Source organism: Stegostoma tigrinum, chromosome 15 (assembly GCF_030684315.1).
Source record: "Stegostoma tigrinum isolate sSteTig4 chromosome 15, sSteTig4.hap1, whole genome shotgun sequence".
In the NCBI taxonomy this organism is placed as follows: domain Eukaryota; kingdom Metazoa; phylum Chordata; class Chondrichthyes; order Orectolobiformes; family Stegostomatidae; genus Stegostoma; species Stegostoma tigrinum.
Window position 1 is genome coordinate 1,851,512 of NC_081368.1, and position 122,295 is coordinate 1,973,806.

At 44.6% G+C, this 122,295-nt stretch overlaps 2 protein-coding genes and 2 non-coding genes across 11 annotated transcripts in view; all 4 read right to left on the reverse strand.

The window, feature by feature from the left end:
- The window catches only part of arhgef6 (Rac/Cdc42 guanine nucleotide exchange factor (GEF) 6), a 168,955-nt gene extending 151,955 nt beyond the window's left edge, over nucleotides 1-17,000 (reverse strand). For all 3 annotated transcript variants that reach the window (XM_048544625.1, XM_048544626.1, XM_048544624.1), the window contains exon 1: nucleotides 16,722-17,000. In XM_048544625.1, coding sequence (XP_048400582.1) covers nucleotides 16,722-16,886 — 165 coding nt within the window. In that variant the 5' untranslated portion in view covers nucleotides 16,887-17,000. The remainder of the gene's footprint in view (nucleotides 1-16,721) is intronic.
- Nucleotides 17,001-83,819: 66,819 nt separating this feature from the next.
- rbmx (RNA binding motif protein X-linked) lies at nucleotides 83,820-105,851 on the reverse strand. 6 transcript variants are annotated; one of them, XR_007248887.2, is made up of 12 exons: nucleotides 105,715-105,837; nucleotides 104,616-104,741; nucleotides 98,908-99,028; nucleotides 98,516-98,622; nucleotides 97,174-97,336; nucleotides 96,387-96,491; nucleotides 94,963-95,091; nucleotides 94,764-94,878; nucleotides 92,249-92,374; nucleotides 92,068-92,159; nucleotides 89,543-89,638; nucleotides 83,820-86,237 (listed from the first exon to the last, which is right to left on the reverse strand). XR_007248887.2 is itself a non-coding variant. In XM_048544105.2 (11 exons), the coding sequence occupies exons 3-11, from the start codon at nucleotides 99,014-99,016 to the stop codon at nucleotides 91,157-91,159; spliced, it is 1,251 nt and encodes a 416-aa protein (XP_048400062.1). In that variant the 5' UTR covers nucleotides 99,017-99,028; nucleotides 104,616-104,741; nucleotides 105,741-105,851; the 3' UTR covers nucleotides 90,785-91,156. The 6 variants fall into 6 exon arrangements, 5 of the variants coding, with proteins under 5 accessions (XP_048400062.1, XP_048400060.1, XP_059507299.1 ...); XM_048544105.2 differs by lacking the exons at nucleotides 83,820-86,237; nucleotides 89,543-89,638 and adding an exon at nucleotides 90,785-91,461 and having other exon boundaries at nucleotides 105,741-105,851; XM_048544103.2 differs by lacking the exons at nucleotides 83,820-86,237; nucleotides 89,543-89,638 and adding an exon at nucleotides 90,785-91,461.
- LOC125459087 (small nucleolar RNA SNORD61) lies at nucleotides 93,487-93,559 on the reverse strand. Its single transcript, XR_007248957.1, has one exon. It is a non-coding gene; the product is annotated as a small nucleolar RNA SNORD61 (small nucleolar RNA).
- LOC125459088 (small nucleolar RNA SNORD61) lies at nucleotides 97,902-97,964 on the reverse strand. Its single transcript, XR_007248958.2, has one exon. It is a non-coding gene; the product is annotated as a small nucleolar RNA SNORD61 (small nucleolar RNA).
- Nucleotides 105,852-122,295: the final 16,444 nt, after the last annotated feature.

The window sequence follows — 122,295 nt, forward strand, 5'->3', positions numbered from 1 at the left end:
GATTAAAAACAGGGAGAAAAATCAATATTAATTAAAAGTGAGTAAAGAGCTGGTAAGAGTTATCTTTTTTGAAATTATGTTTTTTTTAACTGAAACTGTGATGATTATTTGTTGGATTTGTGAGTATCAGTAAGGGTATATCTAGTGGCTGTAAGGTGTTTGTCAGTAAGGTTTATTTAAGCAGTAGCAAATAAAGAAAAGGCAGGTTTTCTTTGGTCACAAGAATGCAAATCCTACAAGGAAACTTCAGAATGCTCCCGGTCTCCTGGATGACTGTTTGCACTCCAGGATTTCGAACGTGAGCAGCAGCTGCAGTCATTGTCATAAATTGGTGAGGCTGAGAGTCAAGTGGATAACACATTTTCGGACCTGGTCACTTTGCAGCTGACAAAGATGCAGGGGGAGGGGGAAATGGGTGACCACCAGACATGTAGCCATATGTGTACTCTCAGGGAAAGTGAGGTCCTGATGGATGGCATTTTCCAGAAAAGGGACATCCATTCCCACATGACGGGCAGATGAGGCCACAATCCACGATCATGCCAGCCCTGATCCAAGATTGCTGCCTGGCTCACTGCAGTCTCAGCCACCTTGAGAAATATCCAGCAGTGTGGAAGGTCAATGGCATTCTCAATTCTGCTAACATCAGTGCCAACAGCTTCCTTCTGCTACTACAGCAACCTCTCTTGGAGGCCGACACTCTACCACTCTCACTAGGGCCTGCAACATCTTCCCTCACTTGCTCTCAGTCACCCTGACCCTCACACCACTGACCCTACATCAACTCTGCACTGCCTACTCACGCGCTCACCCAGGAATCACAACACCTTTCCCCTATGTATATCAACTCTAACAGCTGTGCCACCTACTCATTGCCTCCCTTTCTCTAATTCCAGGAGGAAAACATCCCACAATAGAGCAGTAAAAATCGAGACGGGAGATGGAGTGCATGCCATTTGGCTCCTTACCCACGTAGAAAAGAATATCCTGACTGCGATCGCCCCAAATGGTTGACTGACTGTGCACAAGTCCCTGGACTAGTACCAAGACTGCCCTTACTGTACCAAGACACCTTCACTAAAACCTGTCTCCCTTGATTTGACTCTCCTTAGGCTGTGAGACATAGCCATTTGTTGAAGTACGCACAGTGTTTGCTACGAACATCACTGGCCAATGGTGCAGAAGTGAATTTGGCATAGCACTGTGCCTCACAGCAAAGTGTCCCTCTTTTGACAGCTCATTGCTAACAAACCATGATGACCATGGATTTCTTAAGAGAAGATGATGTTTTTTAACCTGCATTCTGATAAGGAATCTGGGACCCGAAATGTCAGCTTCCCTGCTCCCCTGTTGCTGCCTGGCCTGCTGTGTTTCTCCAGCTCCACACTGTATTATCTTGGGGTTGATCAGGGCAATGCTGTTCAGGAGGTGTATGTAGTCTTCCCAAAAGCAATGGATAAAGTGCCATGCAACCGACTTGTGCATAAAATCACAGTTCATGGACTAAAAGGCACTGTAGCAACATGTATATGAAATTGGCTAAGTGACAGGAGACAAAGTAGTGGTACATGAATGTTTATTGGTTGGAGAAGGTTTGTAGTGAGTTCATGAAAGGTCAGAGTGAAGTTGTTTGCATTTCTTGATGCATTAATGATCTAGACCTTAGTATGGAGGGCAAATTTTCAAAATTTGCAGATGATGCAAACCTGGGAGAACTGTAACTGTGAGGAGGTCAGTGTGGAACTTCAGTAAAATTGACAAGTATTGGATCGGTGAATAGGTGGCAGATGAAATTCAATATGGAGAACTGTGAGATGATACATTCTTGTTGGAAGATCATAGAGAGGCAACATAAAAGAAAGGCAACAATTCTAAAAGGGCTGTAGGAGAAGAGAAACCTCTGTTTATATGTACATAAATTATCAAAAGTGGCAGGACATATCGAATTTAAAATAATTAATTAAATAAGGAAAAATTATGTGAAGAAAGCCATTTCACACACTGGGCAAAGATAATGAAATGTGAGGCTGGATGAACACAGCAGGCCCAGCAGCATCTCAGGAGCACAAAAGCTGACATTTCGGGCCTAGGGTCTAGGCCCGAAATGTCAGCTTTTGTGCTCCTGAGATGCTGCTGGGCCTGCTGTGTTCATCCAGCCTCACATTTCATTATCTTGGATTTTCCAGCCACTCACACACTGAGCAGTCAGAATTGAGAAGGCACTGGCTGAGAGTCTAACAGAAGTAGGGTCCATTGGAGCTCTCCAAAGAGAATTAGATGGTTATTTGAAAAGGAACAAAGTGCATGTCACAGGGACAGTGAAGGGTAATTTCAAAATGAATTGCTCAATCGGAAAGATGGCATAGATAGGATGGGCTGAATGACTCTCTGCTGTTTCTTTCTGACAGGGCAGCAACTTGAATAGTCCTAGCGGCCCCAGACCTCAGAAGGGCACTGTCAGGACTGCGAGAAGGCCCATGGAGATCATCAATGTCAACTGAACACAGGTCAGTCCCAGGCTTTTAAGGCAGGGAAAATCTAGAATCCAAGGAGGAGTGCAGAGGGCAGTTAGCGGGGGCAGGCTTTGGAGCCCAGGTGAGAAGGACAAAAAAGGGGTAGCCTGGAGTTGAACACTGGGCAATCCCAATTATAGTGCCCAGTCCCGTCTTTCCTATCTTTTCAAACCAACTCTTCCAAAACAGCTTTTGTACTCTGACCCACCTGGCACTGCCCAGGATTGTGGCAGTGGAGACAGATTGAGTCACTCCATTTGGCAGTCAAAGCCTTCGCTGGCCCAAGGGTCAGCTAGGGGGCACACCACCCACGTGTTGCCTTTATTATAGGGAATGGGTGCCTGGTGCACAGGAAGATGGTGCTGTGGGCAATGAATATATTTTATACATACTCATGCAAACTACGCCCAGCAGGGTATGCTAGGGATATAAAATCTGGCCCAGAAAGTCACAAAAGGTTCCCAACAGCAGTCTGTACAAACCTCCCCCATCCAGGGTGAAAGGACAGTTAAGCGCAAACAAAATTGCATAACTTGTGTCTGCTCCTGATGCTGATCCATCACCTCTTCCAGACAGTAGCACATCAACTGGCATGAGGTCACATAGCCCTGAGCTCCATTGTGATAACACCAAATAATAAAACATCAAAACAGATTCAGCTTTTCTTACTGCTTGGCTTACACATAGGTACTGTGAGATCTTTATATCTGGAACTCACTTTCTGAACAGGTGGCTAAGTCAGAATCTCTTTTAATATTTAAGCAGCATTTAGATATTCACTTGCGTTTTCATAGTCTCTGGGGCTGGGGGTTAAAAGCTGGAAAATGGGATTTGTTGATCAGATCTTTGTTGAATGTCGTGGACATAATGGGTTGAAATGCTTTCTTCTCTGCTCCTAATGTCCTTAAGTCTGATATGAAGCCGTGTGCATTATGATGAGGGGCCATTAACAATGAGAACTATAAGAGTACAGCATTGTCTCCAAAGAATGTGTGTGTATAACAGAGTCTGAGAGAAAGGAAGCCCAAAGAGAACTGAGAGAAAGGAAGGGGAAGGGCAACAATGGAAGGAGGGAGGAAGGATAGGGAAAGAATGGAGTGACAAAGAGAGGGACAGTGAGAGTGGGAGGGAGAAACAAAGTGGGGTGACTTGTGCATAGCAAAGATAGTTAGAGATGGAGTATGATTGTGCGCTCAAGTGGGAGTACTAAACTGACAGATAATATTTTGAGACAACCGCCTGGGGGAATGATTTAGACACATGCTGGATGTCTCATGACAGTCAAGTTGTGAAACAATCTGGATTGAAATAATGAATCATTGATCTTCTATCATAGCAAGCTAACACTGTTAAACTAACACAGGATTGTGCTTATTTCATAAAAATATTCTAGAGAAAAACTGCAGCATGCTTAATGAAAGATTGTGTTAGAGACCCTCATTGTCCTGGCATTCAGAATAAGAACAGCCACATCATCTGTTTCCATCATATTGCGAGAGAGGTAAATATTGGCCAGGGCACCAAATAAATTCCCCTATTGCTTCTTCAAAAGAGTGCTGTATGATCTTTAAAATCTGAGTGAACAGGTAGTACCTTAGTTTAACATCTTAATGTAATGTAAGGTACTACATGTTTTTTCTTCATTGACTAGAAACTGGAATAGAAGTCAGTACCTTAGCAGTGATCAGTGATCAATTGGCTCAACCATTGTCCTGTTTGGAATCTTTATTGACCTGCCTATTCCTCTGCCCCCATCCTCAGCATTCTCTTCTGGAACAGCCCAGTACTTCCTGCCTCAGGACCAATTGATGTTTGCATCTGGAGCACAACTGGTTAAAGAATGAATCAGCACAATTCACTGGACCACAGCAAGCCCCACTCCTGGGCAACAGCCTTGTCTGCCCATTCCTCCAGAGTCACCCTGGAGAACAAACAATAACCGCCAACTGCTCACCCTCACAATCAATGGTCACCTCAATGCCCACTCTCTGCCCCCTCCACCCCCACCTCCAACACAAACTAGTAATTCAAAGATGCAAAAGCAAAATATACAAAATACTGGAAATCTGTAAAGGAAACAGAAAATGCTAGAATTCCTTTCATCTGGCAGCATGTGTGGACAGAGAAAAATAGAGCTAATGTTTCTGTCATTGACCTTTCATCAGAAGTGAGACCGGGTCTAGGCCCAAAACGTCAGCTTTTGTGCTCCTGAGATGCTGATAGGCTGCTGTGTTCATCCAGATTCACACTTTGTTATGTCGGATTCTCCAGCATCTGCAGTTCCCATTATCTCCGACCATTGAACATTTTTGTTCAAGAGTGTGATCCTCTGCTCAGCTACATCTGCTGCTCCTCTCCCTCTCCAATTCACATTAATCCTAACTTAACTTCAAGTACATTTGCCCGAGCCCTGAAAATCTGCTCTATTTATTGCCTTTCTTACATTAATTTGTCCAAGAAACTAACTCTCTTGGCACCATTCTCCACAAACTGCAAACCCCCAACCTACCCCTGTCTAGTTCTGGCCTCTACATTCACATTAACTATTTGTTTCCCCATCCCCTTTCATAACAATTACCAAAGTCAGAAATCACATGACACCAGGTTATAGTCCAACTAGTTTATTTGAAAACACAAGTTTTCAGAGCATAGGCCCATCATCAGGTGAAGTGAAAGAAGTAAACAGAGACACAATTTATAGGCAGACAGGTCAAGGACACAGATCAAAAGATCACACAAATGGTGTGAGTGGACTGTTGAATCATAAGTCCCTGCACGTGATCTAAAGTGTCAGATGGTGTAAGTAGAGTATCATCAGATGAATAACAAATTAAGGAATGACCTATAATCCAATTAAATGAGATAGAGACATAATTACAAAAAATTAAAATAAAGTAGCACTAGAGACAAACTAAAAACTGGAAATAACATACCTGATAACAACTGGAATCTCACTTCACCTGACAAAGGGGCTACACTGCAAAAGCTTCTGACTTCAAATAAAGCTATTGACTATAACCTGGTGTTATGTCATTTCTGACTTTGTCCACCCCATTCCAACACTGGCACCTTCACATCATAACAATTGTTAACTTGTCCTTCCTCAAAAAACCCAATCACTTTCTCTCTTCCACTGCAAATTACTGACCCCATCTTCAATCCATGCTCCCTCTCCTTCCACATGTTTATAAAAATTCCCACCAGCTCACTTTTGAATCTGCCCAATCAGGTTTCCATCAAAGTCAGGCTCTGATACTGATCAGCTGGCATCCTCCACAATAATGATCTCAGTAAACAAGCTCTCCTTATCCTCAACCTCCTGTCAGCCTCTGGTATTGTCTATCACAATTACCCGTCACTGCCTTATCCCCACTACCCAGTTTTCAAATCTCCACCACCACCCGCTTCTCTCAGAGGCCTGTGCAGGTGAAGTCATTGAGAATATTGAAGACGGAGAGGGAAGTTCTTGGTTGGTAAAGGAATCAAGGATTACAGGGAGACAGCAGAAGAATGGTGTTGACAAACATATCTCAATTCTACACCTATATCTTACAGTCTTATGATAATGCTACATTATCAGTGTCAGATGTGCAGATTCCTCCAGTTTAAGATCCACATCAAAGTCATTGCCTTGGCCACAGATTCCATCCCTTTTCTGAAGAAAGACCAGAGCTTTCCACAATCCTGAACTCCTAGAACTTGGAGAGGACTGTCCAACCTTATACCCTCTCAATCACCAAAACCATCCACTTCAACCATCTTTGCACTGCCTTCCTCCCAACCTCCAGGATCTTCATTTCCTCTGAAACTCTGCTGCTCATATCCAGTGCCACAGCAAGTGATTGTCACACATTACCACTGTTCATTAACCCACACTACTTTCAGCTCTTCAATTTTAAAATTCTCACCGTTGTGTTCAAATCCTTCCACCACCTGACCCCTCACTATTGGACACCGCCTCCAGCCCCTACACCCCTCCCTATTTCTGTCATCTCCTCCAGCTTTTGCAAAATTGTGTTTGACCGTTAACTGCACTCTGAAATAGCTAATCAAGACACTTGTTGTATAATTTCAAAAAGAAACTCAAGAGGAAATGAAACTGTATGGAACACCTGGCATAGACTGGGCACCAAAAATGACAACGGCAGAAACAGCCTGTTGACCCTGCAAAGTCCTCCTCACTGACATCTAGGGGTTTGTGCCAAAATTGGGAGAGCTGTCTCACCGACTAGTTAAGCAACAGCCTGACACAGTCATACTCACAGAATCAAACCTTACAGACAGTGTCCCAGACACCACCATCACCATCCCTGAAAAGTCCTGTCTCACCAGCAGGACAGATCCAATACAGGCGGAAGCACTGTGGTATATACAGTCGGGAGGCAGTTGCCCTGGGAGTCCTCTGGACTGCCATGAAGTCTAATGGCTTCAGGTTAAACATGGGCAGAAAACCTTCCCATAAGACAATAACATATGGGAGTAGACAAGACCCATCGAGGCCGCTCCATCATTGGATCATACCTGATATGATTCTGAATCCCATTCTCCTCTCCCCGTAACCCTCGATCCCCTTACTAATCAAGAACCTATTGATCTCTGTCTTAAACACACTCAGTGACTTGGCCTCCATAGCCCCTGCAGCAATGAGTTCCACAGAGTCACCACAACTTTTCTCCTCATTTCAGCTCTAAAGGCTCATCCCTTCACTCTGAGGCTGGGTCCTTATTTTATTAATGACTTGGACGAGGGGATTGAAGGATGGGTCAGCAAGTTTGCAGACGACACAAAGGTCGGAGGTGTCGTTGACAGTGTAGAGGGCTGTTGTAGGCTGCAGCGGGACATTGACAGGATGCAGAGATGGGCGGAGAGGTGGCAGATGGAGTTCAACCTGGATAAATGTGAGGTGATGCATTTTGGAAGGTCGAATTTGAAAGCTGAGTACAGGATTAAGGATAGGATTCTTGGCAGCGTGGAGGAACAGAGGGATCTTGGTGTGCAGATACATAGATCCCTTAAAATGGCCACCCAAGTGGACAGGGTTGTTAAGAAAGCATATGGTGTTTTGGCTTTCATTAACAGGGGGATTGAGTTTAAGAGTCGTGAGATCTTGTTGCAGCTCTATAAAACTTTGGTTAGACCGCACTTGGAATACTGCGTCCAGTTCTGGTCGCTCTATTATAGGAAAGATGTGGATGCTTTGGAGAGGGTTCAGAGGAGGTTTACCAGGATGCTGCCTGGACTGGAGGGCTTATCTTATGAAGAGAGGTTGACTGAGCTCGGTCTCTTTTCATTGGAGAAAAGGAGGAGGAGAGGGGACCTAATTGAGGTATACAAGATAATGAGAGGCATAGATAGAGTTGATAGCCAGAGACTATTTCCCAGGGCAGAAATGGCTAGCAGGAGGGGTCATAGTTTTAAGCTGGTTGGTGGAAAGTATAGAGGGGATGTCAGAGACAGGTTCTTTACGCAGAGAGATGTGAGAGCGTGGAATGCGTTGCCAGCAGCAGTTGTGGAAGCAAGGTCATTGGGGTCATTTAAGAGACTGCTGGACATGTATATGGTCACAGAAATTTGAGGGTGCATACATGAGGATCAATGGTCGGCACAACATTGTGGGCTGAAGGGCCTGTTCTGTGCTGTACTGTTCTATGTTCTATGTTCTTATCTCTCCTACTATACAAAACATCTTCTCCATGTCCACTCTATCTAGACCTCTCAGTATTCTGTAAATTTCACTCAGATACCCCCTCATCCTTCTAAACCCCATCAGGCACAGGCCTAGAGTCCTCAACCACTCCTCATATGACAAGCACTTCATCCTTGGGTTCATTCTTGTAAACCTCTGGGCCCCCATCCAAGGCCAGCACATTCTTCCTTAGATGCAGGACCCAAAACTGCTCACAATGTTCTAAATGCGGTCTTATCAGAGCATCATACACCCTCAGCAGTACATCTCTGCTCTTGTATTCTAGCCCTTGAAATGAATGATAACATTGCACTTGCCTTCCCAACTGCCAACTAAGCCTACATGTTAAGGTTAAGAGAATCCTGAATCTAGGACTCACAGTCTCTTTGTGCTTCAGATTTCCGAAGCCTTTTCCTGTTTAGAAAATAGTCTATGTCTCTATTCTTCCTACCAAAGTGCATAACCTCACACCTGCCATATTGTACTCCGCCTACCACTTCTTTACTCACTACCCCAAACTGTCCAAGTCCATCTGCAGCTTCCCCACTTCTGCAACACTATCTGTCCCTCCACTTATCTTTGTGTCATCTGTAAACTTAGCAACAATGCCCTCAGTTCTTTTGTCCAAACCATTAGTAAATAACATGAATAGTTATGGTCACAATAATGAATGCAGAGCTCCCCTAGTTACTGACTGCCATCCTGAAAAAGACTTCTTTATCCCCATTCTCTCCCTTCTATCCATGCCAGTACCTTGCCCCAAACATCGTGGATGGTTATATGTGTGAAACCCTGACAAAGGCCTTCTGGAAATCCAAATGGATCACACCCACTGGCTCACCCTTCTTTAACTTGTTTCTAACGTGCTCAAAGAATTCTAACAGCTTTGAAAGGCAAGGCCTCTATTTTATCATGGATTTCCAAGCACTCCACAATTTCATCCTTGATAATGGACTCTTAAATCTTACCAAAGACTGAAGTCAGGCTAACTGGCCCACAGTTTCCTGTCTTCTGCCTTCCTCTCTTCTTAAACAGGGATGTTACATTTGCCATTTTCCAGTCCTCTGGGATTGTCCCCGTCTCCAGTGATTTCTGTAAAACCACCACAATGCCTCAACAACATCCTCAGCTATCTTTTCCAGAACATCTGGGGTAGAGTCCATCTGGTCCGGAGTGATTTATCCACCTTCAGATCTTTCAGTTTCCCCAGCACCTTCTCCTTTGTGATGGCCACTACACTCCCCTCTGCCCCGACTCTCTTGAAGCTCTGGTCTGCTGCTGGTGTGTTCCCCTGTGAAAACTGACGCAAAGTTCCTAGTCAGCTCCTCCTCCATTTCTTTGTTCCCCATTACTACTTCTCCAGCCCCATTCCCCAGTGGTCTGATTTTCCACTTGTGTGTCTTTTATCTTTTAAGTATTGAAAAACTCTTGCAACCTTCTTTTATTTTATTCACTAGCTTCCTCTTATATTTCATATTGCTTTTTTAGTTATTGTATGCTTGTTTTTAAAGGTTTTCCAATCCTCTGGCCTCTCACTAACCCTCACTGCTTCTCCTTTTGTATGCTTGTTTTTAAAGGTTTTCCAATCCTCTGGCCTCTCACTAACCCTCACTGCTTCTCCTTTTGCTTTTATACTGACCCTAACTTCCCTTGTCAGCGATGGTTGCCTCATCCTCCCCTTGGTGAGTTTCTTCTTCTTTGGGATGTATTCCTGCTATGCCTCCCTAATTAGCCCCAGAAACACCTCCCATTACTGCTCCGCCATTTTTCCTGCTCAGCTGCCCTTTCAATGAACTCAGGCCAGCTCCTCCCTCATGCCTTTTGAGTTACCTTTACTCAATTATAATATCGTTACGTCTGATTCTAGCTTCTCCCTCTCAAACTACAGGGTGAATTGTCATAATGTGTTTGCTGCCCTCTTCAACCTAAGCTCCATCATCAAGTCTATCTCATTACACATCACCAAATCCAGTATTGCCTGTTCCCTAGTCACCTCTACCACAAGCTGCTCCAACAAAAAACCATCTCCTAGACATCCCAAAATTCCTTCGCTTGGGACCTTCTACCAACCGGATTTTCCCAGTCCACCTGCATGTTGAAGCGCCTTGTGATGACTCTAATAGTGCCTTTCTTACAGGCCTTTTCCATCTCCTGATTTATTTTCTGCCCCACATCCTGACTACTGCGAGGGGGTCTGTACACAATTCCCATCAGGGAGTTCTTCCCTTTGTGGTTCCTCAACTCTACCCACACAGGCTCTACACTTTCCAAACCTACACTGCTTCATGTTATTGATTTAATTTCCTGTCCCCTCTGCCCATCTGCCTGTCCTTTTGAGAGGACAGGCTTCAATATTTAATTCCCAGCCCTGATCCCCTGACAGCCACATCTCTGTGATGTCCAAAACATCATACCTGCTAATTTCAATCTGCACTACAAACTCATTTAACATATACTGTTTTCTGTCAGATCCCTCTTCCACACTGAAGAACATTTAGAGGGCGCAATGAGAGTGGCAAGGGCACAGATTGTATTCTGGGTGGGAGATTTTAATATCCACCACCAAGAGTGTCTCAGCAGCAATACCAACGATTGAGCTGGTCAGGTCCTAAAGAACATAGATGATAGCCTGGGCCTACGGCAGGTGGTGAGGGAACCAACAAGAGGCAAAAACATACCTGACCTCATCCTTTCCGATCTGCCAGCTGCAGTTGCATCTGTCCATAACAGTATTGGTATGAGCGATTATCACACAGTCCTTGCGGAGACAACGTCCCTCCTTCACATTGAGAATACCCTCCATCGTGTTGTGTGGCACCATCACCGTGCTAAATGGGACAGACTTCACACAGATCTAGCAACTCAAGGACTGGGTATCCATGAGACGCTGTGGGCCATCAACAGCAGTAGAATTGTACTCCAGCACAATTTGTAATCTCGCAGCCTGGCATATCCCCCACTCAACCATTACCATCAAGCCAGGGGATCAACCCTGGTTCAATGGACAGTGCAGGAGGGCATGATAGGAGCAGCACCAGGCATACCTGAAGATGAGGTGCCAACCTGGTGGAGCCACCAAACAGGACTACTTGCACGCCAAACAGCAAAAGCAACAAGTGATAGACAGAGCTAAGCGATCCCACAATTCACAGATCAGATTTAAACTGTGCAGTCCTGCCACATTCAGTGGTGCTGGACAATTAAACATCTCACTGAAGAAAGAGGCTCCACAAATAGATAGACTGGACATCCAAAACCTTTTTCCCAGGGTGTAGGTAACTATTACAAGGGGGCATAGTTAAGGGGGCACGTGAGTGGAGGTCGATATAGGGAAGACGTCAGAGGTAGGTTCTTTACTCAGAGAGCGGTAGGAGCTTGGAATGCATTGCTGGAGAGGGTAGTGGAGCCGGCCTCATTAGGGTCATTTAAGTGGCTATTGGATAGGCATGTGGATGTTAGTATAAAGTAGGGGTGGAGGTTAGATAGACCTTAGGTTTACGGTAAAAGTTAGGCAGAACATCGTGGGCTGAAGGGCCTGTACTGTGCTGTACGGTTCTATGTTGTATGTTCTAAATATCCCCATCCTCAATGATGGAAGAGTCCAGTACATCAGTGCAAAAAATAAAGCTGAAGCTTTCTCAGCAATCTTCAGCCAAAAGTGCTGAGTGGACGATCCATCTTGGGTCCTCTAGTGGTCCTCACCGTTACAGATACCAGTCTTCAGCCAATTCGATTCATTCCATGTAATATCAAGAAACGGTTGGAGACACTGGATACTGCAAAGGCTATGGACCCTGACAACATTCCTGCAATAGGACTGAAGACTTGTACTCCAGAACTTACCGCTCCCCTAGTTCCACCTCAGTTACCACACTGGGATCGACCAACAACGTGGAAAATTGCCCAAGTAAGTCCTGTACATAAAATGCAGGACAAATCCAACCCGACCAATTACCTCCCCTCAGTCTACACTCAATCAGTAAAGCGCTATCAAGCAGCACCTGTTCAGCAATAACCTGCTCAGTGACGCCCAGTTTGGGTTCCGCCAGAGCCACTCAGCTCCTGACCTCATTACAGCCTTGGTTCAAACAAAGAGCTAAATTCCATAAATAACGTTAAGAGTGACCTCTGTTCATGTTAACCTAGTATTTCATAGAAGGTGGCATCAAGGACCCCGGCAAAACTGGAATCAACGGATATCAGGGGCAAAGTTTCCAGTGTTTGGAGTCATATCTGACGCATAGGAAGATGGTCGTGGCTGTGGGAGGTCAATCATCTCAGCTCCAGGACATCTCTGCAGGCAGTCCTCAGGTTAGTGTCCTAGGCCCAACCATCTTTAGCTGCTTCATCAGTGACCTTCCCTCCATCATAAGGTCAGAAGTGGGGATGTTCGCCGATGATTGCACAATGTTCAGCACCATTTGCGACTCCTCAGATACTAAAGCAGTCCGTGTGCAAATGCAATAAGATCTGAACAATATCCAAGCTTGGGCTGACAAGTGGCAAGTAACATTCATACCACACAAATGCCAGGCTCTGATCAACACTAATAAGAGACAATCTAACCACCGTCAGAGCACATCAGAGGTGAAAAGTCTTGCAGTAAGTCAGTCATCTCCTGACTCCCCAGAGCCTTCCCATCATCTACAAGGCACAAGTCAGGAGTGTGATGGAATACTCCCCACTTGTCTGGATGAGTGCAGCCCCAACGACACTCAAGAAGCTTGATACCATCCAAAACAGCAGCCCGCTTGATTGACACCACATCCACAAACATCCACTCCATACACACCGATGCTCAGTAGCAGCAGTGTGTACTATCTACAAGATGCAGTGCAGAAATTCACCAAAGATCCTTAAGACAGCACCTTCCAAACCCACGAACACTTCCATCTAGAAGGACAAGGGCAGCAGGTACATGGGAACCTCACCCCCTGCAAGTTCCCCTCCAGGCCACTCACCATCCTGACTTGGAAATATATCACCGTTCCTTCACTGTCACTGAGTCAGAATCCTGGCATTCCCTCCCTATTAGCATTGTGGGTCAACCCACAGCACATGGACTGCAGCGGTTCAAGAAGACAGGTCAACACCACCTTCTCAAGGGGCAACTAGGGATGGGTAATAAATGCTAGTCCAGCCAGCGACGCTGACGTCCCTTGAGTGAATGAACAAAATAAGTGGCTGGAGAAGTTTAGAATTAGACAGGAAGAAGTCACCCTAACCCTAACCCTATCGCAAGTCACAAAGGGGTCTGAAAACAAGGCTGAGAATTGAACTTTGAGGTATTGTCAGACTGGGAGCTGATAAAGGCTCAATGGCACAGGGTCATGGATGAGTCGAAGGGGAAAGCTGTGAGATGATATTCTAAAGAGTAACCCCACTCAGGAGCAAGCACTGAAACAAGTGGCAAGAAACGACTTCTTTCAGTTTGGCACTTCCTAAATTACACCGTAATATAAAACATGTTGAGGCTTTTTTGTTTAATTATTCATTCAACCACATATCACAGAGCCTTCAAGCTTATAGTAAAGGATTAAATTCACGGTCTCAATCATTTGCACACATCTCTCAAGTTGTCAGTAGCAGGTCCTGCTACTCTGATTTAGGATTAATAGCGATGTCAATTAATGCCCTGTTGGCAGATCCCTCAGTTCTGAGCTCAGAACTTGTGGGTTCAAGTCCAACTCCAGAGATGTGAGCACACATACACATTCAATGCTGACATTCCAGTGAAATACAGAGGGAGTGCCGCACCGTCGGAGGGTCAGGGCCGAGGGGGCACCGCACCGTCGGAGGGTCAGTGCCGAGGGAGTGCTGCACTGTCGGAGGGTCAGGGCCGAGGGCGCGCCGCACCGTCGGAGGGTCAGGGCCGAGGGGGAACCACGCTGTCGGGAGGGTCAGGGCCGAGGGAGTGCCGCACTGTCGGAGGGTCAGGGCCGAGGGAGAGCCGCACTGTCGGAGGGTCAGTGCTGAGGGAGCGGGCACTGTCAGAGGGTCAGGGCTGAGGGATCGCCACACTGTCGGAGGGTCAGTGCTGAGGGAGTGCTGCACTGTCGGAGGGTCAGTGCTGAGGGAGCGCCGCACTGTCGGAGGGTCAATGCTGAGGGAGTGCTGCACTGTCGGAGGGTCATTGCTGAGGGAGTGCCGCACTGTCGGAGGGTCAGGGCCGAGGGGGTGCCTCACTGTTGAAGCAACATTTTCCAAACTTCCAGGATCATGAAATTCAAACAATAATTTTTTTTCCTAATGAAATACGAGTCATAGAGATGTGCAGCACCAAAATCGACCTTTCAGTCCAACTCGTCCACGCCAACCAAATATTCTAAATTAATCTAGTTCCATTTGCCAGTGTTTGGCCAATATTCCTCTAAACCCTTCCTCTTCATATACCCATCCAGATGCCTTTTAAATGTCGTAATTGTATCAGCCCCCACCACTTCCTCTAACAGTTCATTCCATACACGCACCACCCTCTGTGTGAAATTGTTGTCCCATAGGTCTGTTTTAAATCTTCCTCCTCTCACCTTAAACCAAAGCCCTCTCACTTTGGACTCCCTCACCCCAGGGAAAAGACCTTGGCCAGTCACTCCATCTATGCCCCTCATGATTTTATAAACCTCTTTCTGATAACCCCTCAGCCTCCAATACTCCACGGAAAATAGCCCCAGTCTACTAAGCCTCTCCCTATAGTTCTAACTCTTCAACCCGGGCAATATCCTTGTAAATCTTTTCTGAACCCTTCCAAGTTTCACATCTTTCCTTTAGCAGGGAAATCAGAATTGCATGCAATACTCTAAGTGGCCGAACCAATGTCCTCTACAGTCACAAATGACGTCCCAACGCCTATAGGCAATGCACTGACCAATAATGGCAAGTGTCCCAAATGCCTTCTTCACTATCTTGTCAATTGTGACTCCACTTTGAACTATGAACTTGCACTCCAAGATCTCTTTATTCAGCAACACTCTCAAAGACCTTAACGTTAAATATATATGTCCTGTCCTGCTTTCCAAAATGCAGCACCTCACATTTATCTAAATTAAACTCCATCTGCTACTCCTGATCTGATCTGATCTGATCAAGGTCCTGTTGGGAAAATAATTAAAATAAACAGGAATGCTGCCTAGCGATGTGGACTTGGTAGGAGTGGCAGAGCAGCAATTTTAACCTTTTACTGTGAACCCAGATTGTGAGCCTAGAATTGGAGCACATGGCATGCACCGTGGTTCAGTGTACACACTGTATTTCAATGTACATATCCTGATTCACTGCATTTGATATGATTTCATGTACACCGTAGTCTGGTGTGCACACTGTGATCTGGTGTTCACACTGTAAACTGCCAAATGCAGCAACTGTTCTAGCTGCGGTTTCAGTTCAACTGACATTTATTAACCACCAGAAATGACAGCTGCCCTCACGCTGCCTACAACTTGGGCCAGTGATTAAACACTAATCTTTGCTCATTTTTTGCCCAGTGCAACAATGAAAATGCACTTTGTCGAAGTTGATATGTCATTTGAGGAAAAGAACCAAGGTAGACAAACAGGAGGCTGGAAGAACACAGCAAGTCAGGCAGCATCTGGAGGAAAGGAGCAGTGTATTACTCTTCTTCAGGACTAGATATGGGCCGAGGGGGAGCTGCAGATAAAGGCGGGGAGGCAAGGGATGGAGGCAGACTGGTGGTTATAGGGACTAGAATTTGTTGTATTTTTGACCATGTTCACAATTCCTGGCAAATTTCAGAAAGTGTGCCATGATGGGGTTTACATGTACAGTCTGTATCGTTTCCCTGAGACTATCCCAGCTTCCTATGGAACAACAACCTTTGTTAAGGCAAGAGCCCTTTTTCCATCCAGTGCCCTCCACCAGGGTCGAGGCTCACCAGTCACCTATTTTCCTCTGAAATGTGGGACCTGTCACCAACCAGTGGACTTTCAGTGACTCAGTACATCAGTCCCAGGTTTAGCCCCAATTCCCTCTCCCCCACAATCAGTCCCAGATTTAACCCCAGGATAATAAAATGTGAGGCTGGATGAACACAGCAGGCCAAGCAGCATCTCAGGAGCACAAAAGCTGACGTTTCGGGCCTAGACCCTTCATCAGAGAGCTCTGGGAACCCAGGTTTAGTCCCAATTCCCTCCCCCCCACACCAGTCCCAGGTTTAGCCCCAATTCCCTCCCCGTCACATCAGTCCCAGGTTTAAACCCAATTCCCTCCCCCAACATCAGTCCCAGGTTTAACCCCAATTCCCTCCCCGTCACATCAGTCCCAGGTTTAGCCCCAATTCCCTCCCCCCACATCAGTCCCAGGTTTAGCCCCAGTCCCCATCCCCCGGAGGTTTAGTCCCAATTGCCCCCACGCCTCTGTCCCATACCACCCCAGCCGCGGTCTATCTCCAGCCCCAGGGCACATTCGCACCCAGGATCAGTCTCTCACCACCGCCCCCGCCTCAAATTAATAGCATTTCCTCCATCTATCTCTCCCCACCCCGTGTCTGGGTGGGGGCTATCTCTGACCTTGTCCACGGAGCCGGGCACTAAGCGCTCGATGAGTTTACAGAGAACCAGCCCGTCCCGCAGGGCGCCCAGGAGGAACTCTTCCGGATCCGAGATGGTTTTTTTGGGGGACTCCAGCACCCCAAGGGAGATGAGCCAGGTTACATTCTGCTCCGCGGGGGTCATGTTACACTCTGGCTGCTGTAGGGGGGCTGCAGCCGGCCCCACACTCGCCCGTCGGTCCGCAACAAAACAAACTGCGAAAGAACTCCTTCCTTTTCCGTCTCAGCCCAGCCCTGCCTTAGCTCAGCTTCAGCACTGCCTTAGCTCAGCTTCAGCACTGCCTTAGCTCAGCTCCAACCCTGCCTTAGCTCAGCCCCAACCCTGCCTTAGCTCAGCTTCAATCCTGCCTTAGCTCAGCCCCAACCCTGCCTTAGCTCAGCCCCAACCCTGCCTTAACTCAGCCCCAACCCTGCCTTAGCTCAGCTTCAATCCTGCCTTAGCTCAGCTTCAACCCTGCCTTAGCTCAGCCCCAACCCTGCCTTAACTCAGCCCCAACCCTGCCTTAGCTCAGCTTCAATCCTGCCTTAGCTCAGCCCCAACCATGCCTTAGCTCAGCTTCAATCCTGCCTTAGCTCAGCCCCAACCCTGCCTTAGCTCAGCCCCAACCCTGCCTTAACTCAGCCCCAACCCTGCCTTAGCTCAGCTTCAATCCTGCCTTAGCTCAGCTCCAACCCTGCCTTAGCTCAGCTTCAATCCTGCCTTAGCTCAGCCCCAACCCTGCCTTAGCTCAGCTTCAATCCTGCCTTAGCTCAGCCCCAACCCTGCCTTAGCTCAGCTCCAACCCTGCCTTAGCTCAGCCCCAACCCTGCCTTAGCTCAGCTCCAACCCTGCCTTAACTCAGCTCCAACCCTGCCTTAGCTCAGCTTCAACCCTGCCTTAGCTCAGCTTCAGCACTGCATTAGCTCAGCCCCAACCCTGCCTTAGCTCAGCTTCAATCCTGCCTTAGCTCAGCCCCAATCCTGCCTTAGCTCAGCTTCAGCACTGCCTTAGCTCAGCTTCAATCCTGCCTTAGCTCAGCCCCAGCCCTGCCTTAGCTCAGCCCCAACCCTGCCTTAGCTCAGCTCCAGCCCTGCCTTAGCTCAGCCCCAATCCTGCCTTAGCTCAGCCCCAATCCTGCCTTAGCTCAGCTTCAACCCTGCCTTAGCTCAGCTCCAACCCTGCCTTAGCTCAGCCCCAACCCTGCCTTAGCTCAGCTCCAACCCTGACTTAGCTCAGCTCCAACCCTGCCTTAGCTCAGCTTCAACCCTGCCTTAGCTCAGCCCCAACCCTGCCTTAGCTCAGCTTCAACCCTGCCTTAGCTCAGCCCCAACCCTGCCTTAGCTCAGCTTCAATCCAGCCTTAACACAGGCCCAACCCTGCCTTAGCTCAGCTTCAATCCTGCCTTAGCTCAGCCCCAATCCTGCCTTAGCTCAGCCCAACCCTGCCTTAGCTCAGCCCCAACCCTGCCTTAGCTCAGCTTCAATTCTGCCTTAACCCAGCCCCAGCCCTGCCTTAACCCAGCCCCAACCCTGCCTTAATTCAGCCTTAAATCAGCCCCAGCCCTGCCTTAGCTCACCTTCAACCCTTCCTTAACTCAGCCTCAACCCTGTCTTAGCTTTGCCTTAAATCATCCCCAACCATGCCTTCGCTCAGCTTCACACAATCCTGCCTTAGCTCAGCTTCAATCCTGCCTTAGCTCAGCTTCAACCCTGCCTTAGCTCAGCTTCAATCCTGCCTTAGCTCAGCCCCAACCCTGCCTTAGCTCAGCTCCAACCCTGCCTTAGCTCAGCCCCAACCCTGCCTTAGCTCAGCTCCAACCCTGCCTTAGCTCAGCTTCAACCCTGCCTTAGCTCAGCCCCAACCCTGCCTTAGCTCAGCTTCAACCCTGCCTTAGCTCAGCTTCAACCCTGCCTTAGCTCAGCTTCAATCCTGCCTTAGCTCAGCCCCAACCCTGCCTTAGCTCAGCTTCAACCCTGCCTTAGCTCAGCCCCAACCCTGCCTTAGCTCAGCTTCAACCCTGTCTTAGCTCAGCCCCAACCCTGCCTTAGCTCAGCTTCAACCCTGCCTTAGCTCAGCTTCAACCCTGCCTTAGCTCAGCTTCAACTCTGCCTTAACTCAGGGTAATGTTCCTGGATTTGAATTCTGCCATAGCAGATGGTAATACAATAAAAATCTGGAATTAAGAGTCTGATGTTGATCACAAAACTGTCATCAGTTTTTGGGGAGAAGACCCATCTGTTTCACTTGTGACCGTTATATTCTTACCTGGTCTGTCTACAGGTGATTCCAGACCCACAGCAATGCATGGTTGACTCTTCACTGCCGTCTGGGCAATTACAGATGGGTAATAAATGCTGACCTGGCCAGCAAAGCCTGTAAATGAATAACAATAGTGAAAAAGGAGAGCCATTTTCGTGGACTGTGATTTGTAAGTGTCAATACCTTTTTCCTCGGATGGTGATGGCTAGCACTTAGGGGACGTAGGTTTAAATTGAGGGACGATAGATATAGGACAGATGTCAGGGGTAGATTCTTTATTGACAGGATGCAGAGATGGGCTGAGAGGTGGCAGATGGAGTTCAACCTGGATAAATGCGAGGTGATGCATTTTGGAAGGTCGAATTTGAAAGCTGAGTACAGGATTAAGGATAGGATTCTTGGCAGCGTGGAGGAACAGAGGGATCTTGGTGTGCAGATACATAGATCCCTTAAAATGGCCACCCAAGTGGACAGGGTTGTTAAGAAAGCATATGGTGTTTTGGCTTTCATTAACAGGGGGATTGAGTTTAAGAGTCGTGAGATCTTGTTGCAGCTCTATAAAACTTTGGTTAGACCGCACTTGGAATACTGCGTCCAGTTCTGGGCGCCCTATTATAGGAAAGATGTGGATGCTTTGGAGAGGGTTCAGAGGAGGTTTACCAGGACGCTGCCTGGACTGGAGGGCTTATCTTATGAAGAGAGGCTGACTGAGCTCGGTCTCTTTTCATTGGAGAAAAGGAGGAGGAGAGGGGACCTAATTGAGGTATACAAGATAATGAGAGGCATAGATAGAGTTGATAGCCAGAGACTATTACCCAGGGCAGAAATGGCTAGCACGAGGGGTCATAGTTTTAAGCTGGTTGGTGGAAAGTATAGAGGGGATGTCAGAGGCAGGTTCTTTACGCAGAGAGTTGTGAGAGCATGGAATGCGTTGCCAGCAGCAGTTGTGGAAGCAAGGTCATTGGGGTCATTTAAGAGACTGCTGGACATGTATATGGTCACAGAAATTTGAGGGTGCATACATGAGGATCAATGGTCGGCACAACATTGTGGGCTGAAGGGCCTGTTCTGTGCTGTACTGTTCTATGTTCTATGTTCTATGTTCTATGTTTACTCAGAGTAGTAAGGGTGTGGAATGCCCTGCCTGCAACAGTAGTCAACTCCACAACTTTAAGGGCATTTAAATGGTCGTTGAATAAACATATGGATGATAATGGAATAGTGTAGGTTAGATGGGCTTCAGATTGGCTTCACGGCTCAGTGCAACCACGAGCGCTGAAAGGCCTGTACTGTGCTGTAAGGTTCTAACTCAGCTTTAACCCTTCCTTAGCTCAGCTTCAGCCCTGCCTTAGCTCAACTTCAACCCTGCCTTAACTCAGCTCTAACCCTTCCTTAACTCAGTCCCAACCCTGTCTTAGCTCAGCCTTAGCTCAGCTTCAATCCTGCCTTAGCTCAGCTTCAATCCTGCCTTAACTCAGCCCCAACCGTTCCTTAGCTCAACCTTAACTGAGTCCCAGCCCTTCCTTAGCTCAACCTTAACTCAGCCTGAGCCCTGCCTTAGCTCAACTTCAGCCCCAGCCCTGCCTTAACTCAGTATCAAGCTTCACTCTGCCTTTGTCTCTGCTCCAGGTTTATTCAGCCCCAAACCCTCTCCCTCTCCAGTAGGGCTGGTGGGAGTGGGCTGGGGGAGGTGAAGGGCAGGCAGTGCCAATCTGCCTCTCCTCCACACAACTGCAAACACTACAACCCCTCACCCTCGTGGCACTCTGCCTCCCTGCCCAGACACAGACTCAGTGCCTCCCCAAGCTGGAATGGCTCTGTATTATCAGGAAAACGCTCAACTGGTTACTGTGGCTCAGAGAGTATGGGATATTAGGAGCACTCCCTTCGAACAGAAATCTACAGTGAATGCACATTGGCCATTTTAAATTCATAACCTGCGCGAGACCAGCAATGTCAATGTTGGTATTTATCACCCATCTCTGCAAGCCAATTCTAAAGAAGGGTCATTGGACCCGAAGCATTGTGTCTGTTTTCTCTCCACAGTTGTTGCCAGACCTGCTGAGTTTTCTCAGTAATTTTTGTTTTTGTTTCTGATCTCTTTAGAACAGAGAACATAGAACAGCACAATATAGTACAGGCCCTTCGGCCCACGATGTTGTGCCGAACATTTACCTTAAACCTAAGATCTATCTAACCTCTCAGGAGCACAAAAGCTGACATTTCGAGCTGAGAAGGGTCTAGGCCCGAACGTCAGCTTTTGTGCTCCTAAGATGCTGCTTGGCCTGCTGTGTTCATCCAGCTTCACATTTTGTTATCTCAGATTCTCTGGCATCTGCAGTTCCCATTATCTCTGATCTATCTAACCTCCTCCCCTACCTTATACAATCATCCATATGCCTATCTAATAGCCGCTTAAATGACCCTAATGACGCCAACTCCACTACCCTCTCCAGAAATGCATTCCACCCCCGACCACTCACTGAGTGAAGAACCTACCTCTGGCATCTCCCCTGTGTCTACCTCCACTCACTTTAAAACTATGCCCCCTCGTAATAGCTACCTCCACCCTACGAAAAAGTCTCTGGCTGCCTACTCTATCTATACCTCTGATCATTTTGTACACCTCTATCAAGTCACCTGTCATCCTTTGTCGTTCTGAATTGAAGAGCTCTAGCTCTCTCAACCTTTCCTCATAAGACCTTCCCTCCATTCCAGGCAACAACCTAGTAAATATCCTCTGAGATAATGGGAACTGCAGATGCTGGAGAATCTGAGATAACAAAGTGTGGAGCTGGATGAGCACAGCAGGCCAAGCAGCATCTCAGGAGCATAAGATGCTGCTTGGCCTGCTGTGTTCATCCAGCTCCACACTTTGTTATCTATAGTCAATATCCGCTGCTCCTTTTCCAACGCTGCCATGTCTTTCCTGTTCCCCATTATGACAGTGTAATGGGAAAAGAGAGAGCTGTTCCATTGGGACAGGCTTAATTTGGAACGTACTGGGACCAGTGTCTTGGCAAATCACAGAACTAGGGTTGTAATCTGGAGCTCTTTTTTTCTCAAATGGGGTTGGGCCTATGTGCTGAGGAACAGTAACTTAAAGTGATTATGCTGCTAACAGTTGCACCCCATATGGTGGTTAGGAATACTGCAGTGAGTAACTCCCCTCCTGAATTCCCAGAGCCTGTCCAGCATACACAAGTCACAAAATCAGGTGTGTAATGGAACACAGTGTGGAGCTGGATGAACACAGTAGGCCAAGCAGCATCAGAGGAGCAGGAAAGTTTGAAGTTTCGGGTCGAGACCCTTCTTCAGATTCTTCAGCTTCACACCATGTTATCTCAGATTCTCCAGCATTGGCAGTTCCTACTATCTGTGTAATGGAATACCCCACTTGTCTGGATGGGTGCAGCTCCAACAACACTCGAGGACAAATCAGCCCCCGTTTGATTGGGCTGCATCAACAAGCATTCACCCTCTCCACCACTGACGCTCAGTAGCAGCAGCGTGTACTATCTACAAGATGCACTGCAGAAATTCACCAAAGATCCTCTGACAGCACCTTCCAAACCCACGACCACTTCCATCTAGAAGGACAAGGGCAGCAGTTATATGGGAACACACCCCCTGCGAATTTCCCTCCACTCACCATCCTGACTTGGAATTATATTGCAGTTTCTTCACTGTCACTGGGTTGGAATTCCAGTGGTTCAAGAAGGCAGCTCACCCCCACCGTTTCAAGGGCAATGAGAGACAGGCAATAAATGCTACGCTCATAAGACCATAAGACATAGGAGTGGAAGTAAGGTCATTCAGCCCATCAAGTCCACTCCACCATTTAAATCATGGCTGATGGGCATTTCAACTCCACTTCCCTGCACTCTCGCCGTAACCCTTGATTTCTTGTGAGATCAAGAATAGACCCAGCCAGCAACACCCACATCCCACAAATGAGTTAAAAACAAGCAGTGGGAGTTGTTCATTAAGCATGGGGATTCGGACACCTGTATAAGATCCCAATTCGTTATCCCTGAATAAGTGTTGCAGTTATATTATCCATTGGAAGACGTCCTGTCAAGTAGGTAGCTGCTCGGCCCCTGAGACTGATGTTCTGCGTTTGCGTTCCAAACCAATACTTTGATGTCTGTGGAAGGTATGTTCATATTGCAGGTAAACTGGTTGAGAATTTGCTACTAAATTGTTCCAACACATGCCAATGGTTGACAGTAAGAACAGGAGAGATTGCTGTATCTCTGTCCCCTCCCCATCTCTATATATCTGTCTCAACTCCCTCCCGCCCCTCTCTCTGTATTTCTCTTTCCCTTCCCCCTCTCTCCTTGCATTTCTCTTTCTCCCCTCCCCCCAAGGAAAGGGACCTAGTTGTGGAGGAGGGCGTTGTGAAACAGGCTGGTAGGCTAGACATGGTTGATGTTAGTAAGGAAGATATACGAGGAATTTTGAGGAAGTTGAAGATAGATAAGTCCCCTGGGCCTGATGGGATTTATCTAAGGATTCTATGAGGGAAGTGATCTCAGAGCCTTTGACAATGATTTTTTTGTCCTCACTGTCCACGGGCATAGTGCCGGAAGATTGGAGAGAGGCAAACGTCATCCCCTTGTTCAAAAAAGGGAATAGGGATAACCCCGGAAATTACAGACCAGTTAGTCTTATATCAGTGGTGGGCAAATTATTGGAAAGGGCTCTGAGAGACGGGATTTATGATCACTTGGAAAGGCACAGTTTGACTCGTGACAGTCAGCATGGATTTGTGAGGGGTAGCTCATGCCTCACAAATCTTATTGAATTCTTTGAAGGGGTGACCAAACACATGGATGAAGGTACAGCAGTAAATGTGGTATACATGGATGTAAGTAAGGCGTCTGATTAGGTTCCCCATGGTAGGCTCATGCAGAAAGTAAGGAGGCATGGGACAGGGGAAATATGGCAGATTGGATTCAGAATTGGCTGACCCTGAGAAGACAAAGGGTGGTAGTGGACGGAAAATATTCAACATGGCACTCAGTTACGAGAGGTGTACCACAAGAGTCTGTTCTGGGTCCGCTTTTATTTGTGAGTTTTGAAAATGATTTGGATGAAGGAGTGGAAGGGTGGATTAGTAAGTTCACAGACAATACGAACGTGGGTTGAGTTGTGGATAGTGCGGAGGGCTGTTCTAGGTTACAAAGGGACATTGATAGGATACAGAGCTGGGCTGAGAAGTGGCAGATGGAGTTTAACCCTGAAAAGTGTGAGGTGATTCATTTTGGAAGGACAGACTTGAAAGCAGAATACAGGGTTAATGGAAAGATTCTTGGCAGTGTGGAGGAGCAGAGAGATGTTGGGGTTCATTTTCACAGTTCCCTGAGAGCTTCACCCAGGTGGATAGAGTTGTTAAGAAGGCAAACGGAGTGTTAGCTTTCATTAATAGAGGGATTGAGTTCAAGAGCCGTGACGTTATGCTCCAGCTATACAAAAGCCTGTTCAGCCACATCTGGAGTATTGTGTCCAGTTCTGGTCGCCTCATTACAGGAAAGATGCGGAATTGTTGGAAAAGGTACAGAGGAGATTTATCAGGATGTTGCCTGGAATGGAGGGAAGGTCTTACGAGGAAAGGTTGAGAGAGCTAGGGCTTTTCTCTTTAGAACGATGAAGGATGAGAGGTGACTTGACAGAGGTGTATAAAATGATCAGACGTATAGATAGAGTAGGCAGCCACAGACTTTTTCCGAGGGTGGAGGTAGCTATTACGAGGGGGCGTGGTTTTATAGTTAAAGGAGGTAGATATCAGGGAGACGTCAGGGGTAGGTTCTTTACTCAGAGAGTGTTGAGGGCGTGGAATGCATAGCCAGAGAGGGTAGTGGAGTTGGCCTCATTAGGGACATTTAAGCTGCTATTAGATAGGCATATGGATGATAGGATAAGGTAGTGTTGGCGGTTAGATAGACCTTAGGTGAAGGGTAAAAGTTCAGCACAACGTTGTGGGCCGAATGGCCTGCACTGCGCTGTACTGTTTTATGTTCTATGTTCTAGAAAGGGCTTTAAATGAAGGGGTTGCAGGGAGGTCCAATTGTAGGGAAACTTCAAAAATGAAAATGAAATGAGAGGTACAGGGTAGTGAAGAGACAAATGATTATCAAGATGTGACAGGAATGGATACAAAAATATAAGTAGAAGAGTGCAGCAGAAATTAGAACCTGAATAATTAAGAATGGTAAAAGATTAAAGCAAAACCCTTTATCTGAATGCATACAGCATTTAGAACATATAGAACATAGAACATTACAGCACAGTACAGGCCCTTCGGCCCTCGATGTTGTGCCGACCTGTCATACCAATCTGAAGCCCATCTAACCTACACTATTCCATTTACAATGATTTAGATGAGTTTATTGCACAAAAAGAAACAAAATAACATGACTTGACAGCTGAACTGGAGGCATGGTTGCAAGGTGGCCAAATCTGAGAACTTAATGTTCAAACCTCTTTGATATTCATGAATAAGTAGACAGAATGCAAAAGGAGGTGGGATTTTTTTGTTAATAAAATCTGTATCTGGAGTGGTGAGTAATAATGTGGCTGTGATGTGGAATTAGTTTGGGTGGATCTAACAAAATGCAAAGGAAGGAAGTCACAAGTGGAAGTTGACTATCGGCCCATGAAGAGTTGCTTATTGTGTTGATGGTGATGACCTTGAAAGATGCTATCTAAAGAGCCCTGATGAATTTGTGCAGTGCATCTTGTGGATTGTACACACTGCTGCTACTGAGTTTTGGTGGTGCTAGTCAAGAGGGCTCCTGGATGGTGTCACACTTCCTCAGGATTGTTGGGTTTGCACTCATTCCAGCAAGTGAGAAACATTCTGTGTGAATCTGAAAGTGATAGGTCACCCGTTTAAAACAGAAATGATGCAATTTGTTTTCTTTGGAAATTATGAATCTTTGGAACACACTTCCTGAAAGGGTGGTGGAAGCAGACAACATGAGAATTTTTAAGGAGGAGGTGAATTAATTCACAAGGTTATCACCAGGAGCTGGATTGTTGATTTCAGGTTACAATTCGATCCACCATGGCCTTACAGAATATCCAAACAACTTGGAGGCACCAAATGGCCTCCTCCTGTTCTCAGTCTGGATATTTGTATCACACCCCTTCTCTGTGCCTAGTTGATAGTGGACAGGGATAACAAAGTGTGGAGCTGGATGAATACAGTGGGCCAAGCAGCATCTTAGGAGCACAAAAGCTGACATTTCGGGCCTAGACTCTTCATCAGGGTCTAGGCCGGAAACATCTGCTCCTAAAATGCTGCTTGGCCCACTGTATTCATCCAGCTCCACACTTTGTTATCTCGGATTCTCCAGCATCTGCAGTTCCTACTATCTCACATAGGAGACAGGATTAGGAGAGTTAGGAGGTGAGTTACCCAGCCTCTGACCTATTCTTGAAGCCACAGTTTTTATGTGACTAGCCCAGATGAGTTTCTGTTCAATGTTAACTCCCAGGATGCTGATGGTGAGGGATTCAGAGATGGTAATACCGTTGAATGCCAATGGGCAGTTTAGCCCCTTAAATTGTCTTTTATTGGGGATGATCTTTGTCTGGCATTTGTGTGGTCTATCTCTTCTCAAATAGTATGTTGTGCTTTAAGTCACCAACACCCGCTCTAGAATATTTCACATTAAATGGCACTTTTGCTCAGAATGCTTCTTGAGCAGTTTTCTAGACTCTGTATTCATTGATTTTTGGACTGCTCATTCTAGAGCTGGATCCTCTTTTAGAACATAGAACATGGAGCTGTACAATATAGGAATGGGTCCTTCGGCCCATGATGTTGGGCTGAACATGCCAAATTAAACTAATCTCTTCTGCTTGCCCTTGGTCCATATCCCTCCATTCTTTGCATATTCATGGGCTTATCTAAAAATCTCTGAAATGCCCCTAGTGTATCTGCCTCCATCAACACCCCTGGCAATGCGTTCCAGACTCCTACCACTGTCTCTGTAAAATTTTGCTTGTCACATCTCCTTTGATCTTTCCCCTTCTCACCTGAAATGCATGCCTCCTAGTATTAGATATTTCAACTCTGGGAAAAAAGATTCTGACTGTCAATCCTATCTAGTCATCTCATAATTTTGTAAACTTCTATCAAGTCTCCCGTCAGTGTGTGCTGCTCAAGAGAAAACAACCCGAGTTTTTTTAGCCTCTCCTTATAGCTCAAACCTTCTAATTCAGGCAGTATCCTGTTAAACATCTTTGCACCATCTCTAAAGCCTCCACATCCTTCCTGTAATGTGGCGAAAAGAAGTGAATGCAAATTTTAATCGAAGAAGTTCAGTGACTGATAGATCCTAGATGCCAATGACAGTCCTGATGTAGATTATTCTTGCTGTAACTTTTCATCACTGCATGGCTCATAAAGAACATACAGCACCAGTGATGCTATCGACAATTTTACTAGCAGTTGATCTCTGCCTTGGAAGTGTGATCTCATGAGTGTGCTGTTACTGAAGTGAAGTAATGAGGTGAAAACTGTTAGGGGATTATAAGATGTATTTTATTTCTCATCAATCTGTTGGCTATGATTAGATGTCCTTCTCATATAACAGAGAAGGGTGCAAACCTGTTCCGCATTTAATTTCGTGTTCAATCCTGAACATAGAACATAGAACATTACCGCGCAGTACAGGCCCTTCGGCCCTTGATGTTGCGCCAACCTGTGAAACCAATCTGAAGCCCATCTAACCTACACTATTCCATTATCATCCATATGTTTATCCAATGACCATTTAAATGTCCTTAAAGTTGGCAAATCTACTACCGTTGCAGGCAAAGCGTTCCATTCCCTTACTACTCTCTGAGTAAAGAAACTACCTCTGACATCTGTCCTATATCTATCACCCCTCAATTTAAAGCTATGTCCCCTCATGCTAGCCATCACCATCCTAAGAAAAAGGCTCTCACTGTCCACCCTATCTAATCCTCTGATCATCTTATATGCCTCTATTTAGCCACCTCTTACCCTTCTCCTCTCTACCGAAAACAACCTCAAGTCCCTCAGACTTTCCCCATAAGAGCTTCCCTCCAAACCAGGCAACATCCTGGTAAATCTCCTCTGCACCCATTCCAATGCTTCCACATCCTTCCTGTAATGCAGCGACCAGAACTGTACGCAATACTCCAAGTGCGGTCGCACCAGAGTTTTGTACAGCTACAACATGACCTCATGGCTCCGAAACTCAGTCCCTCTACCAATAAAACCTAACACACTGTACACCTTCTTAACAACCCTATCAACCTTTGTGGCAACTTTCAGGGATCTATGCAGATGGACACCGAGATCTCTCTGCTCATCCACACTACCAAGAATCTTACCATTAGCCCAGTACTCTGTATTCCTATTACTCCTTCCAAAGTGAATCATCTCACACTTTTCCACATTAAACTCAATTTGCCACCTCTCAGCCCAGTTCTGCAGCTTATCTATGACCGTCTGTAACCTGCAACATCCTTACGCACTATCCACAACTCCACCGACTTTAGTGTCATCAGCAAATTTACTAACCCATCCTTCTACACCCTCATCCAGGTCATTTATAAAAATGACAAACAGCAGTGGCCCCAGAGAAGGTCCTTGTGGTACACCACTAGTAACTGAACTCCAGGATGAATATTTCCCATCAACTACCACCCTTCTTACAGCAGGCCAATTTCTGATCCAAGCCATTAAATCACCGTCAATCCCATGGCTCTGTATTTTCTGCAATAGCCTGCCGTGGGGAACCTTATCAAACACTTTACTGAAATCCATATACACCACATCAACCGCTTTACCCTCATCCACTTGTTTGGTCACCTTCTCAAAGAACTCAACCTGAGCTACAAATCTTCTCAAAACTCAATAAGGTTTGTGAGGCACGACCTACCCTTCACAAAACCGTGCTGACTATCCCTAATCAAATTACTCCTTTCTAGATGATAATAAATCCTATCTCTTATAATCCTCTCCAACTCTTTACCCACAACTAAAGTAAGGCTCACTGGTCTATAATTACCAGGGTTGTATCTATTCTCCTTCTTGAACAAGGGGACAAGATTTGCTATCCTCCAGCCTTCTGGCACTATTCCTGTAGACAATGGCGACATAAAGATCAAAGTCAAAGGCTCTGCAATCTCCTCCCTAGCTTCCCAGAGAATCCTAGGATAACTGCCATCCAGCCCAGGGAACTTATCTATTTTCACCCTTTCCAGAATTGCTAACATCTCCTTGTTATGAACCTCAATCCCGTCTAGTCTAATAGCCTGTATCACAACTATTCAAAGTCTGAGGAATTTTCCTAGAATCTCTACAGTGTGGAAACAGGCCATTTGGCCCAATAGGCCCAGACTGCCTCTCTGAAGGGCATCCCACCCAGACCAATTCCCACAGCCCTGCAGTTCTCATGTCTCACCCACCTAACCTCAACATGCATGGGCAATTTAGCACAGTCAATCCACCTACCGTATGCATCTTTGGACTGTGGGAGGAAACCAGAGCACCTTGAAGAAATCTATGTAGACGGGGGAGAGCGTATAAACTACACACAGACAGTCACCCAAGGCTGGAATCGAACCCAGGTCCCTGGGACTGTGAGGAAGCAGTGCTAACCATAGTGCCACCCCACAGTGTTTTTCACATTTGCCTAGTTTTTGATCTATCAATTGGATATGATAGTTTGAATGTTTCTGGTGGAAATGTTGGTGCAGGTGAATGTTAGTGTATCGTATCATTGTTGGACAGTTAAATTTTTATTTACTTCTTCATCTTCAGAATGATTGTTAGGATTTTCATCTCCCGATACTACGCTCATATGCTATCTTCTATTCTTTATTGATTAAAGTTGTTGAAACTTTGAAGTTTTAATGATTGTTGTTGTGGTAGCAAAACTAATAGCTATTGAAGGCTTTGCTAAATAACCTTAAATGTTTCTGTAATATAAAGTTAAGTTTTCCTTTACCAATATGGTTGATCCAAGACACAAACAATTGTTTTCCTTTTCGAAGATGTCTGTAGAATTTCAGATGTATTATGGGTAGAATGTTCTCCAAATGTCTTCACTCATAAGAGTCAATAAATGTTTTGCCTGCATCAAAGATGTCTGTCCGGTTTCTGACTATATTAAAAATGACTGTTGATTTGTCCCTGCTTATTTTGGCAGTAAGTTGATACCATGTGGTTAAAATCAGGCACTTTTTTTTAACAGTTTTTAAAGTTTTGGAAGTTCCTATTCAAATCAATAAGACTTCCTTATTTTGTTTGCTGGTCCAGTCACTCTTAGGGCTAAGGGATCAAGTAATTTAGGGCAGCACGGTGGCTCAGTGGTTAGCACTGCAGCCTCACAGCACCAGGGACCAAGGTTCAATTCCCACCTCGGGTGACTGTCTGTGTAGAGTTTGCACATTCTCCCCGTGTCTGTATGGGTTTCCTCTGGGTGCTCTGGTTTCCTCCCACAGTCCAAAGATGTGCAGGCTACATGGATTGGCCAAGCTAAATTGCCCGTGGTGTTGAGGGGTGTGTGGGTTATAGGGGGATGGGCCTGGGGGGCATGGTCCAAGGGGCAGTGTGGACCTGTTGGGCCAAAGGGCCTGTTCCCACACTGTAGGGAATCTAATCTAATGCGGACAAAGCAGGAAAAGAGTATTGCACTGAACAATCAGCCATGACCACATTGAATGGCTGAGCAGGCTCAAAGGGCTTGAATGGCCTATTGCCACTCTTATTTTCCATGATTTCTATGTAAACATATTGAAAACAAATTTAACTTTAGAGTCAGAGATAATGGGAACTGCAGATGCTGGAGAATCCGAGATAACAAAGAGTGAAGCTGGATGAACACAGCAGGCCAAGCAGCATCTTAGGAGCACAAAAGCTGACATTTCGGCCCTAGACCCTTCACCGAAACGTCAGTTTTTGTGCTCCTCTGATGCTGCTTGGCCTGCTGTGTTCATCCAGCTTCACACTTAGTTAACATAGAGTCATAGATGTTTCCAGCATGAAAACAGGCCCTTCAACCCAACCTTCCCATGCCACCCAGAGTAAACTAGCCCCATTTGCCTACATTTGGTCCATATCTATCCATACCTATCCTATCCATGTACCTGTCTAAATGCTTCTTTAATGACGAAATTGTACTTGCTTCTATCGCTACCTCTGGCAGCCTGTTCCAGACACTCAACACCCTCTGTGTGAAAAAAGTTGCCCCTCTGGACCCTTTTGTATCTCTCCTCTCTCACTTTAAACCTATTCCGTGTACTTTTAGACCCGTCTACCATGGGGAAATGCAGTCCACTGACAACCTTATCTATGCCTGTCATGGTTTTATGTACCATGCTAAGGCCACCCCTCAGACTCCGACGCTCCTGGCAAAAATGTCCCAGCCTATCCACAGTCTCCTTATAACTCAATCCTTCCAGCCTAGGTAGCATCCCAAAAATGTTTTCTGCGCACTTTATGGTTTAATAATATCCTTTTTATAGCAGGGTGACCAGAACTGCATGGAGTCTGAGGGGTGGCCTTAGCATGGTACATAAAATCATGACAGGCATAGATAAGGTTGACAGTGGACTGCATCAAAATGCATCACCTCGCATTTACCTGGATTAAACTCCATCTGCCATTTCTGTGCCCAGTACTCCAAGTTTGGCCTCAACAATGTCTTGTACAGCTGCAACAAGACATCCCATCTCCTATACTCAATGCTCTGATTGTTAGGGCTTTAATACTTTCAATTGCTATAATCAATTCTTGTTACTCATTTTCCCAATGGTCTATTTAGGCCTATTTTTGGAGAATCGTCTTAGCTTGCTTTTTCCTTTATCTTATCATTGGAAATGTTGTTTACTGTACATTGCAGTCAGTGTTGGGAGCCTGAATTTCATTTTCCACCACAATTTTTCAGGTAAAACTAATGGAACGAATCTGCTTTAGGTATCAAAAGAACAAAGAACAAAAAAAAAGAGAAGTACAGCCCAGGAACAGGCCTTTCGGCCCACCAAGCCTGTGCCGATCATCATGCCCTAACTAAACTAAAAAATGAACTTTCTGCCCTTATTTGGTCCCTACCCCTTTATTCCCTCCCTATTCATATAACCAACGAGATGCCTCTTAAATGTTGCCAACATGACCGCTTCCACTACCTCCTCCAGCAGTGCATTCCAGGCTCCTACCACTCTCTGCATGAAAAACTTACCTCGCACAACTCCCATAAACTTTCCGCCTCTCACCTTGAACCTGTGCCTCCTTGTAATTGAAACTTCAATCCTGGGAAAAAGCCTCTGACTATCCACCCTATCTCTTTCCCTCATTATTTTGTAGACCTCTATCAGGTCTCCTCTCAGCCACCGTCTTTCCAGTGAAAATAATCCTAGTCTTTTTAACCTTTCCTCACAGCCAATGCCCTCCAGACCAGGCAACATCCTGGTGAACCTTCTCTGCACTCTCTTCAAAGCTTCCACGTTCTTCTGGTAGCATGGCAACCAAAACTGTACACAGTGCTCTAAATGCAGCCTAACAAGGGTTTTATATAACTGCAGCAAGGATTGGCAACTCTTGTACTCCATGTCCCGGGTGATAAAGGCAAGCATACCATATGCCTTCATATGCCTTCTACCTGTGTTGTCACTTCTAGGGAACTGTAGACCTGCACGCCCAGATCATCTGCATGTTAATGTTCCCAAGGCTTCTGCCGCTTACAGCATAATTCACACCTAAATTTGACCCTCCAAAATGCATCACCTCGCATTTACCTGGATTAAACTCCATCTGCCATTTCTGTGCCCAAGTCGCCAATCTATCTATATCCTGTTGGATCTTTTCACAAACGTCAGCACTATCAGCAACTCCACCAATCTTTGTGTCATCTGCAAATTTACAGATCAGACCACATTTTTCCCTAGATCATTTATATATAGTATAAACAACAGAGGACCTTGAGACTGATCCCTGTGGAACAGCACTAGTTACCGGCCTCCATTCTGAGAAACACCCTTCCACTGCTACCCTCTGTCTGTGACCAAGCCAGTTTTGTATCCATCTAGCCAACCCACCCCAAATCCCATCTGATTTTAGTTTTTGTACCAATCTGCCATGTGGGGCTTAATCAAATGCCTTACTAAAGTCCATATAAACTGATGATGAACAGAGAGATATGGGTGTTCAGGTCCTTGGTTCCTGAAGGTGACAACGCAGGTCAATAGAGTGGCCAAGAAGGCATATGGCATGCTTTCCTTCATTGGACGGGGTATTGAGTACAAGAGTTGGCAGGTCATGTTACAGTTGTATAGGACTTTGGTTCGGCCACATTTGGAGTACTGTGTACAGTTCTGGTCGCCACATTACCAAAAGGATGTGGATGCTTTGGAGAGGGTGCAGAGGAGGTTCACCAGGATGTTGCCTGGTATGGAGGGTGCTAGCTATGAAGAGGGGTTGAATAGATTAGGATTATTTTCATTAGAAAGACGGAGATTGAGAGGAGACCTGATTGAGGTCTACAGAATCATGAGGGGTATAGACAGGATGGATAGCAATAAGCTTTTTCCCCAGAGTGGGGGACTCAATTACCAGGGGTCATGAGTTCAAAGTGACAGGAGGAAAGTTTCAGGGAGATATGCATGGAAAGTTCTTTACACAGAGGGTGGTGGGTGCCTGGAACGTGTTGCCAGCAGAGGTGGTAGACGCAGACACGTTAGCGTCTTTTAAGATATATTTGGACAGGTGCATGGATGGGCAGGGAGCAAATGGACACAGACCGTTAGAAAATAGATGACAGGTTAGACAGAGGATCTTGATCAGCGCAGGCTTGGAGGGCCGAAGGGCCTGTTCCTGTGTTGTAGGTTTCTTTGTTTCTTTGTTTACATCCACAGTTCTTCCCTCATCAATTACCTTTGTCACCTCTTCAAAACATTCAATCAATTCGGCAAGACATGAACTTTCCTGTACAAAACCATGCTACCTATAACTACCTAGTCCATTTTCCTCCAAATCTGCACATATCTTGTCCCTCAGTATCTTCTCCAAGAGCTTCCCCACCACAGACATCAGGCTCACTGGCCTATAATTTCCTGAATTACTCCTGCTTCCTTTATTAAACAAGGGAACAACATTAGGCAATCTCCAGTCCCCTGGAACATTGCCTGTGGTCAAAGCGGATGTGAAGATATCTGCTAATGCCCCAGCTATTTCTTCCCTTGTCTCTTGTAGTAATCTGGGATGGATCTTACCTGGCCCCGGGAACTTAGTCAATAGATGTGAAGCTGGAAAAGCGCAGCAGGTCAGACAGCATCCAGGGTGCAAGAAAGTCAATGCAATTTAGGATACCCAAAACTTTCTGTTTCACTATATTGACATTCTCTAGAGTATTCACATACTTATCCCTGACCTCAACATCTGGAGATGTCCTTTTCCTTGGTGAGTATTGATACAAAGTACTTATTAAGGATTTCTCCCACTTCTGTGGCTCCACCTGTAACTTCCCTCCTTTGTCCTTGAGTGACCCTACTCTATCCCTTGCTATTCTCATTCTTCTAATGTGTGCATGAAGCGCCTTGGAATTTTCCTTGACCTGTTTACTAAAGACATTTCATGCCCCTTTTAGCCTTCCTAATTCCACCTTTAAGCTCCTTCCTACTGTCTCTATACTCCTCAAGGGCTTCATCAGTTCAAGGCTGCCCAGACCTATCGCATGCTTCCTTTTTTCCTTTTGACTAAAATTGTGGTTTTTGGGGAGGTATCTATAATGATTGTAATGAGGTCAGCCAGCTGGACCCCATAGAATGTGAGTACCCTGACCGGGGCTGTTAATGTGGTCCAATGAAGGAGCCCTGGCTGACAACTAAAAAGAGGAGTCAGGGAGTCTGTGAGTGACTCGGAAGAGGTAGTTCAACCATCAAATACTGCTCATGTGTAAATAAAGGGTGACTTGGTGATGGGATTCCTGTCTCCGGGGAGTTATTTCAGTGGTAACAAGGGATCCTGAAGAGGTTTGCTGGCAACAATTTTATTTGAGGGGGTAAGCATTTTCTAATGTTGTGCCTTTGTTGTGACTTGTTTGAGCCTGCTGTCAAGGATTAGGCCCACTATATGGAAAGAATGCTTATTTTTGAGGGCAAATGACATTGTGGCAGATGAAAAGTGAGTAATTCTGACAGCCTGTGGAGATATGGCTTTTTCTTTTATTGGGAGCCTAAGTTTCCTTGATGCACCAGATACTAAAAGAATTGATGGACATAGTTAAGGAATATTGTGAACACAAGCCTCACCTTATTCTGAGATGCTACTGTTTTTACTCAGCAATTTGAGAACAAGGGGAATTGGTATATGGATTATGGTAAGATGACTGGCAGAAGCATGTGACTTTGGTTTAATTGTTAATGAGATATTTAGAGACTGCTTGGTATGTGGGATTACAGATTTCACTAATCATCATTAGTAAAAGGGCCTACTAACTGAAGCCCAACTGAACTTCAAACAAGCACTACAACTGGCTTTATCATTGGAAAATGTGGCATGTAGAGCATATGAGTTGCAGGGTATTCTGATGGAAGTGGACACCCTTGACAGTCCAACTGAGCTTGGGGAACACCACCTGAGCCTCACTCGGGACATATATTGAACAGAGGGATCCTAGGTCCGTCCATAGCAAAACCCCGAAACAAAGTCAAGTTCAGCCAGACAGTTATATTCTTCAGGATATTGTCCAATGCACCATTGTAGTTGCTGCATTACACATATTTGAGGCAGCTAAAGAATCCTACTAGACCTAAACTGAGTAAGAGAACTATTCGGCCAATATACAGGAGAGTTCATACACTGGAAAGTCTACCTACATCTGGTTTGGAACTGTTAAATTGCTTAGCAACATCCAAATCAGAACCAATCAAAATAAATATCTGGTTCAATGGTCACCCAGTTCTAATGGAGGTTGTTAATGTTGCAGCCATATCCATGATCATAGAATTGGTTTTTAACAAAATTTGCTCTGGACTCTAGCCCTTAACTTTGCACAAGACCTTGGCTCGGCTGAGAATTTATACCGTGGAACCTTTACGGATTAAGGGTACCACTTCAGTTCTGGTCTCATATGAAAAGCAGCTGGTTCAGTTACCAGTGACTGTAGGAAAAGGCTTGGGCCCAAGCCTGATGCGGTGAAATTGGTTGCAAAAGATTCACCTCAATTGGCTCAACATTTATCAGTTAGGGAATGGCTGCCGGAGTGAAGTCCTAATTAAACTCCTGGAAATCTTTCAGGAAAGTCTAGGATAGGGTCAAGGCCACCTCGCATGTTGACCAGGAAGCAATTCTGTGATCCTACAAGGCCTGCCCAGTGCAAATTTGCCTTATCGGCAAAAGTAGAGGCTGAAATCAGACAGCTGGAAAGTGAAGGAATCATCAACCCAGTCCAGTTTTCAGAATGGGCAGCTCCAGGTGTACCAATTATGAAGCCAGATTGGTCGATTCGCCTTTATGGGGAATTTAAATAGAAGGTAAATTGCTTATCACAGCTGGATAAATCTCAGTCCCTCAGAAAGAGGATTTATACACAAAGCTAGCGGGCAGAGCTGTACTTCATGAAGCTGGACATGAACCATGTGTACCTGCAATTGTGGTTAGATGAGGATTCCCAGAAGTGTTCTACAATTAATACCCATGAGGGTTTGTACCAATATATGAGACTGCCGTATGGGATATTGTCAGTGTGTGCTATTTTTCAGCGGAAGATGGTGAACATTTTGCAAGGTCTACCTCAGGTCACCATTTGTTTAGATGATGTGCTAATAACAGGGAAGACCAAGAAGAGCATTTAGGGAACTTGGAAGTAGCCCTAAGGCATTTTTTCAAAGCAGGCATACACCTAAGAAGGGAAAATTGTGACTTCCAGGCACTGCAATAAACCAATTTGGGCTGCAGATTTCACAAAACCGAGCTACACCCATTGAAGGTAAAGTGAGAGTAATCAAAGGTGCCCCAGCTCCCAAGTCTGTACCAGAGCTTAGGTCTTTCCTTGGGCTGGTAAATTATTATCGAAAGTTCAGACATAACCTGGCCTTCATCTTAGCACCTTTGTATCAACTCCTAAAAAAGAAGGGTCCAACCTTGGAAGTGGTTGCATAGACAGGCTCTAGCTCTCAATGAAGTGCAGAAACAACTATTGTCCTCTAATATATTGGTACACTATGATCCCGAGAAAGATCGGGTATTGACATGCAATGCCTCCCTGTACGGCATCAGGGTGGTATTAGTTCATATGTGACCCAATGGAGAGGAATGCATGTGCATCCAGGACTTTGGCTAACACAGTGTAAATACTAGAGATGTTGCGAAATATTGCTAGCTCAGGTAAATTGGTTGGCTGTTGGTTTGTTCGCCGAGCTTGGCAAATGAATTGCAAACGTTTCGTCTCCAGTCGAGAAGACATCATCAGTGCGTAGGTGGGTGATTCCTCTAGTGCTCGCCTTTATATAGGTTGCCTAAGAGTAGTTAATGTTCTCGATTTTGATTGGTAGATATTTTAGTAACCTAAATCAAGTTAGTGTTATGGTTTGTCAAGTCAGTGTTTGATTGGCTGTTTGGAGGTTGATTGAATTGTTTCTGCGCGCCTTGGGTTCGTGGCGTTTGGTCTCTTACGCGGTTCCCCCGAGTCCGTTGTTCCCTTGTCCGTAATGGTTGGTAGGCTGGATCGATTGCGATTATTGTTTATTGCTTCTTTGGATGACTACCATGCCTCGATAAATTCCCGTTCTTGTTTGGTATTTCCTTGTGCCAGTACCTTCACATTGTTCCAGTCGAACTGGTGTCCCTCTTGGTCCTCATGGATGGATACCAGTGACATTGGGTCGTGTCTTCGGGCGTCGAGCTGGTGTTCATGGATTCTCGTAGACAGCTTTCTTCCGGTTTGACCGACGTAGAGCTTGGTGCAGTTGTTGCATTGAATTTGGTAGATGACTTTGCTTCTTTTCATCAAATCCAGTTTCCCTTTGGGTTTTGATAGTCTGCTCCTGAGTGTATTCATGGGTTTGTAGGCGATGGTTACTCCATATTGTCAAAATAGTCTTGCTGTCATCTCAGAAATATTGTTGATATATGGGAGGACGATTCTCCTGTTTTCATGTTGTCTTGGGGGAATTGTCGCTGTGCGAATTCTCAGTGTCGTCCGGATGAAGTTTCTCGGATAGCCATTTTTTGTGAAAACTTCATATGATCGTTACAATTTGACTTCTGTGGTATTGCAGTATTGCATCCTGAAAGATTTCCAGGAATTTAATTAGGACTTCACTCCGGCAGCCATTCCCTAACTGATAAATGTTGAGCCAATTGAGGTGAATCTTTTGCAACCAGGGAACCGCGGAAGAGACCAAACGCCACGAACCCAAGGCGTGCAGAAACGATTCAAACAACCCCCAAACAGCCAATCAAATGGCGACTTGACAAACCATAACACAAACTTGATTTAGGTTACTAAAATATCTACCAATCAAAATCGAGAACATTAACTACTAAAATATCTACTAATCAAAATCGAGAACATTAACTACTCTTAGGCAACCTATATAAAGGCGAGCACTAGAGGAATCACCCTCCTATGCACTGATGATGTCTTCTCGACTGGAGACGAAACGTTTGCAATTCATTTGCCAAACTTGGCGAACAAACCAACCGCCACCAGTGCAAATACACCCAGGTAGAGAAGGAAGGATCAGTGTCATACCTGGAGTCAGGAAAATCCACATATACATTTATCGGTGAAAATTTGTGATTTTAGACCACAAATTCCTACTTGGCCTGCTTAATGAGGATAACACAGCGCTACCCATAGCTTCGAGCCATGTTTAGCAGTGAGCTGTAATGCTAAGTGTTTATAAGTTAGAACACCGTCCGGGAATGCCAATGAATTGAGACACCTCTCAATATTAGATAAAGCAATGGTAGCAAATTTTCTGGACACACTCCCGGTCATAGGTGATGCAGAAAGATCTGATCCTGGCAAAATTGAAACAGCTGGTGGTGATGGAGGAAACCAAAAGGTGATCACAACTAGAAATGAAACTGTTTTTGATCCAGAGAGACGAGACCACAGTAGAGGATAGCATTTGTTAAGGGGAACAAGCATGATTGTCCTGAGCAAACGTTACCACCAAGTATTGGCTGCACTCCACCAGGGTCAGGAGTTTCCAAAATGAAGAAGTTAATGAGAAGTTATGCCTGGTGGCCAGGAATGGATGAGGCAGTGCCCAGAGTGCCAGTTATCGCCAGCAGCTCCCCCACATGAATGGCCGAACTCGACTAAACGTCGACTGTGCAAGTCCTTTCCCGTGGAGATAATGTTCTTAGTCATTGTAGACGCTCGCTCAGACTGGTTGGATGTGCATAGGGTCCATTCATCAAACACAGAAAATGATTAAAAAAAACTGTGCACATCTTTTCTAACTCCCAGTTGGTCACAGATAACGGGCCATTGTTTACGAGCAAGGAGTTTGGTTATTTCCAAAAGTCAAATGGTATTCAACATATAAAGACAGCTTCATATCATCCATCATCCAATGGCGAGGCAGAAAGAGCAGTCCAAATCTTGAAGACAAGCATAAAAAAACAGTCTACCGCTTCACTTGTAACCAAACCGTCCTGGTTCCTAGATAACACGGTATGAAGCTGGAGGAACACAGTAGGCCAAGCAGCAACAGAGAAGCAGGAAAGTTTAAAGTTGCGGGTTGAAACGTCAAAATTTCCTGCTCCTCTGATGCTGCTTGGCCTGCTGTGTTCCTCCAGTTTCACATTGTGTTATCTCCAGCATCGGCAGTTCCTACTGTCTCTGTCCTGGTTCCTATTTGATTAAAGGACCACACCACATGAAATTACAGGGATAGCACCAGAAGAGTTGCTAATGGGGAGAAGACTCTGCACCAGGTTAGATCAGATCTTCCCAGGTGGGGTGGGAGGGGGTGGGGGCTGCTGGTGACCCTACATGGGACAGTTCGAGTAGGTACCTCGGACCTAAACAAGCATGTGGGCCACATGAAAGCCTACATTCACAAAACATGCCCTGCCCCTCGGAATGTTCAGAAAGCCTGCCGGAACCCATGGATTCACCTTCTCCAATTGTTGATGATCCTGTGGAATCAGAGATGGACGTAACGCATAGAGCCAACCTCCACACCGTTTGCCGCCGGAAGAAGAGAGTGTAATTCGATTGAGGCTGTCCTCTCTCAAGAGGAAAGCTCCCACGTGTTACACACCACCTATACCAGATGCCGAGTCACAGGAACCTAACCTGGTGCTAAAATGCCCCTAGAGACTCTCCAAGAGAAAGAAGCAGCCTATGTCCTCCGATTCAGAGGGGAAGGGTTGTAGTGACTGTAACAAGACCCCATAAAATATGAGTGGGGCAGTTAATCTGGTCCAACCAGAGAGCCCTGGTTGGCAGATTTAGACAGGAGTGTCAGAGATTTGGGCACTGTGAGAGCTGGCTCTGGAGAGGCAGTACCAGACTCAAGGACTGTTCCTGTGTAACTGAAGCGTGGACTTGGTGGCAGGATACTGGCCTCTGGGGGGTTATTTCTGTTTGGATTTTCAGTATTTTGCATCACTGGTTACTGTGGAGAAGGACGTGCAAGATATAAAATGTGGGGAAATAAACAACAAACCACTTTTTTTTAAAAGTCTGTGTTACAGAGGAGGAGGTGCTGGATGTCTTAAAGTGCAAAAAGGTGATAAATTTCCAGGACCTGATCAGGTGTACCCTAGGACTCTGTGAGAAGCCAGGGAAGTGATTGCTGGGCTCCTTGCTGAGGTATTTGTATCATCGATAGCCGCAGGTGAGGTACCAGAAGACTGGAGGTTGCTTAATGCGGTGCCACGATTTACAAAAGGTGGTAAGGAAAAACCAGGGGTATACACCAGTGAGCGAGACATCAGTGGTGGGCAGAGACAATGGGATCTGCAGATGCTGGAGAATCCGAGATAACAAAGTGTGGAGCTGGATGAACACAGCAGGCCAAGCAGCATCTCAGGAGCACAAAAGCTGACGTTTCGGGCCTAGACCCTTCATCAGAGAGGGGGATGGGGTGAGGGTTCTGGAATAAATAGGGAGAGAGGGGGAGGCAGACTGAACATGTGTGGAGAGAAGAGTTGGGTGGGGAGGTGGGGACGGGTAGGTCAGTCCAGGGAAGACAGACAGGTCAAGGGGGCAGGATGAGGTTAGTAGGTAGGAAATGGAGGTGCGGCTTGAGATGGGAGGAGGGGATAGGTGAGAGGAAGAATAGGTTAGGGTGGCGGGGACAAGCTGGGCTGGGTTTGGGATGTGGTGAGAGGAGGGGGGATTTTGAAGCTGGTCAAATACCACATTGAGACCATTCGGCTGCAGGGTTCCCAAGCGGAATATGAGGTGCTGTTCCTGCACCCTTCGGGTGGCATCATTGTGGCACTGCAGGAGGCCCAGGATGGACATGTTGTCTGAGGAATGGGAGGGGGCGTTGAAATGGTTTGCGACTGGGAGGTGCAGTTGTTTATTGCGAACCGAGCGTAGATGTTCTGCAAAGCGGTCCCCAAGCCTCCGCTTGGTTTCCCCAATGTAGAGGAAGCCACACCGTGTACAGCGGATGCAATACACCACATTGATGATGTGCAGGTGAACATCTGCCTGATGTGAAAAGTCTTCTTGGGGCCTGGGATGGGCATGAGGGAGGAGGTGTGGGGGCAGGTGTAGCACTTCCTGCGATTGCATGGGAAGGTGCTGGGTGTGGTGGGGTTGGAGGGGAGTGTGGAGCGGACAAGGGAGTCACGGAGAGAGTGGTCTCTCCGGAAAGCAGACAGGGGTGGGGATGGAAAAATGTCTTTGGTGGTGGGGTCAGATTGTAGATGGCGTAAGTGTCGGAGGATGATGCGTGGTATCCGAAGGTTGGTGGGGTGGTATGTGAGAACGAGGGGTATTCTCTTTTGGCGGTTATTGCAGGGACAGGGTATGAGGGATGTGTTGCAGGAAATTGAGGAGACACGGTCGAGGGTTTTCTCGACCACTGCGGGGGAAATGTTGCGGTCCTTGAAGAACACTTCCGCACCTACACCGGCCCTAAACCCCACCTCTTCCTTCATTACATTGATGACTCTATCGGTGCCGCCTCGTGCTCCCACGAGGAGCGCGAACAGTTCATCCACTTCACCAACACCTTCTACCCCAACCTCAAGTTCACCTGGACCATCTCCAACACATCCCTTACCTTCCTGGACCTCTCTGTCTCCATCTCAGGCAACCACCTAGAAACTGATATCCATTTCAAGCCCAACGACTCACACAGCTACCTAGAATACACCTCCTCCCACCCACCCTCCTGCAAAAAGTCCATCCCCTATTCCCAATTCCTTCGCCTCTGCCGCATCTGTTCCCAGGATGAGGCATTCCACTCCCGTACATCCCAGATGTCCGCTTTCTTCAAGGACCACAACTTCCCCCCCCCCAAACAGTGGTCGAGAATGCCCTTGACCGTGTCTCCCGCATTTCCTGCACCTCATCTCTCTCCCCATCCCCCTTTTCTGATGCAGAGCCCAGGCCCGAAACGTCAGCTTTTGTGCTCCAATGATGCTGCTTGGCCTGCTGTGTTCATCCAGCTCCACACTTTGTTATCTCAGTAATGGGCAGGTTGTTGGAGGGAATCCTGAGGGATAAGAGTGACATGTATTTGGAATGGTAAGGACTGATTAGGGGTAGTCAACGTGGCTTTGTGTGTGGGAAATTGTGTCTCACTAAGTTGATTGAGATTTTTGAAGAAGTAACGAAGAGGATTGTTGAGGGTAAAATGGTGGATGTTGTGTACATGGACTCCTCATGGTAGACTGGTTAGCAAGGTTAAATCACATGGAATACAGGGAGAACTAGCCATCTGGATCCCGAACTGGCTCGAAGAAAGAATATACAGGGTGGTGGTGGAGGATTGCTTTTCACACTGGAGGCCTGTGACCAGTGGTGTGCCACAAGGATTGGTGCTGGGTCCACCATTTTTTGTTATTTATATAAATAATCTAGATGTGAATATAGGAGGCACGGTTAGCATGTTTGCAGGTGACATTAAAATCGGAGATGTAGTGAGCAGCGAAGAAGGTTACCTCGGAGTACAATGGGATCTTGACCAGATGGGCCAATGGGCCAAGAAGTGGCAGATGGTGTTTAACTTGGACAAATGTGAGGTGCTGCATTTTGGAATGGCAAATCAGGCAGAACTTAGAGCTTAGTGAGGAATGTTGCTGAACAATGAGACCTTGGAGTGCAGGTTCGTAGTTCCTTGAAAGTGCAGTCACAGACAGGATAATGAAGGCAGTGTTTGGTATGCTTGCCTTTATTGGTCAGTGCACTGAGTATAGGAGTTGGGAGGTCATGTTGCGACTGTACAGGACACTGGTTACACCACTGTTGGAATACAGTGTGCAATTCTGGGCTCCCTGCTATAGGAAGGATGTTGTGAAACTTGAAAGGGTTCAGAAAAGAGTTACAGGGATGTTGCCAGGGTTGCAGACTTGAGCAACACACTGAATAGACTAGGGCTATTTTCCCTGGAGCATTAGAGGCTGAGGGGTGACCTGATAGAGCTTTAAAAATTCATGAGAGGCATGGATAGGGTGAATAGACAAGGCCTTTTCCCTGGGGTGGGGAAGTCCAAAAGTAGAAGGCATACGTTTGAGGTGAGTGGGGAAAGATTTAAAATGCAAATTTTACCTGCAGAGGGTGGTGTGTGTATGGAACGAGCTGCCAGAGGAAGTGGTGGAGGCTGGTCCAATTTCAACATTTAAAAGGCATCTGGATGGGTGTATAACTGGGTAGGAATACAGGCCAAATGCTGGTAAAGGGGAGCACATTAATTGAGGATATCTGTTTGGCGTCAATGAGTTGGACCAAAGGCAAGTTTCTGTGCTGCACTGCTCCAGGCCCCTATAACCCGAAATTTTTTATTTTGGACTCCTCGTTCCTAATCTGTGTATGTGCTCAGCCTTTGTATTTCTTCTCACATTTACTCTTTCGTTAACTCAAGAACACCTGGTTAAATTGGATTATTTAAAAACATAAATTCATTTGGATCTGGGCAAAGATATCCAGAGAAGTAGGGATGGTTATTGAATGAAAACAAAAATTGCTGGTGATCACAGCAGGTCAGGCAGTATCCATGGAGAGAGAGAGATGAAGCTAATGTCTTGAGTCTGGATAACTTTTCAGCTCTGAAGAGTCATCTACACTTGAAACATTAGCTTGCTGTCTCTCTCTATGGATGCTGCCTGACCCGTTGTGTTCTCCAGCATTTTTAGTTTTCAGTACAGATTCCAGCAGCTGCAGTAATTCCTTCCTGCTTTTTGAAGTGAACCTTGTTGTGACAAACTGAGAGGGGGTCGGTGAGTAAGAAGGGGAGCCAGTCCCCCCTTTCTCTTTAGGGGCTTAACAATTTTTGGGGTATCCTATCTGGAACTCGAATACATTGAGGAACCTCATTTGAGGACTAGTAAAAACAAATTGTGTGCTTGTGTTTATGAGTCGAAGGTGAAATGACAGAATAAGTGTTAAGAAATTGTTATTTTGAAACCAATTTCTTTTGAAAAATGCGAAAGATTTTCTTGCAGAGATAGTAGGAACTGCAGATGCTAGAGAATCTTTGATAACAAGGTGTAGAGCTGGATGAACACAGCAGGGCGAGCAGCATCTCAGGAGCAGGAAAGCTGACGGTTCAGGCCGAGAACCTTCTTCAGAAAGAAATTTTCTGATGAAGGGTCTAGGCCTGAAACGTCAGCTTTCCTGCTCCTCTCTTGCTGTGTTCATCCAGCTCTACACCTTGTTATCAAAGATTTTCTTGTGATTGCTTTGCTAAAGAATAGGGATATCACCATTCGGTGCCAGTGCATTCATGGCAGAATAATTGGAAGTTACTTTTGAGGATTTAAAAGTTCTGATCCTTGAACAAGTAAAAGATTTAGTAAGATATTTAGGGTTAGAATTTTGGCTAAAAGCAGAAAACTTGATTTTTGTAAATGGGCGGCCAATGAATTATAGTCGGAACTGAAAGATGATAACGTGGATTGTGCAGCAGCAGAGAGGGAAATGAGAACAAATCAATTTTGAGAGAAGGAAGGGATGGGGAAAGAAAGAAATGGAAAAGGAAGGAAAGAGCAAAGAGAGAAGAGAGATATTTTCAGGGGAAACACTGGCGGGATAGAGAGTTGACTTAAGCCAGCTTGATTTGAACAGCTGGGATCTCATTGTGTCCAATGACAAAATCTTTGGCTCAGGTTAAGGGCAGAGGCAACTCATTTGCTCATTAAATTCCTAAATTGGAGGGAGTCCAGAGGAAGTTTGCAAGAATGATCAGAGATGAAGGGCTTGTCACATGAGGAACGGTTAAGGACTCTGTCTGTAATCGATGGAGTTTAGAGGAATGAAGGAGGTCTGAGTGAAATTTACAGAATACTGAGAGGCCTGGCTAGAGTGGATATGGACAAGATGTTTCCATTGGTAGAACAGACTAGGGCCTGAGGGCACAGCCTCCGAGAAGAGATAACCCTTTAGAACTAAGATGAGGAATTTCTTCAGCCAGAGTGTGGTGAATCTGTGGAACATTCTGTCTTGGTCAAGAAAATGAAACCTGATCCCACTTTAAAACAGACAAATTCTAAGCAAGACATCACACCTGAAATGTATTGTTTGACTTGAGATGTCACCTCTTGTATAGATTCATAAAACCTTCAATTATCTCAGGACAGTGACTGGAATGGAATATGGATTTTGCATTTTAACCAGAGTCTCCTTCTTAACTGGTTAAAGATTCAACAAGACGATCAGTTTTGGAGTAGTTACCTTTCTGCTTATAAATTCTGTGTCTTATACCCTCACTCTCACACTATGCCTGAGGAAGGAGTTGAGCTCATAAAGCTTGCATTTTCAAATAAACCTGCTGAACTATAACCCAGTGCAGTGTGATTTTTTTGATCCAATTCAAGAGACACAGCTCATGACAACTACTGCAAGAAAGGGAACTAGTTTTCATCAAGTTAAAATGAGTTCTTTTCTTTTACTGCAGAGAACAGGCAGTTTCTTAGATAGAAACAGCACACAGTTCTGTGTCTTTCTGTCTCTGTGCCTAAGTAACTTGTTTCCAGTTCCTAACTGTTGCTCAGCTAACTGGTCAACAGTCACCTTCACATGTAAACAATTCCTTGGCTCCTAATGTGCCTGCACCTGTAACCACAAAAACTGAGTTCACAACAGCCATCACATTCCTCGCTGTGAAACTATGCAACCATCCTGGTAAATCTGTGTTTTTTTCTAAAAACATTTCTTTCTCATTGCAGTCTATTGTTTGAATGTCACAAAAATAAAATGACACAGTCCTTACATATTATCAGGTGAGCCCTTAAAAGCCTGGTACATTGGCTCCAACAGAGTGGCCAAGGAGTTTGGGGAAGGAATTGTCTGATTGAGACCCCCTGATGTGGGGAGAATGTAAAGGCTATGCCACATCAACATGATAAAGTAGTCCCATCATGTGAAGGGCACTGGGAGGTAACATACTGTCCCATTTCCCCTTTCCTCCAGGTCAGTCATAATAGCAAGGATGAATTGAAGGGAGAATGTGGGCAAGGTCACCACTGAACTCTCAACTAAGCATCTTCCTATATTTTTTCTGCTCATCTCTTTCATAATATACCAGGTTTGTGAGATTAACATTTATTTGATGGTCTTGTGCGACAGTTTAAACATAACAGAAGTTCCTCTGAAAACCCCTGCTTTCTCCCTACGTGCAGAGCATTCAGAAAAAATGATGGAGCTAATTATAGCCCTGTCCTTAGCCAGGGGATGATTATTCATCACTGAAGGAATTTTCAGATTTCTCCCAAAACTAATTAGTGTAGACTGTATCCCCCAGCCATTTGTGGTGATTCTCCATATGGATTGCCCTCACCAGGAGAGATGTCAAATTATAACTTAATTGGAGATAAGCTTTTATTGAGAATGCCATGACTGTATGATTTTTTTCCACTTACTCCATTATTCGTGGAACTTTCTGTCGATCTCTTCATTACCGCAATGTTCAGAATCTCACACTTGCCCAAAATACTTAATTACAAAATGCCTTCCTCTCCCCAACCAGTTCCCCCAGTTAGGTCTCTATCCATCTCTTCCATTATCTTCTCCACAATTGCTGTTTTCTCTTTGTTTATACAATAGTGTAAACAGGCTAAATCTCGTCACCATGTCCATAAAGTGCAAGATGAGAACATTGTTTTTCTTCATTCCATACTTTCAAGTCCATTCCCACTACTTTGCTAAAGCCCCTTGCTAATGGGATTCTCACTATGAGCCTTGAAGGTGTCCTCTTCTACTTACATTTTTTTTGCTGATGCTTTCGATAAGTTCAGAGTACTCATCATGTTCCTACATCCTTTAGTAAGATTTGTAATCGCTGAGCTGACTGGTGGGCAAATTGCTGATGTAGCTTTTTCCTCTAATCTTGTGATGCCAATACCTGCTACTGAATATTCCATTCAAGAAGTTAGAGTCTTGTTAAAGGGACGCAATAATGTCCAGTTTGTGTCACCTGTAAGCCTATGCAGTCCCCAAAAACAACTGCGTTGTTGTATTCTGTAGCCATTTTCATTCGCGCCTTAATCATTAACAGTCTTCTCAGCTGTCAGGGTATTTCTGTATCAGTGCTGATAAGATGGTTTCCCCCAGCTCTTTTACAGGAATCATCAGTTTATTTTGAGTGAGTTTAACATGTTGTCATTCCCAAACCTGAAGCAGGTAAAACTCTCAAATTCTGAGTCTTACTTTGTGCTTTAATATATAAAAAAAATCTGTGTACTATTATAGTCATCCATCCACACCCTGTGTGTATCCATCCACTGTCAAACACAGTACCACAGTATGAGTCTAGAAATAATACCTGTTACTGGCCTGAAGCTGCTTGTTCTGAGCACAATTGCCTTTATCTGATCAATATCAATATATTCTTCTTCCAAAACATTGATCATAGAGTCACAGAGTCCTACAGCACAGAGACAGGCCCTTCGGCCCAAACATGTCCATGCTGACCAAAATGTCATCCATACTAACCCCACTTCACTGGACTTGGCCCATATCCTTTGAAACTTTTCCTATCCATGCGTTCATCCAAATGTCTTAAAAAGGTTATTAGTGTACACACTTTAACCACTTCCACTGACAACTCGTTCCATATGCGTACCACTCTCTGTGTAAAAAAACAGTTGCCCCTCAGGTACCCATGCATTCTTTCCTCTTTACCTTAAACTGATGCTTTCTCGTCCTTGATTCCCCAACCCTGGGAAAAAGACCTAGTGCAGTCGCCCTGTCCGTGACTCTGATGATCTTATACACTTTCTGAAGATCCCCCTCCCCCCCTCTGTCTCCTATGTTGCTATCTATTTAAAAAGTCCTAGCTTGCTCAATCTCTCCCTATAGCTCAGTCCCTGGAGTCCTGGCAACATCCTTGTAAATTTCTTCTGCACTCCTTCCAGTTTAATAACATCCTTCCTATAGCAAGGTGACCAAAACGGAACACAGTTCTCCGTGTGCGGTCTCACCAACATCCTGTACAACTGCACCATAACTTCCCAACATCTACACTCAGAGCCCTGACTGATGAAGGCCAGTTTGCCAAAAGCTTTCTTCACTGCCCTGTCTACCTGTGACTCCACTTTCAGAGAACCGTGCACCTGAGCTCCAAGGTCCCACTCCTCCACTACACTCCTTAAGGCCCAAGCATTCACCATGAAACTCCAACCTTGATTTGACTTTCCAAAATGCAACACCTCACACTTATCTGTACGAAACTCCATTTCCATTTCTTGGCCCACTTCCCCAGGTGATCAAGATCCTGCTGCAATTTCTGATAACCTTCCTCACTGTCCATGGTACCACCTATTTTAGTGTCATCCACAAACTGATTAATCATGCCTTGTATGTTCTCATCCAAATCATTGATACAGATAACAAACAGCAACGGGCCCAGCACCAACCCCTGAGGTACATCACCAGGTACAGGCCTCCAGCCCGACAAGCATCCATCCACTGTTACTCTCTGCTTCCTACCATCAGGCCAATTGTGTATCCAATTTTCCAGCTCTTCCTGGAATTCCGTGTGATCTAACTTTCCAGAGCAGCCTACCATGTGGAACCTTATCAAAGGCTTTAGTGAAATCCATGTACTGCCCTGCCCTCATCAACCTTCCCGGTTATATTGTGAGTAATAACCTGGTTTTTTTAGGAAAAAGGAGGGAGTTTATGCATGAAGCCAGAAGAAGTGGATGAAGTCCTTAACAATACTTTGCGTTGTTGTTCACAAAGGAGAAGGACATGGTGGACGGTAAGCCTAGGGAGGGGTATGTTGATATTCTGGGGCATTTCGATAGAAAAAAGGTGGTGTTGGGTGTTTTGAAAAACTTGAAGGTGGACCGGTCCCTAGTTCCTGATGGTTGTCATACAAAACAGAGCGTAGATGTGGAAAGGTGTTTTTTTTTACTGGAGGTCTGACCACAGGTATTCCGCAGAGATCAGTGCTGAGAGCCCTACTGTTTGTAACATATATAAATGATTTGGAGGAGAATGTGGGTGGTTTAATTAGTAAGTCTGAGGAAAACAAAAAGATTTGGGGAGCTGCAGATAGTGAGGAGGATTGCCAGAAGATACAGCAGGAGGCTTGGGCAGAGAAATGGCTAATGGAGTTTAATTCGGACAAATGTGAGGTGATGCATTTTGGGAGCATTAATGCAGGAAGGACGTGTAGAGTAAATGGCAGAAACTTAGTATCATCACCATGCAAGAGGGATCTGGGCATGCAGAGGGATCTGGGCATCCAGGTCCACAGTTTGCTACAAGTGGCTAAGGTGGTCAAGGAAGCATATGGCATGCTTGCCTTAATCAATTGGTGTGTAGAGATAAAAATTGGCAAGTCATTTTGCAGCTGCGTGGAACTTCAGTTTGACCAGATTTGGAATATTGTGTACAGTTCTGGTCACAATACTCCCAGCAGGGTGTGCAGGCTTTGGAGCGGGTACAGAAAAAACTTACCAGGATGTTAGATAATAAAATGTGAGGCTGGATGAACACAGCAGGCCCAGCAGCATCTCAGGAGCACAAAAGCTGATGTTTCAGGCCTAGACCCTTCATCAGGATGTTGCCTGGTTTGGAGGGTATTAACTATGAGGAGAGATTGGACAAATTTGGTTTGTTTTAATTTGAGCATAGAAGGATGAGGGGTGATTCAGTAGAAGTTTACCAAGTTATGAGCAGCATAGATAGAATGAATGGTTGGAGTCTTTCTCCCAGGATAGAAATGTCAGTTACTAGGGGGCATAGGTTTAAGATAAAAGGGGGAAAGGTTAGAGGAGATGGGAGGGGCAGGTTTTTTACACAGAGGGTAGTAAGTGCCTGGAATGTGTTGGCAGAGGTGGTAGTGGAAGTGGATACAATAGCAATATTTAAGAGGCATCTTGGCAGATACAGAAATAGGCAGGAATAGAGGGATATGGACCACATCGAGGCAAAAGGTTTTTAATTTAGAAAGGCATGTTTCAGTCCAGGCTTGGTGGGCTGAAGGGCCTGTTCCAGTGCTGTATTGTTCTTTGATTCATCGCAAATTCTGAGTCACACCTAACTTATCTATTGACCATTTCCTGTTCATTCCTGAGGCCTATTCTTCTGTTATATTTGCACATTTCCTGCTGTCTGTTCTAATCACCAAACCAATCTCTATCTCTGGTCCTGTCAGTTAAGATTCTCCTTTCATATTGATGTTTTTGGCCTTTACCTGGACAGTCTCACATTGTTGATAATTTTGAATTGTCCAGTCTTTGTATTAATGCTAAGTGTCCCATAAAGATCGTTGGGAAAGACTGTTCGGGAGCAGCTGGGTGAGCTGCCTTTTTGGAAACCATGATGTATTGGTGTTGATGCTGGACTGGGGTGGACAACATGAGATATCACATGACACCACGTTATAGTCCGACAGGTTTATTTAAAATCAAAAGCTTTTGGAGCTCTGCCCCTTTGTCAGGGGAAGTGATGAAGGGGCAGTGCTTGTGATTTTAAATAAACCTGTCGGCCTATAACCTGGTGTCAAGTGGCATGTGACATTTTTTTAAAGCCAACTGCACATGCCGGAGGGCCATTACAAGTTGACCACATTACTGTGGGTCCCGATCTACACCTCCCTGTAATTTTATTTTGGTGTGTAAACCTCATGTTCGTGTGAGAGTGTGTGTGTATTTGTGAGTGAGTGTGAGAACGTTTGTGCATGTGTGAGAGTGAGTGTGAGAATGTGTGTGTGAAAATGTTTGCTTGTGTGTGTGCGTGTGAGAATGTGTGTGTGTGAGAATGTGTGTGTGAAAATGTTTGCTTGTGTGTGTGTGTGTGTGAGAATGTGTGTGTGAAAATGTTTGCTTGTGTGTGTGTGAGTGTGAGAGTGTGTGTGTGTGAGTGAAAATGTTTGCTTGTGTGTGTGTGTGTGTGTGTGTGAGAATGTGTGTGAAAATGTTTGCTTGTGTGTGTGTGTGTGTGCGCGTGTGAGTGTGAGAATGCGTGTGTTTGTGTGTGAGCGTGTGTTATGAATACTGGTTTTTAAAATTTGATTAATTGAATTTGAAATCCCTGTTGCTGGTTTGGGATTTAAACACTATCTCTGGATCTTTGAGGCTGAGGTCGATAGATTCGTGACCAACAAGGACCTCAAAGGGCCTCTGGGGATGTAGGAAAGTAGAGTTGAGGCCACATTGATGTAGCACGTTACTCCGAAAACCCTTATTATTTACAAGCTTCCTGATTACTGGTCTGTAACATTACCACCAATCCCAGCACCTTCATGAGAGGTTAGAACCAAACTGGATGTTCCGATGGCCAGATTCATATGGGGCTAGGCTGGGGGAAGAATTCATCTAATTTATTCTTTAAAAAGATCATAAATTATAGGTTTTACCAAACAATATTTATGATGTGTGCGAGACATTTAGCTCTCAATTTATGCAAAAATAATTCAAACAGTCAAAACAACTGGAATTTATAGTTATGTTTTCATAAAAGCAAAGTAAAACCTTAACATTTTTTATTCCTAAATTTGCTGGAACAAAACAGAGTTTATGTTAACTGCATCAAGTGGCTGCTGAAAAAAGGGCACATTTTATTCATACTTTTTGTCTCAGAGCCACTGGGACAATTCTGCAAAATACAGAGAGAGGGAAAGAAATAACACTCCAGGCCGAGATAACAGTATGGAGCTGGATGAACAGAGAGGGGGAGGCACTCCAGACTGTGAGAGAGAAGAGAGCTCATTGGTTGGCAAGTCGGCTCTGATTGGCAGAGGCATCATCATGGAGAACACGGTACTTAATGATAATAAAATGTGAGGCTGGATGAACACAGCAGGCCAAGCAGCATCTCAGGAGCACAAAAGCTGACGTTTCGGAACTAGACCCTTCATCAGAGAGCAGATGAAGGGTCTAGGCCCGAAACATCAGCTTTTGTGCTCCTGAGATGCTGCTTGGCCTGCTGTGTTCATCCAGCCTCACATTTTATTATCTTGGAATTCTCCAGCATCTGCAGTTCCCATTATCACGGTACTTAATGATGTCTGACTGTTAACTCCCAGATAGGCTGGTGAGAGCAGGATAGAAAAAATTCACAAAGTGCATTCTTTCTGAGAAATACTTAAGTAAATACCGTCTCCCCAGTTTGGAAGCAGGCCATTTGGCCCATCAAGTTCACACCAACCCACTGAAGAGCATCCCAACCAGCCCCAAACCCATCCATGTAACCCTGCATTTCCCAATCCACGTACCCTGCACAGATTTGGACTGTGGGAGGAAACCGGAGCACCCGGAGGAAACCCACACAGACACGGGGAGAATGTGCAAACTCCGCACAGACAGTTGCCCGAGGCTGGAATCTAACCTGGGTCCCTAGTGCTGTGAAAGCAGTGTTAACCACTGAGCCTCCCCTGTTACCAAACAGCAGTTAATAAATTATTAATTTAGCAAATAGATAAAATTTGGAAATTGTTTGATTTTCATTTTTATTGGCTGAATTTCTCCTGCTTACCTGTGTTTGAGAGAATTAGCAGTCAGTCTTACATTTATTATCTACGGTGACAACTCAACAAGTTTCAGTGATAATGGGAACTGCAGATGCTGGAGATTCCAAGATAATAAAATGTGAGGCTGGATGAACACAGCAGGCCAAGCAGCATCTCAGGAGCACAAAAGCTGACGTTTCGGGCCTAGACCCTTCATCAGAGAGGGGGATGGGGGGAGGGAACTGGAATAAATAGGGAGAGAGGGGGAGGCGGACCGAAGATGGAGAGTAAAGAAGATAGGTGGAGAGGGTGTAGGTGGGGAGGTAGGGAGGGGATAGGTCAGTCCAGGGAAGACGGACAGGTCAAGGAGGTGGGATGAGGTTAGTAGGTAGCTGGGGGTGCGGCTTGGGTGGGAGGAAGGGATGGGTGAGAGGAAGAACCGGTTAGGGAGGCAGAGACAGGTTGGACTGGTTTTGGGATGCAGTGGGTGGGGGGGAAGAGCTGGGCTGGTTGTGTGGTGCAGTGGGGGGAGGGGATGAACTGGGCTGGTTTAGGGATGCAGTGGGGGAAGGGGAGATTTTGAAACTGGTGAAGTCCACATTGATACCATATGGCTGCAGGGTTCCCAGGCGGAATATGAGTTGCTGTTCCTGCAACCTTCGGGTGGCATCATTGTGGCAGTGCAGGAGGCCCATGATGGACATGTCATCAAGAGAATGGGAGGGGGAGTGGAAATGGTTTGCGACTGGGAGGTGCAGTTGTTTGTTGCGAACTGAGCGGAGGTGTTCTGCAAAGCGGTCCCCAAGCCTCCGCTTGGTTTCCCCAATGTAGAGGAAGCCGCACCGGGTACAGTGGATGCAGTATACCACATTGGCAGATGTGCAGGTGAACCTCTGCTTAATGTGGAATGTCATCTTGGGGCCTGGGATGGGGGTGAGGGAGGAGGTGTGGGGACAAGTGTAGCATTTCCTGCGGTTGCAGGGGAAGGTGCCGGGTGTGGTGGGGTTGGAGGGCAGTGTGGAGCGAACAAGGGAGTCACGGAGAGAGTGGTCTCTCCGGAAAGCAGACAGGGGAGGGGATGGAAAAATGTCTTGGGTGGTGGGGTCGGATTGTAAATGGCGGAAGTGTCGGAGGATAATGCGTTGTATCCGGAGGTTGGTAGGGTGGTGTGTGAGAACGAGGGGGATCCTCTTGGGGCGGTTGTGGCGGGGGCGGGGTGTGAGGGATGTGTCGCGGGAAATGCGGGAGACGCGGTCAAGGGCGTTCTCAATCACCGTGGGGGGAAAGTTGCGGTCCTTAAAGAACTTGGACATCTGGGATGTGCGGGAGTGGAATGTCTTATCGTGGGAGCAGATGCGGCGGAGGCGGAGGAATTGGGAATAGGGGATGGAATTTTTGCAGGAGGGTGGGTGGGAGGAGGTGTATTCTAGGTAGCTGTGGGAGTCGGTGGGCTTGAAATGGACATCAGTTACAAGCTGGTTGCCTGAGATGGAGACTGAGAGGTCCAGGAAGGTGAGGGATGTGCTGGAGATGGCCCAGGTGAACTGAAGGTTGGGGTGGAAGGTGTTGGTGAAGTGGATGAACTGTTCGAGCTCCTCTGGGGAGCAAGAGGCGGCGCCGATACAGTCATCAATGTACCGGAGGAAGAGGTGGGGTTTGGGGCCTGTGTAGGTGCGGAAGATGGACTGTTCCACGTAACCTACAAAGAGGCAGGCATAGTCGGGGCCAGACGCCAACTCTCCGACACCACCTCCTACCGCCTCCTCGATCATGACCCCACACCCGAGCACCAAACCATCATCTCCAACACCATTCATGACCTCATCACCTCAGGGGACCTCCCACCCACAGCCTCCAACCTCATTGTTCCCCAACCCCGCACGGCCCGGTTCTATCTCCTTCCCAAAATCCACAAACCTGCCTGCCCTGGTCGACCCATCGTCTCAGCCTGCTCCTGCCCCACCGAACTCATCTCCACCTATCTGGACTCCATTTTCTCCCCTTTGGTCCAGGAACTCCCCACCTACGTCCGTGACACCACCCACGCCCTCCACCTCCTCCAGGACTTCCAATTCCCTGGCCCCCAACACCTCATATTCACCATGGACGTCCAGTCCCTGTACACCTGCATTCCGCATGGAGATGGCCTCAAGGCCCTCCGCTTCTTCCTGTCCCGCAGGCCCGACCAGGCCCCCTCCACCGACACTCTCATCCGCCTAGCGGAACTCGTCCTCACACTCAACAACTTCTCTTTTGACTCCTCCCACTTCCTACAGACTAAGGGGGTGGCCATGGGCACCCGCATGGGCCCAAGCTATGCCTGCCTCTTTGTAGGTTACGTGGAACAGTCCATCTTCCGCACCTACACAGGCCCCAAACCCCACCTCTTCCTCCGGTACATTGATGACTGTATCGGCGCCGCCTCTTGCTCCCCAGAGGAGCTCGAACAGTTCATCCACTTCACCAACACCTTCCACCCCAACCTTCAGTTCACCTGGGCCATCTCCAGCACATCCCTCACCTTCCTGGACCTCTCAGTCTCCATCTCAGGCAACCAGCTTGTAACTGATGTCCATTTCAAGCCCACCGACTCCCACAGCTACCTAGAATACACCTCCTCCCACCCACCCTCCTGCAAAAATTCCATCCCCTATTCCCAATTCCTCCGCCTCCGCCGCATCTGCTCCCACGATAAGACATTCCACTCCCGCACATCCCAGATGTCCAAGTTCTTTAAGGACCGCAACTTTCCCCCCACGGTGATTGAGAACGCCCTTGATCGCGTCTCCCGCATTTCCCGCGACACATCCCTCACACCCCGCCCCCGCCACAACCGCCCCAAGAGGATCCCCCTCGTTCTCACACACCACCCTACCAACCTCCGGATACAACGCATTATCCTCCGACACTTCCGCCATTTACAATCCGACCCCACCACCCAAGACATTTTTCCATCCCCTCCCCTGTCTGCTTTCCGGAGAGACCACTCTCTCCGTGACTCCCTTGTTCGCTCCACACTGCCCTCCAACCCCACCACACCCGGCACCTTCCCCTGCAACCGCAGGAAATGCTACACTTGTCCCCACACCTCCTCCCTCACCCCCATCCCAGGCCCCAAGATGACATTCCACATTAAGCAGAGGTTCACCTGCACATCTGCCAATGTGGTATACTGCATCCACTGTACCCGGTGCGGCTTCCTCTACATTGGGGAAACCAAGCGGAGGCTTGGGGACCGCTTTGCAGAACACCTCCGCTCAGTTCGCAACAAACAACTGCACCTCCCAGTCGCAAACCATTTCCACTCCCCCTCCCATTCTCTTGATGACATGTCCATCATGGGCCTCCTGCACTGCCACAATGATGCCACCCGAAGGTTGCAGGAACAGCAACTCATATTCCGCCTGGGAACCCTGCAGCCATATGGTATCAATGTGGACTTCACCAGTTTCAAAATCTCCCCTTCCCCCACTGCATCCCTAAACCAGCCCAGTTCATCCCCTCCCCCCACTGCACCACACAACCAGCCCAGCTCTTCCCCCCCACCCACTGCATCCCAAAACCAGTCCAACCTGTCTCTGCCTCCCTAACCGGTTCTTCCTCTCACCCATCCCTTCCTCCCACCCCAAGCCGCACCCCCAGCTACCTGCTAACCTCATCACACCTCCTTGACCTGTCCGTCTTCCCTGGACTGACCTATCCCCTCCCTACCTCCCCACCTATACTCTCCTCTCCACCTATCTTCTTTACTCTCCATCTTCGGTCCGCCTCCCCCTCTCTCCCTATTTATTCCAGTTCCCTCCCCCCATCCCCCTCTCTGATGAAGGGTCTAGGCCCGAAACGTCAGCTTTTGTGCTCCTGAGATGCTGCTTGGCCTGCTGTGTTCATCCAGCCTCACATTTTATTATCTTAGTTTCAGTTCCAGTTCTTGTCACAAGGGGTCAGTCCTTTGCTTCCTGATTGCTTTTAGCTGGTGTCAGTGTGAAAGATTTCAACTTTATACAGAAAATGTTGGAGGAACACAGCAGCTCTGGCACAGCGTAAGTGGAGAAATAGAGACTGAATCTAATGTTTCTTTGGCTAAGTGCAAATTGAATCAGGATTTTTTTTTGGAGGGATTCCTGTCATGAGGCCCATGGAGATCTTTTGCAATATTTTACCAAATGAGCTCCATTAACTTGCTCCTACTCCATGCACCCTCTCATCTGACTTTAGTTCCATCTCACCACATACTGTTCCTGGAACAACTTACCACCGTGTGGATATCTGTCATATTGGCATCTCTCGTGCCCATGCCATCGTTGAGATGCTGGAGGGCAACCAGATAACTGTTGGCAATTTGCCATTGCCCCTCACCAAAGGAACAGCAACAACAGTCATGCTGTCCATTGCTGTCCTTTCCTCTTACACACAGCCCCATTCTCTTACTTTGTTCACTCGCTCCTGTGACGTGGCCAGCTTTCACTGGCTGCCCCCTAACTATCTGTGATGAGGTGGCGGTGGGCTGCCTTCTTAAACTGCTGCAGTCCATGTACTGAAGGTAGATGCGCAAAGTCCCCACGGAGAGAATTCCACCCTAGTCGCCATTTAGATATTTGGCCTCACACACTGTGCCTCTGCTTAAAGACATCCTACCTGAAGGCCCTTTCTGAGACTCTGATGGAATCCCCACAGTGCATATCAAGGCCATTTAGCCCATGAAGTCTGCACCAAACTTCTGAAGAGCAACCCACCCAGACCCACTCTATCCCTTAAACCCCATATTTCCCTTAACAAACCCATCTATCCTGCACATTCCTGGAGTCTATGGGCAATTTAGCATGGCCAATCCTCCCTAAACTGTACATTGTTGGACTGTGGGAGGAAAGCGGAGCACCTGAAGGAAACCCACGCAGACACAGGGAGATTGTGCAAACTCCACACAGGCGGTCAGTCAAGGTTGGGATTGAATTTGGGTCCTTGGTGCTGTGAGGCTGCAGTGCTAACCACTGAGCCACCGTATGTAGAAAGCTGGTTTGTTTAAGTAGGTATTTACAAGCCTATTTACTGCCTCTGGGATCACAATCTCAGATTTAAATTTAACTGATAATATTTGTTACAGTACGATCCACTGCATTTTCGCTGTGCGTTATAGCTCCTAAACTTGGGCAACTCAGAAATAGACATTCCATATTTATCCATATCTCTCTGCAAGGAGCTTATTACCTCTCAGTGATTTAAAGTTTATTTGGATCACAGTTAGCACAATATTCCCTGTTGACAGATTTAACATTGTTTTCTCTTCTTTATAGTTCTGAAGAAGACTCATTCAGAACTCAAACTTTGGCTCTGTTTTCTCTCCACTGATGCTGCCAGACCTGAGTCTCCTCAGCATTGCCAGGGTTTGTTAGAGGTAGCAAGAACTGCAGATGCTGGATTCAGAGTCAATACAGTGTGGAGCTGAATGAAGACAGCAGGCCAGGCAGCATCAGAGGAGCAGGAAAGCTGACGTTTTGGATTTATCAGGACTCATCCTTTCCTGCTTTCTCTTGATGCTGCCTGGCTTGCTATCTTCCTCCTGCTGCACACTATATTGTTTGTTAGAGTTAGATACCTTGGTAGCTCAGAATTCCACTGTGATTCTCTGTTTAAGTAACACTTTTTTTTATTCTTTCCGCTGAAGTGAACAAGTTCACATTTTCCGACATTATGCTCGATTTGGCCGTTTCTTGCCCACTCACTCAACCTATCTATATCTGCCTACACACATCTCATCTCCCATTTAATCTGACTTATGTTCTCTGTAAAATTTACACATTTTTGAATGATAAACAGTGTATTCTGCTTCAATTCTGAAGAAGAGTTGTATCTGATTCCAAGCACTAACGCTGGGCAGGGTTGTAGGGTATGAGAGAATGGGCTATGGTGGGGTTTGTGGCAGAATCAGACAAGAAGTCTAGTAAGGCCCTTAATATCGTACAGTACAAAAGAGACCCTTTAGCCCATTAACTTTGTACCACAAATTGTACCTACACGAGCCCTACTTTTCTGCACGAGGCTCATAACCTTGAAGTAATGACATTTCAAGAGCTCATCCAAATACTTTTAAATGTTGTTAGGTTTCCTGTCTCAGCCACCTTCCCAGGCAGTACATTCCAGACACCCACTCTTTGGGTGAAACCAATTTTCCGCAGGTCCCCTCTAAACCTTCTGCCTTTCACTTTAAAACAAAGGCCCTTTGTTACTGACCCCATGGCGGAAATATTTCGCTGTATCTTTTATCTCGCTTTATCTTTTACGCTTCTCACAAGTGGTTGTGTGAGTTTCTCGGTAGGCAGAAGGATTAATGAATGTTAAACGCCTAGTGAATGGCTCCTAACATCATTAATGTTCAGCTTCCTGTCTTCCCAAACTCACCGAATAAGCTTGACATTGAGAAGTCTGCAACAGAGTGAGCAGCTGGTGTATTCAGCTCACCACTTGCTCCAAACGAGTCCCATGTTGCTTACAACTAAACAGCGTCTGGCACGGGTCTCTCACACACCCCTCATCCACAGCCATTGGGACCTGACATCTACCAACTCCTCACCCAGTCCTCAGAGCTCCTCTCCAATCTGTTTGCAGGTCAGTAAGAGCAGGCCAGAAGCTGGGAATACTGTGGCGAGTAACTCATCTCCTGACTTCTGTCCACCATCTACAAGGCACAAGCCAGGAGTGTGACGGAATATTCCCCACTCGCCTGGAAGAGTGCAGCTCCAATAACGCTCAGTAAGCTTGACACCATCCAGGATAATGCAACTTGATTGGCACCATATCCACAAACATCCACTCTCTCCATCACTGACGCTCAGTAGCAGCAGTGTGTAATACCAACAAGATTCACTGCAAAAATTCACTGAGGCTCCTCAGGCAGCATCTTCCAAACACAGGACCACTTACACTTAGAAGGACAGGGGCAGCAGACACATGGGAGCACCACCCCCTGCAAGTTCCCCTCCAAGCCACCCACCATCCTGACTTGGAAATATATTGCTGTTTCTTCACTGTCACTGGATCAAATTCCTGGAATTTGCTTTGTAAGGGCACTGTGGGTCACCCCACAGCTGGTGGACTGCAGTAATTCAAGAAGGCAGCTCACCCCCACCTTCTCAAGGGCAATAAATGGTCGCCCCAGCCAGTGATACCCACATCCCAGAAATGAATAAAGAATCAACAGGAGGCACAGACCTGCATTGCATGGTACCACAGCAACTGCGATTCACTGCTGCATTGAAAGGCTGCAGTGGGGACACTGTGAACACAGAGACAGGCAGCTAACTCCTGGACTGGACCAGGCCGCAGCTCAGGGCTCCTCACTTGTTTATTTGAATGTTCGCTCCACCCCTGTGATTCGCACCTTACCAGTGATCATGCCTGTGTATCAGCTTGAGCCAAAAGTCTATCTGTGCTGTTCCACTGACATACAGCACAGATTCACAGAAAGCCTGCCTGTCATGGAGAATCTGTCCTGTGTTTGGGGTACACTCAGGGGCTAGTTCTGGGCGCTACGCTCTTTGGAGGGTCAGTACAAAGTCAATGGGCCAAATAGCCTCTTTCTGCACTATAAGGATTCTTTGTGAGATTGAAATGAGAGATTGAGATTGAAATACTAGCTGTGGCCTCACCATCTTATGGAAGGTGTGTTTAAAGTGATGGCTTTCGATGTGCAGAAATGCTTATTCTGAAAGAAATAAATTTTGTTAACACATGCCTGTTTTCTTCTTTACTCAGCGTCGTCAGGGTCCGGAATGCACTGCCTGGAAATGTAGTGGAGGCAAATTCAATGAGGCATTCATGAGAGTATTGGATCGTTATTTAAACAGAAGCAGTGTACAGGGTTAGAAAGAAAAGGCACAAAATTGGCACTGTTAAGACCATCATCATTTTTCTTTTCATCTTTTGGAACTGAGTTGCAACTGAGAATTGAACATTAATGAAACTTGCTTTTAAAAAAAACAAAGGAAAGAAAGAAACTGATGATTTCTGTTAACAACTGTGTCAAGAACACTGCAGATGATTTGGCACTGAGATGTTATTCTGCTCAGAGACTGACAGCTGGTTGGATGTTGAACTGGTCAATCAAGGGAGGCCTGGCACTGATCAACCAATCACAGACTGTTGCAAAAGGGACAAAAAGCAAGTCGTGAGCTGACTTTGGGACTTTTAGGCAGGAAGCAGGTTTGCCTTTAAGAAGCTGCTGGACCGGAAGGTTGTTTCTTTGGCTTCTTGCTCTGTACTTACTTTCCTTTCCCTTTATTCATTAAAAGGATAAGGATGTCACTGGCCAGGCAGCATTTATTGCCCATCCCTAATTACCCAGAGGGCAGTTCAGAGTCAGCCACATCGCTGTGGGACTGGAATCATATGTAGGCCAGACCAGGTAAGGATGGCAGTTTCCTTCCCTAAAGGGCATTATTGAACCAGAGAGGTATTTTCGAACAATTGGCAATGGATTCTCAGTCATCATTAGATCCTTAATTCCAGATACTTTATTCAATTCAAATTCCACCATCTGCCACGTTATCTGTGTCCCTGGATTAACAGTCCAGTGAAAATACCACTAGGCCATCACCTCCCAAATTCCACCTATTCTCAGACTTGATAAAGGTACTGAGAAAAAAAAACATCAGTCTGTGAGAAGACAAAGTGTGGAGCTGGATGAACACAGCAGGCCAAGCAGCATCTCAGGAGCACAAAAGCTGACGTTTCAGGCCTAGAGATAATGGGAACTGCAGATGCTGGAGAATCCAAGACAACAAAATGTGAGGCTGGATGAACACAGCAGGCCAAGCAGCATCTCAAGAGCACAAAAGCTGACGTTTCGGGCCTAGACCCTTCATCAGAGAGGGGAATGGGGTGAGGGTTCTGGAATAAATAGGGAGAGAGGGGGAGGCGGACCAAAGATGGAGAGAAAAGAAGATAGGTGGAGAGGAGAGTATAGGTGGGGAGGTAGGGAGGGGATAGGTCAGTCCAGGGAAGACGGACAGGTCAAGGAGGTGGGATGAGGTTAGTAGGTAGATGGGGGTGCGGCTTGGGGTGGGAAGAAGGGATGGGTGAGAGGAAGAACAAGTTAGGGAGGCGGAGACAGGTTGGACTGGTTTTGGGATGCAGTGGGTGGAGGGGAAGGGCTGGGCTGGTTGTGTGGTGCAGTGGGGGGAGGGGACGAACTGGGCTGGTTTAGGGATGCAGTTGGGGAAGGGGAGATTTTGAAACTGGTGAAGTCCACATTGATACCATTGGGCTGCAGGGTTCCTAGGCGGAATATGAGTTGCTGTTCCTGCAACCTTCGGGTGGCATCATTGTGGCAGTGCAGGAGGCCCATGATGGACATGTCATCGAAAGAATGGAAGGGGGAGTGGAAATGGTTTGCAACTGGGAGGTGCAGTAGTTTGTGGCAAACTGAGTGGAGGTGTTCTGCAAAGCGGTCTCCAAGCCTCCGCTTGGTTTCCCCAATGTAGACGAAGCCACACCGGGTACAGTGGGTTTCATGCCTAGACCCTTCATCAGAGAGGTCTCGGCCCGAAACGTCAGATTTCCTGCTCCTCTGATGCTGCTGGGCCTGCTGTGTTCATCCAGCTTCACACTTTGTTATCTCGGATTCTCCAGCATCTGCAGTTCCCGTTATCTCATGCTTTTTAAAAGGTTTATTTTGCATTGTAAAAGTCCTTTTCTGTTGAAAAGCCAACATTTTTGAAAAAAATAACTAATTGTGTTTTTGTTTTAAGGAACGCTACACGTGGTCACTTCTGGAGAAGACCTTTTGTCTTTGAGGAATTTATTGAAGAAGAGCCATTTGTTTTATTCAGTTATTCAGCTAAGTGGTTGATTTTATTTATGTTTTGTTTTTTTTATTTTGCCCATTTTAACATTATTTTCTGTAGGTTACAAAAGGTTGTTTATTTTATATGTCAGGTATTATTGAAAGTACCTTCTTTTTAGACTTAATTTTAAAAAGGGCATATCTGAGTTAAAGTGTGAGGTGGCTAGTAGATTTAGAAAAACAGCTACATTGCAGGATCAGTCAGACAGGTGACTCTCAGGACAAGTACGGAAGTAGTTTAAAAGTCTCTATTCCTCTATCAAGTAGATATTCAGCTTTTGGAACTATTGAAGGGGATAGTCTCTCTGAGGAAAATGGAAGGGCCAGTCAGTTATTGGACAATTGGAATAATTCTTATATTAGGTATGTTTGGAAATTTAATAGAAATATTGTTAAAGCGGATTCCCTTGTCAGAAGCATAGACAGGAGATTCTGTGACAGTGAATGTAAATTTGGGATGGCTCATTGCTGGCCTGTAGGGAAGGAAACTGCCATCCTTACCTGGTCTGGCCTACATGTGACTCCAGACCCACAGCAATGTGGTTGACTCTTAACTGCCCTCTGGGCAATTAGGGATGGGCATTACAAACTGCCTCACCAGCGATGTCCTCATTCTGTGAATGAATAAAGAAAATAAAGGGAGGGGCACGGTGGCTCAGGGGTTAGCACTGCAGCCTCACAATGCCAGGGACCCGGGTTCAATTCCAGCCTCAGGTGACCATCAATGTGGAGTCTGCACATTCTCCCCATGTCTGCGTGGGTTTCCTCTGGGTGCTCTGGTTTCCTCCGACAGCCAAAGATGTGCAGGCTAGGTGGATTGGCCTTGGGAAATTGTCCGTAGTGTTCAGGGAAGTGTAGATTAGGTGGGTTGTAGGGGTACGGGTCTGGGTGGGATGCTCCAAGGGTCAATGTGGACTTGTTGGGCCAAAGGGCCTGTTTCCACACTGTAGGGATTCTATAAAAGACTGAGGATGTCTCTAAATGTTTTAAGCATATTGTTAAATAGAGAGTGAGGAGCCAGAAATTATTGTACACATTGGTAGGAATGACATATCTTTACAGAAAAGACTAAAGCAGTACAGACTGAATTTAAGGTGTGAGGTAGAAGATTAAAACAAAACCTTGAAAGCAGTAATTTCTGATTTACTCCCAATGCCAAATTCAAAAGAAGAAGGAATAAAAGATTAAAGGCGATAAATCAATGGCAGAAGAGCTGGTTTTTTTTTTCAGGGATTCGGGTTTTTGGACATTTGGAATGTCTTTTGGGTTAGAAAAGACCTATTCAAAAAGGACGGGTCTAACCTCAACTGGAAAGGGACCAATATCTTAGCTAAGATAACAAAGTGTGAAGCTGGATGAACAAGCAGGCCAAGCAGCATCTCAGGATGAAGGGTCTAGTCCCGAAACATCAGCTTTTGTGCTCCTGAGATGCTGCTTGGCCTGCTGTGTTCATCCAGCTTCACACTTTGTTATCTCGGATTCTCCAGCATCTGCAGTTCCCATTATTTCTGATCCCAATATCTTAGCAGCGAGATTTGGTGGTTCTGTTAAGCGAGACTTTATAGTGACAGGGGGAGTGGAAGAATTCTACGTAGCAGTGTAAATAGAAGGATTGATGGGAAAGGTTCTGAAAATTTAGAATGTGGCACTGTCACAGATTCTCCATGTTGCATGTTCCAACCAGATTATAGCTTAAAGGTCTCTATTTGAACACTGCACAGAATTCTGAAACAACAGAAGAATGGCAATGATTACCCAATGTTCCCCAATTCATATTAGCTCCCTGTTATGGAATTATGCTTGTATAGGAAATGTATGTTCATAAGAGATAGAAGCAGCAGTAGGCCATCCAGCCCATCGAGCCTGCTCTGCCATTCAATAACATCATGGCTAATCTGTCTGTGGTTTCAGCTCCTTCCACCTGCATTATCCCCATAACCCTTCATCCCCCTACCATACAATGTGTCTTAAATATATTTAATGAAGCTGCCTCTACTGCTTCCTTGGGCAGAGAATTCCATAGATTCACCACTCTCTGGGAAAAACAGTTCCTCCTCATCTCTGTCCTAAATCTACTCCCCCTAATCTTGAGACTATGTCCCCTAGTCCTAGTCTCTCCCACCAGTGGAAACAACCAGCCAGCCTCTATACGCACAGTCAATACATCATTGGTAATTTTCAAATCAGCATCAGAAAACAATCTGTCTAATGTTCCATTGACTGTTCTCTGTGAATTAATAAAACCACACTCATTTAGTAATGCTCCTGGAGAAATGTGTTCTGATCACATCTACACCATCCCATCTAAGATAACAAAGTGTGGAGCTGGATGAACACAGCAGGCCAAGCAGCATCTTAGGAGCACAAAAGCTCTATCTCTCTATACCATCCCATCCTTTTCTTAACTTAATATGTTATCCCCTGTCCCAGAACCACAGGATCTGCTCCAAGGCCAGTATAATCAAATGGAAAGGGTGCAGAAAATATTTGAGGCTGTTACTGGGACTGGAGGGCTGCAGTTATAAGGACAAGCTGCCTAGGCTGGGACATCTTTCACTAGAGCATAGGAGGCTGAGGGGTGACTTTAGAGAGGTTTATAAGATCATGAGGGGCAGAGATAAGAAGAGCAGCCAAGGTCTTTTCCCCAGGGTAGGGAAGTTCAAAATTTTTGAAGTGCCATAATTTTAAAGTGAGAGGAGAAAGATTCAAAAGGGGCCTGAGGGGATACTTCTTCACCCAACAGGTGGTTTGCACCTGGAATGGACTGCCAGAGAAAGTGATAGAAGCAAATATCGTTACAACATTTAAAAGACTTTTGAAAAGGTACACCGATTGGAAAGGTTGAGGGGTATCTGGGCTAAACACGGACAAATGGGACTAGCTCAGTTTTGGAAACTTGGTCAGCATGGACATTTGGATCAAAGGGTCTGTTTCCATGCTGCATGACTCTGACTCGATAAATAGCTTCAAGGCAGGCCACAAAATCTTGAGCACAAGGAAATCTGATCAATGGGGGTTTTTAATTTTTTAAACATTGTTAAAGGTTTGGATGGTGAAGAATTTGTCAAATGTGCTCAAGGAAATTTTCTTTATCAAATGTTGATTCTCCTACTGCAGATTAGATCTTCTTTTGGGCAAGAAGGCTGGGCAGGTGACTGAAGCTAAAGTGCAAGAACACTTTGGGTTGAGCAATCATAATTCAAAATGGTTATGGAAAAGAACAAGCCTTCTATGAAAGTTAAAAAATTTAATTGGAGTAAGGCAAGTTTTATTGATATGAGTTAAGAACTTACAAAAATTGATTGGAGTAGACAGGATAACAAAGTGTGGAGCTGGGTGAACACAGCAGGCCAAGCAGCATCTCAGGAGCACAAAAGCTGACGTTTCGGGCCTAAACCCTTGGAGTAGACTGTTTGCAGGTAAAAGGATGTCTGACGTGTGATGGTGGGAGTTCAGAGGCATTTTGTTCCTGTTAGAGTGAAGGGTAAAACTAGTAAGATTAAGCAATGATGGATGAATAACGATATTAAGCTTCCAGTCAATAATAAAAGGGAATCTTATTTTAGATATAGACAACTTAGTTCAATTGAATCTCTTAATCGATGTAAAGAGTGTAGGGACATTCTTAAGAAAAAAATCAGGAAGGCAAAGAGGGGATATATGAGATAGCATTGGCAGAGAATGTTATGGATAATCCAAAGAGGTACTACAAATACACTAAAACCAAGAGGATAACTAGAGAAAGGGTAAGGTGACTTAATGATCAAGGAGGTCATCTACGTATTGAATCCCAGGAAATGGGAGAGATACTAAATGACTATTTTGTTTCCGTTTTTATTGTGCAAAAAGAAATGGAGTCTAGAGAATGCAAACAAGTAAATTTTGATGTTTTAAAAACCGTTCACATTATAGAAGAGGAAGTTCAGGAGATCTTAGAGAACATAAGATTGGATAAATCTCTGGGACCTGATCTAATGTATCCCATATTGTGGGGAGTAAGCGAGGAAGTTACAAGACCCCTTGCAGAAGTACTTGCATCATCCATAACTACCAGTGAGGTGCCTGGTGACTGGACCGTGGCTAATGTGGTACCTTTTGTTCAAGACGGGCTGTCAGGAGAAACCGGGGAACTACAGACCTGAGAGTCTGACATTGGTTGTAGGTAAATTGTCGAAGGTGATTGTAAAAGATAGGATTTATGGACATACAGAGAGGCAGAAATTGATTAGGGATAGTCAGCATGATTTGGTGTGAGAAAAATCGTGTCTCACAAACTTGATCGAGTTTTTTGAGGAAGTTACCAAAAAGATTGATGGCACAGCAGTAAATGTTGTTTATTTGGATTTTAGTAAAACCTTTGACAAGGTTCTGCATGGTAGACTATCGGTAAAGTTAGGTCACACGGGATTCGGGGTGGGCTTGCCGATTGGATACATAACTAGCTTAATGGCAGGAGACAGAGACTAATGGTGGATGGTTGCTTTTCAGACTGGAGGCCTGTCACCAGCAGTGTTCCACGGGGATTGGTTCTGGGTCCTCTCTTGTTTGTCATTTGTATAAACAATTTGGATAAGAATATAGAAGGCACACTTAGTAACTTTGCGGATGACCCCAGAATTGGTGGCACAGTAGATAGTGAGGAAGGATTTCTTAGATTACAGAGGGATCTTGATCAAATGGGTGAATGGGCTATAAGATGGCAGATGGAATTCAATCTGGATAAATGTGAGATATTGCATTTTGGTACAACAAATAAGGGTAGGGCTTATGCAATTAATGGTAGGGCATTGGGTAGGGCTGTAGAATAGAGGGACCTGGGGTGCAGGTACATAATTTTCTGAAGTTTGCGTCAAATATAGACAGGGTAATTAAAAAGGTGTTAGTCATGCTTCCCTTCATTGCTCAGTCCTTTGATTATAGAAGTTGAGAAACTATATTGTGATTGTACAGGACATTTGGTGAGGCCTCTTCCAGAATACTGTGCCCAGTTCTGATTGCCCAGTGATAGGAAGGAAATTTTGAAGCTGGAGAGGGTTCAGAAGAGATTTACCGAATGTTGCTGGGTATGGAAGGTTTGAGTCATAAAGGTAGGCTGGGACTGTCTTGACTGGGGTGTAGGAAGACCTGGTAGAAGTTTATACAATTATGAGAGGTATAGATACAGTTAATAGTGGTTGTCTTTTTCCTAAAATGGGGGATCTCAAGACTAGAGGGCACATTTTTAAGGTGAGAGGAGAGAGATTTTAAAAAGACATGGGAGGTGAATGTTTTACACAGAGGGTGGTTCAAGTGTGAAATGAACTTCCTGAAGAAGTGGTGGATGAGGGTGCAGTTACAACTTCTAAAAGACATTTGGATAAGTACTAATGTAGGAAAGGTTTGGAAGGATATGGGCCAGGAGCACGCAGGTGGGACTAGTTTATTTTGGGATTATATTTGGCACGGACTGGTTGGACCGAAGGATCTGTTTCCACGCTGTGACTCTGACTGAAAATAATTAAGAATTTCTGCGAGTTATTTAATGTTTTAACTTCACCTATGTTGCTAATCCAGTGATAGTGACTTGCTATCCCTGGGTGCTAACAGCACTAAACCAAAACGCTCAGAGAATCAGTGCAGACCTGATGGGTTTCCTTTGACACTGTAACAAGTCTGTGAATTTAAATTCTGTCATATCCAAGAAATTAATACTTTCATTCATATTCATTGTACATGGGCATTGCTGGCTCGGCCAGGATTTATTGCTCATCCCTCGTTACCCACATTGCGTGGGTCTGGAGTCACAGGTATGCCAGACCGAGTAAGGATGGCAGTTTCCCTCCTGAAAGGGCATTAGTGAATGATTTTATGACAATCAAGTGGTCACACGGTTATCATTATCCCAGCTTTTTATTACAGTTTTTTAAAATTGAATTCAAATTTCACTTTCTTGAATTTGCACTTATTCCACCAGAATGTTATCCTTAGGGGTTCTGAAGTATTGGTTGAGTGACATTTCCGTTACACAACTACCTTTGTGTGTCGTGATTTACACTAAATGTAGATTTGATTATTGATATTAATAAATTCTTCTAATTCTGCTTCTGTGTGAAAGTTTAAAAACCTTGTGTAACACCACAAATATAGAATACAAATACACTGTTACCACCTGACACCATTACCTAAATAATCTAATAAGAACGTAAAAATCGCCCCCCAAAATAAATACCTCTTAAGAGGAACCCTTGAAAATGAAAACTTGTTCTGACCTTTGCCTTTTTCCATGATTAAACCACTGCTTGACTAGGTTTCTGGCCATTGTCTCAATATGACCTTTCAGGACTCGTGATCTAATTTTGTTTGTTATGAATGAACAGCCCTGGGCTGTTTTGGTCCATCACATGACATTAAAGAAGATTAGAGCTTGAACCCACTAGTTTCTAACTAAGAAGCAAGTTGGCTTTGTGTAAGAGAGAGGGACTTTAAGTAAGGTAGAGACAGAACAGAGCCAGCTGCCTCCGTGTGAACGTCTGTCAGGCTATATGGTGTCAAAGATAATGGGAACTGCAGATGCTGGAGAATTCCAAGATAATAAAATGTGAGGCTGGATGAACACAGCAGGCCAAGCAGCATCTCAGGAGCACAAAAGCTGACGTTTCGGGCCTAGACCCTTCATCAGAGAGGGGGATGGGGAGAGGGAGCTGGAATAAATAGGGAGAGAGGGGGAGGCGGACCGAAGATGGAGAGTAAAGAAGATAGGTGGAGAGAGTATAGGTGGGGAGGTAGGGAGGGGATAGGTCAGTCCAGGGAAGACGGACAGGTCAAGGAGGTGTGATGAGGTGAGTAGGTAGCTGGGGGTGCGGCTTGGTGTGGGAGGAAGGGATGGGTGAGAGGAAGAACCGGTTAGGGAGGCAGAGACAGAGGAGCTCGAACAGTTCATCCACTTCACCAACACCTTCCACCCCAACCTTCAGTTCACCTGGGCCATCTCCAGCACATCCCTCACCTTCCTGGACCTCTCAGTCTCCATCTCAGGCAACCAGCTTGTAACTGATGTCAATTTCAAGCCCACCGACTCCCACAGCTACCTAGAATACACCTCCTCCCACCCACCCACCCTCCTGCAAAAATTCCATCCCCTATTCCCAATTCCTCCGCCTCCGCCGCATCTGCTCCCACGATAAGACATTCCACTCCCGCACATCCCAGATGTCCAAGTTCTTTAAGGACCGCAACTTTCCCCCCACAGTGATCGAGAACGCCCTTGACCGCGTCTCCCGTATTTCCCGCAACACATCCCTCACACCCTGCCCCCGCCACAACCGCCCTAAGAGGATCCCCCTCGTCCTCACACACCACCCTACCAACCTCCGGATACAACGCATTATCCTCCGACACTTCCGCCATTTACAATCCGACCCCACCACCCAAGACATTTTTCCATCCCCTCCCCTGTCTGCTTTCCGGAGAGACCACTCTCTCCGTGACTCCCTTGTTCGCTCCACACTGCCCTCCAACCCCACCACACCCGGCACCTTCCCCCGCAACCGCAGGAAATGCTACACTTGTCCCCACACCTCCTCCCTCACCCCTATCCCAGGCCCCAAGATGACATTCCACATTAAGCAGAGGTTCACTTGCACATCTGCCAATGTGGTGTACTGCATCCACTGTACCCGGTGCGGCTTCCTCTACATTGGGGAAACCAAGCGGAGGCTTGGGGACCGCTTTGCAGAACACCTCCGCTCAGTTCGCAACAAACAACTGCACCTCCCAGTCGCAAACCATTTCCACTCCCCCTCCCATTCTTTAGATGACATGTCCATCATGGGCCTCCTGCAGTGCCACAATGAAGCCACTCGAAGGTTGCAGGAACAGCAACTCATATTCCGCCTGGGAACCCTGCAGCCATATGGTATCAATGTGGACTTCACCAGTTTCAAAATCTCCCCTTCCCCTACTGCATCCCTAAACCAGCCCAGTTCGTCCCCTCCCCCCACTGCACCACACAACCAGCCCAGCTCTTCCCCCCCGTCACCCACTGCATCCCAAAACCAGTCCAACCTGTCTCTGCCTCCCTAACCGGTTCTTCCTCTCACCCATCCCTTCCACACCAAGCCGCACCCCCAGCTACCTACTAACCTCATCCCACCTCCTTGACCTGTCCGTCTTCCCTGGACTGACCTATCCCCTCCCTACCTCCCCACCTATACTCTCTCCACCTATCTTCTTTATTCTCCATCTTCGGTCCGCCTCCCCCTCTCTCCCTATTTATTCCAGCTCCCTCTCCCCATCCCCCTCTCTGATGAAGGGTCTAGGCCCGAAACGTCAGCTTTTGTGCTCCTGAGATGCTGCTGGGCCTCCTGTGTTCATCCAGCCTCACATTTTATTATATGGTGTCAAGTTACATTGACAGGCTCCGAAGTCACACAGCCACCTGTTTACAGTCCTACAGGTTTATCTGAACTCACAAGCTTTTACAGCACAGCCCCTTCACAGCACCAGCACCTCCACGTCATACATTGACTGGGTCAGTGCAATTTGTGAAAAACTGGGGAAGTCTGACTTAAATCAGAATCATGATAAAATGTGGTATGACATTGTTAATGCATTAAGTTGATCGTACAGCAAGAATATAGGAGTAGTGTCAAGTTTGCGAAATGTCTGTTACAAAGGCTGTAAAGGACGCGTTTTGGATCAGCCAATCTGTCACAGGGTTACTTGAAAGAAGCGTCCCCATCGACAGCATTGTACAGGCACCGAATTAAGATTCAGGACATTTTTTAACGATAGTTTTTGTGAGCTCCGTGTTGTTGAGTAAATGCAGCGTGCACCAGCGACTCGATTGTTCCTTTAAGGCAAGTCTGGAAGTCACTATGAGTGACCTTTTGTATCAGCAAAGACAGCTCACAATGTTTTCACATAACACTCTGATCGCTGGCAATATTGTGAGTGAAAATCTGTGACCTTGTGAGAGAGAGAGGGAGACCCTCACGTTCACAAAGGGGAACACAGCTGCACTGTTTACAGCGAAGAGTGGAAGAGGAGTGCCAATAGTGAACTATGAACCGAGGCATCCTCACCAATGATGTGATAATGGGAACTGCAGATGCTGGAGAATCCAAGATAATGAAATGTGAGGCTGGATGAACACAGCAGGCCCAGCAGCATCAGGAGAACAAAAGCTGACGTTTTGGGCCGAGGCCCGAAACGTCAGCTTTTGTGCTCCTGAGCCTGCTGTGTTCATCCAGCCTCACATTTCATTATCCTCACCAATGATGTTGGCTGTCAGTGTGGTAAGAGGCTGGAAAGCATTTCTACAGTTTATTCACAGGCTCTGGGTGGGTGTTGCTGCCTGGGCCAGCAATTACTACCAATTACTTGAGAAGTTGGTGACAAGATGCTTACTCTGACTGCTGAAGTTCATATGTTGTTGGGACACTCAATTTTCAAGGAGAACGAGCAGAGGCAAAATTAACTTCAATTTTAACGAGCTGCAGAAACAGTGAAAACTTGGTGCTTGAGTGCACAAATCTGAAGGTGACAGAATAAATTTAAAAAGCTGTTGAAAAGGTTTTCGATTTTGTTTTTAATGATGTGGAGGTGCCGGTGTTGGACTGGATTGGACAAGGTCAGACATCACACGACACCTCCCATTATCACAGGTTATAGTCCAATAGGTTTATCTGAAAACACAAGCTTTCCGAGCCTGGAGAAGGAGAATTGCTGTGAAAGCTTGTGTTTTCAAATAAACCTGTTGGACTATAACCTGGTGTTGTGTGACTTCTATTTAAAACAAACATTGGCTTAAATAGATGAAAAGAGTATAAATTCCAGGTTGAAAGTTCTTCTCTGTGTACTGGTCTGTTACTCCTCTTTTATCCACGTTACTTACTAATTCTGTAAAGAATGCAAATAAATCATTCTAGCATGGTTTTCTTTTCACAGAACCAGGTTGACTCTATGGAGTGAACTTCAGATGTTTCTTCAGGTCTTGCCTGCTTGAATCTGCCCAATAAGAAAGAAGGTAACCTCCTATTGGTTACCACTTATGTGACCCCATCTTGACCAACATTTAGAGGAAGTACTGAGGATGGCAAGGGCACAGTGTACTCTGGGTGGGGGCTTCACTGTCCGTCAACATGCCTGTCTCAGCAGTAGCGATACTGATGGTCGGGTCCTAACGGACATAGCTGCTAGACTGGGTCTGTGGCAGGTGGTGAGGGAACCAACAAGAGGGAAAAACATACTTGACCTCATCCTTACTAATCTCTGACTGTAATGTATCTATCCATGACAGTATCGGTAAGAGTGACCATCGCACAGTCCTTGGGGAGATGAAATCCCACCTTCACATTGAGAATAAGCGCCATCGTGCTGAGTGGCACTATCACCGAGCTCAATGGGACAGACTTCACACAGATCTAGCAACTCAAGGACTGGGTATCCATGAGATGCTGTATCCATCAACAGCAGTAGAATTGTACTGCAGCACAATCTGTAACCTCATAGCTCTGCATATCCCCCACTCAACCATTACCATCAAGCCAGGTGATCAACCCTGGTGCAATGGACGGTGCAGGAGAGTATGCCACAAGCAGCACCAGGCAGACCTGAAGATGAGGTGCCAACTTGGTGAAGCCATCAAACAGGATTACTTGTGTAGTCCTAATCCTTCTTTTCAGACTGGACCTGAAACATTAGCTCTGATTTCTCTCCACAGATGCTGCCAGACCTGTTGAACTTTTCCATCAATTTCTGGTTCTGCTTCAGGACTTCTTGTGGAATCAACAAATCAGAGTTAAGCTGTGCAGTCCACTTCATCCAGTAGTGAATGGTGGTGGACAATTGAATCACTGAAGGAACAGCCTCCAGAAACAATATCATCTTCAATGCTAGGGAGCCCAGATAAGGCAGAAGCATTCACACCAAATCTTTCGCCAGAAGTGCCGAGTGAATCATCCATCTCGGCCTCCTCCAGTGTTCCCCAGCATTATAAATACTAGTCTTCTGCCAATCTGATTCACTCCATGTGATATCAAGAAATGGTTGGAGGCACTGAATAGTCTTTGCACTAAGTGCCCTGACAACATTCACTAATTGTACCAAACACGTGTGCTCCAGAACTTGCTGTACCCCTTGCCAAGCTATTCCAGCACAGTTACAACACTGGCATCTCCCCAACAATGCAGAAAATTGTTCAGGACTGTCCTGTATACAAATAGTAGGACACATCCAGCCCAGACAATTACCAGCCCATCTGTTTATTCTCAATCACCAGTAAAGTGATGGAAGGTGTCATCAACAGTGCTATCAGGCAGCACCTGTTCAGTGATGCCTGTGTTGGGTTCCACCAAGGCCACTCAGTTCCTGTCCTCACTAATGTCTTAGCTTAAACATGGACAAAAGAGCAGAATTCCAAGATAATGAAATGTGAGGCTGGATGAACACAGCAGGCCCAGCAGCATCTCAGGAGCACAAAAGCTGATGTTTCGGGCCGAGACCCTTCATCAGAGAGGGGGATGGGGAGAAGGTGCTGAAATAAATAGGGAGAAAGGGGGAGGCGGACTGGAGATGGATAGAGGAGAATATAGGTGGCAGGTTATTTATTTCAGAACCCTCTCCCCATCCCCCTCTCTGATGAAGGGTCTCGGCCCGAAACGTCAGCTTTTGTGCTCCTGAGATGCTGCTTGGCCTGCTGTGTTCATCCAGCTTCACACTTTGTTATCTTGGATTCTACAGCATCTGCAGTTCCCATTATCTCAGAGCAGAACTCCAATCGTGTTTTGAAAGTGTCAGCCATTGACATTCAACTGTATGTGGCCTCAATGAACCCTACTAGACTGGAGGAAATGGGAATTAGGGAAAGCCTGTTTCATACTTGGCACATAGGAAGATGGCTATGGTGTTTGGATATTGGTCTCTCGTGAGTTTCTCAGTGTATTGTCTGAGGCCCAACCATCACCAGCTGCTTCTTCACAAGGTCAGAAGTAGGCAATGGCCATTTCCAGCAAAAGAGAATCTAAGCAATCACCCTTTGACACTCAAAGATGTTACCATCAATGAGTTCCCCACTACCAACAGTTTGACCAGAAACTCAACTAGACTCACCATATAAATGCAGTGGCTACAAGGGTAGATCAGAGGCTCAGAATTTTGCAGGGAGTAACTCACGGCACTATGGTTCAGTGGTTAGCTTTCCTGCCTCACAGTGCCAGGGACCCTCCCTGTGTCTGTGAGGGTTTTCTCCCACAGTCCAAAGGTGTGCTGGGTAGGTGAATTGGTCATACTAAAGTGCCCATATTGGAATCATAGAATCCCTGAAAATGTGGAAACAGGCCATTTGGATCAACAACTTCAGACTGCCCCTCCAAAGAGCCCACCCTGATCCATTCCCCACCCCTACATTTCCCCACATCTAACCCACCTAATCTAAACATCTGGCAATTTAGCATGACCAATCCACCTAGCCTGCACATATTTGGACCGTGGGAGGAAACCGGAGCACCCGGAGGAAACCCATGCAGACACGGGGAGAATATGCAAACTCCACACAGACATCACCCGGAGGCTGGAAGTGAACCTGGGTTCCTGGCGCTGTGAGGCTGCAGTGCTAACCACTGAGCCACCATACCAGTGCATAGTGTCTAGGGATGTTTAGGTTAGGTGGGTTAGACATGAGAAATGCAGGATAAAGGGTATGGAGAGGCGGTTTCGACTTGTTAATTTGAATGGCCTGTTTCCACACAGTAGGGACTCTATGACATTCTTCAAAGCCTGCCTACCATCTACAAGGCACAAATCAAGAGTGTGATGGAATACCACCCACTTGCCTGGAGAGGTGCAGCTCAAGGAGCTAGAGACCATCCAGGAGTAAGCAGTCTGCTTGATTTGCACCACTGCCACAAACATTCAGTCCATCCACCGCCGGTCGGTAATAGCAGTGTATACTACCTGCAACATGCAGTGTAGAAATTTACCAAGACTCCTCAGACAGGGCCTTCCAAATCCATGACTTCCTCCATCTAGAAAGACAAGGGCAGCAGACATATTGGAATACCACCACTTGCAAATTACCCTCCAAACCACTCACCAACCTCACCTGGAAATAGAACATAGAACAACACAGCACAGAACAGGCCCTTCAGCCCTCGATGTTGTGCCGACCTGTGAACTAATCTAAGCCCCTCCCCCTACACTATCCCATCATTATCCAAATGCTTATCCAAGGACTGTTTAAATGCCCCTAACATGGCTGAGTTAAGTACATTGGCAGGCAGGGCATTTCCACGCCCTTACCACTCTCTGAGTAAAGAGCCTGCCTCTGACATCTGTCTTAAATCTATCACCCCTCAATTTGTAGCTATGCCCCCTTGTACAAGCTGAAGTCATCATCCTCGGAAAAAGACTCTCACTGCCCACCTTATCTAATTCTCTGATCATCTTGTATGTTTCTATTAAATCCCCTCTTAGCCTCCTTCTCTCCAGTGAGAACAGACCCAAGTCCCTCAGCCTTTCTTCATAGGGCCTGCGCTCCAGACCAGGCAACATCCTGGTAAATCTCCTCTGCACCTTTTCCAATGCTTCCACATCCTTCCTGTAATGGGACGACCAGAACTGCACACAATATTCCAAATGAGGCCGCACTAGCGTTTTGTACAGTTGCAGCATGACATCACGGCTCCGGAACTCAATCCCTCTACCAATAAAACCTAACACACTGTAAGCCTTCTTAACAGCACTATCAACCTGGGTGGCAACTTTCAGGGGTCTATGTACATGGACACCAAGATCCCTCTGCACATCCACACTACCAAGAATCTTTCCATTGACCCAGAATTCTGCCTTCCTATTATTCTTCCCAAAGTGAATCACCTCACATTTATCCGCATTAAATTCCATTTGCCACCTTTCAGCCCAATTCTGCAGTTTATCCAAGTCTCCCTGCAACCTGCAACATTCTTCCACATTGTCCACCGCACCATCGACTTTAGTGTCATCTGCAAACTTACTGACCCATCTACCTATGCCTGCGTCTAAGTCATTTATAAAAATGACAAACAGCAGTGGTCCCAAAACAGATCCTTGAGGCACACCACTAGTAACCGGACTCCAGGCTGAATATTTTCCATCAACCATCACTCGTTGCCTTCTTACAGAAAGCCAGTTTCTAATCCAAACTGCTAAATCTCCCTCAATCCCGTGCCTCCGTATTTTCTCCAATAGCCTACCATGTCAAAGGCTTTACTGAAGTCCATGCACACCACGTCAACTGCCCTTTCCTCATCCACATCCAAATATATCAACACACTGCACATCAACTGCAGCAGTTTAAGGAGGCAGCTGACCGCCACCTCTAGGGAAAGTAGGGATGGGCCACAAATGCTGGTCAAACCAGCAATACACACATACAATGAATTAATTTTTAAAAAAACAGCATTCAACAATCTCATTTCAATTTTTTTCCACATTGTCAACCAGCCATCCAATCTTGGTGCCACTCTTCTCTCCCCAAATTTGAATAAATCTTATTCTTTCATAGGATGTGGTGTGTGTCACTAGTGATGCTGGCATTGGTTGCCCATTTCTCACTGCCCTTGAACTGATAGACCATTTCAAAATCAGGCCCAAGGTCAGTTCAGAGCCCACCACACTGCTATGGGTCTGGTGCCACAGTTAGGCCAGATCAGGTGAGGATGGCAGATTTCCTTCCCTTTAAGCAGGAATTAATCTGATGGAGTTTTATATTTTGTCTTTGTTATCATCATTACTAGAAATTTTCTAACACCAGATTAAATTTAGATTCCACCAGGTATCAGGATGCAACGTGAACCCTGATCCCAGTGTGTTATCCTTGAGCACCACATTACTGATACATTACTGTTGCAGTGTCCAATCGCACGATGATTCTGATATCATCAACCAATTTTCATCTGATTTGCATTGCCAGATCTAGAATAACTTACTCTGCTTGGCTTCAGTATGTGTTCTGAGAAATTGACTTGGAACACGCTATGAATGCCGTTTCCAGGTTACCGTCACCCAACTCTATTTAATTGGAAATCTCCTTTTTATCACAAGCTCTCATTATTTCTGCTTGTAATGTCTTGCAGTGTGCCATTGTTCAGACACCCATAAACTAAATGCAAAAGGGATCTTGAGAATTCCTGTAGTGTAATGACTGGAGAAATGGGTATTGTTTTTCTCAAAGTGAAGTTTATGAGGGGGACTGAAGTGTTCAATACCAGAAAGGTTTTGAAAAAGTGGCAGAAATACCTGAAACTAAAAAAACCTAAGAGTTTAGAAACTGATGAAAATAATTGAAAGCAACACGAAATTAAAATAAAAAGTCTGGGAAAGATTTACGTCACAAAGGAATAGGTTAAACGAATGGGCAAAAATTTCGCAGATGGAGTAAAATGCAGGAAATAAGAAGTTGTCTATTTTAAATGTAAAGAACAAAAAAGCTGTGGTGTCCAGAAAAATGCAGGCAGCAACACACGAATTAGGTGCAGCAGTAGGCCCCTTAGTTCCTTCACAGCTTGCTGTCATTTAGTAAGATTATTGTTGATCTGACTGCAACCCCAACTCCAGAATCCAATGGCCCCCAATTTCACAGTACCTCCAATAACAACTCACTCCCTTTCTCATTAAGAATTTACCCGTCCCTTAAACAAAATATAGTTTCTGCTTCCACCAGCTTTTGAAGAGTTCCAAAAACACAGACTTTTTTCTCAACATCTGTACAACAGTCTCCTGTTTTAAACAGTGATCCTTACTTCTAGATTCTTCTACAAAAGAAGAAGAATGCATCCTTTTCAGGCCCATCTTGTCAAGATCCTACCATCAAGTTAAAAGACTAGCCTGTCTTTTTTCTTAAAGGTAACCTGACCATTCCTGTAAAGTTGTGAAACTTAGGAGCATGAAAACCTGCTAAGGAAGGTGAATGTTGTTGAATCAGTCTTTGAAACTCTCAGTACAGTGAGATTTTATACTGATCAGTGAAGTAATAATGTGTTCAAAACAGCTTCCAATCACATCTATTATTTGCAAATGACAACTTACAGTAGTTGCCTGACTGTTAAGTCATAAAGGGGGCTTTTACTGAACCTGAGAAGAGGAAAATCCTGTAAGAGATCACCAGCTGGTCAACGGACACTAAATTGATACATAAACATTGGCTATGGGCAGGAGAAATTGGGTGCTTTAGTTTTCCAATATAAATTATTTGAAGGGAACAAAGGTATTGTTCCAAGATTTTGTGATATCACAATAGGAACAAAACAAAATTGTGAAAATTTCATTTCAATACTTTTTCATAGACCCATAGCAGTAGAGTTTGACTTTAAAACTTCACATATGGCATATAGTCATTGCTAGCTCGGGCAGCGTTTGCTGCCTATCTGGTGTTACCTTGTGAGGTGGTAGTGTTGAATCAGCTTCCTTGGTTTAGAGATTCTTATCTAATAAAGAAGTTCCAGGATACTGAGCAAGCAGTGAAAGAAAAGTAACAGTTTTAATACAAGATGGTACTTGGCTTGGAGGCAAACTTGCAGGCAGTGTTCTGTTGCATCTGCTGTCCCGCTCTTAAGTGATAGATGTCGTGAGTTGGAAAGGAAGGTGCTGAGGAATATTATTCACTCCTGGAACATTGACATCATTGGGCAGTCAGGATTTATTGCCCATTCCTAGCTGTCTTTGAACCGAGTGGTTTGCTAGGATATTTTAAGAGAACAGTTGAAAGACATTCAACAGGTTCCATGGTCATCAGATTCTTAATTCTAGATCTTCTTTGAAATTCCAATTTCAATATCTTGTGTGGCAGGATTCAAACCAGGTCCCTAGAACATTAACGGTCTAATGATACCACTAGGCCATTGCCTCCCATGGGGAATTTCTATTGTGCAACTAGTCTATTGATTAAGCAGCTAAATACAGTAAAGCCCAAGATATTTACTGAAGAATTCTTGGTGATGCCTGGGACTGAGTTGCTTAAGCGATCACAACTAACTTTCTTTGTGCCAGGTTACATTTCCAGATATTTCCTCCCAATTCTAACTGAGGTAAAACAAAACTGAAGTCAATGTCATAATTATAGTCATACAGCACAGAAACAGACCCTTCATCCAAATTGTCAATGGTAACTACCACTTCTTCTGAAAGTTACAAACCTTCTCTGTGAAACATTTACCCCCAAAGTCACTTAAATCTTTCTCCTCTCACTTTAAAACTATGGCCCTTAGTTTTGAACAACCTCATCCCAGGAAAAAGACCTTTGCTTTTCACCTTACTTAAACCCCTCATGATTTCATAATCCTCTAAAGGTCACCTCCCAATCTCTTACACTACAGAGAAAGAAGTCCCAGCCTATATAACTTGACTATAACTCAAACACTTGAGACCCAGTAACATCTTGGTAAATTTTTTCTGAACATCTTAATAATATCCTTCCTATAGTGGGGCGATCAGAATTGTACACTGTACTCTAAAGGTGGCCTCACCAACATTCTGTATGACCTCAACATGTCACATCAACTCCTATACTCAATATTCTAAGCAACGAAGGCAAGCATGTTAAAATGCGTTAACTACCTTGTTTTTTTTAAAGAAACAGCTAACCACCACTCGTGTAGCCAGATGTTTATAATTAAAACCCATCACGGACAATGCAAACCATCAAACGTGGAGTGGTAGCGAAGAGCAGGAGGGAGTGAAAATCAAACCTTAATTTAAAAGATTTAAATGCATGCAAAAAATAAAAAATCTTCAAATCTACCTCTTCACCACTCATAACAAACCTAAAACTGTTCCTCTTTATTATGCACAAACACACACGATACCAGCTAAAAGCTATATGTTGCTCTTTCACATTGAAACAAGAACTAGGAGCAGGAGTAGGCCATCTGGCCCCTCGGGCCTGCAACGCCATTTACTAAGATCATGGCTGATCTTCTTGAGGCTCAGCTCCACTTACCCGCCCACTCACCATAACCCTTAATTCCTTTACTGTTCAAAAATTTATCTAGCCTTGTCTTAAAAACATTCAGCGAGGTAGCTTCACCAGCTTCACTGGGCAGGGAATTCCACAGATTCACAACCCTTTGGGCGAAGAAGTTTCTCCTGACCTCAGTCCTACATCTGCTTCCCTTTATTTTGAGGTGATACCCTCTAGTCCTAGTTTCACGTGCTAGCAGAAACAACCTCCCTGCCTACAACTTATCTATTCCCTTCATAATCGTACACATTTCTACGAGATCTCCCCTCATTCTCTGAATTCCAATGAGTATAATCCCAGTCTACTCAGTCTCTCCTCATAATCCAACCCTCTCAACTCTGGAATCAACCAGGTGAATCTCCTCCAGTGTTAGTATATCTCAAGTTAGGAGACCAAAACTGCGCACAGTACTCCAGGTGTGGCCTCACCAGGACCCTATAGAGCTGCAGCACAGCCTCCCTGTTTTTAAACTCCATCCCTCAAGCAATGAAAGACAAAATTCCATTTGCCTTTTTAATTACCTGCTGCACCTGCAATCTGACTTTTAGTGATTCATGCACAAGGACACCCAAGTCCCTCTGCATAGCAGTGTGCCTGCAATTTTTTAATCATTGAAAATTTTGACATACCACACTTAGTCCCCAACTCCAAATCATCTATGTAAATTGTAAACAATTGAGGTCCTGACACTGATCCATGAAGCACACCACTAGCCACCAACTGCCAACCAGAAAAACACCCATTTACCCCTACTCTTTGCTTTCTACTGGTCAACCAATCCTCTATCCATACAATATATTACTTGTAATACTGTGCAACTTTATCTTATATAGCAGCCTTTGATGTGGCACCTTGTCAAATGCCTTCTGTAAGTCCAGATACACCACATCCACAGGTTCCCCATTGTTCACCATGCAAGTAATGTCCTCAAAGAATTCCACCAAATTAGTTAAACATGACCTACCCTTCATGAACCCATGCTGGGTGTTCCCAATGGGAGAATTTATATCCAGATGTCTTGCTATTTCTTCCTTCATGATAGATTTAAGCATTCTTCCCACTACCAAAGTTAAGCTAACTGGCCAATAGTTAAACTGCTTTTTGCCCACTTTCTTTTTAAAGTGGTCCAGTGAATTTTGGTAAATAACTACTAGTGCATTTGCTATTTCCCCCATCACCTCTTTTAGTACCCTGGGATGCATTTCATCAGAGCCAGGAGACTTGTCTACCTTTAGCCCCATTAGCTTACACAGCACTGATTCCTTAGTGATAATAGTTTCTAGGTCCTCACCTGCTATAACCTTCTTGCCACTAGTTTTTGGCATGTGATTTGCATCTTCCACTGTGAACACCAACACAAAATAACTGTTTAATATCTTGGCTATTTCCTCGTTCCCAGTTTTTGGCCTTCTCATCCTCTAAAGGACCGTTTACCTTTGTAAAAGTGGCAATTTACATATTTATAGAAACATTTGCTGCCTGTTTTTAGATTGAGAGTAAACTAGCTCAAAATATATCTTACATTTCTTTAGAACTTTAAACAAAGCTCTCAACGTTATGAACGTTCATCACACTCCAGAATCCCTCACCTCAGATCTGCCCTTGTAGGCAGTTTAAGTGGTGTTTTTCAGGATGTTGGCAGCAAGCAACTTAATGATGGTAATGCCATTGAACATTCTGGGGGGGATGAATAGGTTTTTTTCTTGGAGACAGCCGTTACCTGGCAATGTCTAGGCCGGTTTAGAATCTGAACCATCGTGAAGACAGAACATTGCCGATGGCATAATCATCCTTATTTCTGACCTCATTATGAAAGCTAATCATGGTTGAAGCAGCCAAAGTGGTTGGGCCTAGGATAATATACTGAGCAACTCCTACTGTGCCATGCCAGAACTAACGTTTTGAGGATGCTTCATATTTAATGCTTCTTCAAAAACAAATTTTGAACAATTGCAAAAAATTTTATTTAAGTCTGTGGAAACACCTTTAAGTAGATTATTTAAGATAGCGAAGGATCAAGTCACACCTTAAATGTCAAGGTTACTCACTTGGAATTCACCTTTTACGTCCATCTTTTATAAAGACCATGAAAACATCAGAAACCATGTTTCCCTGGTAGAATCCAAACTCAACTTGCTCAATGTGATGATGAAATAAACAACCTCGAGAAAGTAACATCAACAATCCCTGTCACCTTGTGAATGACAGAATCAACAGGAGTAGTGATTGGCCAGGATGGATTTGTTCTGCCTTCTGTGCACAGGATATACTTGGGCAATTTTTTTCCCCACTTTTGGATTGCTGCTAGTGTTGCAAAGACTGCAGTCGTAATACTTCAGAGCTATCCTCCTAACCAAAGGCTTCGAAACTTTTGAGAAAGTGGCCAGGACCCAAATTATTGAGATAGTCACATGGAATGAATATGCTTTAACTTTTGTACAAAATATGTACAGCTCCATCACTATCGAGGGTACATTTTCATTCAGCCACTTCCTCTTCGTTTTAACTCTACAACAGCAGTATACTACTGTGACAAGTCATGGCTGGATTATAGCAAGTGACAGGACCAAATCTACTCTCTAGATTGTGGTATAGAACATGGAACAATACAGTGCAGAACCGGCCTGTCAGCCCTCGATGTTGCACCGACTTGTGAAATAATCTAGGCCCCTCCCCCTACACTATCCATGTATCACAGGCTTACTTTCACATAAAAGTGAAGCAGCATATGTTAACAGCTTCAGCAGGCTGACACCTAGGCTCCAGCAAGCTAGAAGTTGAGTGGTCAAGTGAAGCAAGTCCATACACAAGTGAAGTCAACTCAAAGTTAATAATGAAAGCAAAAACAAAAAAAAAAACTGGCTTGAAGAGAGTATTCAGGGTTTAAGTCAAAATGATTGCAAAGAGATTCCAGTCAAGACACTTTAAAATAAAAACCAACATTTTATTTGAAAACAAGTATCAGTACAGGCTATGCATTTGAATTATGGCCACTAACTAAGATGCACTATGGTGAACAGGCATATTTTAGGTATTCCAAACAACATGACATTTGAAGTTAGCCCCAACCCATAAATTATCAATTTCCTTTCAATTAATATTAATCTTCACTTGCCTATCAATTAAGATTCCTGTTTACTTGGGGTAAACATCTTTTTAAACTACAGACTTTCAAAAAACCATTCTATTCCTGTCAAATAGCTCATGGGAATTTCTAATATTAGAAACATCCATCTGCCACAACTATGGCTTAAGAATAATGACGTGTTAACAGATTTGGATCTGAATGGGACTTTGAATTCAGGAACTGTGAGCCTTGAGAGCCTAGCTCATGACAGAAATGGTGTGGCACTTGGAGACACTATGCAATACAGCAAGGAATGCCAAGGCACCAGACTGCTTACCCTTGAAGGTATTGAAGATCTAGCCTTTTGATTTGCCATCATCCAAGCAGTTGGAGAGGATTCTGTAACATGTGCTTTGTGCATATTAGCACAACTTTAGCAGTCAGTAGATTTTAGGTGAGTTGGAGACAATACAGGACTACAGATGCTGGAAGCCAGAATCTATAAAACGAGAGGCTGGAAAAGGTCAACAGCAGAGGAGCTGGCCCTGACAAAGAGTTTTGGCCCGAAACATGGACTTTCCTACTCCTCAGATACTGTCTGACCAGCTGTGCTTTTCTAGCCTCACACCTATAGACGATATTTTGACTCCTGCAAGAGTAGTCACAACACGAGTAAAAAAAAAACACAGCCCAAAAGACCCCGAGCTGGCTCTCCTGAACAGCAATCCATCAGCTTCATTCATTGCATATTTCTATACTCTGGCAAGCTTATCTTTAGGTTCCCATTCAATTTTTTGAAATTAAAGAAAGCTAAAAGAGAATTGACATATAACTGCTGCTGCACCGTCAGTTCATGGCTTCACTTTGTTAACTCTAAATATCGGAGATCAAATCTCCTTTGCTTCGAGGGAATAAATCCATCCTTTCAGACTGAACTCTAAAATTTCACAACCTGGAACCATTGTGTTAAATCTTCTCCACAGGACAGAAGAAAGCCCTTGGGTGGTGAGCATGATGAAACAATACTCTAGCAGGGGCTAAACTGGAGCATAAAGATCAGTATAGCCTCTTTTTATGCACTCAAGACATCCATTGAAGACCAAGAGCATATCTTTGTATTTGTGGTTATGTTTGTTTCAGTTTTTTCACAGAAGGGGAATTCAACAGTGCAATTGTGTTCAAGAATTTTATTATTGATCACTGTGCCACAAATTCCAGTCAATCAACTTGAAACCAGAATGGCTGTACTGGTCTGCTTCATTAAAACACAGCTTCCACATCCAAACAATTGGTGGGAGAGGAACCAAACATACCCACATTTGACAACATCCTAACTGAAGCAGTTAAAAGTTGGCTGAACTTGGCTCCAGCAGCCACATCCTCAGCCAGATGCAATTAATGGAAAGCCAATCATTGAAAAAAAAGTACAGACTCCCAAGAGATTGTCTAATTCCAATCAATTTCAGAGGCTCCTTTATGTCACTCTTGCAAAATGTTGCCTTTATGTTAAAAGCATCTCATCACTTTTGAAATTTAGTTTTGAACATTTGTTACAAGGCTAACGAAGTCTGGAACACAATGATCCTGGCAAACTCAGACTGAACATAGGTGCACAACCTGTTCAATCACTGCCCTGTTGACACTTTTGAGACTTGACTGACAGCAGTAATTTGCCAGCATCCTTCTGGCAATAGTAAAGAGGCTCAATTACTTCAAATTCAGAACAAAACAGCAAACTGAACTTTGAAATCAAGAGGCCCAGGTAGAGAGTCAATGAATGAACACAACAACCCTCTGGGACAGGAAAGGAGTGGGGAGAAGAAACTTCAAGGGTTAGATGAGAGATTATATGATTATTAAAAAGATTCTGCAGCTATAAGTAACAGCCTCAGCATTACTGAGTCAATGCCCTTCATATGTAGCATGGAAACAGGCCATGTGGTCCAACTAGTTCATGCTGACATCAATGTTTCATGAGCTTCTTCACACTTGCCTCATCTAAACTCATTTCAGGTTTTGCAACAGACCTACATTTGTAAATATTCATTGTTCCATTCATCACTGTAGCCGTTAAAATAATTTGCCTGTTCTTTAACATCTACTAGATGCTGCAACAAGTGTAGTGACCCAAATTAGGCAAAAATATACACTTTATAAATTGGATGAGCATTTAAACTTTGATTTTATTCAAAAAAACTCAAACACCATACTGCTCCATAGTTTGTTGCACGTTCTTTCACAACCACGCTATTCCAATCCAGATGTTACTTTGATCTGCAAAACAAGTCAAGATTATACCTTAACAGTTGAAACGTCTAAACAGCGACTTCAGTTTAATAAAACCCTCTTAGAACAGAATTCTTCTGTTGCTATAAATGGCATCCAATTCTCTTTTTCCACAAACTTTGCTTACTATCTTCCGTGAGGATATGGGCTCATAAGAACAGCAAATGCTTCAGTTATAGCATCATCGCCAAAAGGTTGAACACTCCCTACCAACCTGACCATGCCATACATTTGTTCATACAGATAGCCCTAAATTCTTGTTAGAAGCAAAAATAGTCAATAGATATTACAGCATATTAACTGCTAACGTGGCAGATTTTTTTTTGAAGAAAAAAGGTCCTAAATCTCTCCCATCCCATACTTCTGCAGCACCAAATGCTCAGGCACCTAGGAATTTGGTTTGGACTCTGTTACGCAGTAAATTCACTCAGCATGACTTGCATCCCCACTAACTTCTCCTACCACTGCAGAGGCCTCCACCATCTGTCCATCCTTACACCATGATTAAATCTGCTTCCAGCACATAAGCAAAGGAGTTCATGTTTTTGTACACTTGCACTTCAATGTGTAAAGCCCAATATACCTTAATCACATGCCTGAACTGTACTGCCTACGTTTTAGTTCCAAGGTGCGGAAGCAGTCATCTCAGTCAGAGCCTCTTTAGAACTGTACTATTTATTTGATCGTTTCTCCCCATTCTCCCTTCCCAAAAACTAACACTTCATCTTTATTGATTTTAACATCCAACATCTCCCTGTTGTGCCAGCCTTTTAATATTATTTGAAGCATACCAAAATCAAATTTCACACTAAAGTTTCATTCATACAGGACTTAAATGTAAGCTTCCCAAGGTGCTTCACAGAAACAATTTGAAAAAGCAAGGTGTTGCTCACATGGGAACTGACGTGGGCAAGCACAAGATTCAGTAGGACTTAAAGACATGGTTTAGAATGATCTCAAGTTAGGTTAACATTGCACAGCAGCCAGGAGTGTTGGCGTACTTGAATCTATAGGAGACAAAAGGTAAGAATCAGGACTTCAAAAAATTCTGAACAAGACTGCAAAGATGCCAGTGGTAGAATTATGCAGTCTCAGCATTAGCACAAATGAGGTTTTGGAAGATCACTATAGTCCATATAGATATGTAGTTATCACTTTTAAGACTGTGAAAGCTGAAAGTTAATGAGTCACCTGGACACAGGCTGGATTAAAAACAGCATTCACGTCATGGGAGAAAACATGCACCTTCTAGGAAATTAGGTCAATGGTTAATATGGTCTGTGATCCACCAACTAATTACAAAATTGGTACATCAGCCAAGAAAACCTTGGGAGATGGGGTCAATTGCCTGATTATTGGAAAAGCTGGGTTTGGAAGGGAAAATGTAGCTCATGCCTGGTGGTTGCTCAGCAAGCTTTTCTGGGCTGCATTTCAGTTTCAAAGAAAAAAAAAAGAGGAAAACCTCCAATGACTACAATGAAGCCATAATTCAGTCAGTCAGTCCCTCTTATCTGACTAGTTAGGAACAAGTTTTCACCTCTCAGTATTTTGACATCCTTGCAAATCCCAAGAAGCTTAACTGCAACCATTTTCCAAAGGATTGGAACCTGCTCAATTTCTGTGCAAACCACACTGGTTTAGAAGATCTTCAACTATAGCAGTCAGCAATTCATTGTTTACAAGTAAACTATACTCCCTGAATGGTCAAACCAGTTCAGCACAAACATAGCTGAACTCTATAATAATTCCATTTCACATTCAAATCCCAGAAATCCTTTTAGTGTTGATTAAATTGAACACTCAGCAATATTGAATAATTCCAAGATTCAAAAGAATTTCGCTGATCTTAAGAGCTTATGCTATGGCTTAAAAACTTCCCAGCCTCAATGATCACACCATTACACAGTAAAGGTACATCTACCCAATATCTCATATAAAGTCAGGCCTTCCAATCCTAAAAAAAAATCTACACAGTGAAGCTTAGATAATAAAGTGAGAGGCTGGATGAACACAGCAGGCCAAGCAGCATCTCAGGAGCACAAAAGCTGCCGTTTCGGGCCTAGACCCTTCATCAGAGAGGGGGATGGGGTGAGGGTTCTGGAATAAATAGGGAGAGGGGGGGTGGCGGACCAAGATGGAGAGAAAAGATAGGTGGAGAGGAGAGTATAGGTAGGGAGGGGATAGGTCAGTCCAGGAAAGACAGACAGGTCAAGGAGGTGGGATGAGGTTAGTAGGTAGGAAATGGAGGTGCAGCTTGGGGTGGGAGGAAGGGATGGGTGAGAGGAAGAACAGGTTAGGGAGGCAGAGACAGGCTGGACTGGTTTTGGGATGCAGTGGGGGGAGGGGATGAACTGGGCTGGTTTTGGGATGCAGTGGGGGAAGGGGAGATTTTGAAGCTGGTAAAGTCCATATTGATTCTATTGGGCTGCAGGGTTCCTAAGCGGAATATGAGTTGCTGTTCCTGCAACCTTCGGGTGGCATCATTGTGGCACTGAAGGAGGCCCATGATGGACATGCCATCCAAAGAATGGGAGGGGGAGTTGAAATGGTTCGCGACTGGGAGGTGCTGTTGTTTATTGCTAACTGAGCGGAGGTGTTCTGCAAAGCGGTCCCCAAGTAGAGGAAGCCACACTGGGTACAATGGATACAGTATGGATCAGTTATCTCTGATACAGTATACAGTATATGGCAGATGTGCAGGTGAACCTCTGCTTAATATATAAAGTTATCTTGGGGCCTGGGATAGGGGTGAGGGGGTAAGCGTAGCACTTCCTGCGGTTGCAGGGGAAGGTGCCGGTTGTGGTGGGGTTGAAAGGCAGTGTGGAGCAAACAAGAGAGTTACAGAGAAAGTGGTCTTTCCGGAAAGCAGACAAGGGTGGGGATGAAAAAATGTCGAGTGGTGGGGTCGGATTGTAGATGGCAGAAGTGTCGGAGGATGATGCATTGTATCCGGAGGTTGGTGGGGTGGTGTGAGAGAACGAGGGGGATCCTGTTTGGGCGGTTGGTCTACAGTATCGCTTTCTTGCCACCCACCAGTGCACCATCACGCCCCCATCTCACTTTACCTTGAACAGATGATGAGGAGGTGCCAGTGCCTGGAATGAGGTGGGCCAGGTCAGAAGCCTCATGTCACCAGGTTATAATCCAAAATGTTATTTGAAATCACAAGCTTTCAGGTGAAGTAACAAAGGAGCAGCTGTTGGACTGTAACCTGGTGTCGTGTCATTCTAACCTTCCCTCGAATACAATGGAAGGCTAGCATAAGCCATAATACCAAAAAAAGTTAAGTGTACCTGGTTAGTTATCTTCATTTTTAGTAGGTTTGGGTACAACCTCCAACTGGCATAGCATTCCATTATTTCCAAAAGCAATTTGATTCTATGCTCATCCTGTAAAATAAATACGCCCATTAGCCTTCAATGCATGATGAATTCAACTACCTTGAATTCAGTTACATCTACATTAAAATGTAGAATTTTTTTTTTAAAAAAAATCAATAAATCACAATTTACATTTTCCATAGGCCATCCAGTTCAGTGATGCTGCTGAATGCTTGTCCAACGTGGTTCAGAAAATTTGTTTTGCAGGTTTGAGTTTTGTGATACCATACAGAATTCCATTTCATTTTTAAAATAAAACCGAACAGGACAGTGGTTATATTTGGTGATCGATGGGCTTCCTTAAGCAAACAGGTTTCATTTAGTAGGTAACTTAAAAAAAGGATTTTGCTGCTGGACCTATACAATTCCATTTTCTTTAAACTGAACATGGAGTTATGTTGAGTGAACGATGCACTTCCTTATGTAATCGTATTTCATTTAGTAGGTGATTTTAAATGGTTTGCTCATTACCTACATAATTCCACTTTTCTGTTTAAATTCAACATGGAGTATTAATTGGTGAACGATGTGCTTCCTTATGTAACCACAGGTTTCATTTAGTAGGTTAACAAAATAAGGTTGCGTTGCTTACCAGAGTTGTTCTTTTCACATTAAAAGGGCACTTTGAATCGGCTGAGAATGTTCTATATTCAACTGTCTTTAAGCCTCCAACTTTTGAACAGTGACAGGCCATTGCAGGTCTTGATGCTTAATTCTTAAAGCCATAGCAAATTCCTTTTAAAGGTGAGACACTACACTTTCAGAAAATTGAGTCATAAAAGTGTTTTAATGACATTTGGGAAATTTACGATTTGTATCCATTTTAAGCCAGAACTTAAAAACAAAACACTTTTAAAGATACTCACTGCTGACGATTTGATTTTTTTTAAAAAACCAGCTTGCTTCAGAGTCAGCTGTGACTGGAGTTGAGAGGTTGAATGGTGATCTGGAACTGGAGGAGACTGAAACATAACTGGTATATTTTGAAATTGCAACGTTTCATTGGGCAGTTAATGACCGGTCATCGCCATTTCTTGCTCTTTGGTGTATTGTGTTGTCTGGACATTTTTCCTTCCCATTTGTAAAAACCAGGCTAATATGATTTGCTTTTGCATTTCCCACCCAAAAGGAGCTTTTGGTTAAAAAACATACAGGTTTCACTGAAAAGGTTTCAGTCTTTATTTCACAATAGCACTGGTGCAACAAAAGAAAGATCTATTTCTATATATCCATATTTATGTATGGAGAAAGCCACAGACAGTAGCACTGTTATAACATTAACTTTTTTTTCCCATCTTTAACCAGTCTCTGCACCATTCCCACTAGAATGTACAAACTGACTTTTTTTTAAAAAAAACAAGAAACTAACATGAAACAGCAAACCAAAATTAAAGTTTTCAAAATCTGCTTGCATGGAAAGCACTTGACAGTCCTTTCACCTCAAAATTTTGTCTGTTGTGTTTCAGTTAAGGAAAAAACACCACTAAGAGCAAGGGCTTTTTTGGTCCATGGTATATCAAGTTCAGTTTAGTATCTGCTTCGGCCACTGCCCCTGTCATAGCGGTTCCCACCGCGCCCAGATCCACGATTTCCTCCACGGCTTGAGCTGTTGTATGAATTACGCGGGGGGTAGCCTCTTTCCATTGGCATAGCTGGGCCTCTATCTTGCCTACCAACACGATCATTGCGGCTACTTGAATAAGTCTCACTTCTGTAGTTATCACGGCCTCCACCATATCCATCCCGAGAACTGGTGCTGTAGTCATCATAACGACCACTTCCACTGTAAGATGGTGGGGGCCCTCGTGCAGGTGGAGCACCACGTGAGTTACCTGCAGGGTCAATGGTCAGGTCATATGGAAACGTTTGAAATATTCCTTACATTTTATAAGATCTACTCACTTACTGCAGCTTTGATGAAATTTGTATTTAAACACTGACCGCATTTGCGGCATTGAGAGATGCAGCAAAGAGATGCTCCCATTACTGGGGATCATTTGACAAAGCAATGAAGTTTTTGAAATGCAAGACTAACTCATTTTGGTAGTGTCTCACATTGTCATTCTTCCAGAAACGAATGGCAAGCTTATGCAGAAATATTTCCAGCCTTTGGGTTTTGGTGTGCACATGTTACTGATTTTATTTGTTTCTAAAGTTGAATATGTATTTTCTTAAGTGGCTAGGCATTTTGTTTGATGGATATTGCTCATCAGCAAGCTTGCATTGTTTGTAGTTCATTTGTTTTGCGGTGGATTTCAACTGTTATTTGCTTTCAACTGGGTTTTATCACTGTAGAAATAAACTGCTTGAGGTTCAAAGACATTTTTCACTGAACAGTTGATGCAAGATGAAACAATCCAAATTTAAGTCATACCAAAAATTAACTACTTTTAAAACTGAACAGAATAGTGATACTACACAATCAGTTGCCATCTTACCATAGCCATCATAGGAATCTCTGTAGGAGCCACCACTTGGGCGATCATTATAGTAGTCACGTGGTTCACGTCCACCATAACCATCACGATCACTGAAAGTGAAACAAGCCACTGGAATTATTTAAAGTAACTAAACTACCAAGTTAGTAGCCAAAACTGCTAGTTCAGTCTCAGCCCTTACCTGTATCCTCGGGAGCCATAATCATCACGTCCGGAGTGAGAATATTCACGGGAACTATAGGAGTCCCTTGGTGGTGGGCCATAATCTCTGGAATCTCTTGAACTTGGATAATCTCTGCTAGAATAACTGCAAAGTAAAAGAGGACCATTATAAGGGAACTACTGGGATAGGAAGGAAGAAAGTGAACATCAGGGCACAAAACAGTTAGTCCAAAAAGTTGAGATCAAAAGCTCAAGTAAGCAAAAGAAAAAAACTGCTATGATATACGTAGTATTTTGAGAAAATATATCACTGTTTAGAACTAATAGCATATGCTGTCACCAGAAAGTGCATGAGCAATTCCAGGCATCAACCTCAATGAACCAGATGAGCCACTCTAAAGTAGAATTATCAACATTTATTGAGCAATTTCAAGCAAAAGCTGGTTTAAGTCATGAATTATTCTTTTCTCCAATTTCATCCATTGTGTCTAAGATTCTTGAAATTGGCCCCATTGTCCTTTTTTCCCCCACAGCCCTGCAATTGATTTTTCCTTCAAATTCATTGTCCATTTTTTTTGGAGACAGCAATTGAACTTGAATCCACTGTTCCATCAGGCAGTGCAATTCAAATCAAAAGGGGGTGGAAGGGTTTAAAGGAAATGGGTGACAGAAGTTTGTTTAAAAAAGGTCGATAGGTGCCCTAAACACAGTGCGGGGGTGGTGGCAGAATTTCTGCTTAAAGCAGCATTTGGACAGATATGTGAACAGGCAGGGAGTAGACAAATACTGACCACATACAGGCAGATGAAATTACTTTGGAATATCATGGTCAGCACAGACAACAGGTGATCAAAGGGCTTGTTTCTGTGCTGTACTTTGTGTTCTATAAATAATTGTTAAATAATCAATTTTCTACAAGTCATTTATTCAGCATTCATAGGATTTTTAAAAAAATCACTAACACATAGTCAACAACACAAAACGCTCTAGCATACAAGACTATTAGACAGTCATACTTTTATGGCACACCCGTGCACTAACTGCTTCTTTGCCCTGTAACTAAGTCGTTCTCACATGAAGAAATCTGTGGACAGTCAATGTATGCTAAATTGGAGAGCTGGTGCAGATAGGAGGAGCTGAATGTCAAGTCTCTTAGAAACCTGTATTTAACATTCAAAAGCTGCAAAAAAAAAACACAAAAACCCACGACCAAACAAACTACAACTTGACTTGACAGAAAATAATTCCAACAATGCCAAGCTCAGAACTTCTTAGAGGAATGATGGCAAAAATCAGTTCAAACAATCATTGCCAGTGAAGTCATCATTGCTTACAACGTGCCCAGAACAATAACATTGAAGCACTTGCTATATTTACTTCAGTTCTCAATATCCTAACAAGACTGTAGAACGAATCAATAGTAGCTGCTGCAGAAAACTCAGTAGCCTGGCAGCATCTGTGGTGAGAAATTAGCATTAACAGAGTCCAGTGACCCTTTCAAAGTGTTCTGAAAAAGGGTCACTGGACCACATACAGCAACTCTGCTCTCTCTCCACAGATGCAGACACATTTGCGGAAATTCTCCAGAAATCTTTGTTTTTACTTCAAAATTTTCAACATCTGCAATTTTCTGTAGCCAAAGAATTCTGTAGATTTCTTTTAAAACAGTTAGAGGGCTACTTTGTTAGCCTAGTGGGCTGTTTAAATGGTAGATAATTCTTGGCTGGGTGTCTCTTAAAAACCCATAGATAGGAGGGAAAGACTTTTTTTAAAAAATCAGTTTCACTGCATTTTGGCCAGTCTGTTAAACCTTTGAATGGAAATGTACATATACTGCAGTGCTACTGAGAAGGGGAGAAAATGTAAATCTAGATTACCCATGAGTAAGCAGTTGCAAATGTTGGGATAAAACCCTGAAAATGTTGCTGAAAGAAGCTATCAACATTTCCAATCTAAGAGTTGTCAGTTTCTGTAAACTATCTCTTGATAGTTTAGCATTAATAGCATTTTGGTACAAGTACCACACAGGTGGTGCTATTGGGTGCCACAAGGAGTTTTTGTAGTAAATGCAAGGCATGCTTTGGGGTTAAGCTTTTGTACAAAACATCTGAAATAATTGTAAACTGATGTGTTTTATTTTTTGCTCAAGATTCTGAAACATTCGCATACTTGTGTTTCAGAGATACGTAATTAAAACCAAACAAATGAATTTATTAGGCAATGCTCCAATCTAGAATTGACAGGCCAGCAATAGCAAACTGGATTTCTAATGTTTGGCACATACAGTTAGTTGCCTCCAGCTGCTGCAGCAATTTCACCAGAAAACTCCAATTTTACAGAAAAACCTGTTGCAGCAAACAGACCACTCATTTAATTACTGCCAACAGGTCAGCTCCAAAAGTGCACTAATTCGAATCATGTCTTTGCAAGGCAAGCGCCTCAAATGACATTTGCAAAATGACTTAGCAAGTTAAACTTTTTGTACTTACGCCTTTACTTCTAATTATCCACTTCACTACAGTGAAAAACATTACCTGTCTCTGCTGTTGTAATAATCATCTCTTGGCATATAATCATCCCTTCTGGATGGCATCATCTCTCTACGAGATGGAGGTGAACCATAACTGTCCCTTTCACGTGAGGGAGGTCCTAGGGAGACAAACATACCGTCACCAAAACTCCATAACTGAAAACTGGAAAAATCCAAATCAAACTTAGTGGGAGAATTTTTACCTCTTGACCCACTTCCTCTTCCACCCATTCCCCCGCTTCGCATCGGTCCTGAAGGGAGGGGTCTTTTAGGTGGTGGTCCATTTGCACGCCCTGGCGGACCCCTTTTCAGTGGTGGTCCTCTGGAGGAGACTTTTAATAAAAATAAATACTTGTAGCTATTGGCTCAAATTAGGTACATTTTACATTTTAAAAGTTCCACTTCCAAATACTTAATACATATGATTTTATAAGAGTCTTGAAAATATTTTTCAATTAGTTACTACATTTCCCGTTTTGTAAATGTGCCCAACGATAACCAATTTACAACATTATGTTCAAAACTCCCCACAAAAAACAGCCTGAAGTAAAAAACTATTTTAAAGAAACACAAAATAGCACAGCTTTCATTTAGTAATACAGAACGGAGTACTGCTGCAAAAGAAAGTTTTTTTCAAATTGCACTCAAGACAATTCACATGACATACCAAAGTAAAGCAAAAACACTTAAAACTGCATAAGACAGAGCTAAATGGTTGGCAAGTGAACTCTGACTGGTAGATGCAACAGTAAACAATGGCTGACAGTCAACTGCCAAACATGATTTAAATTTCAAACCAGACAAGTTGGCCTATACCTCAGGGAAATGCCTTGACCGAAGAACTGAGCAATGGCTGTCATCCATTTTAAGTTGGAACAAGGACATTGCCCACATGTTCCATTTGCAAAGAATGGAGTCCTGTGCATTAGTATGGTGCATTCACCATAGCAACACCTCACCAAAGTCCATGTGCCAATCAATCAGCACCGAGCATAATGGCATTTTTCATTTAGTTTGGTGGTACTTTTTGCGAATTATCATGATGAGCACAAGATAAAAAGCTTTCACAAAAACGTGCCTTTCTTCAGCAATACATTTTGCTCATTTGATCTACAAGACTTTAAATAAAATGTGTTGCTATGATGTGTTTGAAATTAGTTAACAACCATATCAAAATATAATCAAAGAACAAAACCAGGTCCATGGCCATATCTAGTCATCAATGATCCAAAGAAAAAAAAATTGTTTCCATTGCTTTACAGGTACATTTCCAGTTGGTACTAAAGCAGTGTTGTCCAATAGAAATCACTGACTAGCCACAGGACAGTTTAACCACATGCATTAATTTTAGTCAGGAATCTCCATTTGCATATTAAAAAAGGTAAATATATTCACATGCACATGTACTTGCACATCTCCCAGCAATCAGTAACAAAAAACTAAAGCACTCAAAAAACTCACTCTGCATCTTATTTTTACCACATGTACAAAAGCAAAGTACATCACATGCCAATGACTGTCTATTAATCTATTTGGTACTTTTAAAGTCACCACATCTGGATTCTCATTTCGCCACATGGCTGACATATTGGACAACACTGTGCTAAAGCTATATTATCAAACTTACCAGTATATGCTCCCATATCATCCCGGGGGTCAGGACTCCTAAAGAAATGTACATTCCTCTTAAGGTAGCACTGTTCTATCTCCTGAATCCATTCACCGTGCTCACCTGCGTGGCAAAATCTACTTGTGCCATCAACAATGCAATAATCGCAATTTTTTGTAAACATAGCATATACTGAAACAGCAGATGCTGTAGACATTACAATGGAACATGACTGAACAGGCAAGATACAGACTCTCCAATGCCAGTTAGTTGAACTGTGTTGGCAAGGATCATGGAGATATCAGGAACTTGTATCTTAGGACATGCTTCATTTCTTCTAGAACTCTGCAAAGTTCTAGATGAAATTATTTTAAAATGCAAGGGATACACTAATTTCACTGTAACCACTGACAGTGGTTATACACATGGCTGCACACCTACATTTATCTCAAATTCCAAAGACTTGTTTTAAGTGGAACCAAATTGTACAATAAACATCAAAAGACAAACTTAGTACTGCTATATTTAAGATAAAAATCTCAACAAGTGGCTCAAATCCCTTGTATCAAATTCCTAATAGAACGTGGGACTGACCGGGAATACACTAGTGTTACCAGTGCTATTCTTCACTTCCCCATCTTAAATATTCCACTGATCAAAAATTTAATTTCTCTCCTTCAAAACAGTTTCAGATTGGATCTGAAATGTGTCGTAACTGTGACTGTCTAGACACAGGAGTGCAAAAGATTTGCTACTTTCTTCTTGTAATGTTACAGATTGAGAGATTTTTGTTTTAGGCATTTACCTTTTTGAGGTGGACCTCTCATTCCTCCACTACCTCCTCTTCCACCTCGAATCCCCCTAGGAGGACCACGGCTTCTTGGGGGTGGGGGTGGTCCACGTCGTCCACTATTTTCAAATGCTGGTTTAGTAGCTTGCTCTACTTTAATGGGTTTTCCATCCAAAGACTTTAAAAAAATTGAGAGGGAGTAATAAAAATGTTTGCAGTGCACTCAGGACTGGATTCAACTTAAAAAAGGGTGCTTGAAGGCTTATCGGGTCAGTTGTGATCAGGAGGCATATACTACAAATTATACTAGAGTCTCAAGCAGAGCCATGCCTTTGGCAATGGAACCAAGTTTCAAAAGGATCCAATATGTACACGACTTCAGGTCAGGTGACCAGTGATTTGCTTTACAAAACCACAAGTGTTTAAAAAAAACACCAACGGTCACAGTTGAATAGGGACAATGAGGCAGACTAGACAAGTCTTACCAAAGTATTTGATAGTGAATAGATTTTTCAGTGTCCTGTGCAAACCTGACTCCCCCTGTCCCTTTCAGGTCTGTTAAAGGGGCCTGTCAATTTCATTATTAGCTCTACCTGCATTAAAGATATGTAGCGTGCGGATTCCTGCCAAGTACAAGATACATTTCAGTTCACTGGATGGAAAAGCTGCAGTCAACAACAGAAAGTTACCCACAAATCTTGGTGGCAACATCCCTTTCTGGATTTAATTCCAGCTGTGTAGCCAAGTTCAGAACTTCTTAGAGGAAAGATAACATCAGCTCTGATGATCAGTGTCAGTGAAGTCACTGCTTAAACTTAACACAACGGAAGCTACAATGGTATTGTTCTATACATTGTAAGTTGAACAGCAAGTACTCCAGCACAATATTAAGTAGTGAACTAGTTACTGATAGAATTCTAACTAAATCACATTCCCTTTAAGACAAAAATCATTATAGTCCACAACATGATCACAAGATTATGAAAACTATCAACGGCAGCGGGCAGATTCAATAACTACACTGTCAAGCCTCAGGATAGCATTGCAGATATGTCGATGGCCAGTTATACTTTCTAGCAGCCAAGAGGAAGAGAGTGTTCTTACACCTTCATAGATTAAAATAGTTAGAACATGGAATAAAAAAATTTAATGCTACAAAGTGCATGAAAGATACAATATCTATTTATTTGTTTAATACTGGAAAAGCATACAAATTTTGTATACCCATCACTTCTCGTTTCTACTGACACTAGAACAAAGGTCCAGTCAACAGTTTTGACAGAATTAACAGACAATTAGTCTATATTCAACTACGTGTGTCACACAAATTTAGAAGAGCAAGTTTGTATCATCTCACCTTTCCATTCATATCCCTGGCAGCATCCCTTGCATCTCCCGGACTTTCAAAAGTAACAAAAGCAAAGCCCCTTGACTTATTTGTTTCACGATCTTTCATTAGCAGAACTAAAAAAAATTACAAGAGCAAGTTATTAGGATTTCCACAACTAACTGCAGTCAGCATAACTTAAGACAGCACAATTTTTGGGCAAGTGCAAGAGCACAATCAACAAAATCACTTATTACACAAGTTACTCTTGAAACATTCCCTCTACGAAGTCCACAATAGTTATGACAACTTTGGTATCTTATTGGTTTTTAAATACATTGATGCTCTTCACCAGTCTCCTACCATTCTGGCCAAATGTTTAGCAGAAAAGCCAACTCAAGTCTTGTACTGCACCTACATACCTTCTACTATTCTTCCATATTTGCCAAATACTGCTTCAAGTGCCTTCTCATTTGTTTCAGTATTCAGACCGCCGATGAAGAGTTTTCCGGGACGATCTGCTTCCACCATCGTGACAGTCACCTGCAGAAGTCAAAAATGCATTAACATTAATCCATGCAAAGAATACATTTTCTGCAATGTTGATACAACCACATTCATCCAATACCCCATTATAGATATAAACTAAATTAACATAGTATTAGTTATTTGAGGAAACAACAAAGTTCATGGTTCTGTTAAGAGAATAACTCCCGCCATTGGAGAGGGATAAGTCAATAAGTTCAGTGGGATCAAGCAACTGGAGACAGAAAAAATTATTGGCTTTGTACATGATCTTCAAATGAGTGCTATGTTCACAGGCTAAATTCAGAAACTAGATTTTAGTACCAGATTGGCTGACCTCTTACTGTTCAGAGTGAAATCACAAGATATAATGAAGAAACAATCATCTATCAAAACTAGCTTGGAGTGTAAAGCATTGCCAAACTGTAACAAAGGTAAAGCTAAGTAAACCTATCGGCATCTTATTACCTCTGCACCAACTTCTGCTCAGTTTTTAATTCATTCACGGGACTTGAGTTTTCCTGATTATTTATTGTCAGCCCTATGTGAATCTACCACATGACATTTTTCTTTCTGAATTCAAATTTGACCATCTGCTACAGTGAAAAAGTATACATTTCAGCAAAGTGTCATTGCTGAAAACTCAACAGACGCTTTGCCGGTTTTTAATGAACACAAGTCACAATTAAGGTCAAAACAGGACAGATCATTCATGCCAGATTGTGCTCTAAATCCCAGTAATAGTCAGTTTTGTATTATTCCCTTTTCTCCCCAGAGTGACGTTTTTCTGAGAGTTACTGAATCAGCTCCACCACCCTTTCATGCAGTGTGTGAACTTAAAAAAAATTGTCAAAAGAAGCAGCTCCAGAAAATTACAATTACCAGTGGAATAGCATCATGTAAATTGTTGGAAGTAATAGATTTCATCCCATGGCCTTAAAACCATAGAAATAGTACAGCGGCATGCCATTTGGCCCATCTCGTCCATGCTGAAACAAAGACACCAAATATTCTTTCTAATCCCATCTTCCTTCACATGGCCTTTTGCCCTGCATCTTACAGCACTTAAGGTGCATATCCCAGCACTTTTTTGAAGCGTTCAGGGTCTCCACCAGCACTTTATTCAGCAAACTCCAGACTCACCACCCTTTGCACAAAATTACCCTTCCACATATCCCCTCCAATCCTCTGCCTCTTAGCTGGAATCTGAGCAAAAAAAAAAACTTAAACTGCAGATGCTCGAAATTAAAATCATAAATGGCTGGAAAAACTCAGCAGATCAGGCAACATCTGTGGAGAGAAAGCAAGATTATGGTTCCAGTCCAGTGATGCTTGTTCAGAACTCAGATGTTTCAGGGGCAGGGGTTACTAGACACAAAATGTTTTTCAAAAATGAAGTGAGAAATTGCTGGAATCTATGAACCCCAAATTTCTGAACTCAGTAGCTAAGGCAGGTTCCTCCTGTCAACTCGACTTCTCAATTTGGTTACCTCAAACATGTCAACCCTCAGCCTTCTCTGTTCCAAGGAAAACCACTCCAACCTTTCCTCATAGCTATAATTCATCCACCCCTCAAGGTGGAGTGTCTTTCGGACTTTGTTTTTAAGAAAGAGGCAGATTCTTGATTATGAGCATGGCAACATGCTTTTAAATATTGTCTCGTGTTCTCTCCAAAGCAATTACGTCCTTCCTGCAACATGGTGACCAGAACTGTAGTTAAGGCATTTAAGCCAACATGCAGCAAATGCTAGCGAGTTTTGAGAAGATTTGTAGCTCAGGTTGAGGCTCTGGATGTGAGTTTGCTCGCTGAGCTGGAAGGTTAGTTTTCAGACGTTTCGTCACCATTCTAGGTAACATCATCAGTGAGCCTCCGACGAAGCGCTGGTGTTAAATAGAAAGCGGGACATAACACCAGCGCTTCGGCAGAGCCTCACTGATGTTACCTAGAGTGGTGACGAAACGTCTGAAAACTAACCTTCCAGCTCAGCGAGCAAACTCACATCCATGCAGCAAGTGGATTGCAGCGGTTCAAAATGAAACCTCACCATTTTCTCAAGGGCAACTAGGGACAGGCGATAAATGCTGGCCAATCAGCAACACCCACATCCCACAATTGAATAAAAGAAATTCTGAAGGGGAGGCATCAAGCAATAAGCTACAGGCCAGTTTGTTTAATGTTTGATAGAGAAAGTGTCAGAAACCATCAAAAGGTTTTTTACGAGGGCACTTGGGTAACTTCAAGCAAATCAAACATGGTTTTGACAAGGAAACCATGCCTAATTTTCATGTTCTTTGAAGCATAACTTATGCTGTAGATAAAGGAGAACTAGTGGATGTACTGGTAATAGTGCTGGGCTTGCAACTCGTTACAGAAAATGATTTGGATGAAGGATCAAAGGTAATGTTAGCTAAATTTGCCTATGACAAAGATAGGTAGAACTGTGAAAGGACACATACATAGTTTAATTCAATGGACAAACATTTAGCAAGTGGAGTACAATGTGGGTCAGTATGAAATTGTGCTTTTTACAGAGTCAAAACGGATATTACCTAATGGTGAGAAGATGCAGTGCTCTAACATATCGATCTAGGTACCCTGCTGCATGAATCACAGATTAGTATGCAAGTACAGCAAGTAATCAAGAAAGCTAAGCAGAAGGTAAGATTTTATTGCAAGGAGAATTGAATGCCTGAATGGAAAGTTATATTTCATTTACAGAGCATTGGTGAAAGTGCACCTGGGAGTAGTATACAGCACTGAACACCATTTTTGCAGGGGTCACCAGGCCTGGTTTGGCGGTGGCTGGAGTGGGGGGGTGGGTGGGTGGGGGTGCACAGTCTCTACTTAAGACAGATGAAGACTCCAGCCCCACAGGGTTGAGTCTTGGGATTTTGTTTCAATTTGTTTTTAAGAAAGAGGCAGATTGAGTCTTGATTACCAAAGGAATGCAATGTTATTAGGGATATGCAGAAATATAGACTGGAGGTTAAAACCAGATTAGCCTTGATCTAATTGAATAACAGAGCAGATCAGAAGGTTCAAGTAGCTCACTCTTGTTCCTTGCTTGTAACTCTCACTCTGGTGTTTTTAATTTTAAATGTCAAACATCAGAAAGCAAGTAATTATCCTGTTACAAGGGAGAATGAACAATTTATATTTCCATTATGAAGCACACGTAAAACTAAAACCAAGGATTGTAAACACCGCCTATCTGCAACTACATAGATACTCCCCTTGTTAATACTGATGGTACACATGACTATGTTTTTAAGTACACAAACTGATGCAATATGCACAAATAACCAGAGTAGTGCAAGGAGACAAGAGGTCAAATGCAGGGCCTGTGGCATCAATGCCCTCACATCCACTGTAAGGCCATAAGACAAAGGAGTGGAAGTAAGGCCATTCGACCCATCTAGTCCACTATACCATTAAATCATGGTTGGTGGACATTTCAACTCCACTTAACCACACTCTCCCCATGGCCCTTAATAATTGTAATCAGATTCTAAGCTTCCCTGGCTCATGGTTTTACAAGAAGAATAAAAAGCAAGAAACCATGGTGTGTTAGACATGACCTCCTATCATTGTCAACCTAACCTTTTATCCTTTTCTGTGTCGAAGCCTATCTAGTTCTTTTTCTGGATTCTGACATAGGATGTGGGTAACACTGACAAGGCTAGCATTTGCTGCCCACCTGTAAAACCATTTGAATAAGGAGGCTCACTAAGCTATTTAAGTTGAGAATCAATCTTTCCACCACAAAATCTTGAATCAAAAGTTCCACCATCACGGCAAAATTTGAACTTGTACTCCCAAGGTACTAAAACGGGTCTCTGGGTTACTGAGCCAATGATATTACCACAGTTAGTAGTGCAAGAAAGCTAACTAGCTCAAGAAGTTTCAATGTGTTTTTTTTAAAAAGATGATTTAATGAAGAAAACATTCATGAAATGAAAGTTAAATTGAGAATTGATAAAGGAAAAAATGGAGATAGCAAGTCAACTGAATATATATTTTGCATCAGTTTTCACTTTATGTAACAAATAAGATTTTGGATATAGCCATAAACCAAAACAGGAGGAGCAAATACAGGAACATTAGTCACCAGAGGAATGACTGGAGTGAATTACTGGAGCTCTGATCTAAGTTCCCCAGGTCCTGACAGCCTTCACCCTAAGGTCTTGAAAGAAATAAGCAGCAAGTACTTTGAAGAAGTAACATGCAGAGTGAAAGGGACCCAATACTTAATTTAAAAGAAGCCAAATGCTGGAGTAACCCCAGTAGGTCCAGCAGCATCAGTGAGAAAATAGGTCCAGTGACCGTTATTCTGAACTGCTTTCAGTTTTTACCTCCTGCAATAACCCCAATGTAGAAGCAGCATATTGATGCAGATAGAAAATTAATAAAAACCCAGAAGAACTGCAGATGTTGCAAATCAGTAACAATAACAAAGTCACTAGAAAAGCTCAGGTTTGGCAGCATCCGTGAAGATGGAAAAAAATCAGATTTAACATTTCAGGCACAGTGAGGAAAGGTTTTCTTTCACACAGGCTGCCAGACCTGCTGAACTTTTCCAGCAACTTTGTTTTTGTTCCAGATAGAAAATAGGCTGGTTAACAGCTAGCAACAGCATGCATACATTTTGATTGACAAGAAATGGTGTAACATAGGAAAGTGGTGCCAAAACTTCAAATTGTTACATTTCATGAAGTAACTTGGATGAAAGGACAAACAGCATGGCTGCTAGAGGGAACAAAGACAGGTAACAAGGAAAGCTAAGGGGAGGACCCATGGACATAGCCTTAGAATTAGAGGGGGTCAATTCAGAATGGAAATGAGGAGGCATTTCTTCAGCCAGAAAGCGGTTATTGCCACGGAGCGCAGTGGAGGCCAGGACGTTAAACGTCTTCAAGGCAGAGACTGAAAAATTCTTGATCTCGCAGGGAATTAAGGGCTACAGGGAGAGTGCAGGGAAGTGGAGCTGAAATGCCCATCAGCCATGATTAAATGACGCAGTGGTCTCGATGGGCCGAATGGCCTTACTCCTACTCTTGTGTCTTCTGGTCTTATGGACAACTGGATAAGAAGTGGGATAAATAGTGACTGGAAAACAATCTGGAAAACTGTACTGTAAGAAACCGAAGAAGCTCAGGAGGTTTGGCACCACTTGCAGAGAAAGAAACAGTATTTCACTAGCAGCCATTTCATTTCAGACATGCAGCACCCGTAGTGCTTTGCTTTTACAATGCCTGGAAATAGGCAGCTTGCTAGATGAGGCAAGGTTAGATGGACTAGGATTCTAGTGGAAGTGGATAGATTCCTGGTTAGAAACAGGATGAAAGATTCAGGTGTGGGTAGGAAAGCAGATAATGTTCCAATCAGATCAACTACTATTTATTGGAGAAGCAGTCTCAAAGGGGTAAACAAAATACTCCTATTGTCTGTTGACACCACCATTTTCAACATGGTAATGTTATTTGTCTTAATGTGTCCGGATTTCCTGTTGGAAATTATCATGAAAACTGTTACATGGCTTCTAAAATCAATTCTGATCCTTTCTTTATGCTTCCACTGTGAAGGAGACTCCCAACAACACCATACCTGAAGATCTCTGCAGTATCAATCTTTATCGCCAAAGGAAGATTAGAAAATACACTTGGTCAGGGAGAAGCCAATCCTCACTAGTGAAACAAAGTGCTGGAGAAAATTCACCAGTTCTGGCAGCATCTGCAGAGGGAGAAGAGGGTATTAATGGTTCCAGTCCATCTTGAGAATGTGAGCTCCGATTTCCAAAGGTAGCATTTTATCCAGCTAACAGCACCTCCTCTGGACCACTCTCCTCTACAACCACGACCACTCCCTTCACAAGATCAGAAGCTGCAGGCGAAGAAAACTCAGCAGGGCAGATAGCATTATGTGAAGAGAAAGAAGATTCAACGTTTGGGGACCAAACTTCTTCAGAAGCAGTCCACTCCCTTCACCTTTTGTTCTATGATTATTGGGTTTCCCCCAGCTTTACACGCCCCCCCACCAACCCCGATCACGATATCTTCACTTGCACAGATTCCTGGGGTACAGTGGATTCACGGCGGGCTTGAGGATATGAAAGGAGAATGAGAGTTCATTGGGGGCAGGCGGAAAGGCAGTGATCTGACTGAACTACAATGGACTCGGACTGTGCACGCCACCCCCACCCGATGGGGGCACACACCTCAAACCGCACATACCCTCCCCCCCCCCCCCGCCCCAGGGACATGCAACTCCTAACACATTTACCCACCCGCCCCCCCCAAATTATTCAAACCGAGTGGCGGTTACAGGGAGCGCGCTGCCGCCGCGCTCGAACAATCAGCACAAAATGGCGGCCGGACCCACCACGGCTCTGCTGGGTCTGGAATTCGGGCTGCCCGGAGCACAGCGCGCGGCGGGATCCTTTCAGCCGATCCGTCAGCCCGGGTACAACAAGATAGAGCAGCCGATGAACAGAGAGCCCGGAGGTAGGGCACCCTCCCTCCCTCCCACCTCAAAGCGCACGTTATCGTCCTCCTCCCCCCACAACATGGCGCCCTCTCTCCATTAAAACCCCGCCGCTCTCACTGAATGAATACCACAGGTCACGGTGCCTCCCCCTCTCTCTCTCCCGCACAGTCTCGGGGTGCATGCAAGGTGCCGGCAGCCCGAGGAGGTTCCGTGCCCTCACCCAACGCTGTCGCTGAAGCCGCTCACCGACGGGCTACTTTTTTTCCCCCCCCGCCTCGGTCTACGCCACAGACACAAATGGCCGCCGCTGGCGGGCTCGCCGCCTTTTATAGGGCCGCCTTCCCGCCAGAGCGAGGCTTTACTGCCCGGATGTTTCGAGTGGGTTCGGAGCCTGGATCACCCCCCACAAAGTAGTGATCCGGATCAGCGCTCGATCGATCCCCGCCCCCCCCCCCTTCCCCACACCAACAGTCAGTGGATCACTGTTCGCGAGGGTGAACCACAGAGACACAATTTGACTTCCACTCAGTGTGATCCAGATCAGTGCCAGATCACTCTCAGAGTAATCCATTTTAGTGCAGGATCCCCTTACAACGACAACTAGATCCTTTATTCACTAGGCAGCATTTATTGCCCATCCTTAATTACCCAAGGGGTAGTTAAGGATCACCCACATGGCTGTGGGGCTGGAGTCACGTGTAGGCCAGACCAGGTGAGGATGGCAGTTTCCTTCCCAGATGGTTAGGCATAGACAGCGATTAGAGATGAAGAGGTTGAGGGAGGGTAGGAGGCCTGGGGGTGGTGTCCAGGAGGAGGACTTGTGTTGGAAGCGGGTGAAGGGGTCAGTGGAGGGAGGGTTAGGTTCCCGGTTGAAGAAGTAGGCGTGGAGGCGAAGACGGCGGAAAAACTGTTCTATAATGCTCTCTGATGAAGGGTCTAGGCCCGAAACGTCAGCTTTTGTGCTCCTGAGATGCTGCTTGGCCTGCTGTGTTCATCCAGCCTCACACTTTGTTATCCTTCCCAGATGAGGTTTTCTCATAAATAGACAATGGATTCACGGTCATCATTAGATTCTCAATTCCAGATATTTGACTGAATTCAAATTCCTGCATCTGCTCGGGCAGGATTTGAACCCCAGTCCACAGAACATTATCTGGGTCTCTGCATTGGCAGTCTAGTGATAATACCACTAAAGCCATCACCTCCCAAGTGACCTCCATCAGCACTGAAGCATGACCATCACCCGACATGAGGATCTGGTTCAGCGGGTGATCACCCATCCTCAAGAGTGATTGATTTGGATCAGTGCTGCATCATACGTTCAACACCGGCATGATCCACAGCAAAGCTCAGTCACCCCGGGAGTGATCTGGATCAGCAATCAGTCATCCCCAGAGTTAGCTGGAAGGGCACTGAATCAGCCTCAGATTGTTGACTGTTGTCAGATGTACCAATATGCAGTGAAGAGTCACGTTTTGTATGCTATACAGGCAGATCTTACCATATAATGTACATCATGGTAACAGAATGAACACAGCAGGCCAAGCAGCATCTTAGGAGCAGGAAAGCCGAATTTTTTGGGCCTAGACCCTTCAGAAAGGGGAGGGGCGGGGAGAGAGGTGGGGGAGAGAAGGGGGAGAGAGAGAGATGGGGGGTGGATTGAAGTTGGATAGCAGAGAAGATAAGTGGAGAGGAAACAGACAAGTTAAAGGGGTGGGGATAGAGCCAGTAGAGGTGAGTGGTGGTGGGGACGTAGGGAGGAACTAGGTCAGTCCAGGGGTCAGGCTGAGGTTCGTAGGTAGGAAATGGGGGTGTGGCTTGAGGTGGGAGGAGGGGATAGGTGAGAGGAAGAACAGGTTAGGGAGGCAGGGACAAACTGGGCTGGTTTTGGGATGCATTGGGGGGGAGGGGAGATTTTGAAGCTTGTGAAATCCACATTGATACCATGGGGCTGCAGGGTTCCCAAGTGGAACATGAGGCAGCGGTTGGTAACGTTATGGCACTGCAGGAGGTCCCGCATTTCCTGCAACTCATCCCTCACACCCTGTCCCCGCAATAACAAGCAAAAAAGAATCTCCCTCATCCTCATGTACCACCCATCAACTTTCAGATCCAACACATCATCCTCTGACGTTTCCGCCATCTACAATCCAACCCCACCACCAAAGACATTTTTCCTCCTCACCCTTGCCTGCTTTCCGGAGGGACCACTCTCTCCGTGACTCCCTTGTCCGCTCCACACTCCCCTCCAGCCCCACCACAGCCAACACTTTTCCCTGCAACCGCAGGAAGTGCTACACCTGCCCCCACACCACCTCCCTCACCCCCATCCCAGGCCCCAAGGAGACCTTCCACATCAAGACAACAAAATGTGAGGCTGGATGAACACAGCAGGCCAAGTAGCATCTCAGGAGCACAAAAGCTGACGTTTCGGGCCTAGACCCTTCGAGGGTCTAGGCCCGAAACGTCAGCTTTTGTGCTCCTGAGATGCTGCTTGGCCTGCTGTGTTCATCCAGCCTCACATTTTGTTGTCTTGGATTCTCCAGCATCTGCAGTTCCCATTATCTCTTTCCACATAAAGCAGAGGTTTACCTGCACATCTCCTAATGTCGTATACTGCATCCACTGTACCCATTGTGGCCTCCTGTACATTGGGGAAAACAAGCGGAGGCTGGGGGACTGCTTTGCAGAACACCTACCCTCGGTTTGCAATAAACAACTGCACCTCCCAGTCGCGAACCATTTCACCTCCCCTTCCCATTCCTCAGACGACATGTCCATCATGGGCCTCCTGCAGTGCCACAACAATGCCACCCGAAGGTTGCAGGAACAGCAACTCATATTCCCCTTGGGAATCCTGCAGCCCAATCGTATCAATGTCGATTTCACAAGCTTCAAAATCTCCCCTCCTCCTACTGCATCCCTAAACCAGCCCAGCCCATCCCCACCTCCCTACCCTGTTCTTCTTCTCACCTATCCCCTCCTCCCACCTCAAGACACGCCCCCATTTCCTATCAACTAACCTCATCCTGCCCCCTTGACCTGTCCGTCCTCCCTGAACTGACCTATCTCCTCTGTAACTCCCCACCTACACTCACCTTTACTGGCTCCATCTTTGCCTCTAACTTGTTGGTCTCCTTGCCCCCTGTCTTCTCTATCCATCTTTGATCCACCTCTCCCTATTTATTTCAGAACCTCCTTCCCCCACCATTTCTGAAGAAGGGTCTAGGCCCGAAACGTCAGATTTCCTGCTCCTAAAATGCTGCTTGGCTTGCTGTGTTCATCCAGCTCTACACATTGTTATCTCGGATTCTCCAGCATCCGCAGTTCCTATTATCTCATGGTAGCAGAACACAGTTACTGCTGCAAAGTGGTGTATAGAAAGATCAGAATTAGGCATAAGTTTAAGGTGAGAGAGGAAAGACTGCAAAAGGAGCTAAGTGGTAACTTTTCCCCTCAGACAGTGATGTGTGCATGGAACAAGCTGCCAGAGGCAGTGATGGAGGCTGGTACAATCACAACATTGAAAGGCATGTGGCTGAATATGTGAATAGAAAATGTTTTGTGGGCTATGGGCCAAATGGGACTTCGTCAGATTGGGATGTCTGGTCAGTACCGGTGAGTGGGAACCTGTGTTTCCATGCTGTACACCTCCATGACTTAAGTTCTTTTCCAAGCCACGGTCCTGCCCTGGAACTATAAATCACCATTTCTTCACTGTTGCTGTGTAAAAGTCCTAGTATTGTTCCCCACCCGCCTCTTCCCTTCCATTGTGGGTCTGGCTACAACACAGACTGCAACAGCACAAGAAAACAGCTCCCTCAAGGGCAACAATGGATGGGCCAGTGACTTTCACATCCTATGATGGAATAAAAAAGGCACAACCTGTTTTAAGTTCTTTAGGGGCATTGTTCACCCAATCTTAGAATGGTTACAGGAGACAGCCATTTGGTGTGAATAGCTTTTGTGGCATTTTGCATGAGAAATTCAGTTAGTTGCTGTTCCTGGCCCTTTCTCGGTTGCTTTCTTTTGGATCTTTATACCACTTTCTTTTAACTAGACTGCATTTGCTGCAGTCACATTATCAGGTATTACATTTTGGATCCTAAATCGTTCGCTGTCGATTTTTGTGCTGATAGTTTGATTGATTCAGAGACTTTGGAAATGAAAAAAACTGCAACAAAAATAAGTCAAAGTCGCATACAACAAGGAGGTGCAAGTCCCATTTGCCCCAGGTGTGTCATCACATGTCTGACCAGGCTGATTAAAAATCTCAATGAAATTTAGCAGAAGAGCAATATCGGTGGAAGGATCTGTGGCATTGCATCCACAACTTCCCATCTTTCTCACTGTTAGGTTTCTGTTCACTTAAAAAGCGAGGCAGCCACTGGCAATCTCTCAGAGAGGTAAACATGCAGACAGAACAAAAAAAATGGAGAAATACAACACAGGTTGCAGGAGGACACTCATCGGGTGCGAAATCCAGTCAGACACAACCTCATTTCCTGTCATTCATTCTCCATCTGCTCCTGTCATAAGTCACTGTGTAACACCTATTCCAGGTATTATGTTTGCTCCCAACATCACCTGATTACTTTTTTAAAAATACATCCTGTCCCCTTGCACACTAGGACCTTAGGTTTCAATGATTCAGTTAATTGCAGCTGTTTTATGTTTATTGATCAGCTTGTCTGTTTTCTTCCTGGTCTATCCAAGCTCATCGTGTGAGAGAGATAACCATTCTCTCACTTGTGTGTGCTGACAGTAAAAGAGGTGTGTTGCCTGTTTAAATAGGATGGTCAGGGCAACCTTGAAGTGACTGGAGTGGAATTTGGAAATGGAGATTGTAAGTCCTGTTAATGTGTTATGATCCCAGCTGATGGTACTACTGGACATTCTAACACCAGAATGGAATCAGGCTAGAGATCTTTTCTTAAAATTATCCTGGTGATTGTTTGTTGAAACAAAATCACATGAGCTTGCACAGTTTCTTGAAGAACAGAATGTAAAAATTGACACAAAAGACAAAAGCAAAGAACAAGACAAGTTGTTATCTTGATATTGAATACAGTTTAAAAAAAAGAGTCTGAAAACATTCAGCCAAAATTTTAATTTATTCCCCAATACCTTCACTTCATATTGATTCAGATCCAGAGAAATTACTCCTTTGTAGCACATATTCAAGTTTGGTGCAGCTGATTCACCCAAGTTCTTTGTAGACTTAAGTTTTCTAACATGAATACTTAAAAATCTGAGGAAAATCTCAACACACCACAATTAATTTCTGTCAAACCTTTCTTGTCATTAAGGTGCACTAACGTCTCTCACTGAAGTACCTGCTTTGTCAGAGGTGGCCAGTACTTTTTTTTAAACTAAAAAGGGAAAAATACTATTTGATTCTGATCTAAATCAGGTCTCCGCTGAACTATCAGAGCATTTCATTATCTTTGAAAGGGCAGGACTTATACAGTTAAATGGTCTGAGTAATGAAAGCTAGCGTGCTAAACGCTGCCTTAACCACGTGCTGCCAACTTGATAGAGTTGTGCTCCTGAATCCCTTTGGCCCACCAGAGATAGCAAGAACTGCAGATGCTGGAGTCAGTGACAACACAGCAGGCAGGCTGCATCAGAGGAGCAGCAGAGTTGATGTTTCGGACCTCAAGCTTTCTGCTCCTCTGATGCTACCTGGCCTGCTGTGTTCCTCCAGCTCCAATATTGTGTTGTCCCTTTGGCCTATCATCTCTGCACTGACCATGATGCTATTTTAAACTAATTCTATTTGCCTGTAAATGGTCCATACCAATAGAAAATGATACAGCATGGGGTAGGGCAGGGGTGTATTCAGCACATCTTGTCCATACTGAACGAAAGACACCCAGATCCCTCTTCCTAATTCTATCAACCTGCACACGTAGCCCTGCAGCTTACAGCAGTTATGGTACAGATCCGGGTATTGTTTGAAATATTTTAGGTCTCTCCCCTAACAACTCAGGCAGCAAATTCCAAACAACCCTTTGTGTAAAATGGTTTTCAGGGCGACCTTGACCTTGCCAATTTAATATTCAATGGCAGGAGACAGTGGTGTGGAGGGTCGCTTTTCAAACTGGAGGCCTGTCACCAGCAGTGTTCCACAGGGATAGGGACTGGGTCCAGTTTCGTCATTTCATATAAAATGATTTAGCGGAGGATATGAGGCATGGTTAGTAAGTTTGTGGATAATACTAAAATTGATGGTATAGTGGACAGTGAAGATTATCTAAAATCACTTGGGACTCAGATCTGGACGTTTCTTTCTCAGTTTTTGGCTTTGTTATATCTTTTAATTATGGGGTTTTTTTTGTAGCCAAGTAGGTGCCATGAATGGTTTTCACTGTACTTACATATTCCTATACTTAGTACATGTGACCAATAAGTAACTAAATATAAAAACAAAGCTCTTGATCAATTGGGCAAGTTGGCTAAAGAGTGGCAGATAGGGGTTGGATTTGGATAAATGCAAGATATTGCCATTTAGTAAATCAAAAAGGGCAGGACTTATACAGTTAAAAGTAGGTCCTGGGGTAATGCTGTAGAACAGACACTTAGGGGTTCAGGAGCACAACTCTATCAAGTTGGCAGCATGTGGTTAAGGCAGCGTTTAGCACACTAGCTTTCATTACCCAGACCTTTGAATATAGAAGTTGGGATATCATGTTGAGGTTTCTACAGAACTTTGGTGAGGCCTGTTCTGGTCACCCTGTTATAAGGAAGATATTAAGTGAGCTGGAGAGGGTTCAGAAAATGTTTACCAGGATATTGCCTGGTATGGAGGATTCAAACTAAAGGAGAGCTGGATAGGTTGGGACTTCTTCCACCTGAGCATAAGAGGTTGAGGTTGACCTTACTGAGGTTTATAAAATAACAAGGGGTATAGATAAGGTTGTGTCAGAGATAGAAGGAACTGCAGATGCTGGAGAATCTGAGATAACAATGTGTGGAGCTGAATGAACACAGCAGGCCAAGCAGCATTCGCCTGCTGTGTTCATCAAGCTCCACACCTTGGTATAGGTAAGGTGACTGGCAGGAGTCTTTTCCCTAGGGTGGGGAATTTCAAGACAAGGGGAGACGAGAAATTTAACAAAAAAGACATGAGGAGCATATTTAAAAAATAACACACAAGTGGTTTATGTTTGCAGTGAACTTCCAGAGGAACTGGTGGATGCAGATACAGTTACAAATGTTTAAGAGACATTTGGATAAGTACATAAATAAGAAATATTTGTATGGATATGGGCCAAGTGCAGCCGGGTGGGACTAGTTTAGTTTGGGATTGTGGTAGGGACAGACTGGTTGGACCAAACAGTTTGTTTCCTTGCTCTTTCACTAAGGCTCATGTTGCCTTTAGTCCTTCTGCCACTTAACCTGAATCAATGACCCCTGGTTTTTGAACTCTCCACTAAGGGATACAGATTCCTCCTGCCTACTCTCTCTACCCTTTACCTAAAATCATGTTGATCCTCAGCCTTGTCTGCTCCAAAGAAACAAACCTGTTGATAACAATTCTCGATCCCTGATAACATTCTAATAAACAGAACTTACTGAAAAAGCTCAGGAGATCTGGCAGCATATGTGAAGAAATTAAAAGAAAACAGAACTCAGGAATGGTCACTGCACACGAAACATTAACTGATTTTTTTTTCTTCAGATACTGCCAGACTGCTGAGCTTTTCCAGCAACTTTGTTTTTATTCTGGATTTACAGCATCTAGAACATAGAACATTACAGCACAGTACAGGCCCTTCGGCCCTCGATGTTATGCCGACCTGTCATACTGATCTCAAGCCCATCTAACCTACACTATTCCATGTACGTCCATATGCTTGTCCAATGACGACTTAAATGCAGCTAAAGTTGGCAAATCTACTACCGTTGCAGGCAAAGTGTTCCATTCCCTTACTCTCTGAGTAAAGAAACTACCTCTGACATCTGTCCTATATCTTTCACCCCTCAATTTAAAGCTATGCCCCCTCGTGCTCGCCGTCACCATCCTAGGAAAATGTCTCTCCCTATCCACCCTATCTAACCCTCTGATTATTTTATATGTTTCAATTAAGTCACCTCTCAACCTTCTCTCTAATGAAAACAGCCTCAAGTCCCTCAGCCTTTCCTCCTAAGACCTTCCCTCCATACCAGGCAACATCCTAGTAAATCTCCTCTGCACCCTTTCCAAAGCTTCCACATCCTTCTTATAATGCGGTGACCAGAACTGTACACAATACTCCAAGTGCGGTCGCACCAGAGTTTTGTACAGCTTCACCATAACCTCTCGGTTCCGGAACTCGATCCCTCTATTAATAAAAGCTAAAACACTGTATGCCTTCTTAACAGCCCTGTCAACCTGGGTGGCAACTTTCAAGGATCTGTGTGCATGGACAACGAGATCTCTCTGCTCATCTACACTACTAAGAATCTTGCCATTAGCCCTGTACTTTGCCGTCTGGTTACTCCTACCAAAGTACATCTGCTATACTTTCAGTTTTTTTAAAAACATTGTCTCTTCACTCTCTGCCATAAAATTACATCCTACCTGAAAATGTGGGAACCAGAACTGCACAGTACTTCAGTTATGGCCTCGGTCTTATGCAGTTTCATTATACCCCTACTTCTGTATTCTATACTTCTGCCAGTGAAGGAGAATATTCCATAGGATGTCTTTAAAACTTTATCTACCTGTACTGCTACATTTAAGGACTGTGCATGTGCGTGCCAAGATCTCTTGTTTTCATTGATCAATCAGCTCATCTCCCATTTCCGTTTCTACGTTTGACCTCCATACATGCATTACCTCACACTTATTAGAATTGAACTTCATCTGCCATTTTTCTGCCCATTCCACTAACGTATCATATCATTTGAGCTCATAGTTATCCTGTACACTAGCCACTATAAAGTCAATTTTTGCATTATCTGCAATTTTCCCAATTGTGCTCCCCATGTTCAAGTCCAAATTATTGATGTATAAAACAAAAAGCAGGGTTCCTAACCCTGATCCCTGTGGACAACACTTGAAACGGTTGGAAACAGCACTTGGAAACTTTTTGTATCATAGATAATGGGAACTGCAGATGCTGGAGAATCCGAGATAACAAAGTGTGGAGCTGGATGAACACAGCAGGCCAAGCAGCATCTTATGAGAACAAAAGCTGATGTTTTGGGTCTAGACCCTTCATCAGAAAAAGGGTCTATGCCTGAAACGTCAGCTTTTGTTCTCCTAAGATGCTGCTTGACCTGCTTTGTTCATGCAGCTCCACACTTTGTTATCTGAGAAACTTTTTGTATTCTTTATTTCCTGTACCTGACCCAATCTTGGATCCAATTCAGGACATCCCTTGGGCTTTTACTTTTTTGACCAATCTGCCTTGTGGGACCTTGTCAAATGCCTTACTAAAAAGCCATGTAGACAATCATTGAATTCTTTCCAGGAGTGACAAGGATAATCAAATTAGTAAGGAATGACCTTCCCTTAAAGCTATGCTGACTGTACTCAACCAAACCATGCCATTCTGTATGACAGTTTACCTGATGCCTTATGATTGATAATAACACAGTTTGCCCACCACTAAAGACAGACCAACTGGACTGTAGGAGTTGGAGAATGGGAAATAACAAGGTGTGGAGCTAGATGAACACAGCAGGCCAAGCAGCATCTTAGGAGCAGGAAAGCTGACGTCAGCCTTCCTGATCCTCTGTTGCTGCTCGGCCTGCTGTGTTCATCCAGCTCCATACCTTGTTATCTTGGATTCTCCAGCTCCTACGGTTCCCATTATCTCTGATACAATTTTAACCTCACTGTAAAGCCTCTAAGGATGCCTCACCTGAAGAAGTTACCCTCCTCCCTCCGGACAAACCTCCGGGGATCTCTCTCCCACTGCAACTCTCTTGTAATCTCTTCGGCCTTGAAACTACTCGACCATGTCCCGAAGCAAACCAGGTATAACAGCCACATTTCTTAGTTACAAAGTGTGGGGCTGGATGAACACAGCCGGCCAAGCAGCATCTTAGGAGCACAAGATGCTGCTTGGCCTGCTGTGTTCATCCAGCCCCACACTTTGTTATCTTGGGCTCTCCAGCATCTGCAGTTCCCATTCTCTCTGATCACCTTTCCTAGTACCTGCCTACGGAACCAGCATTTCTGATGAAGGGTCTAGGCCCAAAACGTCAGCTTTCCTGTTCGTAAGCTGCTGCTTGACCTGCTGTGTTTCTCCAGCTCCACACCTTGTTATCACCAACTGGACTGTAATTGTTTGGCATTTCCTTTGTATCCTTTAATCCTTCTGTGTCCGAATGAATGGAACAGTTAAATGGGTCACTGGACCCAAAATGTTAAAATGATATTCCCCCCACACCTTCACAGACGCTGCCAGACCTGCTGAGCTTTTCCAGCAACTTCTGTTTTTGTTCTGGAGTTCTTTCCTGCTATCTTTTGATGCAGGTGCGATCTACCAGTAAGGAAATAAGCTTAAATAAAAACAACCAAGGAACGCAGATCAAAATACAAATTCCTGTCAAGTGGCTTCTGGATACCTGGTGGCACTAACTGAAGCCTCATGATTGCAAGATTATGGAGATTACTGAGTATCGCTATGAACTAAGATACATTCTAGAGTGCATGATAGAGATGCAGTGGCCTTCGAGATGCAATTCGGCATTGTCGTTATCTCAAAAGGCCACCTTGGAGGATGCTTACCTGACACCCAGCAACTCCTTTATATTGGCATGACCCAGAATATCAAATTCTCCTGAGATTTACCATCCACCATGTCCTCCTCCTTTGTGAATACTGATGCAAAGTATTTGTTAAAGGATCTCACCCACTTCCTCCAGCTATACATACACAAATTCCATGCTTTGTCTTTGAGGGGACCTACTGTTTCCCTAGTGACTGTCTTGCTCATTATGTACATATAAACTGCCTTGGGGTTTTCCTTAAATGCCATTTTTTAAAAAATGGAATGACTTTGGCAATTCCCTTTCCAAATGAAGAGCTGCAGATGCTGTAAATCAGGAACAAAAACAGAAGTTGCTGGAAAAGCTCAGCAGGTCTGGCAGCATCTGAAGACAATACAAAATATCAGAGTGAACATTTTGGGCTCTGAGGAAGGGTCGCTGGACCCAAACTGTTAAAATGATATTTCTCCCCCCTTCACAGAGGCTGCCAGACCTGGTGAGCTTTTCCAGCAACTTCTGTTTTTGCTCTGGAGTTCTTTCCTGCTACCTTCAGTTTCCTAAACCTTACATGTGTCTCCTTTTTCTTATTGACTGATAACGATGTTTCTATGACAAGTTACAAAGAGCTCAAAGAATCCGTATAGTGCGGGACCAGGCCGAATCAACCAGAGTCTCACCGACCCTCCAAACAGTATCCCACACAGACCCACGCTGTCCCTGTAATCCTGCATTTCCCATGGTTAATCCACCTAACCCATAGATTCATATACAGTGAGCAATGTAGCACAGCCAATCCACTAAATACACACATTTTTGGACCATGGGAGCACCTGGAGGAAACCCACACATGCATGGAGAGAACATGCAAATTCCCAGACAGACAGACAATCGCCCAAGGGTGGAATTGAACATGGGTCCCTGTGCCATGAGGCACCAGCGCTAAACACTGAGCCACCGTGCTGCCCATCGCCAAAGGTTCTCAAATCTTGCCATCCATATCCTTCACTTTCACAGTAACATGCTGGTCCTGAATTCTCATCAACGGGCCTTTAACAGATTTCCATTTGACAAGCAGCTCCTCTTGATCTACATTGCCTGCTCCTGCCTAATATTATGGTCATTAGCCCTTTCTCCAATTTAATACTTTCATCAGAGGACTACACTTATCCTTATCTACCAGTAACTAAAAACTTAGAATTATGATCACTGTTCCCAAAACATCTTCCCCACTGAAACTTGAATCACCTGGTTGGGCTGATTCCCTAATTCCAGCTCTAGTCAGGACACTTCCTTACTTTGACTATTTACATATTGCTTAAAAGAAAACACAAACAGACCCTGGCCAAACCTAACAACCCAGGACTGATTTCACAAACTAATCTACCAGTCACCAAACTCGGGGGTCTCACTCTGCCCTCTATTCCTAGCAGACACCAACAACAAAAACTTTATTCATTCAATTTATCTCTTATACATATAATCCCATCCTTTACAACACCAGGGACAGGTAGAACCTCAGTACATAGTAACACTTGATATTTGCATGCCAAGAGTCACACACACCTTGATGCAGCCTCACACAAAAGGTCGCCATCAGGACAAGGGTAGCATTGGCTACGTTTTTCCTTTGTAGGAGCACTCCTCCAACCTGGAAACCCCAGATGTTGAGTGGCCCAATGAAGCCCTACTCCAACCATTTGGAACCAGGGCGTACCCACAAATCGAATGCAACTTCAACTTTTGTATCAGCCTGCCATGAGGGACTCTGACAGAGGCTTTGCTGAAGCCCATATAGACAGCATCTCCCAACCTGCCTTACCCAGAGCTTTGTATATGGTGTTCCTGCCAACACAGTCCATCTTAGACTTCCAAATGAAGTGGAAGATGGCTCGGGCAACTGAAACACTGCAGGTTCTGGGAATGTGCCTCACACCTGATGACCCAGTTTGCATCCATAAATGGAGAGAGAGAGCAGTGCTTCCAAAAGCCCTACTTCCACCTCCCCTTGGTGGTACACACCTTCCAAGATTCTGCACACGCCCAGCCCCTCCAAACGATACATCCAGCACTTTCAGGTAGCTCCTGAGGCCAGTTCAAATTGAATGCAAATGCTCATGAGTCTAAATTGACAGTTGATCAGAGTAGAAAACTATGACATTGTCCACATACAGGAAGGCTTTGACCTGCAGGCCTCCATGACCTAGAATAATCACCCTTCTCAGATTCACATCCTTCCTGCTGGACTCAGCAGAAGGCTCTATACAACACACAAACAAGGCAGCCCTGCTTTACTCCAGATCTAAATTGGGATACTTTGGTACCCGTCCATTAATTGAGACTGCACTAACAATGTTCATTACAAATTCCTTCCCCAAAGCCCATTTTGGGGAGTACCGCTTACATGTAGATATGCAACATCCCAAAAGGCCTTCTCAGGAGTTCCAGGTAAGCCAACGTGAAAACATATTGCATTGTGGGTTTAATGCTATGCACATTAATATTGGTAATCTTATAACCGATTGAGAGTTTATAGAATTACCTCCAAGGTGTCCATTCACCTGCAGGACTTGTCACTGGGGAAGTTCCTGCTTCTTGGTGGTGTAGGCAAACTGTTGGATACTCTTAGCTGCTGAGGCAGCCATCTTGTTCTTCCAAGGGTGTTTCCCTGATCTGATGTTGTTGGGGGTGAGGACGAAATCAGGAAGGCCCACTTGAGTCTGTTAGAGGGACTGTCATGCTCAGTTCTTTATTTGGAACATCTCTGCTCCTGGATGCCCAGAAGTGTGGTGCAGTGGGTACGCCCTGGTTCCAAATGGTTGGAGTAGGGCTTCATTGGGCCACTCAACATCTGGGGTTTCCAGGTTGGAGGAGTGCTCCTCTCCTTCAGCCCAGTGGTGCTGTTCCACTTTTGTTGATGGCCATCCCTCTAAATTACAGAGGAGCTGCTGACATTCATTGTGCAACTACTTGTTTCCATTTTGGATGTGGGGACCCCGTGTGTTTTCCTTTTCTGATTGTTTCTCTTTGGTATCTACTAGCCCATCTAATTCATTTTCTCCTCCTCCATTGACTCTGACTTCTCTGGTCAATCCTGATTCAGTTGCTGTATCTCTGTGCTGACTACTTTTTCCTCCTCTTGGGCCTGTCCCTCCTTCTAGGTGCCCCTCATTTCCATTTTCTTCTGGAGGGCAGCACCTTGCTGTCTATTGGGGATCTACGGTTCACATTACCATTTCCAGCCATTTGAGTATGTAGTGCCCTGTCTGGGGCAGGCTTTGCAAGTTGCCACTCTTGGACTCCTTGCAGTCCTTAATCAGATGGTGCTTCTGTTTGCAGTTCCTGCAGAGGGTTACTTTGCAGTTCCCTGACCATCCACAGGTTTGGCTTACTCTAGGCAGCCCTGTTTATATTATGGAACCTTGGCTGCCTCCAATTGTGAAGCTGGAAGGAAGGTAGTGGATGTCCCCAGTGGTGTTTACCTTAAGGGTCGCAACTTGCCACTTGCTGGTCCACATTCTTAAAAAAGATCCATTATGCCATTGATAGTGGGAACTGCAGATGCTGGAGAATCCAAGATAATAAAATGTGAGGCTGGATGAACACAGCAGGCCAAGCAGCATCTCAGGAGCACAAAAGCTGACGTTTCGGGCCTAGACCCTTCATCAGAGAGGATCTCCGATTTTATTACCTCACATTTTATTATCCATTATGCCATTGCTGCCTCCTTCAAACTGTACGTACCTTCTCAGGACATCTGCTCCTGAAACACGGAGGTTGTAACAACGTGGCTTCTGTGGAGGGAGAACCAACAATTGTCCTACAGGCAGTATGGAGAGGGACCCTCACCTTTCTCTGAAAATGTTGTTCTCCCTGCTACTAGTTTGTGGATGTGGGCATCACTGGCTGGCCAGTATTTCTTGCCCATCCCTAGTTGTCCTCGAAAAGGTGGTGGTGAGCTCCTTTCTTGAAGCGTTGTAGTCCTCCAGAATACCTCCAGGAGACACTCACATTACATTCTGGAGTGTGAGGCAATGAAGTACCTCCTGCAGACAAAATATCTGCTGCTTGGAACTCACAACAATCTAGGGACGACTCCCTTCACTAAAAGGGAGAGAGGAGGTCAACTGGAGATCCTTCCTCCACCTTCTTCAGTCACCCCGATTTCACTGCAGACCCCTGGCTCGGGCACAGGTGCTCATAACTCTGGTTGGCTAGTCATTGAATTGGTGTTAGACCAAAACCAGCAGAAAGATCCATCAACTGCAGCCCGGCTCAACTGATGATCCTCCAAGTTCTGCTCACAATCACAATCCAGCAATGATCGAGATCTTCTGATGATACCACATTCTGGATCACAGACTTTCCTTTAGGTGTTTCTGATTTAGAAAGGTTTGACATTAGACCCATGTTGTAGACCTTGTAGTATTCCTTTACATATAGCCATTTATTTTCGACCAACACTTTTTTTTTGCTATTTCCTGCTTTAATGTGTCAAATACCCAACTTGTCTCCCATAAGACATAGGAGTGGAAGTAAAGCCATTCGGCCTGTCAGGAACACTCCCCCATTTAAATCATGGCTGATAGGCATTTCAACACCACTTCCCTGCACTCTCCCCATAGCCCTTGATTCCTTGTGAGATTAAGAATTTGTCGATCTCTGCCTTGAAAGCATCTAACATCCCGGCCTCCACTGCACTCCGTGGCAATGAATTCCACAAGCCCGCCACTCTCTGGCTGAAGAAATGTCTTCTCATTTCTGTTTTAAATTTACCCCCTCTCATTCTAAGGCTGTGCCCACGGGTCCTAGTCTCCCCGCCTAACGGAAATAACTTCCTGGCATCCACCCCTTCTAAACCGTACATTATCTTGTAAGTTTCTATTAGACTTGAGGCTGTTTTCATTAGAGAGCAGAAGGTTGAAAAGTGACTTAATTGAAACATATAAAATAATCAGAGGGTTAGATAGGGTGGATAGGGAAGGCCTTTTTCCTAGGATGGTGACGGCGAGCACGAGGGGGCATAGCTTTAAATTGAGGGGTGAAAGATATAGGACAGATGTCAGAGGTAGTTTCTTTACTCAGAGAGTAGTAAGGGAATGGAACGCTTTGCCTGCAACGGTAATAGATTTGCCAACTTTAGGTACATTTAAGTCATCATTGGATAAGCATATGGACGTACATGGAATAGTGTAGGTTAGATGGGCTTGAGATCGGTATGACAGGTCGGCACAACATCGAGGGCCGAAGGGCCTGTACTGTGCTGTAATGTTCTATGTTCTATGTTCTATCTCCCCTCAACCTTCTAAACGCTAATGAGTACAATCCCAGGATCCTTAGCCATTCATCATACGTTAAACCTACCATTCCAGGGATCATCCGTGTGAATCTCCGCTGGACGCGCTTCAGGGCTAGTGTGTCCTTCCTGAGGCGTGGGGCCCAAAATTGGACACAGTATTCTAAATGGGCCCTAACTAGAGCCTTATAAAGCCTCAGAAGCACATCACTGCTTTTATATTCCAACCCTCTTGAGATAAACGACATCATTACATTTGCTTTCTTAATCACAGACTCTACCTGCAAGTTAACCTTTAGAGAATCCTGGACCAACACTCCCAGATCCCTTTGTACTTCTGCTTCATGAATTTTCTCACCATTTAGAAAATAGTCCATGCCTGTATTCTTTTTTCCAAAGTGCAAGACCTCGCATTTGGTCACATTCAATTTCATCAGCCATTTTGCTGGACCACTCCTAAACTGTCTAAATCTTTCTGCAGCTTCCCCACCTCCTCAGTACTACCTGCCTGTCAACCTATCTTTGTATCATCGGCAAACTTGCCAGAATGCCCCCAGTCCCTTCATCCAGATCATTAATATATAAGGTGAACAGCTGTGGCCCCAACACTGAACCCTGCGGGACACCACTCGTCACCGGTTGCCACTCTGAAAAAGAGCCTTTTATAAGACCATAAGACATAGGAGTGGAAGTAAGGCCATTCAGCCCATCAAGTCCACTCCACCATTTAAATCATGGCTGATGGGCATTTCAACACCTCTTCCCTGCACTCTCCCCGTGGCCCTTGATTCCTTCTGAAAT

Bases quoted from the DNA above. Each gene is read 5' to 3' on its own strand.
- rbmx (XM_048544105.2), bottom strand. From the start codon at position 99,016: ATGGTGGAAGCAGATCGTCCCGGAAAACTCTTCATCGGCGGTCTGAAT. The intron at 95,092-96,386 runs GTAAGTTTGATA...TTTTATTAAAAG, and splicing joins TGATATGGGAGCATATACTG to TCTCCTCCAGAGGACCACCA. The intron at 91,462-92,067 runs GTAAGATGGCAA...TTGACCCTGCAG, and splicing joins AGATTCCTATGATGGCTATG to GTAACTCACGTGGTGCTCCA.